We start from the raw sequence: 121,896 nt of genomic DNA on the forward strand, positions 1-121,896 counted from the left end.
GGCTAGCTGTACTCAGAATAACGATGGCAGTTAACCTCAGCAAAAATGGCCCTGCATTAACAGCTGCATATAAAGAAGTGGTAGATGAAAAATCCAATACCAACTGGTAAGGAGAAACATTTTCATAGCAGTATTAGCTGTTTGTACGAGGGAGGTTGTTAGCTACATTGTTGGCTAGCTTTGAGCGAGTCGACAAGTAACTTAACCTATCGTAAAATAAACTTAGCCAGTTACCTAGAAATAATGGTAGTTTGGGAACCACATTAGAGTTTGTAGTTTTTATATAACCGATAACGTTTATTAAGAGTCATCTTTGTATAATGTAGGAGTTTAGTTTCTGACATTTATTGGTGATCTGTGGATTAATAACCTTAAAGATGTGCTAACGAGATAGCTAGTTACAGTGTTGTCAGTTGACGGCTATACTGAGCCAACTAAGATGCTCTGACTGTATTTTTAGCTCAAATTAAATGAAATCATGAAAGGGCGTGAGGTAAGTCGCTAGCGTCCTTGCCCACTTCCTGGTAACATATCAGAAGTAATTTATAACCAGTAAGTGATACTAGAACTTCCTCTTTGTTTTACCCAACGTTACAGAAAGTGTTTGTGGTTTGAAATTTAAACCTGTTGAAGTTCAGCCGCCGTGCTTAATGATGACCCGAATTAGATAATCCCCGAGAGGACGTGTTCAGAGAGAGGACTACTGGCTCTGTGTGGACTCTGAAAATGTCTCTCATCAAACCAATGTTTGCCTTTCTTCCCTCATTTTAAGCAGTCGACAGCCACCGCCTACCAGCTCAGCAATTTGCTTTTTTTTTTTTTTTTTTAAATGGTGCTGCTAACAGGATTAAGTAAATGTAGAATAAAGAAGTGATCTTTCGGAGTGAGCAAGTTCCTCTGATATGAACTGCTACGTGCTGTGTCCTGATAACAAGCAAATGCCCTTTAAAATCCACAGCACACTGGATTTTTACTTTGTAAGCGTTATTGTTGGGCTTAAATTAGCAGCCTGTGTTGAGCTATAATTAGCATTATAACATGTGGCTGCTTTTTATGAATTCTGTGGAGGAACAGATCAGTTCATCTGTGTAGTAAATCATAAATGCATCCTGGGTTGTCTCTGGAAGGAGATCTCCAAGCCAAGTGAAATAAGAATGTCACAACACGTCCCTGAATTACACCATACACCTACCTACAACTTACTAAAAACTGACGCAGTTATGAGTTCATATCAGCCAAATCTCTGTTAACTTCATGTGGAACTCCCCTGCTATTCATCACCTAAATAAATATTTTGTTGCATACAAATAACCCACAAAAACTCGTTTAGACTGACCCCGACACGAAAAACCAGACTCTATGAAAGGCTTCTTCAAATGCCTCCATTATTAATGTATTTACACACAGAAAATGGAGCTATGTATTAACTAAAGCTTGTTTGTTTAGGTCTGCTAGTCTTTATTTTTACTAGGATTTTCACAGCAAAGAAATTTCAGTGGAGCTTTTCTTCTTGGGCCTGCGGCCTGTAAAGATTACTCAAAAGGCTGCTAGAAATGAGGATTAGAAACTGCAGCAGTGTTTACACTACACCTGTTTCCCCTGTATCGTGTGTAAATGGGGCTTAAGTGATACTTTGAATAGGTTTGCAAAACAACTCTTGTTTACTGTGAAATGATGCGTATCCACTTTTCTGTCTGTGGGATCTGTTTTCAGCCAGTGGTGTAATTAGGTGTAATCTGGTGCTTTATACAGGGCCTTGTTCACCTATGAGGGAAACAGCGATGACATCCGACTGGCAGAAAAAGGGGGTGAGTAACCATGTGGATATTTTAATCAAGTTTTTATGATCTCGACACGATATTAGCAAATGTGTGCAGGAATGCCACCGTCAGCATAGCGGTACTGGAATATCAGCACAAAAGGACTGCTTGCCTCTGCTTTCTCACCCCATGATTTGCAATGGGGAAAAAATGCCAACAGTTACACAATGAACCACAATAACCATTTGACTTTTCCACGATGTTTATGCATCAGATGGAGGACTGGAAGAGCTGGTTGAAGAACTCAACAGTGGAAAAGTGATGTATGCTTTCTGCCGGGTCCAGGATCCAAATTCCGGCCTGCCCAAATATGTCCTCATCAACTGGGTCAGAGCGACACTCAGCTATTAAACATGTGTTTGCCGTCTCTGTTATGGTCACTAACCCTCTAAATGTTGTTGCATTTCAGACTGGAGAGGGAGTTAAGGATGCCAGGAAGGGAATATGTGCAAATCATGTCAGTGCCATGTCCAATTTTCTGAAGGTAGTGTGAAACCTTTGAGTCTAGTTCAAATACACATTGGAATTTGTACTGCTGTCTGCTTGTGTTTGCAGAGGAGGCCTAACTGCATGCACCTTAATGCTGACTTTACCGCATGACATTCAGTAAATGGATACACATTCCTGCTCCTAGAATTGTCATTAATGTAATAGCTTTGCTGGAATGATGTCAGTGTTATTAATGCCACACTTGCAAGGAGTTCATTGCTGTGGCTGGTTTGTGTGTCGGAACCAAGATGAAACTAGAAGGGTGTCCTCCTTTGTGTTTTAAAAGGAACTGTTCTTCTTTGCTGTTTCAGGGGGCCCATGTCACAATAAATGCTAGAGCAGAGGAGGATGTGGAGCCCGAGTCGATTATGCAAAAGGTGGCTAAAGCCTCAGGAGCCAACTACAGCTTCCACAAAGAAGCTTCCAGCCGCTTCCAGGACAGCGGTCCGCAGGGTCCCGTGGTATGCACTTCCACTTGCCTGTCAACAATAGAACAAGATAAGCAGTGAACTAGATCTTAACTAGACTCCTTTATCTCAGATCATGCACACATCTTAAATGTTTTTTTTTTTTTTGTTGTTGTTGTTTAATGGTCATCTGCAATCTGATTTATAAGAGTTAATTGGATCCATATTAAAAATAGTCATTATTCCTTTTACAAATCGCAGTCTACCTCTGCACACATGTTTCAGCATCATTTCCCTGCCCAAACATCTGCATTCAGTCATAAACAGTCACAGAAATGAAGCTGCTGATCCAGACATCCAAATATTGGCACTTGTACTGCTGTATGAGCATTTTCACGGTGAACTCAATCTGCATTATATTGAAAATGTGCCATGCAGTGATTGTGTGAGATCTCTCACTGTTTTTGCACAGTGCGTGTGTGCCAAGTGAGAATGCAGAAGGAAGAGTGTATTCAAGCCACCCTGGTGTGGAAATGCAGTCACGTTCACACAGAAAATAAACAAAGGCAACATTGTTCTTGGTCACTTGTGCACATATTATAAAATGAGTCATCCTCTGTTCTGATTTTCTTCAGCGCTCTTTGATGTATCAGATTTTTTTTTTTTTTTTTGGTTTATCAGTTAGCCTTGTTAATGTGATGTGAAAGCTGCTTCATATTGAGGAAAGGCGAGCCAGGCCTTCATGCATCCTGTCACATCCTGTCACATCCTGGCCTCATTCTGCATTTCAGCTGCTGTGTGCTGCTGACCGCCGGTGTCAGCAGCGTACAGTCTCGCCCTTTCCACTGCGCTCTGTGTTGGGAATGATCACAAAGTGATGACACAGCACTGATTAAAAGCTGAGCAGATTTTTAGATTTTGTGTCATATATGATGTGTTTATGAAGTTTGTCCACAAGTAACCTGTGAAATAAAATACTTTTTTTGTATTTTAATTTAGTCTGGCAATTCTGCCAACACTGGACGGCATATCGATGTTTGTTTCCTTGTCATACAGGGCTCAGTCTACCAGAAAACCAACGCCATGTCAGAAATCAGAAAGACCAACAAAGACAACTTCTGGGCCCAGGCAGAGGTACACTCATTAAACAATATGTACTTGTCTCTTATCTCTGTGAAAATGCAAGAAATGCCTCAAATATTTTAACATATTACACATCCTGCCTTAGCTCCTTAGTGCCATGTATTTTTCACTCTATAAAAAATACATGGCACATAGCCTTTTCCATCACAAATGTAACTGTGATGAGTAACCGCTTAGTTACAACTTTTTGGTGGTGCTAATTTCCCAGCAGTTTTCTTTTGTTAATCATTGTAAAATCAAGCTTTTCAACGACTGTGACGTTTGACCTTGTTGCTGTGATTGGCTTTTAGAAAGAAGAGGAGAAGCGTCGACTGGAGGAGCGGCGCAAGGCAGAGGAGGAGCGCAAGCACCTGGAAAGGGAGAGGAAAGACAGAGAGGCCAAGGAGGCAGCGATGAGGGAAAAAAGGGACAAGGAGAGGTCCTCTCAAATTGACCAACAAAAGTAGGCTTGTCTAATAATGAGGCCAGTTTGCAATTGTTTCTTTTTATCTTTTCTTTTTTAAACAAAGGTTCAAATTACATTTTCTCTGTTTTCTCATTATTAATTAGGAAGTACCAGCAGCAGCAGGAAGCTGAGAGTAGAGAGCAGGAAAAACCCCGTTGGGTGAGTGCCTCACTGGGCCACTGACACGACTACATTTAATTAACCGTGTTCATTTTTGAGTACTTTTTGGTGGTGCTTACACCTTCTAAACGCAAGTCAGGAAGGTAGCAAAGTCAGCAGTGCCAATATTGATATTAACATTATCAGGAGGAGCAGGAGGAGAACCAGGCAGCCCAGACGAGAGCAGTCAAGAGAGGTGAATCTGTGGAGAAGGCCAATGTGAGTTCCCCTTCACCCAAGTGCTCTTCTTCTGGCTAATTTACTCTTTTCTTTTGCCTAAATCAAAATCTCTAATCCAGTGTAAGCCCTTTGATGCTCAGGGGAACGCACCTCTCTTCCAGCTTCTGTCTCGTATGACGTCAATCTTCAGATTGATTTGTTATTTTTGTGTCGTTTGACAAACGCTTTCCACCACATTACCGACGACCTCGGTCTAATGCTTTTTGTACATATTATTGGTTTTCTTCCTCTCAGGAGGCTGCTTCTCTCATCTCTCAGCGTGCTGTGAACCCCAGAGAAATGTTCAAGCAGAGAGAGAGAGGAATAACTCCCAGTGACTCAGATGTACCTCCTGCTGCTCCTGCAAGCCCTCAGCCAGGTATTTTCGCACTGTAAACAACGACTTGGTCATGTAAATCATTGAATGTCAGCATCTTTTTCAGGTAGTGGTAGGTATAAATTCTGTAAGTGATTATTTCCCCATCACTGTCCTTTTCCATAGTTGAAATGTTCCATCAGACTGTCTAGTTGTCTCGTAGTTCATACTTAACTCTGTCGCCATAACGCTGTCTCTTCCTCTGCTCAACCTGTCTGGTCTTTGTTTTCTGTCTCTTCAATTTTTGTTTTGTTTTTTGGGGGGTTCTGGGGGCTCAATGTGCATCTCTGCTCAGGGCGTCTTCAAAGCCCCTTTCTGTCTAAGCAAGTGTATGAATCTGAGCGAGCCAGCTCACCTCAGCGCCAAGCTTCTCCTGTACCTGCAGGCTCTGCCTCTCCTGTCCATGCCACAGGTGTGAGCTTTAAACACACACACGCGCACACACACACAAACAACAAGTTGGGTGTCAGACTGACACTTAACAACAGCGAATCGCTTCGTGTCTCGTTGTTCTGGTGTCTCATCTTTCACATTTCTTGTAATCTGCCATTTCATCATGAGTCATGCTTCCATTCTGTTTTCTTAAGACTTGTTTTGATACTCCTTAAGTTAAGCAGACCAAGAACGCCCTTATGTCTGAGCCTGGTGGTGGAATTTAAGCTTGTGTGCTCTTGTGAATGTCTTCCACATGCATGTCTGTGCTGGTGTTTTGGGTGATAAGAGCCTGATGGTGGTGATGATGATGATGATGATGATGATGATGGGCCGTCCCGGTGTGAGTATGATGAGCAGGACGCAGCCCCTCAGGAGCAGCAAGGTGGGGTTCATTTCACGGGCAGTGTTATCCTTTATATCATTTTCCCAACCCTTCCATCTGCTTCAGTATAAACACATTGTCGTGATTTGCTGTGATAAAATAACTAAACTTGCATCTTGATAAAAGGCTGTTCCTGAAACCTGCTGGTAAGGCTGACAGCCCAGGCCCCCCACACACTCATTCTTACAGTTCTCTCTCTATTCCAGAAGAAGCACCGACTGCTAACTCGTGCGTCACAGAGCCAGTTTATGAAGACCCTCCTCAAGTGAGTGTTTACTTACCTTTGGCTGGACAGTGATCGACATAAGCAGCCACTATTAAAACCAATTTCTCTGTTCTCTCCTAGGCAGAGGAGACTAACACCTATGAAGTGACTGCTGAGGAGACATCAGACAGAGGCATCTGTGCGAGAGCTTTATACGACTACCAAGCTGGTCAGTCTCGGGTTAAAGTTCTTAGATATTTGACCAAATTCCAACACATGGCCATTTATCTATGGGACACATTCTTGATAGAAGGAATATGGGTGTATATTAATTTTTTTTTGTGGAAAACCTAATTATCCCTACTACACATGACAGTCATCAGCAGCTCTCACACAGTAGCTACTAAGTAATGCAGAGTTCAGAATTGCTTTATCTCGCTGTGCTTGTTGTTTCCAGTTAGCTTCAGTATCTCAGTTAAGTTGAAAATGACGCTGAAAAGTCACCCTAAAAGTAGCAGTATGTTTTGTAAAAAAAATAAACGGGTAAAAGACAGTAAAGAGTGACAGAAAAGGGGGACGTGAACAAAGATTAGGGAGAATGAAAATAGAAGTTGCAGCATCCACGCTGCCCTGGCTCAACATCCCAGATATCCAACCTATTCAGCCCTTCAGCTATTCATCTTTTATCTAAGTCAAGCGCACCTCACTGGCTCTGACTCATTTTAATTCAGCCTTTATGTTAAAATGTGTGTATTTCATACTGATGCCTATCAGGGTCACAATGACTCTTTTGGTGCTTCTAGGTAGAGGTGTGTTTTTTCTTTTTACCCACACACCCTAGAATTCACTGTATGATTAATAAACCCATTTTAGGAAAAGTCCTGAAATCTGAGATCATGGGGTTTTATTTTAGTGCCAGAGCACTTTCAGTGACACCTTTGATGGTTTTAGTGTTTAGGAAGTTTGACTGAAGTATGTGTTGAGAAATTTCTTAAAATAAACCCAAACTTCTTTTCTTTTAGCTGATGACACAGAGATCTCTTTCGACCCCGACGACATCATTACCGGGATTGAGATGATAGACGAGGGCTGGTGGCGAGGCTACGGCCCAGATGGCCATTTTGGAATGTTCCCGGCCAATTACGTGGAGGTCATGTAAGCCCGGCGCGCCGCTTTCCCCACCGATCATCGATCGGAGCGGCAGGCCCGTAGGACCTCTGCAGTAAACACGACACACAGCAACGTCAGTCCTCACACACTAGATATCAGGCCGAAGTGAAGCAAATGAGCCTCCACTTCCTGGATAAAAATAACATGAATGGTCATCGCGGGCCTGAAGCTTTTGATTTCAAGAAAGTATTTCCATTAAATCGTTGATGTTATAAGCAAGTGATGGCATAGTGTAGGGATTTGTGAAGACCTACAGGCCAACCAAACACCTCCCTTTGTCATTCCAAAATTAAGTCCTGTAAATGTGATGCAGTGTCAGCCTCTTTAATTTTGTTGTGAGCATTTCTATTTCACGTTTCTTCCAAAGTGGCTTCAGTTTGATTTCAGGTATAATTTCGTCGTTACTTTGTAGCAATTGCTCCTCTCCATTTCAGGAAAGAAAAAAAATCAAAGGTGGTGGTACCAGCTACAGAATAAACTTTTGCCTTGATTTTTGCCTTTCTGTACCGGCAGACTGAATAATTTTTTATTATTATTATTGTTATGTGACTGAATTTGCATCCTGTGTGAATTTGAAACCTTTACTGATACGACTGTGGTTAATTACATATTTAAAAAAAACAAAACTTGTTTGCTGTGCTCTGAGTGGTAGGCTCTGTAGTAGGAAATGCATAAAGTGGTTCCTTTTTAACTGTGAGCAAACGTTTTTGCTTTCATTTCATTTCAATTCCTTCCTCATATGGGCCGCATCATTTCACCATTTGAACATATTGAACTTTTCAGGGAGAAGTTGAAAAGAAGAAGGCGTAATCAGCATTATTTCTGTTCTGTTATATTTGGATCTCGCTGGACTGAGGTTGACTGAGTGTATAATAGATGTCTGACAATAAGTGACGATATTATGGTGCCATTATGACGGGGCGTTAATGCAGTGATAACATTTTATTGACACGTTTAAGCAGCTTGTCGGCACATTTTATGCAAGACCACTATTTTTTATCATGGAACAAAATGTTTTGCTCTTTTGAACTTTGAGGTCAGTTAACAAAAGGAAAGAAATGAGTTGATCGCAAATAGCAAAGGGCATTGTTTATCCATTCCAATGTTTCATGTTTGAGGTTTCTTTTTCCAGAGTCTATTGTAATGCACAAACGTCCTTCATAATAAAAATAAATAGGCAATCTGTGTTGTCATGTTGTTATTTATTTATTTTTTTAAACAGGCGTACATTAGAAACACATTGAAATAACATAGAAAACCTTCAGGGATTTTCAGAGGTGTAACAGGAACTCAGATGTATACACAAGCTTTAACGTCAGTTTCCTGGAATGAGACAACAGCTGGGGAATTCACCTCTAATGCATAGGTTTCATTTTCACACGAAAATCAGATTTTGCTTCTCCCACATCCTTCAGTTAAATCTTGTGTTCAAGTGAAGAAATTACCTGCTTTATAATATTGCAAACTTGATTTCCAGAGAAAAGCAGTTCTGTTGTTGTTTTAGCAGTGTCACATTGTCACAAGGCCTCTTCGTTGCATGTGTCACACAAGTGCCTTATATCTTCTCGCCTTTTATGAGCCTTTATCATTCGTATCTTGAGTTTAAATGCAGTTAAAGAACTTCCCACAATGAGATGGCACTTTAATAACGGTCTGAAGAGCGCGCTTCTTCCTCCTGCTTCGCTTTAAATACATGAATATTTTGTCTGAGCTTGTTTAAATTCAAAATTTTAACTGAAACTCTTTTTTTCTAATGTAAATTAATATTGGCTTGTCAAGAAATTAATCAGCCAGTTTAGTTTCAGGACAAGTTCCACATACGCCTACACAATCTAGAAACTAAATTTTAAACCTCTGCTTTAAATTATTGCGAGTTCACTTCTGAAGATCCGTGCCGATCCCTAAAACAACCGGGGAGAGGTGCAGATCTTTTTTAAATCCCTAATCTACAAAAACAAAAAAGCAAACGCAGGATTTTTTTGCAGCCTCCTTAATAACCATTTGTCACCGTGACTGGAATCGTTATGTGCCAGTTACACACTCTGCAGATTGTTCCCAGGATAGTGAGTCACTTCAGACAGGAAATCAGTGTTTTGAAATCACAATATTCTCTCCATCTCATTTACATTGAGCTGCCCTCCTCTCAACCTCACAGTGTTTATGTCAGTGAAAGTCACAAATGAAAAGCTGGGGATTTTCTCATTCTTACGAATGATGTTTTTGCTCATCTGCACATCAGGTCTGTGCGTTTGTTTTCAGCGGCAGGAGATACAAAAGCTCACAAGATTTCTGCAAAATTCATTGTCACAGTTACTTGGAATTAAGATACATTTCCTATAAATCCTCAAGGGGAGGGCGCAAACATTTTCTCACACCTGATATTTCTAAGTTCATTTTTTCTCAGCTTGTCTTAACGGCTACGATCACGTCTTCCACTGTTTTTTGAGCAGCTTTGCTCGTGTTCTCAAAAAACCAAAACAAGAACATGACTATCAGTCGTGAAAAAAAAAGCCCTTTGAAATTTGGGCAGTTTGTAGATATTTGGTTATTTTGACATTTGAAGTGTTAATCATTTTGAAATGTCACACTCTATCCGCAACAGATGGAGGAATAGGGCATCCCCCTTTCAAACAGATCAAAAACATGCGGAGGAAATGTGGATCACGTCAAGTGCAGCATCTCTTGACTCGGGTGCTTTATCACGAGATCTATATAGGTTTGCTGTGTGTGACATAGCAAAAGGAAAATTAAGGGGAAAATACACTTTTAAAATGAGATTCAGGTGAAAAAAATTAAGAGCAACAAAATATATATATTACTCAAATAAGAAAAACAACTTGTGTTGAAAAGTCACTCCAGTGCATCCCGAGTTGCAGGAAATCTCAAGACTCTGACTCATAACTGGTAATAAGGAGACGGATGACCGTTTTTCTTTCACGCACTTTTTTTTCCTTTTTGGGGGGGGGGCACTCATCTCTAGTGGAAAATTCTGTTTCTGCCATATCCTGGCATTTTATTTTTAAACGTGATATCTTTCTGCAATGGTCAGTAGAAACCGTTTTAAAGAAGTAGAACATTCACACTTCCTTAAAATACAACCTACGGGCTTAAATCCCTGCAGCTGCCAGGAAATTTCAAAGCTTTCATTTACCTACATGTTACTACTTAGAGTATGTCTTTAATTTCTATAAGTTGCTATGAGTCAAAGGCGCATACATGAGTGAATCCAGTCTAAAACACCTTCACCCAAATGGTGCAATTTTAAAATGCCATTTCAGGTTTGCATACATCCCACTCTAGTAACAGTGGAAAGTTTAACCTTTTAGACATGATGCACTGAAAAACGAACATTCTGAATATACTCGAATGATGTCAATAAAACAGACACTCCTACTTGCATAATAACACTCCTGTAGCCTGCATGGATTTTGGATGACTCCTATCTTTGCTGTGTTTTATGTTACCTATACTTTGTTTGGCCCTATGTTTCCTCCGTCACACATGTGAATAAGTGTGCTGTCACTTGATGCGTGACAGGGATTTTTTAACGCTGGACAGCCTTACGGGTGTAATGATGATTCACCTTACATCTGCTGTAAGGCTGGCAAATTTGAAAACCTGTATTCAGTACATGCAACAAGCAGATAAAGCTGACCTTTTAAAATAATAAGAAACTTGACTGCACAGTTAGCCTAGCCTCACCGTTATATATAGGGCAAGCATTGATTACACACAAAGATACACAGTCTGTGGTTCAGCAGCTTGATTGAAGTAAATGTGCCAGGTGTGACCTTTTTTAAGGGACAGTACGCAACGAGCAAAAGATGCAATAGCTTACATATAAAAGTCTTTATAGATATATGTATATATATGCATAAAGATCCTATTAGCTTTATTATAGAAACCTTCAAATCTTACGAGTCAGAACGCACATCATGTGGTCAGAGTATAAGACCTCTATGTGAAAAATAGTCCCCATATCTTCCCTTGCTCATGAAGTAAACAAGCATTCCTCTGTGATTCAGTTTACATTGTTGGCCACGTACAGCCCACTTTAATCTTAAGCAGGCCAGACCATTGAAACTGGCTTTTCTAACAGTCTAATTTAGCTACACACTGAATGAAATAAGAAGTGCAATGAAATGCTGCTGCAGGGAATGCAGGAAACCTTTTAGCATGACTCTTTGGGCTTAAATAGTAAGAAATAAAAGTGTAAAATTACGGGAAAGGTTCTGGTAGCACATTGTCCAGAATGATCAGTAATTATAAAAGAAAGTTTGTAAGGTTTTTTATTCACAGAAAATGTATTTTTGTATCTTTGTTCTAAAAAAATAGATATTTCTATGGTATGGAATGAAAAAACAGGAACTTGTTAGTCATTTAAATGTTTATCTAGTTATTTTAGTGCACTATGAGTGGTCATGGGGGAGGCCCTTATCAGCAGGAACTTACAGCTACTTCAAAATCTATGCCCTCCCTCACATTTTCCATTGGGCCAGATTGGAGTGTTCGGCAGGCCGAATCTGGTCCCGGGGCCCTATGTTTGACACCGTCTGCTTTAAAGAAATATTTTTTACCTACTTAAGCACTGATGTTAATAAGTGATAGCTTCCTATGTTTACCTGAGAATAGTCATTAGTGTACATGTTCAGGAAATGTTACGCCCCCATTTAAACTATATTTGAACTTACATGTGACTGGAGGTATTTGTGAGTCGGTATGTTTGTTTAAAATGAAAGCTGTATAAGAAATCTTCAATAGAATCACTTGTAGTAATCTCTACAAAATCAGAAATATGTGTTTCATGTGCTGATGACACCACAAGTATAGACAATAGCATGTCCTCAGGAAAAAAACAGATGAGAAACAGCACACTGTGAGCTACAGCTGTCAGACTGTAAGATACCCAAATGCAGATTTTATTAAAGTTTTAAGCTGACTATTCAAACACAGCTGATGGAAGAAGAAAAAAAGGACTCAGTTTCCCAGACTCATTTGCGGTGTTACATCAGTCAACCAATGAAACTGTCCTGTGGAGACACCTTCCTATTTTGTGGTGTCAAGTTGACGTGAGTGCTGCATGAATTACTGTCACAGTTAAGCCGGAGACTAGAAGGCAACATCTGGAAATGGGTAAGAACGATCTTGATTTTGTACTCAAAAGTAGATGCTGTTTACATGTGTTGCTTTATGAACGTATAGAAACGAGTTAAACACATCATTTTAGGGATGATTTTAGTTCTTCTGAAGTTTTTTATAAAGACACTTTGAAGATTTTTGCAAAAGTAAATTCATGTTCATGACATTCATCTGTGACAGAAGCGACTGTTAGACCCAAAACGTCACAAAGTGTCACAGGAGTTCTCGCTGGCTTTTAAAGTGCCGCAGTTAATCTGTCACAATAATGTGACTCCGATCGATATCTGCTTCAAACAACAAGCGCGTGTTTTATGTGAAGCTAAGTAACCTCTGAGAGGCAAAGGAACGTTTTTTAAAAACAATATGTCAAAAATATTTCTCCAACACTCAAAATGGAGAAGTTCAGGGCTACTGAAAGCAGAATTAAAGGTTCAAGCCGCAGCACAGGAAATAAATGATCTCAAAAGAGAAGCATATTGGTTTTGCACACAAATGATATCACTGTGGGTGGAGGGCTTCATGGTATTGAGCTGACAGTTTGTGAAGAATGACATGTCATTCTCAGAATTGCATTTCGTTCCCAGCCTTGGTATTTTCTTCTTGTTTGTTTGGCTTTTTTAACATTCATATTATTTCCAGCTACATTCATAAATTCCTATATTTTGCAGTCCTGAACGTGGAAGCACTAAAGTAAAAGTTAAACTGTTGCCAGGCAAAATATCACAAACCACTAACGTTCACGTTAATGCAGGGCAGGCAAATGAATGAAAGTGCCTCAGTGGATTCTCATCTTGCTTGAGATTATCTTGCCAAAATACTGTAGTTCTTGTGTCACAATATCATACAGTGCAGCGTACAAGTGGTTGTGTTCATGAGCAGGAAGTGGTTTTGCAACCTGTGGTTTTATATCACACCCAGTTGACAATATGTTCTACAGATTACTGTTTTTCTTTTTTTCCCCCTGAACTTATCAAACATTATAACTGTTGACCAAATTACAAGAACAGTGATGAAAATCCCCTTTAATATTATTTATGAGGGATGCTTTTAAATTTTGATCAGATTGCGCACTTCTACCCAAGATATGTCTTGAATTAAAAAAAAAAAAATCCAAGGTGGCTCGGGTAAATTCACATACCCAAATGACTCGATTTTTGTTGAGTTTACCGTCTCTGTCTCTTTGAAGCTCAAGAGGACCAGAATGAAACGTCACAACAAACGGCAGCCAGTGACGAAGAGAAGGGGACCGCAAAGCAGGTACTAAACTCTGTCACTGCTGATAAAATGACAAAAAAAAAAATGACAGTTGGTCTTCTGGCAGCCGTCTGGGCAATTTCCATCAGTTACAGTTAATCAGTGACTACAGACATGACTACTCAGAATGAGTTATGTGTTGTGTTTTCATTTCCCCTTTTCAGTGGATTTGAGTGGCGATTTTTTGAAGTGCTGATTATGTGCGTACAGTCGTTTCATCTCTATGGTCGATTATGAAATGAGTAAGGAGGAATAAGTGATTCTGCTTTGTTTTCTGAGAGGCCTCGAAAAGGCGCACACACACACACACACACACCTCACACGCCACAATATTTCGTTGCACATAAAGAAACTGCGGGAGCACTGCCACTCACAGCCGCTGTTCTGGTAAGTGAAATGAGAGGAACAATATGAGAAACACAAATTAGCTCATGAAATTTCCAAAGCTGATGTTAGTTGAAAGCATGGTGGTTAATGTGGTGACTTCTGGCCTGACGATAGCATCAATCCAGAACGCCGCTGACAATCATTGTGAGAATTGTGTATCAACACATTGACATCAACATCACCCACACAGTTTTCCAAAAAAAAAAAAAAAAAAAGAAAAAAGACAGAAAAAAGAGAAAGAAAAGAAAATTCATCTGTGAAAATCAACCGAAAGTTTCACGATGATATTTGTTCTCTGGTCTTGAGTGCGATCTTCAGCGCAGGGGCTTCATTATGTGGCTTACAGTGAAGACATTTCCTGTAGGCGATCATTGATGCGTAAACCTGAAAGTTTTGTGAATCAGATCTAAAATACGATGACTGAAAACAGCCGAGCTGAATTCTGTGCAAGATTCCAATCACCACTTTCTCACATTTTTAGATGAATATCATTGCGCGCGCGCATTCTGCCGCATATTCAATCAAAATCCCCTGATTTGTACAAATGTGGCGAGAAAAGCAGGTCGCCCGGGGTGCTCTTTTAGGTGGTGCAGAAAATATTGCCTATGAGAAAACCTGTAGAAAACAGTGGAAAGTCAGAGCTGTTTGCTGCTGGCTGGGAACAGGAGTGTAAAGCCACTGAACTGTGACTCAGTTGGGCTATCTTGGTTAGAGGCCTGCACCTTCACTATTACTCACTCTAGGGGTTTACTTCTCGGAACCAGGAACCACATAGAGGAACTTGATTCAATATGAAACCGCCTCTAGCTGTTTTGTTGTACAATGAGTGCCACAGAAATAGCAGCTTCTATATGTGGTGATTCAAAGTAAAATATTGACAGCGTCCACTGCGGTATCCCTTGACATCCAATCTACCGAAATTGATCAAATGCAGCTGTGATGTGAGATCTCACATTTAAATAGATGCTGTAAATTCCAAACTCTTTGTTTTCACTACGAGAAGTGACTATATCAGCGTTTGTGATGTATGAACCAGTGTTTACACAGCGTGAGCGACACTGTGAACAACGGAAGACTATCACACCCAAGGGTTCGTTTTTAGCTGCCCTTTTTTTTGTTCTTCTTCTTTTTTTTTTACTTCAACAATAGAAATATCATCTGAGCTAAAATTAAGCAACAGTTTCTCTTCTTGAGTCTCAGCTTTTTGAAATCTTTTGAAGCGACGGTTTTAATTCTGCATGCCTTTTCTGTTTCATTTCTGTTTTCTTGCAAACCACAAATAGTGACATTGTGAATTTCCTCTGCTGGACTTCTGAGTAATGTGAACTTGACGCCAAATTTCTTGGTATCTTAAATTCCTCGTTAGTGTCACTGACACTACTTTTGCAGAAACATATGCGATTTTTGGAGCTCTTGCAAAACAACATATTTATTCACCTACTGACTTGCAACGACTCTTCTCTTCTTGGCTCAAGCTCATTTTACTGAGTGACATTTGTACCAGTGACTGACAGCTCCAGACCAAAAACCCCACAAGTCTGCTGCGTTCTCTCCAGACAGGATGTATAGCGGTTATCTATTGAAAGTAGCGGTAAAACCCTACTCTCTGATTTTGACGTTTCATTTCAACATTTGTGTCTCATGAGACAACTCTGCATGTCGTTTTTCCCATTTCTCTCACAGTACCTTCAGCTGTAAAACAGTGGACTGTGACACATTTACAAAGCATACTAATGTAGTCCTTTCATGCATCTGTTTCCTCTTACTGTAGGCTTCTCCTGCTGTTATTGAGATTCACGACTCTACAACTGAATGTGAAGATGAAGGAAGGGCCAGTGTGGTGCAGATGGAGGAGAAGGCATTTGTCTCAAGTTTGCACTCTTTTATGAAGGAGAAAGGTACACCCATTGAAAGGATTCCTCACCTGGGCTTTAAACAAAGTGAGTTTACTCTATTATTGCTTTTATATAAACACATTAGTAAAATGAAATTAGAAAAAGAAGTAGATTATTCATGTGTGTGTGTCTCCCCCCCACTCTCAGTTAATCTCTGGAAGATCTACAAAGCTGTTGATAAACTTGGAGGCTATGATTCAGTAAGTACTTTATTTAGCTTATGTAACAGATGCAAAAAAAAGGCTTCACTGCTGGCGGGCTTTTAAGTGGAAATGAGCTGTAGGTTTAGGTGCTAGAGATGCAGACAGCGGCGCTGTCAACACATCGCTCCCCATGCTCTGTTTTCTTTGATGTTGACACTGTGGCATAAGTTGTGAGAGTGAAACTCATAATGAAATGGAACTAGATCGAGGCTCGTGTTGACCACCGTTGCTTTGTCCCAGGTTGTAAATACACCAATATGAGCCACCTACGTTAGCACAGGTTTAAAATTGAAAGTGTAATTTCAATACCGAAAACCAGCAGACATGGCATTTAAAGGGTAAGCAACCACTGCCCTTCCTCAAAAACATTTTTACAAATAGATCTATAAGTAAATATTTTAGGGTCCAAGCACCTGAGGTACAAAAATGAATAAATTAATTCACACAAGCGCAGTCTGCTAGGTGTTAGTCCAGGTCTAGTCTCTGACTTGGACCTTTTAATCACACTGTTGCTGCCTTGGTATGTTACACAGAACTAATACAGGGGTGGACAATTAACTTTTCCAAGGGGCTCCATGATAAACTGGGACTTCCGTGGAGGGCCACACCCTCACCGGAGTCCTATTTTTAGCCTGCCCTTTCAAAGAATTAATATCGAGCAGAACTGACTCCACCTTATTGGTGAATTTCCTTGTTTCTCAGTTTCTAATGTACCCCCTTGGGAAAATGAATTGCCTGTGCACTAACAAGTGGCAGTGCACCCATACCTGCAAGCATGTTGTTAACTGTCAATCCTCTTGCCCAATTCTGATTTTAATTTTGTCTCCAAAAATAAATAAATACAAAATTGAGGATTTGTGGTTTGAATGGACCAGTAGGTGGTTACATCCATCTTTTATATACAGTCTATGGTTTCATGATAGAAACAGCATAAGATTAGGATACCAGATACTGCCATCCTAGTGGGAACTGTTTAAATAGTGTAATGATTTTTAACTGTTGTACACGTTCATTTTTGTCAACAGGTGACAGCACGACGCCTTTGGAAGAAAGTCTACGATGAGCTGGGAGGAAGCCCCGGTAGCACCAGTGCAGCTACTTGCACTCGCAGACATTATGAGAGGTGAGGATGACTCTGTTTCTCAAGAACCTTTTTTGGTTCAAACACTATAAGATCAGCTGAGACTCAATTTAAACTGTGCTGCTTATGTGACAGGCTGGTGCTTCCCTTTGAGAGGCATATAAAAGGAGAGGAAGACAAACCCCTGCCTCCAAGCAAACCACGAAAGCCATACAAGAGAAATTTGGATGGCAAGATGACTAAGGCAGAAGGGAAGAGGAAAAGAACTCATTCAGATAGAGACATTGATTCAGAGGTAACAAATTATAACTCTGACAAAACACCTAAAAGAGAAGTGTTTGTTTATATTGTGTTCTAAAATCCCTCCTCCTCTATGTCTTTCAGTTACTCACCCAGAGAAGTCCAGAATCTTCCTGTCAAAGTGAAGCAGTAATTCATCCTCACTCTGCTCTCTGGGCTGACAGACACCACACTGAGCCAAACAGAGCCACCAATAATGTCTGCCCTTCTGTTTACCTTCTCCCCGCATCCAACTCGTGGATTGCTCAGTTATCGACTGCAGCCGGAGAGGTCATCTCTCCTCTGGAGAAAAAAAAGAGAATGGCTCAGGCTAGCCTGAATTTGCCGCCCAGTTCTCAGAGCGAGGATAAAGAAAGGCCCTCCGTCATCCACTGTTCCCAGTCTCCAGCCAGGGCTTCTTCCAGCAGAAACTGCAACTCCTCTGATGGCTCCCCACTCCCTTTATCCTCCTCCTCTTCCCGCAGCCCCTCCCCTTACTCTGTTTCATCAGAGGAAGGTCCAGCAGGAGGTGAAGATAAAACTGCATCAAGCTCAGAAATGTCCCAAAACGCTTCTGTCAAAAATCCATCGGGCCGCAGTGACGATAGCAAGACTGTTAGTAAGACACACAAAGAACCTAAAGGACAGAATAAGGATGTTTCTCAAATCGTCTCTGACTCGATTAAAAACCAAGTTAAAGACTGGAAGTCCTACAAAGGAGCAAGCAAACATTACCTTTATCCTTTCCAGCTACCCACCACATACTCTGTGAAACCTGGCTTTTCTCCAACATCTACCTCTAGCTTCACCAGAGTTATTCCAAAATCTGGCAATGTTCTACGACCCACTCCAGTTCGGCCAAGTACCAAAGGCCAAACGGGTAGGTTGCTTCAGCAGGACGACTCTCTGACTTGTGCAAAGAGGATGTCTCTGTGGCCCTGTCAGACAGAGAAGAGAGAGAAATCCAGGACAATGCAACAGAAAGTTTCTCCCGCTCAGCAGAGCCTGTCCTATTCCGCCGCCAGCATGCCGTTGCCGTGTGTCCTGTCAGGCTACGAGAAAACAGCCAGAGACTCCAGGCTCCAACCTCCCCTGCCCCCTTCATTTATCCCCAGCAGAATGAGACTACCTCCCTCTCAGCTAATGTATCGCAATGTACCAATGGGTCCACCTCCCTCTGCTCTCATCGGGTCTGCTTTTTACTCCTACCCCTACCCCATTCCGCTGTTAAATCCCCAAACTGCATATGCCATTCCTGCCATCAGTCCCATTTACCCTCAAAAGTTGTGACAAAATCACAATGATAATCACAAAACAAGACAGTGGGTTGTTGCCCAGTTGAGTATTGTTGAGGCCTCCTGACATGTTTTAAACATTAAATATTTTCAAGTTATTCCAGTTGAGTGACTGTATGGATCCTGGGGATTAACACCGAGCAGTGACAGCTGCAAATATTTATAGGAGCCAGTGAATCATGTTGAAGACTTGCTGTCCAAGTGCACCTGAAAGGTGCACTACTTAAAAAAAAATTACAATATGCAATATTTCTTTAGCTGCTACACTAGGATCAAATAATGTAATCTGTCTAATATAAATTTTGGAAAAACAGATTAAGGTCAGTTATTTTCAGTTTTAATTTCTTTAGATTTTATCTAGTAAATTTTAATGATATGTTGCTATGATTATTCAAATGAATTTTATATTCAATTCAGGTCAAAATTGAATATCGTCAATTGCACAGTTTCAGTATTTTGTTTTTGGAAACAAAAAACTGTCTAATGTTCCCTGATGTACTGTAGTTATGTCTGAAGATTATTATTATTTTGAATGAATGTTGGTCAGTGTTTGATATAAAAAAATATCTATATTGTTCTCATGTTATTCAAGTCTATTTAAACGAAAGACTAAAACAGCCAACAAATAAAGAGAAAACATGAAAACATATTTGTTCTTTTTGTTCAGTTCAATCACAGCACTGTAAGATTGTGAAAGATGAAAGCTTTAGCACTAGGCTCTCTCCTCCGCCTTCTTGATATGATGTTCTTCTGCTTTCCTGCCCGCTGTATCTTCGGCGATGCTGTTAGCTCTTTTTCGTAGCGTCCTGATGACACACAGTTTGTGCTCCAGGGGGTGATGGCAGTCAAACCTTAATTAGAAAAAGTTGCATTTCCTGAGAAAATGCAGTGTGAATGCCTTGTAGTGGAATCTGCTGAAAACAGCTGAAAAAGCAGAAGTTTCAGCTGAAAAGAAGTAAAAAAGCAAAAATTGCCACAGGTCAGATTTGAACCTGTGCCAACTGCTCTCAAAGCAGCTGCTCATCTCACTGAGCAGAAGAGGCTGAGATTTGTGTTTATAAGAGGTGAAAAGCTGAAAATTCTGCTGAAAAGAGGTGAACTTTTTGAACTTTCTGCTGAAAATAGATGAAGAAACTGAAAATTCTGCTGAAAAGTTGTGCTCAAAACAGGTGAAAAAACTTTTTGCTGAAAAGACATGAAAATGCTGAAATGGATATTAGAAAATTTGCTGAAATCATAAAAACATTGCAGATATGTAATAAATTGGCAGAAAATTGTAGTGTGGTCCATTCATTTTAATGGGCCAAAAAATGGCACAAAAAGTTTAATATTTCAAAAAGTATAGCAGTTATGAGCACCAAAAGATATAGCACACATCTGCAGAAGGAGCAGAACAGTTTAAAGTTCGAATGGTGAAAATCAGTTGAAAACTGAGGGAGGAGTTAAGCGGCAAAGAAACGGAGCAAGTAGAATAATAAAGGATCAAAGAATAAAGAGAAACAGGATCACAATATTTTACGTTACCCATCAACTTTTAAATGTCCCCCATTACTAATGGAAATCTCACAGTCTAAGAAGGCAGTCATTTTTCATAACCTCCATGGTGAACTTGATGTGTTTCTCCACCAAGTTAATCTGATCAGTGAATTGTGGTACATCCTGAGGTTTGATTTTCAACCAGGTGTCATCCACATACCTGTACCAACGACTTGGGGGTGTTCCAGGGTAGGATAACAGAGCCCCGTTTTCCACTTCTTCCATGTACAAGTTGGTCACAGTGGGTGAAACTGGGGAACCTACGGCACACCCATGTTTCTGCTTGTAGTACTGACACTTGTATTTGAAATAGGTGGAATGAAGACACAGTTCCACAAACAAACACACTTGGTCGGTGCTGAGAGTGGTCCTGCTGCTGAGGTTGGGGTCATCCTGTAATCTCTTATGAACTACCTTCACTGCTTCAGTGACTGGAACACAAGTGAAGAGAAACGTAACATCATATGAGACCATTGTTTCATCTGCCTCCATTATGACATCTCTAAGCTTCTCAACAAAATTCAAAGTGTTCTGGATATAGTGTTTAGAGCTGCCTATTAACGGGTTGAGGATCAAAGCCAGAAACTCTGAGTTGATCATGCAGACAATTGGTCTTAAAGGTACACCCTGTTTTTGTATCTTCGGTAAACCATACAGACTTGGTGTAGCTTCCCCTGGGTGTAGCCTGTGGTATGAGGTCTGGTCAGCAGCATTGTCTTAATCTAAGTGCTTGACACATTCTATGACCCTTTTCCTGTAACCACTACCTGTGTCTCGATTCAGAGCCTCATAAGTATTTTTGTCAGTGAGCAGTGACAAATTCTTCTCAATATAGTTTTTCTGTTATTTGTGTTTGCTGATGTGCATTAAGGAAACTGCAGCTGTCTGAGGCATGTGGTGAGAGCTGCAACCTTGCAGGTCTGATGTAGTCCAGATAAGTTCAGAGGATGCTGATAGCGTGCAACACTGAACATCACTATGGTGGCCGCAGTGCAGGCAAAAAATATGAAAGAACTATGAAGCAAGTGCAATGAGGAGTGATGAGAAGGAGCAAATAGGACAAATGAGATACTGCAGTAAGGTTGTCTGAAAGAGCTGCAACGAGCGAAGCAGATGATCTCTGAATTCACACGAATGAAACTGCAGGCTAAGAGCCCAGATAACGTGTAGATCTAGCTCCCAGTTTGGATTTGTGAGACAGAAACCATCTCTACTTTTAAGATTAGCTTTAAAACCTTTGATAAAGTATATAGTTAGGGCTGGATCAGGTGACACTGAACCCTCCCTTAGTTAAACTTCAATAGGCCCAAGCTGCTGGGGGACTTCCCATGATGCAATGAGCATTTCTTCTTAATTCAACTCTATTCACACTCTGTGTGTTTATATGCTGCTTTGTATTTAATCATTAGTTATTTTTAATCTCCGGCTCTTTTCCGCAGAGTGTCGTTTTTGCTTCCTCCCTCCCCACTCATCCACGACCACTCATGGCACAGCCTCCCTGAGCCTGGTTCTGCCAGGGGTTTCTTCCCATTAAAAGGGAGCCGCTTCCTCATAATGATTAATCTGATTGTTGAAGTTTATTTTTATTGGTTTTAGAGTCTTTACTTTACAACACAAAGCACCTTTACTGTTTACTGGCAATTAAATTTTATCAAATTCAATGACATGCTGATTTAGGAAATCAAATTGACTTCTACGGCATCAGTTATGTCTTTGTGTGTTTGTAATAATCACAATCTTTTGGTATTTCTTGAGTGAATATGCAGTACCCTGTCCTGTCACTGTCTTTTATACAGTGTCTATTATATTATGTCTATTAGTGGTATGGGAAGCATTTCTATGAGGGTTTTTCTAGATCATAAGTAATGCTTGTGTTATATATTTGATAGTATTAGCAGTAATTATCTGTAAATATATAAAATATATAATAAATATATATATAAAGATATCTCTCGCAATATAAGCACAATAACATAACTACTAATTATGATCCGTGAAAACACAATAGAAATGCTTCTCCCACCACTTTCTACCACTCTAGCATTACTTACAACAATCTTCAGCAACATGCAATATTTTGAGTGTATTGCTTGTATTCACAGCACGTGCTATGTAGAGAAGATTCCCTCAGTGATGCATTTCAGGAAAAACCGGGCTCATTGAACTTTTAAAGTTTGCGCTCCTGTAGCAGAAAATCCTCAACATCCCCGATCAATATTCTTCCTGAATGTCTAGAAACGAATTTACTGTCTTTTATTGAATGCTCCGTCCAATTATTAATAAAAACTATACTAAGCCTACGAGAAGGCTTGCCTGACAAGCTAAACTCGGGGAAACGAGCACAATGTAAATCTCGCGAGAAGAATCCCAGTGGCGCGAATAAACAACGAGTTTTTCCGCTAACTTGTGGCTGCTGTGACAGTAGTAGTCGCATTAGTACATTTTTTCTCATATTATTCAGTTTTAATTGCTCTATTTTTATTATTAATTTATTTTTAATTCAACAGATATTCTGCGTTTTGGTGAAATTTTGTATTTTTACTGAAAACCATGTCGGACGCTTTGTCTGACGACGGCAGCGACTTCAACCAGGATGACACCCAGGAGGATGTTATGACCCCGGCCGAGCTGATCGCTAAACTGGAAGAAGTAGGCCAGATTATTCCCCTGACGTGCAGACTCTTCACCTCTATTAGATATTCAGCACCGTCTTCACTGTTGTGTCCGTGTGTGTCGCCCACAGGCTTGGCTAAATGAGAAGTTCTCACCGGAGTTGCTGGAGAACAAATCAGAGGTGGTGGAGTGTGTGATGGAGCAGCTGACTCATATGGTAAACTACCCGGGGAATACCTCCTGCTGTGGGTTTCTAATGTTCAGTGGCATGCATGGTTATAGTTGAGTTTCTGAATTGCAAAACAGCAACTGAAACGCCAAGGACTGCAACCTATGACAATGTGCATGACTGATTCAAATGCAGCAGAGGGAAAACTATATTCAGTACTGTGCAAAAGTCTCGAGCCACCTCTCACTTTTTTATGTTTTTTATGTTATGTAGTGAAATTGATGCAGAATGTAAGGCAAAAGCAAAGTTAGTACAAGTCTAATGAGCTTGAAAGTCCATATTCCGTATGACCACCTTTATGTTATACACAGCCTGAACTCTCTTGGGCAAGCTTTCTTGTAATTTCTTTAAGTAATCTTTAGGAATTGTTCTCCAGACTTCTTAAAGGACATTAAAAGCTCTTTGATGTCGGCTGCCTTTTGTTCTGTTCTCTGTCAAGATGATCCCACACTGCTTCAATAATGTCGAGGCCAATCCATGACTGATAGTGTTCCGCTGTGTGGGTTTTTTTTGTTTTTGTTTTTTATGTTTGGGGTTTTTTTTTTTTTGTTGTTGTTGTTTTTCCCATCCAGGTGTGCTTTTACTGCATTGGCAGTGTGTTAGGGATCATTGCCATGCTTAAAAATGACTTGTTTGGAAAAAAAAACTTGTCTAGTTTGCACAATTTTATTTAATGGCACACATGCTGAGATATACCAAGCTGATTCTCAGTGAGAATCATCTTGTTGGTGTAGAAATATAATTTCATACCTGTAAAATGTTTTTTTTCTTTGGCATTTTTAATAGATTCAACTAAAGGAGTGAAAAGAAAGAATGTGTTTTTTGCTACAGGCTCCCAATAGCAAAGTGCCTAAAGTAGCACGTTAAAATAGCTTCTTTGTTAAGTTGTCTGTTGTTTTTGCAGACGCGTTACTGGCTTTTCCTTCGAATTCGGTGCCTTTTCGTGCTCGGATGATTCATAGGTCAGTGTTAAGTGGCTTAACAAACAAAAATAGGTGCATTCCACCTCTTCTAAACTGTGAATTTTTTTTTAACCCATAAGAAGCAAAAGATTGTAGAAAAAGACCCATTACAATTCACTAGAGCTCAAAATGCCACTTTATACACACAAATTAATTTATTTTTCAGTGTGAGTTTAAAGAAAGTAATTTCCTCTTCAGTGGGTCAAAAAACATCAAATGTTCAAAATATAGAAGTTGAATTCAGGAATATCTGAGATTTCTTCTTTTTGTTCGTTTACTTGAATTATTACAAAAATGTTTTAATTTCTTCTGTCACCTGACAGATCAGCACTTCATTGCTGGTTTTCTTACTATTTAGTTTCATTAGTATGGATAAATTGATCTATAGGAAGCCCTGCAATTGATATCAAGACTTTGATGGTAATGTCAAATGTGTAATGTGGTGGTTTCAAAATAAAATCTCAAACAATTCAGGGCAATGTGGTTTGCTCTGTGACAAACTACTAACTAAAGCTGCTGCCTGTCAGTAGGACCTTGATTACATTACTATACATCCAGATGTGGAGAGTCATTCATTTCAGATGATTAGGATGGTATTAACACTGATATTCAAACATATCCCAGGGCTGTTGCTTTTCTGGTCATTCTGAGTAGCCCTGAATAAAAGGACCCTTTAATTTCTGACAGTTTTGTCACCAACAGGAGTCCAACTTGCAGCGGGTGAAGAAAGGCGATGCAAAGGCCAGCATCCATCGTATGGAAATAGACAGGATCCGCTACGTTCTCAGCAGCTACCTGCGCTCTCGTCTGCAGAAGGTCGGTTGGGTCGGCGCCACAAAACTGAGTTTTCGCTAAGTTGGTGACATCTGCCTGACCTTTTGTGCTGTTCATGTCTAGATTGAAAAGTATTTCCCACATGTCTTGGAGAGAGAGAAGTCTCGGGGTGAGGGCGAGCCATCTCTGCTGTCGCCTGAGGAGTTTGCTTTTGCCAAAGAGTGAGTGTACTGGAATAAAGTCGTTTAAATCGCTGCGGTTCTTGCAACACTTGGGAATTTTTTTTAAATCACATGCCAACACATCTGGCTTGCAGGTATTATGCCAACACAGAAAGCTACCTGAAGGCTGTAGCACTGAAGCGCATGCCAGCCAATGTACAGACTATGGATATGCTCAAAGCAGGTAAGGTGTCGTTCTGTGTCTAAAATGGTGATACTATTAGCCCATGCAGACAAATGGTGACATTTGCTGTGACATTTTTACTGACCATTGCACTGGATTCACCACTGTGTATCCTAATGTTAGTGCCTGAGCCCTGCCTGGACTCCTTTGTGTTTCTGCGAGTGAAAGAGAGACAGGAAAACATCCTGGTAGAGCCTGAAACGGAGGATCAGAGGTTTGTTTGCCAATATTTCTCTGGATGTGCTATTATTTAGGCATCCAGTAGGTGACAGTGTTGCCTTCTTGCATTCGCTAACCTTTTTCTGTATAGATACTAAACTGATAAAATCTCCACTGTGTCTCTTCTATCAGAGAGTATGTCGTGGATCTCGAAGAGGGCTCTCAACACCTAATGCGTTATCGAACTATAGCTCCACTTGTGTCAAGTGGAGCTGTGCAGTTGATATGAATGCAAAGGTCAGTACCAGTGAGCCTTGACTGAGGCATCTTTGTCATTAACTCAATACTGCCCTCACACCCTCTTCTACAGGCATCTAAAAATTCATTTCTGCAGCTCTTACATAAGCCATGGCTTTGCGGTGACATCTGGATTTATTTTTAGTGCTTACTTTTTTCTCTTTCCCTTTTTTCCCTTCTTGAGTGTTCATTGTCTCTTGGCAACAGATAATAAAAAACAGCATTGAAATTTTAAAGCACCATGATGTGTTTACAACAAATTTTAGTTGCCATCTCTAAACTAAACTACTGTTAACAGTCAAGGGCAATTAATAGTGGTCTTTTATATGTTGCAGGTTGCTTGTTACTTTGGATCCAGGAGACATTCCTGAAATAAAGACTGCACAGAGATCACATCAGGAAGCATGCCCTTCATCTTCATCTTTCATCCAGAATAAGGACTGACTTTTGGGCGGGGGACACACAATCGAGGTCACTGCCAGCGGAAACTAAAAGCTGTGGATGAACCCTGTTTACTAAACTAGGTTTTTTGCAGCGCTGAGTTTGTATTTTTGGATCTTTTTAATCATGCCATGACATATGCTTTGTTGTGTAGTACGTTGGTGTGCGTGTGACTGATAAAGACAGCTCTGTCTAATCTGTTTATTCATTACTCTTCATGTTGCTTCATCCAAATAATTCATGTTATTGGATGATTTCTCAGCTGCTCCATAACCGGATGCATCAGATGACCCGACGGTGAAATTTCATCAGTTCACTTGGCATCATAATGCCTTCCATCCTGTGCTCATGCTACATGTGCATGCCTCTTTGCAAGATCAGGGTTTGTTTGCTGTGATTTAAGGACATTCACACTTGAATTAACATGCTTTAATGTCATTGATTATCCTGTTAATGCTCACGTAGCTGTTGTACATCGTGACATTACTCTTTTTCACATGTTGAAAGTTTCCTTTTTGACTTTGCTTTAAACTTTAACCTAAAAGATGTTATGAGAACATTGTTATGTAAGTGTTTCAGCGCGAGCAATCAGTGCTTATTGTTTGCCTTCACATAAATTCACCAGTAATTAGAACTAATAAGGGATTGAAAGAGTGGGCTTAGACAGTCGTCTTGATTACTCTCTGTTGCTAACTCTTAAACTGCATTCATAGAAGACCTGGAGAAGAAATGTTACTTGATGTTCTGATTATCACACTGCTGTCATATAGTGTGGGCCTTGACCTGGTAAAACCAGGAACAAATCAAGTTGATTTAGATGTCTGATAGCATACAGTGTGGGGAACGGGCCTGTTATTATTCCTATTAAAATGTTGGAAAATAAAGTAAATATTCCCTCAGGCATCGAAGATAGTTTGAAATGTGAGTTGGAGAAAAAAATAAAATGATTGTGAAAAAAAATTGCATTTATTAAACACTACACCATTTTTTTAGGCTTTGTAAAATCTTGACATTTGTAACAGTTTTTATCATTTCACACTAATTGTAAAGTCATAAAAATGTCCTGTAGTTTGGTGGCAACAGTCTCAGTAAAGATAGGTCTTCCATGTGTGGATATGTATGGAACTTGATATACTCGCATACGCACATGGACTGATTCCTGAATAGCTTCTTCGGCTAAGTGACCAGCCTGCTGAGAGTTGTTTGTAATCCGGCTCTCCTCAGGTTTGCACATGCTGATGGACTGTGGGGCAGTGATTCCTTTAGAGCAGGCGCTAGATAGCAAAGGTTTGGAGCCATGCCCAGGCCTCTGTGGGATCTGTGTCCACTAACAGGTGTGAGAATAAAGGGCAGGATAACCTGGATAGTTTCCATAATGCAGAGTGGAATTACACAAAGAAGACTTTGATGTACGTAACGCAGATCGTCAACACTGGACAATGAATGTGCAAGGTGACGATACAAATATTTAACTTCACATGGTTAACATTTAGGTGTGTTCATATGTTTCTTTCCCATAATTAAATTATTTATTCATGCAAAGTAATGGCAACCTATGAAAACATAAAACTTACTGAAATGCAGTACCACAGGGAGACATAAAGAGAAAAATAGTCACAAGCTGATTGGTCAGGACAGCGAAGAGGGTGGAGTTTACAATATGACATCTAAACTGAGGTGATATAAATGTGTTGTGCCAGATTCTCCTGTGGGGAACAACTGACAACACAACTGCAACACGCTACTCATGGGAGATTGTAAGTACATTTTTAAATGTCAGAATTACACACAAAGATTGTTGCATGTTGTCACACACCAATCTTTGTGTGCAACTTTTTTTTCTTTTTTAAATACAGATTTTCTTGTAATTGTGACAGATTTTTTTCTTTTTTCCAGAACTCCAAACATTGAGGACAATATTCCCATCACTCAGCATAGGAATACCAGCATGGAGATGTCCAGTACATCGTAAGCAGACACAACACACACACAAACTGTGCAGATTAGCTTGCACAACTTCTTTAGGGGTTAAATTAAAATTACCATAATATTTTTTATCAGATCCCTTTCACGTTGTGATGCCTTCCTTAAAAGCCCTGCATAAACATGTAATGACACAACTGCGATATATACAAAGATATATTCACATTTCCAGTCAGTACTGAGGTCCACGTGTGTTTCTTGTTAGTGTCCTGCCAGTGGTTGGCTTTGGGTCGATGGCTCGGACAGCCGGACTGCTGGAGATTGCTGTCAGGCTGTGCTTAAACCAGCGTAAACAACTGTGTCCTCATGTCTGGGTTCCCATCCTGAAACCCCAGCGATCCTGCATCCGTCCTCCAGCTTCAGAGCACTTATCCTCTGACATCTTGAGCCAAGTCTTTCCGCCCCATCCTTCCTCACCTTTCCTCAATGACTTGGACGACGGCGATGATGATGTGTTGTTCCCAATCAAGAGCAAACGTGTTGTTTTTGCCGACTCGCGGGGATTGTCTCTAACAGCCGTGCGAGTGTTTTCCGACAAAGAAGAGCAGTCTGACCTCGACCTGCTGCCATCACTGCAGTCTCTGGGCAGCATGACAGAGGATGGCTACAGCTGCACAGTCAGCACCTGCTGCCCAGGAACACAGCTCAAACTGGGCTTCCCGCAGCCATCTGCAAATTTCCAGGCCTTTCGTGCCAAGCTGGCAGAGAGCATGGTCATCTTGGAGAACTGCAGTATCAGCGAGAAGGCCCTCCGGGGTACCGTAAGGGTTAAGAATGTCAGCTACCAGAAGGATGTGCGTGTGCGCATCACCTTTGACTCGTGGCAGAGCTACAGAGACGTGCCCTGCACGTACCTGCAGAAACGCTTCGGAGGACCTCAGACGGACATCTTTGAATTTGACATTACTATTCCTAAAGTGCTAGATGCCAAAAGGAAGATTGAGTTCTGTTTAAGTTATTTGCCAGGAGGGCACAGCGAGCCTTTTTGGGACAATAACGATGGACAGAATTACAGTATTACAGTGAGCGTGAACTCACATCTGTGCCATGGGAAGAATCTAAGTGAAAGGTCATGACTCACTAAACCTAGAAGTGATCCTGTTTTTTTCCCACCTTCGTGTATACTGTATCAGTCCTGGGTGAAGGTTTCCTGTACATTTTTGTGTTTTTCTGTGAAATGTTACTTCTTTTATTTTTGATCATGTTTATACTGCTTAGTAACAGTTCTATATTTTAAAAATGTCTTTAAAACAGATCAGTTTTGGTGTCAGTTCCTTTCACGTTAAGCATCACACACTGTGTCCTGCATTTTGGCCCGTCACCACAGGATGAATTATTGTTGTGCGACAGGGAGGGGATCCCTTTCACTTTAGGCATTTCTGGGATTCCCATATAGGTCAGAGATTACTGGGCAGGGACAAACAGGAGGCCAATAGCAGAAGCCGCTAATCTTAGCACAGCTGCCAAAGAGCGACTGCAGGGAGCTTTGAGAGCTTCCTCATTACCTTTCTCTTATGTTCAAACACTGAACCTCCTCCTAATGGCTTTTACTGTTACAAAGTATCCTACTGTTCTGCAGTATGACAATTTCTTAGTCATAACCTTACATTTAAAGTGAAGCAGGAAAGTATTCAGTGAGGATGCTGGAAACTAACGTTCATGTTTCAGTGTAGTATAAGTGATTAGACTTCATTTTGTAGGAGAAACATGGCAGTGTATGTTGTTTGAGAGGTGATCACAATAAACTGAAATAATCTCCACAGGAAAAAAAAGAAGAAGTTTACATGCCGTCACACCAGCTTTGACTTGTCACAGCAAAGAAAGAGCAGGAGGACTGATGATGGCTGAGTAAGCTATGAAAGTGAGCAAGTGTCCATATTAGAAAAACGTCATCTTGACTATTATTTCCCTACTGCAACAAGTCAAAATGTCAGTTGTGAAAAAAACACATCAAAGGGAAAATGGGCAAAAACAAAAAGAACATCACCATGATGATGCCAGAAAAAACAGTCTTCTTAAGCCTGCTGTGTTTTCAGTGCATTTTTTTTTTGTCATGGATGCATGTTCATTGTATTTCCAGCTGTGATTAGGATGGAGTAATGCTATACACACTTTTATAAGTCTTCTAGTTTAAATACACTATCTGGTCCAGGCAGGAGGGAGGAGGGAAAGCAGCACGAGTGCACCCTGAGAGGTGACTCTTTCCACAGTGTTCTGACCTACACATGATGGGCTCAACCATCTTTTTGCATCACAGCGTCTGTCTTGGCTGCAGACTTGCACACTTCAAGTTCTGCGCCAGCGCTTCCCTCAGCGTCCCACGCTGATGTTGCACACTTTGCAGCTCGGGTCTTTCTTGGCATTGGCGGTGGTCAGACTCATAAGCTGGTGCCCGCTGATTTGCTCCACGCCGCCCTGATCCAAGTGAACCGGCTCGGTGAACAGCACCTCGAGGATGACGTCGCTGGCGTGGCAGTACAAGGGCTCCTCCCCGGGTCTCTGAGAGGCAGTGTAAGTCAAAAAGGGGTTGGAAGCCAAGTCCAGCATAGGGAGGCGGGTGCGGCAGAAGGCATCTCCCTCTGAGCCAACAGGGGCAAGCACCAGCACCACATAGTGGTAGGCCGTGTACATGCAGTAGAAGTCTGCAAAATACAGGCAGATGTTGGGGTTCAGCAGGTGTCCAGCCGGGATCTGAAACCGCAGGGGTCCGTACGGGGAGTCTTTGGGAGGGAGCCCTGTATCAAACTCTGTGTTGCAGCTGAAGAAGACTCCATGCAGTTTGCCGCTGATGGGTGAGCCGTGACTCCCACTGGTGTCTTTGAGGGCTGGACGCATCAGACCTCCACACTCCTTTCTAATTCCATACATTAAAAAAGGAAAATGAGTTATTGCACTCCGTTCATATGGGAATGTATAATAAAGAGAAAAAGTGAAGTGCCTACCTGACATAATCAAAGTAGTCTGGGTGCTGGTTGCGATAAAAGACAGAGAATTTCAGCAGCCTCCCCGCTGAGCCCTTGGCCTTGTCGAGAAGCTGCTGTAGGTGCTCCATTGCGTAGTCTGCAAAGTTTAAGTTTTGAAGCTGTGAAACTACTTGAAGTCTACACTACTTTCAAAGGTTAATGACTATCTGGTGCTGAGACAGAATTGTGGGTTGTTGTCTTGCCATTTTTGTGCGCTGCACTTTTTTGTTCCTCTCTTGTATCACTTTGGTCAGATCTCTGATGTGTGACTGCATGCATAATCACTGTTATTTTAGTCACAACACACGAGTGCATGTCTTACCCCCAGTGCAAAACTCCACCACCTGGCTCCACTCTGAGACCAAGTAATCACCATCTGGCTGTCGGACAGCAGTTTGAACAGCAACACAATATTCTGTCCGCGGGCTGAGGAACCAGTGTCCCCTCACTGCCATGGGGAGAGGCACGGCTTTGGCCACCAGCTTGGTCGGCACGTCCTGCAGGATGAAGCAGGAAGCAGGTGACACCAGGGTACAGGATGCAAGCCTTTAACGGTCTGCCGCATGCATCATTTACATTTCAAAGCCGATGCAGATGCAATTGTTAGTCAAGCATTTCCTTCCATAAACTTTGCCTTTATTAGTGTGAGATTCCATTTTTAAGCCCCAGCTGCTGTAACTAGGATACATCTAATCAAAACAGCAGCTTCGTTTTGACCAAGGCCTCTAAGCAGCACAGCTAATTACTACAGGCTCAGAGGTCCATATATCCATAGCAACATCTCTGATGCAAGTTTGTTTGTGCCTCTTCGTGTATCAGAGAGAAATCATATCCTCCATCTAAGAAGAGCTCGCTCAGCCTGCCTTGATTTCACAAAAGCACTTTTTAGTTTGTGAATGCGTGCTGCAATAATATGCCATAATTACAGTCGGCATTTTGCATCTGCGGAGATAGCAACTGTTTCTTTTCATTATCATTATTTCAGGCTACAGGCATGCCATCAGTATAACTATTAAAAAGAACACGAGAAAAAAAGGGAAGAAAATTTAAAAAATGATTGGAAGGAAAAAATACGTTTTGAAATGTATAAATAGAGAATAAGGCTTGTGGTGGCTTTGGATGTGTGGAGCAGGCAAGAGGGAATGCATAGCTGTTGAAGTCTTTGGAGTTAGTAGGGTTTCATCATTAAGTTTAAGTTTAATTATGCCACAGTTTATTTTTAATGTCTGAGTAATAGCTCATAGTGCTGGCGGGGGCACAGAAGTCACCCTATGTGATAATGACTTCTCTAAAAGCCATCTGGGGTCAAACGTGCTGGAAGTGCTGGTAGAAGTTCATCATCATTTGGGGCTGCTTTGTTACCACAGTGCCTGTCAGCTTGCAGACACTGAGGGAAAAAATATTAATTTGAAAGCGGACCAAGAAAATTTCCATTTGAATTTCAGGACAGAAGTCAATATGAGAGCGGACTTAACAAGATGATGATCAACAGCAAGTTAATGAACCACAGAAAAGCTGCAGGTTTCAGAATGGCCAAATCATGACTTTAGCCCACTTGAGATGTGACTGTGACCTGAATAGAAGATGCACAATCATGAAATCTCAGAGTCCACAAAGGCCTCACAAGCAGCTACAGGAAATGAGCGATGAAGTTTTCGCTGGTAAAGGAGATAAAACAAGTTCATGAAGTGAAGAGTTCACAACTTTTTCCGCCTTGCACTGTAAGATGTGACTCAGCACTTCAGGTACAGATATGAACTGCTGTTGTGTTGAGTCATGTTATGTTTGTCTTTAATTGGGACGTCAGTGCTGAATGAAAATCAGACCGGGCTGTATGAGTAACATAGAGGTTCTGGTAACCACAAAGGAGTTCACCAGCTTCTGTGGAACTGCACACTGCATGAGTATTTCTAAAATTCATCCAAGTCAGCAATCTATCTTGCTCACACTGAAAAGTCTGCATAGCTGGAATAATGTTTAGATTAACTTAAAGTGGAACTAAGTTCAACAGGAGTTCCCGCCGTTCTGTGGGTCTGAGCCGCTATCATGGCTCAGAGCAAATGAGGATATGTCTTATATATCTAATATGACCCAGAGAGAGCAGATGGAAAGTAGCTGGTAGCTACACATCTCTTCCCTATGCTCAAGATTAATAGACTCTGACCAACATTAAAGATAAAACTAAAAAAAGATTTGTTGTCACATTATATCTGCGTTTCATGAAATCTTTTAAATTAATGAATTTAACCATGCACACGGGAAGGAATTAACATGAAAATACGTCTCCATGCTGCAGCTGAATTTGTCAGGTTTTGTCCACTTTCAAAAAAATATATAATAAAAGAAACAATGTGCAAGTGAGTCACTGGCCCGAAGCTGTTGACTGCACACATTTTCCTTTTCGCTTGTATTGGAAGTGACTGAAAGGGCACAACCACAGTTTTCTGTGTTCCGAGTAACAACGTGTAAGGCAGTCATCTGCTCAGCAAAGCAGACTTCGATGAAAATCAAATGATTTCCTGCCTCGTTCGTGCTGCCTGCTGTTAATTAGGAAATGACGCACAGTAAACGGATGATGAAAACGAGCACTGTGACCGGTGTGAATCTGGAGCATGAGTCTAGATGACACCAATACGGAGCAGGCTGCCTTCGGGGAGAAGGTGGGGGAAAGGTATGTGAGGTCATGCTGGAATTACAGAATGATCAGACCCTGTGTTTGAAGCGGTTGGGGTCCCTGTTGGCCTTGCGGCTTAAGTCGATGAAGAAGTGTGTGGCTCTGGCCGTGTCCTCGGGGGTCATATCCCACATGATCCGGAAGGAGTCGCAGGTCACCTCACAAATCTGGATATTACAGGGGGTCGAAAGGGGAGCATCCATGTCTGTAATCTGCCATTAGAATTAGAGATAAAAGCACTGAGTTAGATTGTAATAAGGGGATGTAATACTGGTGCCCCAGATAGGGGTGGGGGTGGGGGATATCTGCTAAGAGATTAAACCGTGCCACTGTACAACAGTTCAAAACAAAACACCTCAGCTGAATGAAATTAACCTTTCATTTAGAGATCTGTGTCCAAGCTCTTTCTTCACTGCCCCCCCCCCCCCCCCCCCCCACCCTTAACTGACATTTCCCATCATTGCACAACTCGATACGCTCCCAGCTGAGTGACTGGCCCCTGTTCCCCCCCTCCTGCATTTCATAATCCACCTACAGCAGTCTCTCAGCAACCACACGTCTCGCTGCCTCCCTCAATCTTCTCCTGTAATTCGCAAGGAAGGGGTCACAAACAAAAACCTTTCTGCACCCGTCAGCAGGCATCCAAACGTAAAAGGGAAAACTTTCTAAACATTTCTGTCTCCTTGCTGATATCTGCTCCTTTTCAAAACTGCAAGCGACGCGACTCCTTTCAGCTCAAGGAAAGCAGGGAGGTTTAAGCATCTGTAGCAGGTGATGTATGATCATATTTCCTGAGCTGCCCATCAGCAGTTCGATCTAGGCTGCTGCACATAGCCTTGAGTGTCAGGCTGGGAGCAATCTGTTGGCCAGCCTGTGTTTGTCCCATTAACTGTCACCTACCCTCCTCTTAAATGATGGTAACTCTCTTCAGTGTGTCCACAGTGCTCCTGTTTATCCCAGCTTGCTTGCAGTTTTCATCAGTCTAGTGTTACTGCAATAGTCTCCTCCACAGCTACAGTATATTTACTGATCTCTTGCAGTATTTTCAACACCAAAAGCAGCATTTTGCATATTTCTCTTATTAGCCCTGGCACAGTGAGCACGTGGCAAATATGTGTTCAAAAATAACTCCCCCCGTTGTGCTCCCTGTGATCCTACAAATTGCCTGGTTTAGAGTCATTGTCTGATTGCCGGGTCTGCTAAGGTGCGCCCCACCCGTCAGTGTGATGGACAGGCTGCGGTAGCTCATTAAAACCTGTGAACTGTGAAATTTGTGCGATGGCTCGTTCACACGGGCAACCGGGGCAGGGAGCCGCACCGTGCACGTGCAGTTCCACGCGTCTGTTTTCCAGCTGCTGTTCTCTTTTCTTGCCATAGTGTGCCTTTTTTTTCAGAGATAGAAACTGGGGCAACAGAAGATTCTCTCAGGACAAGTCATCAAAGCTCCCCGTGCGTCTGCATATGCTCCACTTTTGGATGGCAGAGATGTGAACACAGTTCAAATTCAGGTTGTTATACCATTCACACAATTACATTTCTCTCACTTAGAAAAAAACACACCAGTGTGAGCCAATTATCTCCACCACATTACCAGCTTTAACAGACAGCTGCTCCACATAAGGCAATGTGGTCTAACTAATAATTATTATGAGTACACATCATAACTCATAATTCATCTAGAAGTGCATAATTAGGCTACAGTTCACATCTCTGGCTGAAGTACATAACACACACGCAGATGTTGTGCTGTAATCATGCATATGGAGCAGGGCATAGAAAGCAGCTCTCTGGTTCAAAGCTACGTTTCTTCTTCTTCTTCTTTGAGGAGAATAGTTTAAAAGACATTTACATAGCTAGGCGAGAGGGGAGGAAAAGGCGCAACCTTCTCGCTTTAGTTCTTAAAATGGGATGCTGAAAAGGCAGTCGCCGGGTATGAAAATGGAAATATTATCTCTTCGTTAAAGTAGTTTGAAGCGATGCACAGTTGGCACTGACATTTACCAGAATGACGCCCAATCTCTTTACACGAATCAGTCAGGGCTGCCATGTGAAATGTCCTCGCAGTCGCACGCAAAATGTCATTGGTGGGATTTAATAAATACCCAAAGTTGGCAGGGGGGAAAAATGCATGTTGACACCAAGAGAATAACAATCTGTAAATAAAACTCCAGCATCTGCTGCATTCATCTGACTTCATGTCAAATATATTTGGAGAAAACACACACACACACACACACACACACACACACACACACACACACACACACACACACACACACACACACACACCCAGGATAAGATCATTTGATGTCAACAACTTGTAAATAGACTTGTTTAATAAATTGATTCATTTTCTGGGACTCAGAATAATGTAATGTGAAGAATAATGTAAAAAAATTCCTTACTTGTATGAGGCTCAAATTTGAGATGGTAGAAGGTCGTCTTATTTCGCTTTCTAATTGCCTGCTATCGTTCAGCCGATGATAGATCCTCCAGGAAAACTGATTAGGAGGTGAAACGAACACACAGCCTCCTCTCTTCCTCTTTCTCCGTCTGTTTCTCTCTCTCTGTGTCACACAAACACTCTAACCCCCCACCTCCCACTTCCTGCCTCCCTCTCTCCCCCCCCCTCCCAATCTCATTTTTCGCTCTGGGCGCTGCACGATGATAACTTGACTCCTCTGCACCCATAAAGGATGAATTAAAAGCTGAAAGAAGGAAAGGGGGGATAAAAAAAGAGAGAAGATTTTTCCAGTTGCAGTGTGACCGCAGCGAGACACTCAGTGTACCTCGGCAGCATCGGAGCTCTCGCCAGCCAACCGTGCACAGCACATCACATCACTCGCTTGTAAATCTGCCCCGAAGCACAAAATCCAAATATACTCTAATCTGAACACTGAACTGCCAACATAAATGTCACCTCTCAGATATGGAGAAAGTCTGGGCTCTGGGAGTCTGAAGGTAGAAAGAATAACTGCTTTTTGCGCACTCAACTTGCCACACATTATTCTAAACAAATTACACTGTGAGTGGTGGCCCATAAAATTACACAGAGTCCTGTCAAGACCTCAAAAAACATACATGTGCCAACTGTCATGCCATATGGACCAACTCCACAGGGCATCTCCTTCTGGCCTATTCGGAGGTGGGGGATGCCACTATCTAAGTCCTGAGTAATCAGATTTCCACTTGCATTCATTTTCTGTGGGATGTTTTTGTTGTTTTTTTTGTGCTTGTTCGACCTCACTGGACAATTTAATTTAGGATTGCATCAGAGATTAAAGAGACCCTCCCCAGATTAATGCATATAATCTGCTACTAAAACAATAGACATGAGTGTAGGCTAAAGAGAGATAACAAAGGGATGAATTCATAGTGCTAGTGAAGTCCTTTCACTGTGTTTTATTTCGAAAAAAATGACAAAGATATAGTGCCTTAATTCCACACACTGTGTGGCATATTGAAAAGCTTCATTTATTTCCAGACAGCCACAGATAAGTGATACCCCTAGAGTATAATTAAACTGCAATCATCCATCATTAGTCATGCCATGACAGCCTCTGTCCAAATAACCTTCCCTGCTTCAAAAATGGGAATAACCAGTTTTTTAGGAGAGCAGTAGGTGTGCGTGTAGAGAAAGCAGAATCTGGCCCCATGTTATGGTTACAAATTGGCATATTTGAGTTGTGTTTTTAAAACAAATATTGTAAATTTATTCTAGACTCATTCAAGTATTTGCCGAGAGGTCCTTCCCTTATCAAAGGGACCAGGCACTGTTTGACCCAGGTTACCAAAAGTCTGTGGCACCCCTAGGAGGAATATACTATTACTACATTTACATAAGCGGATGCTCCCAGAATAATGTGTTACACAGATGTTCAGTCCGCATACTGGGAGAATCTGTGTCCACCAAATTATGAACAAACTCCATAAAAAGTTTTATTAGCAACTTGGCATTTTCTCTGAATAGATGAAATATTCTCAGCACATTTGCAAAACTCGAATTACACATTACGTGTTATATGTAAAGACTGTTAATCCTCATGTGGCCACATGGGAGCTATACTGATATAAATAGTGTGATGTTCAAAATCTTAAACTAAATTTGGGAACCCAAATTCAGTATAATGCAAAAACAGAAGCTGTATAATTTGTATCAACCTTGAAAGTCAATATCTGGAATGAACATTTTTATTCTTCAGCACAGTCTGTTAGGTAGTTTCATTGTAATTGATTTAGTCTTCAGGAATAGCTCTCCAGGATTCTGGAAGGACATCCAAAGCTGTTCTTTGGATGGTGGCTGCTTTTTGTTCCATTCTCTGGCAAGATGATTCCACACTTCTTCAGTAACGTCTTGTTTCTTCAAGACACGACTCTTTGAACTCGTCTGCAGTAGATAGTATTTTAAGTATGCCACTGAACAGGCTGAATCGGAGGGCCAGCTCTGTTCTAGGATGCCCTCTAGACCCAGGGGAGGTGGTGAGTGACAGGAGAATGGTGGCTAAGCTGTCATTCCTGTTGGACAACATCTCCCACCCCATGCAGGAGACTCTAACAGCACTGAACAGCTCCTTCAGTGGCAAGCTGCGGTACCCCTCTTTCCTTCCCACTGCTGTCAGACTCCACAACAAAGACTTCGCAGTATTTTATTCTGTTGTATATAGTATCTTGTTCTTATTATCTTATCCTATTCCAGGGTTTTTCTTATTTTTTGGTACTGTAATTGTGCACTGTCCACTTTCTGCTGTGACACAACAAATTTCTGACATGTGGGACTAATAAAGGTTATCTTATCTTATCTTATCTTATCTTATCTTATCTTACTTCTTCAGCCTTTCACTTGTCCAGTTTCCTCAAATTTCTTAAGGACACACTCCACACCATGTTAAGATATGCCAGGTTGTCACCTTCTTTGGGAACCACATTGCTGACTCCCAATAATAGTATTTTATGTTTATCAAACTGTGTTATGTTTGGCATATTTTGTAGATTCAACAAAAGAAACAGGAACTAGTAACAAAGTACCTAAAGACACAATTTAAAATTTAATGCCAAATGAAACACGATTCTTTGCTAACTGGTCTGTTATGTGTAAACACAATAGTGGTTCAAGTGTTTTGGCTACAAATAACAGACAGACCGAACTGAAAATGAACCAGAAAGCAGCAGATCTCCAAAAAAAAGAGAGCTTTGAATCACCTTCAGAAAGCCCAGGAAACTCTTGCTCTAGACTACTTAAAAATTAGCAGAAAGTCTGGCTTCTTGGAAACAAAATATAAAGAAATGAGGGGTGAGTCAAGACTTTTGCATGGACCAAATACCAAATTTACAATTTGGTATTATTAGTCTGTCCTTTCCTGCTCTGTCTTTCTCTCATCCTTCTCTGCATCTTCTATATTATACATTCTATATTATGTATTTACACAATTACAGGTCAGGAGAACCTTTTCACACCCTGCTGCCTAAAATGAAGTTCAATTATATAATCTAGAACAGTATTATATTATGAGATTATTAAGGGATCTTAATAAATTTCAAAGTGATTCAGCTGTGTTCGACCTACTCACAGCTGCGCATAGGAGCGAACAACGGCCTCTTCCGTTTACTTATGATTATGAGCATCAGTGAATAGCTACTGCAGATCATCGCATTTGGTGTGTTTTATAACAAAGCATATTTATATGTCAGTAAAATAACATTTTTCATATATATACATAAGTCGATCTAAATGTATTAATGTACGCCGGTCTATCGAGTTCCGTGGTGAACATGCGTATGTTTCTGCGCAGGTTTGATCCACCTGAACTGAGTGGACGGTGACAAATGCGGAAGTGTCATGGCGTCGTGCTGCAGAATCATCAACACTGTCATGCAGTGTCCCACACAGCACTGGTAGAAACAGTCTGTAATGACTCTGGGGTTTTGGATTAATATTTCATAAGGACGTCAGAGGGACAATAACGTAAGTAGGCGAGAAAGCACAGCATATGAAAAGTTCATCCTGAAAGTTAAAACAAAGTCTCCCGTGTCATTGTATTTCACTGGAATGTGGCCACGTGTTGCTGAGGTAGTCTAAAATCATTTCAAAGAATTAAAATGTGTCTGCAGGATCTCTGTTTATAGTGATACAATAACGTGTCAGTAATTTATGTCACAGTGTTATAAGCGCTACTTTAGTAAAAACACAAAAAGTAGAAGCTCAGATTTACATTGTTGTCTGTGTTCAGAACAAAAAGATAATGTATATTACAACGAAATTAATAAGTACATACTACATGAATCAATTATGTCAACAGTATGTTCTGCGGTCTTATAGAGCAGGGTATATATCTATATTCACCCTTTAAAATCTGAAGTCACATTTAAACATATAATACTCAGGGCTCTAGACTAACTTTTTGACATGGGCGCACCGGTACGCCTAACTTTAAAAATTTAGGCGTACCGGCACAAAAGTTAGGCGCACTCAAATTTTTCAACCGCATCGCTTAACACCGCAGTTTTACATGTGCACTTTCTTTGGGGGGGAAGTCCATACAGACAATATTAATTTCTAAATTATTAACTAACAAACTTGTGCTTAAAGTGCTTTGTCAATATTGTAGAAAATGTTAAAAACTTAATCATCATCTTGGCCTCCTCTGACGACCTGTTTGCTGCTGTCTGCTGCTGAAAGGCCGTGGGGAGAGGGGACACTTGGGCAGTGCATTTATCGCAGCATATAATGTGTTTCCTGGATACACTGTGCTTTTTCAGCATTCAAATATTGATGGCACCGTGTCAGAGCACTGGCTATGAATTTCAGACAGATCAGGCCTTAACTTAACAAAAAAGTTATCAATAGTTCTTTTCATCTTTTCTTATTACCCACAGCTACAGTACATCCACTTCTCTCAGGCCTAGGCTGCTCACTAGGGCTGAGTATCATCACTGATTTCTATAATCCATTCAATTCCGGTTCTCAAAGTCCTGATTTGATTCAATTTAGCCTCAGACAGTCAGAAATATTATAATTCTGATCATTTATCAGTACTGATACACATGAGACTTCATCAGAATTGTGAAAATCACAGCAGATGCCTTTGTGTGAAAGTAACTGAGAATAAAACACAGGAAAACATGAAGGAGATTTTCCTGGTCTGGCTTTTTATAGCAGATAACCTTAAAAATATTCTGCAATTTTGCATAATTTTAAGAAATTTAAATTTCTTCAGTATTGAACAGCAGAAATTAGGCTTTCTTGTCCGAGGTCATTTAAGTGAAAAAAGAAAAAGCGCTGTAAACAACGCTAGACTGGTGGGTAATAAGCGAATGAATAATGCAGAAAACAGATTTGAGACGGGAAACTGTTCCTGAAGTACAGAGAGAGAGAGAGCTGTGCAGGAAGTGTGATTTTTATTGTGGTGGAAGCAAAACAGCAAAAGTCAGAGGGAATTCATGACGACATTGATCAAATGTGAAGCGCAGTTTGCTGCTTCTTTTGCTGCAGGCTCGGTGAATTTTGGTTGGAGAGAGGCAAAACCTGCAGCTCAGAATCAGCGCAAAAAAGACGTAAACACAGCGCGGACCCGAAGAATCGCTAAGCTCCGACAGCGTGTCCGTGTTCAGGCCGTCGGGTGAGAAAGCCGAGAAAGACGAAGCTGATTCTGATGTGTTGGGTCCGCTCCGTGTTTGGGTCTTTGTGTGGAATCCGTTAATGAATTGATATCGCTTTATTCAAGCTACTCACCTCTCTCTTCCACCTGCACTTTCAACTGGACCACGGCCAATCAGAGAGGTCCCGCCCCTGACTATCTCTGATTGGTTTAGTCCACGATAGGGGCATAATGTGTGTCTGTTGTTGACCACACGGAGAGTTACAGAGATTTTTTTTTTTGTTACCGGAACAGTTGGTCGCACCTGTGCGACCAAATATTTATTTTTAGTCGCACCACTGAAAAATTTGGTTGCATTTGCGACCAAATTGGTCGCACTCTAGAGCCCTGAATACTATATAATATAAACATTTAATCCTTTTTAACATTAAGATTTTAATTTAAAAAAAATAAGAAAATTCTATTTCAGCTTTCATGCTGCATTGGACCAATGGGACAAGCTGTACCATTTAAAAACAAAAATAAATAAATAAACCAGTAGCTAGTTTAATTGAGTTCTTTTTCTAACTTCGCTCGGTGTTTCACTATGGGAATCGCCTCGGCGTGACCAACTACGGAAGCTCCAATGACACCACGTCTGTCTATGACAGACCTGTCGAGCCGTGCTCAGGGCTCCGCCCCCTCGTACTAACACGGCCGACCAGCTCCTCCTAACTCATTCTTGCTTTCTTCCCGTGAGAAACTACTTTGAGCTCCCTCAGCGCATCCAGGCTAACTTGATTAGCTGCTTAACAGTTCTCAGGCGTCCCGTGTAGGAGTACGTCGCCGAACGCAGTTTTTCCGGTTCCAGTTTGGATCGTGCTGAGTAAGTCCTTCGAAAGAAGTGTACTTAGAGTTGCACTGTGGAACAGCAACCGCGTCAGGCGAGCTGTCCCAGCGGTTCCTGGTTTTAGTTAGCGAGGTAGCCGACGTTGTGTGACTCGGGCTAACGCGTTACGGCGAGCTGTTCGTTCAGTGTCCGGCTAGCATTAACTTGTTAGCAGGCCACGAACCACATTAGCGTCTCACTAGCATTAGCTTGTTGGTCGACGTAGGGTTCGGTTAGCATTAAGTTGCTAACGATATTGGCTAGCGGAGTGCAGCCAACGTGTCACGACGAGCTGACTCCCGCCGCGACTAGATCGGATTTAACACCCGCTGCTAGTCCTAGCTACTTACGGGCTAACGTGTCGAGACGAGCCTGGTGTAGCCTAGTCTCACCCCTTTCCGCTAACCATGTCTACGGCTCCTACTCCCGCCAAAAGGTCGGAGCCGAAGGCTAAAGAGGCTGCATCCCGCCCGTGCCCCGCATCATGCGGTGCCACCATCTCGGGCAGGGACCCTCATCCAATGTGCATCGTCTGTATGGGTGCCAAGCATGCTCAGGCTTCACTGGCGGACCCTCAGGGATGCCCACACTGTGCTTTGATGCCAGAGAAAGTCCTGGAAAGGAGGCTGAGAGTAGCAGTAACGAACAGTCAGGACCCCTGCCTGTCGGCTGCTACTGCTACGAGCGATATCCGTCATCCGCGAGCCTCCACAAGCTGGGCGGACATGATGGAAGAAGAGTCCCCGCTCATGCCCCCATCGTTTGAGGACCTCCTCGATCAAAACGTGGGCGAGCCGGGTGGCGAGGACGCGGAGGGCGATGCCGACTCCGACCTCCTCGACCTGGAGGACATGGATGAGGAACAGGAGGATGACTCTACCTTTCCTCCCCAGCAGTCCAGGCCACCGAGTGGGGCTGAAGTTGCACCCCTGGTGGACAGCAATTTGTACGAGGTCTGTAAACGGGCTGCTGCCAAGCTAGGCATCCCATGGCCAGCCGCCCAGGATGCCGAAGGGGCAGAACGTGACTTGTATGACGGCAAGAGGCTCCCACCAGCCTTGCCGCCATCAAAGCAGCTTCTGCCAGCAGTCCCAGCCTGCATGAAAGAAATGAGTCGCTATTGGTCAAGCCCTTTTAAAAGCAAGCTTCCGACCAAGGGCTGCTCTAAGCTTGAGATCCAGGGGATGGGTGAACTGGGGCTGACTGAACCCCCAGCAGTGGAGCCTTCAGTGGCGTATCACCTTCACCCTAACCGCAGGGCAATCTCAGCTTCTTCTAGCATTTCTTTGCCCAACAAGATAGATCGCCTCACGGCATCTATTTATCAAAGGACATACAAATATGCTGCACAGTCAGTGTGCTCGCTTAATGCAGTCACACTGCTATCAGCATATCAGGCAGAAATTCTGGAAGACATGGGCCGTCAGCTTGACTCGGGTTCCCCGAACCCAGCCCTCTGGGATGAAATCTGCGTGGTTAATGATCTCATTCTTCGCTCCTCCAGGGGAGCAGTCCAAGGGTGTGGTCGCGTTATGGGCCTTGCAGTCTCGGGTGAGAGAGCCTTGTGGCTAAACCTGTCAGGCCTGGGTGATGCTCAGAAGGCTGAGGTCATGGATGCAGCCTATGACCCAACCAAGGGTCTCTTTGGCCCAGCCCTGGAGAGAATGAGAGAAACAAGCACCCGCAGAAAGCAGGAGGGTGAAGCATTCAATCTCTGCTTACCCAGAAAACCTAACTCTCAGCCCCAGCAGGTGCCAAGAGCTGGCTTTGCAGCAACAGCAGCAGCTGCGAGAGGGAGACAGAGTGGGGTCAGAATGCAGAGAGGAGCAGGAGGCCAGCAGGGTGCCCACCAGGCCAAGGTAGAGAACCGAAGACCTTGGGGCAAGCATTCCTTTGCAGCAGTTGCTGCAAAGAACAAGCCGTCACACGGGAAAAAAGAAGCGGTCAGCCTAGCACACCTGCAGCATTCTGTGTCACCCCTCTTTTCTTCCCCAAAGAGAAGGAAGGTGTTAGAAGGGGTAACCAAATCACTCCAAAGTTCAGGGTCTCCGGAAGTTTCCAGTTCACCAGGAGCACCCTCTCAGTCTCCTCCTCCAGTTCAGGGAGGACAGACTTGTGGACAAATGGCGCAGTGTCACCAAACACTTCTAAACACTCTGTCTGTGTCACCAAGCGCTGCCCAGAGTCACCAGACACTTCACTGTGGTTTGGGGGTAACAAAAGAAATAAAACGTGCATTTCTGCAGCCAGGCAGTTTGCCAAGGGCAGAATGTCCCCCCAGTTTCAAAATAAAAACAAAAGAAAATCACTGCAATTATGTGTTCCCAGCTCACGCTCTTCCCGAGGGGGAGAGCCCCAACTCCTTCCGGGAGACAGGGGTGACGTCACGCTACCGCTTCTTCAGAGGCCCACTCGCAGAGCGGCTGGAGCGGTGGCGCGCATGCGCAGTTCATCCCTGGGTCTTGTCAACCATTTCCCATGGTTACAGACTACAGTTTGCGGCAAAACCACCGAGATTCGGCGGAGTGTCAGCTTCTGTGGCCAGTCGCGATTCAGCGAATGTGCTGGAGGAGGAAATATCCTCCCTGTTACACAAACAGGCGATCGGAGCGGTTCCGAGCGAAGAAGCTCAGCAGGGCTTTTACTCCCGCTATTTCCTCATCCCGAAAAAGGACGGAACGTCGCTCCGTCCTATTCTGGATCTGCGTGTGTTAAACAAGCATTTGAGAAAGTACACGTTCAGAATGCTCACACACAAGACGCTTTGTCGCTCAATTCACACAGGCGATTGGTTTGTTACAATCGACCTATCAGACGCATATTTTCACATCGCCATTTATCCTCCACACAGGAAATATCTCAGGTTCGCTTATCAGAGCGTAGCGTACGAGTTTCAAACTATCCCATTCGGGCTATCCTTAGCTCCGAGGGTGTTCAGCAAATGTGTGGAGGCAGCGCTGTCTCCGTTAAGGAACAGCGGCATCAGAATATTTTCTTACATAGACGATTATCTAATATGCTCACGATCGCGCGAGCAGGCGATCAAAGACTCCGAGGTGGTGGTGAATCACCTCACGGAGCTTGGGTTCACTATCAACCTGGAAAAGAGCCACTTGGAACCCGCACAGTTTACAGAGTATCTGGGGCTCAGAATAGACTCCATCTCTTATCGTATCGCACTTTCAGAGCGGAGGATCGCATCCTTCACTCACTGTCTTTCCCGTTTTCAGCTGGGGAAAGTCGTGCGGTTCCGACTCTGTCTCCGCCTCCTCGGCCTCATGGCCTCGGTGATATCGGTGGTACACTTGGGGCTGCTTATGATGAGAGATTTTCAGCGGTGGGTCGCTTCTCTGCAGCTGTGCCCTCGCCGACATCTCAGTCGTGGTGTAAAAATAACGCAGCCGTGTATTGCGGCTCTCCGGCCCTGGAGGAGCCCGACAGCTCTCGCGGCGGGGGTACCGCTCGGGGCAGTATCATCCAGGGTGACGCTGACCACAGATGCATCCCTGTCAGGTTGGGGTGCAACTATGATGGGCAGAGCAGTGAATGGCGTTTGGTCACAGAGACTCACTCTGAATCACATAAATGTGCTGGAGCTCCGCGCGGTGCTCCTAGCCTTACGGCATTTTCTGCCGTATCTCCGGGGTCAACATGTTTTAGTGAAAACAGACAACTCCACTGTAGTTGCTTATATCAACCGCCAGGGCGGCACCCGTTCCCGGCAGCTACACAGGTTAGCCAGGGAAATAATTATGTGGAGCAGCACTCGGCTCCTCTCCCTTCGGGCAACTCACGTGCCAGGAATTCTGAACAGGGGGGCGGACCTCCTGTCCAGAGGAAATCCACTGTTCGGAGAATGGAGGCTTCACCCACAGGTGGTGGAGCAGATTTGGCAGAGATACGGCCGGGCTGCCGTAGATCTCTTCGCCTCGCGAGAAAACACACAGTGCCCCCTGTTTTTCTCCCTGTCAGACGCACACGCGCCACTGGGCGTGGATGCGCTGGCCCATCTTTGGCCAAAAACTCTGCTGTATGCTTTCCCTCCCCTCAGCCTGATCTCCCCAACACTGATCAGAGTGAGGGATCAGGGGCTGTCTCTGATTTTAATAGCTCCACGGTGGCCATCCAAACACTGGATAGCAGAAATCATCCAGCTTCTGGTGGACGAGCCATGGCCACTCCCCATCCGCAGGGACCTTCTGTCTCAGGCGCGGGGGGAGATATACCATCCCCATCCAGACCAGGTTGCTCTCTGGGCCTGGCCCGTGAAAGGTGGAATTTGAAGGCAGCAGGCATGCCTCCGAAGGTTATTGAAACCATTCAGAATGCCAGAGCCTCCTCCACCCGTTCCATTTACAGCAGTAAATGGCGTGTTTTTGAAGAGTGGTGCCATGAAAAGCAGATTATCCCTTTTCAGTGTTCAGTGGTGGAGCTGTTGTGTTTTCTTCAAGACTTGCTGGACAAAAGGAAAGCTTTTTCCACTATAAAGGTCTATTTAGCAGCTATTTCAGCCTGCCACGTGGGGTTTGGTGATAAACCTGCTGGGCAGCACCCCCTTGTAGGTCGCTTCATGAGAGGAGCGCGTCGAACGCTCCCAGTTTCTAGACCACTGGTCCCTTTATGGGATCTGTCAGTCGTTTTAGACGCCCTCTCCCACCACCCCTTTGAGCCTATTGGGGCAGTGGGGTTGAAGTTTCTCTCTCTTAAAACCACTCTGCTGTTGGCTCTAACCACAGCCAAGCGAGTTAGTGAATTACAGGCTCTGTCTATTCACCCCTCTTGTCTACAGTTGGCCCCGGGACTCACTAAAGCACTCCTGAGGCCTAACCCAGCCTTTGTCCCTAAAGTGTTGGAAACATCATACAGGTGCCCTACAGTAGAGCTCCTAGCTTTTCACCCCCCTCCATTCTCTTCCGAGAGGGAGCAGAGGCTGAACACTTTGTGCCCTGTCCGGGCCTTGGGGACTTATGTTGACAGAACAGCTGGATTCAGGAAGTCGGATCAGCTGTTTGTTTCCTGGGCCTCCCCTCACAAGGGCAGGCCCGTATCACGCCAGAGACTAGCTCATTGGATTGTAGAGGCCTTAGCTCTGGCTTATAGCTGTAAGGGCTTGCAGGCCCCCCCGGGACTCCGAGCACACTCCACTAGGGGTGTGGCCACATCCTGGGCGTTGTTCAGAGGTGTATCAGTCCAGGATATTTGTGCGGCAGCAAGCTGGGCTACGCCGCACACGTTTGTCCGGTTTTATCGGCTGGATGTTGCACAGTCATCCCTGGCTCAGACGGTGCTGGATTCTGGTGCCTCAGGTTCGACCTGAGATCCTGGAGTAGCACTGGAGAGTAGCTTCGGGAGCTGGCGCAATCCGGGAGTGGGCCATATCTCCCATAGTGAAACACCGAGCGAAGTTAGAAAAAGAACGTTGGGTTACTTAACGTAATCCCTGGTTCTTTGATAACAGAGTGAGGTGTTTCACCAACACTTCCCTCCTTGCTTAGGCACGGAAAGAAATCTGCTTGGAATGAGTTAGGAGGAGCTGGTCGGCCGTGTTAGTACGAGGGGGCGGAGCCCTGAGCACGGCTCGACAGGTCTGTCATAGACAGACGTGGTGTCATTGGAGCTTCCGTAGTTGGTCACGCCGAGGCGATTCCCATAGTGAAACACCTCACTCTGTTATCAAAGAACCAGGGATTACGTTAAGTAACCCAACGTTCTACAACATACTTCTAAATTGGAAAAATAAAGCTCCCCCAACTCACTCTGCCTTGTTAAGAGACACAATGTATCATTTACAGTTGGAGAAAATTACATTTTCATTGAGAGATAATGTTAAACAGTTTTTAATGTTAAACATTTCATTTGTTCTACAGACAGGCAACCCAACATTTAGCTTCATCATTATTAGGATTTTTATGCGTGATATCTGTTTGTAGACTTATATAATTGTATGTAATTATACATGTATATTGTATATTGAGGTAGGATCAAATGAGTTTACCTTTAAGTCTGTTTGTACCAACCCTTTCTTTATCTCATTATTGTTTAAAGTGTATTTTGTTGTTATTTTAGTCATGTTCAAAATAAATCAATCATTCAGTGGAGAAAGAAAAAAAAAAATATATATGTCTCATTTTCAAGACCTATTCTACTTACCAGTTCCAGTCTTTGTGGAAGTAGAGTTTAAAATGTGCTAAGAGGCATAAGTACCAATGTAAAAATGTTCATACATAAAGTAAATATAGCTAAACAGTTAAGAGTAATCAATAGGCAGTAGCAGTAAGTAGCCTTGCAAGGCCAATTTGGCCATGTCCACATAGTGTGATTGGTAATCTGATCCAGGACTGTAACCATTGGCAATCGGCATGCTGACTGTTGAAATGTATGTTATATATAAATATGAGAATGTTATAAGAAACAATGTTAATATTTGTAATATCCATCCCATGGTCGATCCCCTGCCTTTGCCCCAATTCAGGATGTCGGACGCAGGTTCAGGCGACCCTGGTGGTCGGGTGCCGACTCCTGGAGGGAGCGGTAACAAAGGACTCCTGATGAGCCGTCGCCCGTCAGCTGGCATCTCTCCTGGCCGCCTCCCCACGATGCGATCCAGAGACCTCACATTAGGAGGAGTGAAGAAGGTCTGACATGCCTCTGTTTCACTAACTCACTCGCTTCATTTAACAACAACAACAGAAAAAAAAAGCGCAAATGGATACTTTAAATGAATACATTTGTTGTCTCATCTCTTGCATTTATCGTTCTTCTTTTTACTCTTTAGAAAACGTTTACACCCAACATTATTGGCCGAAAAGTTAAAGAAGAGTAAGTTCCCGAAGCGCTAAATAAATAAAGTGCAGACATCCAAAGCCAGCTGTTTCTTTGACTGTTATTTTCTCACACTAGAACAAAAGTTGAAGATGGGCAGAGGAGAGAGAGGAAGGAAACGGATCGAGGTCGGGGTCCCAGAATGAGAGGCAGGGGCCGAGGCCATCAAGAGCTCATCCAGTCGCACTCCATTTTTGAACAGGGGCCCGGAGACATGATGATGAAAAAGAGAGGTGGGAGACCCGGTGCTCCTCACGCATCGTTTACGTGTGTGTCTTACAGAGTCTCTATCGCACCAGCATAATTCTGTGTCACCCACACACACAGGCGGCTATGAAAGCGAGAGAGACGCTCCAAGCATGGGACCCTCGCCCATCATTAATATCAAAAAGGAAAAGCGAGAGACCGAGGAGGAGACCAAAGAGATCCTGCGCAAGCTGGAACGAGACAACGTGAGTCTCTTGGTTTTCACTCGTCTTTGTTTGCGTAACTAAATACGTACAATTTCATTTATATAGCACCTTTAGAATAAGACCTAAGGGACTTGCTTGGGTCATATAGCTGTAAAACATTCACTGATGTAACCTGGTTCTAGTCCATGATGAGCTCTAGTCAGAACGACAATCTTGAAATGGGCTCCGAGTTCAGCGGGGAGCCGGTGCAGCTGGATCAACAACGGTTTAAATGTATTTAGAAGATTTAGTCAGAATCCTCGCTGCAGGTTTTTGAACAACCTGCAGATGTTCCATGGGGTTTTTGCTTAGACAAGTAAAGGATTATATCTTTTTCCCAATGCTTATTGTGTTCTTTTAGTTTGTGGATGATCCCTTCCTGCGGAGTGAGAAGAGGAGCTGCCCTGTCCAGCTCCCCCTCGCTGTGTCAGGATGGGGATTCAAGGATGAATTTAGTGACGCTTCTATTAAAAATGAGAAGAAAGAGGAGGATTGTGAACCAATGGAGCCTGCAGCTGAAGGTAAATGTTTGTACCTGCGTTGGACTCAGAACTTGTTTAATTTCCTTTGCAGCATCATGAAATTAATCGTAACTTTGTCTTCAGTGAAACAAGAGCCAGAGGAAATTGAAATAAAGAAGCCCGAGGCAACTTGCAGGCCTCCTCCTCTCCCCGAGCCCGAAGTACTCCCTGACCTGCTGCACAGATGGAGTCTGAGCAAAGTGGAGGAGCTTTTCTTCATTCAGCTACCAGACTCGCTGCCCGGCCAGCCTCCCACAAAAGAGCACAAGCCGGTGAAAACAGAGGTGCAGTCAGAGGATGGGCAGTCTGTGCTCCTGAAAACAGAATCAGAGGTAAGCATACAGCTGGGGTCCAAGTTTAAGTCCACGATGTCGTCGTGTTCTTCTGAGTAGGTGGTGTTTTTATACCAAACAGGAGGAGAAAGCTGAGGACAACAGCTGCAATCTGAAGGATCTGCGGGAGGGTGTTGTGGGAAAGATGCTGGTACGCAAGTCTGGCCGAGTGCAGCTCATACTGGGGCAGGTGACGCTCGATGTGTCTCTAGGAACATCCTGCTCTTTCCTGCAGGTACAACACAAATTTATTTCTTTGAGGATTTTTTATGTCTTTTTCTGAGTAATGTATTTATTTCCATCTTCCAACATTCTCCTCCGATCTGTTGTATTTGCACGATAAAAACATTTCTGACGCGCTTTTCCTTCCATCCCTTCTATTCACAGGAACTTGTCTCTATCAATACAGAGGGGAAAACGGGTAACTTGACTGTATTAGGGAACGTCAAACACAAAATGGTTTGCTCACCGGACTTTGAAGCTCTGCTGGAGAGCAGTTCTTGATGCTCATCAGAGGAGCAGGCGACTGATCCTCCTCAAGTCCGATGGACACTTGCGGAGAAGTTGACAAAAGGCTAGATACTACAAGGCTGCTGCACCCGTAAGGCTTACAAGTAGAGAGGTAGCTGGCTGAGATTTTGTGTTTACAGAGTGGTTATAAAACACTATCTATAATTAGGAAACAAAAGTTTTATTTTCTCTCATTCATAGAGTTTATTAATTCATGGTTGTAAGCTTGAATGACGTGCCAAGTATCAGTACCATTTTTCCTTCTCTGTATCTGAAATTACTTGAAAAGACTTTACATGGATGTAAATGTGTGAATAAAAAGGGTCTGTTTTTGTTATCAAAGTATTTTCAATTGTTTAAAAGTTGGTTTGTGGAAATTACAAAAATAATTACTTTCTTTTTGTAGATAAAAATATATATATATTTAAAAAAAACATAAACAACAAAGGCTTTATTTTTTGTTTTGGGGGAATTTGCTATTACGTGAAGAGTAATATTAGAAAAGGTGTATTAATTCTATCATTCTGATGCAGTACAAATGGCAGGTTTGTACTAATATTTCCTATTTTGTTTAGTTGTGGTCAAAAAAATTTAAATACAGTATGACAGTTTTAAATATAGTGCAGAAATTCTCAACAGGACTGAGCTTGGGGCTTTGGGAAGGCCATTCAAGAAACTTAATGTTAGCCTGCTTTATCTAATCCAAAACCAGGTTTGATGTGTTTTGGGTCATTGTCTTGTTCTTGGTTGGCATCCAGCAGTTTCCCGTTCATGGCAGGCTTGAGCTTTGGTGATTCCTGGGTTGTTCTAACAATTTACTCTCATCTAAGGGTGATAGTTTGACCTCTTTTTAGACCTTAAAAAGTAGTGAGACATCTGAATAACTTTTATTTAAGGACAGCTGGTTAAACTGATGATCTTAGAATTTGCAGTGTTTAGAAATGGCTCAGGGAGGTCTTGACAACTTGTGTAAATCTACAATTCTCCTTTTTTGGTCTTCACTGAGTTCCTTTGTTTTCTCGTTGTTCTGAGTGGTGGTCCAATGAGTGTTGTCAAACATCCATATGCTAGCAAAAGAAACTAGCAGTTAAAGTTAATAGGTCGTGAACTTGTCAAGTTAAAAGACATTGTAGAACCTTGAACACCATGTATTAAAGGATTTAAGAAAGTGGATGCATACTTTTGAGCCTGCTTGGACTGGAAAAAAAATCCAAAATAACTCCTTCCATCCTGAGAAAAAGAACGGTTTAAAGAAATCTTTAAAGCCCCAAATTATCATGATATTCCTGCCCATGGTTAGTGGATGTAAACCTCTGACCACAAGCGCGTGTGGCAAAGTTGCTCTATAGCGCCACTAGTGGTTAGAAAAAAAATCCCAATAAAGTATTCAACTGTAATAGCGTACATGTACCACCAGAGGTCAGCACCGCTCGGTGGGGTGGGGGGGTTTCGGCAGGAGTTGGTCGTTTCAGTGATCCTCGAGCCGCCAGCTGTACGCTTGTGCTGTCCGACGGGTGGAGTTTGGCTGCAGTCCAAAAGACAAAGACAAAGTGATGGGGGACGGAGCGCTGCTGTACCGGAGCCGGACTTAACGTGGCTGAAGGTTGGTTAACTGTGAAGCCTTTTAAGCCTCGTGTAGTTTTGTTGTTAGGATAATTACTGGAAACACACCAAGTCCTCGTACCGAATTCAAGCTGGTAACTGAAAGGCTGTCTTAGCGGAGCGTGAACTACCGGACAGCATCGTGGAGGACTGAGCTGAGCGCAAGCAGGCTAACGTTAGCAAAACGAGGCAATTCGCACAAGGAGGCAAATTTGAGCCTCACTGTTAGCTCAGAGGCGACAAGCTAACTTTATCCTTGGCTTCTTGTCATCAGTGTGCGTTCAGGAGTCTTTGAGTTTCGCAACCGAGTTCTTGCTTATATCGCTTTAATAGCCTCCTCGGGGTTGAGAGGCGGCCAAATTGTCCTGGAAAGCGTCAATAGCCGTTAAATAATGCATGAGCCGCGCTAATCCAAAGTGTTTTGTTTTTTTTAATTGAGGACGGAGCCTGTCGTTAGCCGCCCGACTGCAGCATCAGCAGCTGGTACGAGAAGGGCCTCTAAGCTAACGTTATCGTTGCACCCCAGCCCATAACCGTAACATTTAAAGTTATCTGCTCCTTAGCAGAAAATAGGTGGGCGCTAACCTTATAAAGACCAGTGGTGTTTATTTATGTTCACGTTAGCATTAAGTTTGTACACCGGTATATGTAATATGTACTGAGCAGGCGCTGACACAAGGACACGTTGTCTGTCTTGCGTTATTAAATTACACAGACAGCAATCCGACCAAAGAGGTTTTAGTACTGAGACACAGCTGGTCCTGACCATGTGTTTACATCTTTCCAGGCCTTTGTGACTCTTGCCGAGCTCCCGGATCTTCACCACACAAGAAAAACCACCTGCTGTACCCAGCTGTTTTTGTCCCAGTGTTTACATTGTTTCCGCCAGCGGGAGGCATTTCTCAAACCGCAGAAAACATCTGCAACAAGGGACAGGCAGTTTGTTAGCACACCTGCCTTAATCGTAACCCCCCTCCCCTCCTTTTCCCGGAACTCTTCTCAGCTCAGTTTCAGAATCCAGTTCGAGGTGAATCTACTGAAATACTTAACACTGCCCAAGAGGGCAACAACAAGGTGGTCTCCTGTTTTTGTAATGATTCGCATTTCAGTGCAAGGAGAAGCTCCATCCCCTAGTTATCTTGATGAAGACCTTTTTCTGACAAAAAGGTAAAGGCCACTTGGGGCCGGGAGGTGAAGACCTGCACCTCTTCTCACATCTGCTCAATCCTGGGATTTTACACTGTTTTTGAACTGAACTCATCCAACTTTAAAGATGGAACTCTTCTTCAATCCTTTTGATAACTTGGTGTGTATCCTGCTGGGCATCTCCTTCACCGTGTGGTTCACCCTGCTGCTGGTCTTCATTATTGTGCCTGCCATCTTTGGGGTGTCCTTTGGTATCCGGCGTCTTTACATGAAAACACTCTTAAAGGTCTTTGAGGTAAGAGCCTGCTTCCTCGTGACTCAAAGTTTATTGCAGTCTGATGTGCTGTGGCAATCATAAATGTTGCGGATAAAGGTGTGTTTGTGCTTTTGTACAGTTGACCGTTAAAACGATTGCTTCTGCTGCCAAGCACAATGGCAAGGACATAAAAGTTGCTAGCATTGTTCCTCAAATGTGTCATTAAAATTTTATCTTAGTTGTAAAAAGGAAATAAGTTGTAGAAAACAGCGATTGTTCACTGGCACGTCTCCAGCTTTATCTGTGCCTTTAACGACTGACCAGTAGGCATTGTCTGACTGATAGAGATCAACACCACAGCCACTTCCCTTGTTATTCAAGTTTAGAAAACAGTGCTTGTCAGTAAGTGTTGTCTCTGCTTACTGAATTGCTGTCGTTACTTTAAAGAAATGCATTTGAACTCCTAATAATGGCACAGTGCATCAGCTGCTCTGCCCAGTTGTGTCACTAGTAAAGCAGTCATTACTTTCCATCATGTACCTCTGAGAGCAGAACTTGTGCCAGAAATAAATGAACCACTGGAAGATAATCAGATGTTCTTAGCTCATGATTCAAGGAGCAGCAGTGAGATTTCCAGAACAGAACAGATACGACCGAGAGCGTGCAAGGCAGAGAATGAAGATGTAGCACATGGATTTGGTTCATTAGGTTTGATGGAAATAAAAACATGAAACCTGCCATGTTTGTGTATAGACAGTTTTAACAGAAAACCTAAAATGATACTTTGTTTTTGCAGTTACTTGTCTGAAGAATTTGCTTTACTGTTAACCAATGAGTGTATAAATGGCAATACTTCATAAGATATGTGCATGTAGCAGTTAGGACCTTTTCGCTCGCATGCAGCTTGGGGGCTACATGCTGCAAAGCAGCTGCTTTATTTTGGTCCTCATCTTTTTACTAGAAGGAGCCGCTCTCTGTTTACTCCTGCAGTCACCACTGACAACTGCAGCTGCATTTTCATATGATGACTCGGTAAGACAACTTGTCACGACACAGTTTAAAGGTAGCTGTAAAAGAACAAAATAAAAAAGTGAAAAACCTTGGTTGACTAGTGTTGCTTGTATCAGATTTGACTAATGATGGCTTGTGTAGAGCCTTCATTACTAGCGTTAATGTTAATTGTTGCTGTAAAATAAAGTTATTTTTAGGAAATGTAATAAAACATCTTGGTTATCCAGCCTAAATAAAGGTGTTTAGGCTTTCTGTGATTTAGAGCCAAACGTTTGAAAGTTTGTGAGATGTCCAGCCACCAAGCGTTCTTGTTTGTACCAGTCCTTTTGACTAATTTGAGTTTTAGCAGACTTTCATGCCTTAATGTGTTTGAGTACTTACAAACATTCGGTTTTGTTCCAGTGTCAGTTGATTTTCTTATGATTGATGCAGAAAACCCTCAAAGTTGCCAAAATTCTGCAGGCTGTAGGCACAGGTGAAACTGATCGAGCACAACCAGGTTACTCATTTCCTGATATCCCCCCCCAAACACACGCACACAAACAAACATGTTGTTTTCCAGCTTGGGAGAACACTGCGTTCTTTGATGCACTTCATTTAGTTTTTTATCTCACCTAGCACAGCATACGTAAATGACTAGATGTTTGCGTCATAGGAAATATTTTTGACATTTATTGCAGTATAATACATGTTAAACAGGGAGTAGTCTGCATTTTAGTGTTTCTGCAAGCACAGATAAGTCAGAAAAATTGGAGAAGTACTACACATGGAAATCCTCTTTTTTTTTTTTTTTTGAATAAGCAAACATTGGGTGTCTGAAGATAAGCACGATATACTTGAACAACACTGGGGAATTTTGCCATTTTTAATCATTTGTGCAAAAAGGAAAAACAATAGATGTAATATTTCTTTTTGTGGGGAAAGTTCATTCATATTGCCTCTTGAGCAGAAACGAGTATCGGATATTGGCTTGCTTAAAAATGTGACCATTTGTCCATATAAGATTCCTTCTGCTGCCAGATGTTTGACCTTTCTTTCATGTAATGTAATGTTGCAATGATGATTGAATGCAAGGCTGAAACCTGTCTTTAAAATAACAACCCTGCTGATAACCAGTGCGCACATGTTTTCATTTTAGATGCCTTTAGGCCAGGGTGTGGAGAATATTTGTGCACCTCTCTAGAATGAACTGTTTTTTTTTTTTATTTTTTAAATTTCTCAAACATTTTTGCGTCTCTTTCTAATTGTAGATCCATTTCTTTCTTTGTTTCTTTCTAGTGGGCCACACTTAGGATAGAGAGAGGAGCAAAAGAAAAGAATCACCTCCTGTACAAACCCTATTCAAATGGTAAGATCATTCTTGGAAATATTTGTTCAAAAGATGTATTTGTTTTAGAGGTGAATATTTTTGACTTTCTGTCTGTCTGAACTATTCCAGCTATCATTGCCAAGGAGCCAACCTCCTTGGAGGAGGAGATCAAGGAGATCCGGCGGAGCGGCAGCAATAAAGACCTGGACTCAGCCACTGAGTTTGAGTTATCTGACATTTTCTATTTTGCCCGGCGAGGAGTGGAAAGCATCATGGATGATGAAGTGACCAAGCGGTTTACTGCTGAGGAGCTGAAGTCCTGGAATCTGCTGACCCGGAGCAACTACAACTTCCACTATATCAGCCTGAGGCTGACTGTCCTATGGGGGCTGGGCCTGCTGATCCGCTATGGTTTCCTGCTGCCTCTCAGGTATTAGCTGTACTTTGAAGAGTCACAGGCAAAAGCACAGTTGCTGCTTTTGAAATACCAAAAACATGGATACACACAATACATTAGCCCCTCCTGTACAACTAGGCACTGGTATAACCTTGTCACAAATGCTAATGCTAGCATAAAAATTTAGTTTGAATACTTTTCCATATTTTAGCTCGTCACAAACGCTCAACGACATGAGAAATATGTTACGTATGTAACATACTAATAATCTCCTTCCCTAGCATGTATGTTTGTATCTTTTGTCATGTAACTCTATCTAAATAGTCCAATAAAAAGTTGCAAATGTACCACCTGTAGGCCAAACCAGCCTCACAATCGATGCTTCCAGTAGGGATATTTCAGAAAGGTCGGGTACACCCTCGATAGGTCTTTAGGCCGTCACAGCATTAACGCACATGTTCGCATCTATGGGACGTCTAGATTCCAGCCCTTGGGTGTGTGGTTTGACTGTGTGATGCAGCAGTCCTGCCCAACTGAGCAATGATAGAACGCTTTTTTCTTGTATTAAGTTCTTCAGTTTTAACAAACTGTCCCAGAGAATGTTACTAAAGTTTCACATTTATGTTTTAACCACATGCAAGTCTAACTGGTTACTCAGTTTTGTGTGGCTACTTGACATGCGAACTTGCTGTTACATAACTAAAGACGCCACATACAGAGATCCTCTACCAGCCTCATCTTAGAAAGACACAGAGATGGTGACTCAGTGCTAAGTGTGGCTGGCTCATTTCCAGTCGCCAGTGGGGAGACAAATCAGGCCACCGCTGCACAGACACCCTCCTTTCTAGTCTCCTGTCAAGCCTAATAGATTCTCTCTTTCAGCCTTTGTCCAATTGAATATTGGCTTTGCTCATGACACTGTGAAACCTTTAGCTCTCTTATATTTTTCTTAATCCCCACACAATATAATCAGCACCTTTTCCAGCCCTGGATGATTGGTTCATCCAGATTAAGTCGACGTGTCGGCCAGCTTAACTGTCACCTAATATGTCCTTCTGCAGGTTCTGCAGTCTTGTCTGAGACAGTGGAGTGTAGAGGAGGGCATGATACTTTGAGTTTATGTCAAGAATCTTACACTACTGCTTTTTACATGAGCTCTTCTAAGTGAAAGCTTGTGGTTCAGAAGAAAGCTTTTTAAGTAATATATCTGCATGTTAATGTCCATACAAAGACTAATTAATTAAACCAAAACAACTACAGTGTTCTGTTGTAATGCTTCCTTATATATGCTTCTCTGAATTGTCCTGTCTCCCTCTATCAGGGTCACTCTTGCCTTCACTGGTGTAGGTCTGCTTGTGTTCCTCACCTCTGTTGTTGGGCTGCTGCCAAATGGAAGGTATAACTGATGGTTACGACTTTAACTCTATCAAAAGTATCAGATCAGCCCTGCAGATGTGTTAATCCTGCTGTGTACTCTTTCCAGGATGAAGAATTTTCTGAGTGAGAAAGTCCATTTGATGTGCTACAGAATATGCGTCAGAGCTTTGACTGCCATTATAACCTACCATGACAGGTAAGGACCTACACTGTTTTCCCATATAACCACCAAGTCATGTGACTGTTTTATTCCATTTGTCAACCACTGGAAGTGTTTACTTGACATTGCTCATTTAATTGCATAATTTTCCATTTTTTTTTTGGATCAGTGTCCGTCATAGAGGACAGGATGATGGGTGGTGCATCTGCTGGTTGATTGCTTCACACAACTGCCCCAGTGTTTCTCTGTGCTTTCTCAACATTGTGGTTAATTTCCCAATTTTTTTTCACTCTTGCTCTTTAATGGCATACACCCTGATAAGTTTTCATTAAAAATATTGATTGATGTGTCTGTTCGCACTCAATAAGAAATTGCATGAAGCCAAAGTTATAACAGTGCAAAAGTCTGTCCGAAAAGTGTAACAGTGCTGCTGGTGATTATTGACTTCGCTAAAAAAAAAATCAAATTACAATTAGATAGCGCTCAGAGCGATTTACTTTTTCATTGTCAAGGGGAAAACTATGTTTAACAAAAAGAGACCCCCAAAAATTGCATAATGTCAGCAGTCACTTTCAAAAATGCCACTGTAGAGTTAATGCTGACGTCGACTGAGAAAATTGTCAGGCGGTGGAAGGAATACTTCGAGGACCTCCTTAATCCCACTGACACGTCTTCCGAGGAGGAAGCAGAGTCTGGGGAGGAGGGGAATGACCCGCCAATTTCCGGGGGCGAGGTCACTGAGGCAGTTAAACAACTCCTTGGTGGCAGAGCCCCTGGTGTTGATGAGGTCCGCCCCGAGTTCCTGAAGGCTCTGGACGTTGTAGGGCTGTCCTGGTTGACACGCCTCTGCAATGTTGCGTGGAGATCAGGGGCAGTACCTGTGGACTGGCAGACCGGGGTGGTGGTCCCCATCTTTAAGAAAGGGGACTGGAGGGTGTGTTCCAACTACAGGGGGATCACACTCCTCAGCCTCCCTGGGAAAGTCTATGCCAGGGTGCTGGAAAGGAGAGTTCGTCCGTTAGTCGAACCTCTGATACAGGAGGAACAATGCGGTTTTCGTCCTGGTCGCGGAACACTGGACCAGCTCTTTATCCTCTCCAGGATACTTGAGGGTGCATGGGAGTTTGCCCAACCAGTCTACATGTGTTTTGTGGACTTGGAGAAGGCATTCGACCGTGTCCCTCGGGGTGTCCTGTGGGAGGTGTTGCGGGAATATGGGGTGTCTGGCCCATTGCTACGGGCCATTCGATCCCTATACAACCGTTGCAAGAGCTTGGTTCGCATTGCCGGCAATAAGTCGGACTCGTTCCTGGTGGGTGATGGGCTCCGCCAGGGCTGCCCTTTGTAGGGATGGGTATCGAAAACCGGTTCTTGTTGAGAACCGGTTCCCACTGTTTCAATTCCTTGGAATCGTTTGCCATTTTTGCAAACGATTCCCTTATCGATTCCAGTCGCCCCGAATGACGTCACCACGTTGCGGAGCGTCATTTACCTGGCAGGAAACATGGCGCCTAAGCGGCTCAAACGCTCAAAAGTTTGATTATACTTTATGAGAACCGATGACAACAGGGCAACTTGCAAAGTAGATATTTCATTTAAGGGAGGAAACACTACGAATATGCAAAAGCATTTGCTCACAAAACACGCGATGACACGCGTTTTTAATTCCGCTCCGGACTCGTGACTCTCAACCCAGCAGCAGCGCTAACGTTTGCACGTCCTCTCCCGTTAATGCGGCAGGTAAATAATCAACTAACAGTGCATATTATGTTAGCGCAATCTGCCTTATTACAAGACCTGCCATTACTGTACATGTAGGTGACCATGATGAGAGAGACAGACAGAGTCTGGCTGGCGCTCGCTGGCAGTTCTCGCTGCAGTCTACCGGTAGCGTCTCCTTTCAGGCCAGGATAGACTAATGTCACCGAGCAGTGTCTAAGTTTGTGGTCAAAGGCTTGCACCCATTTGCCACAGCAGATGCCCCCGATTTTTGGTAAGTGAATGTGTTTAATTGTAGGCAGGGACATTACTGGATATTCTTGTGTAATTGCCACAGAACAATTTATGTTATACTTTGTTATTGCTACAGAAGAATGTTGCAGCTTTAAGGCAGGGATGACTCCTGGAGTTGCTTTCTCACTGCATATGCTTTATTTCACAATCAGATCGATTCGATAACAAAAACATACAGCAGCTCCTCTCCTACTCCTAGCCCTTCGCTGCGGTGGAAAAAAGAACGACTTCAATCCCCTTCAAGGAACATACGTACAAAATAGTTTTCCTGATACACCAATGGGGCGTTCAATGCCATCTTGTAAATATGAGTACTCTGGCAGAGTAACAGTTCAAATGAAAAATACACCAGAACAAACAAGCAAACAAAAAAAGAAGTGTGGGGTACCTTTGAACCAATGAACAAAGTATAACAATTTATACTTTTTAACATAACCCGACCCCGTCAGTATGTGATATGTCTCACAAGAATATTTATTTTATTATTTTACATTTACAATTTTTTTTTTTCCTGGGGACCCTGTGACACCCCATTGAAGAGCCGTAGGCTGGATCTCTCAAGATCTCACTGTTGGGTTTGTAAGGCCATGTTACTCCTAAATTTCTATCTTGTTCAAAGAGAAGATATAAAACAAAGCTCTGAGCTAATCGACCTTAGTGTTCTCCTTTTCTTAAAAAAAAAAAAGAATCGATAAGAGAATCGATAAAGAATCGAATCGTTAAACAGAATCGAAAATGGAATCGGAATCGTTAAAATCTTATCAATATCCATCCCTAGCCCTTTGTCTCCGGTTCTGTTCATAATTTTTATGGACAGGATTTCTAGGCGCAGCCAAGTGGCGGAGGGCTTTCGCTTTGGTGGCCTCAGAATCTCATCTCTGATTTTTGCAGATGATGTGGTTCTGTTGGCTTCATCGGGTGAGGGCCTCCAGCTCGCACTGGAACGGTTCGCACCGAGTGTGAAGCAGCGGGAATGAGGATCAGCACCTCCAAATCTGAGGCCATGGTTCTCAGCCGGAAAAGGGTGGAGTGCCCACTCCGGGTCGGGGATGAGTTCTTGCCCCAAGTGGAGGAGTTCAAGTATCTCGGGGTCTTGTTCGCGAGTGATGGGAGAAGGGAGCCGGAGATCGACAGACGGATTGGGGCTGCAGCTGCAGTAATGCGGACGCTGCACCGGTCCGTCGTGGTGAAGAGGGAGCTGAGTGTAAAAGCGAAGCTGTCAATTTACCGGTCGATCTACATCCCTACCTTCACCTATGGCCACGAGCTGTGGGTAGTGACCGAAAGAACGAGATCGCGGATACAAGCGGCAGAAATGAGCTTCCTCCGAAGGGTGGCTGGCCTCTCCCTTAGAGATAGGGTGAGAAGTTCGGCCATCCGGGAGGGGCTCAGAGTAGAGCAGCTGCTGCTCCACATCGAAAGGAGCTAGCTGAGGTGGTTCGGGCATCTGACAAGGATGCCCCCTGGGCGCCTCCTGGGTGAGGTGTTCCAGGCATGTCCCACCGGGAGGTGGCCCCGGGGCAGACCCAGGACACGCTGGAGAGATTATATCTCTCGGCTGGCCTGGGAACGCCTTGGTATTCCCCCGGATAAGCTGGAGGAGGTGGCTGGGGAGAGGGAGGTCTGGGCCTCTTTGCTTAGGCTGCTGCCCCTGCGACCCGGCCCCGGACAAAGCGGATGAAGATGGATGGATAGATTTAATGCGTTTTGGGGTTACTTTAGGCTACGTAACACTGCAGGCGAAAGCGCATCAAATACGACTTTTTTGACCCTATGCGACCCATATCCGATCATGGTATGACAGTGTGAACGGCACAAATCCGATATTTTCAAATCCGATCTGGGTCACTTTCGTATGTGGTACTGAATCCAATAGATATCTAATGTTTTAGAAAGTGACTGCTGTTTGAATGGTCATGTTGCATTAAATCAGTCTTTTATGTCACTGACACAAGACAGAAGCCAATTATCAGTGCCAGAGAAGACAAATGAGAAAGCATGGCGGCGGAAACTGGAGACGGAGCGAGTCAATGGACAAAAACTGAGGTTTTGGAGTTGATTAGCATATGGGGAGACAATTCTATTCAAGCTAAACGACTCCGTGTCCATATATACCTCTGCACGGAGGTAGCAGCCACTGCTCCAAACAAGGCCATTGTTAAAGCACAGGCTATCTTTTTTCTCAGTGTCCTTCTTCCTCTAATTTGTCAAAATTCTGTCAGTTACGACTGTGCAGAAATTAATAGACTGCTGCAACAACACCTGCTAGCTCTGTAGCTGCCATTTTTACTACCGTAAACGGAGTGCGTTGTGTGTGATGTCTTCTTTTGCGCGTGCGGGCCACTCTGAGGGCCGTGAACCGTTCACACTAGAGCGGTTTTGCGGTCACATTTTATTTGTAGTGTGAACAACCAGACAGAAAAATCGGATTTGATCAAAAAATCGGAATTGAGCATTAAGACCTGCAGTGTGAACGTAGCCTATGACACTTTGGGCTAGAGCAGGACGATATGACCAAAAGTATTTATCACGATATACATTTGAAAATTTGCGATAATTATATATAAGATGATATAACTGACACTAGACAAAACACTTTACAACTTTATTAGTGCAAAACAAAAAAAACATCAATGTATTTTCACTTAAACAAGCAGCTGTTTTTTGTTTTTTTTTAATTTTTTAGTGTGCATTAAAAGTTATATAAAAATGTAACTGTGCAAATGCAAATTCCTTGCTGACAGTTTAACCAAAATGCATTTCCAGTGGAAATTGGCCGACATATCCTCAGCATAACCATGTATAATATCTACAAAACTTAAAAAGAGGTTATACACACACAATACGGTAATATTATGTTGAAGCACAGTACATATCACTCCACGAGGCTCCTGCGTACGACAGTCGTAATGCTCCGCCAATCCATCAAGCGGTGCGGGTTCGTAGCTTAGCAAAGTCGTACTAAAACATTTGACTGATTTTCGAACGCCGTGTATAATACATAAAATCGTTTCGAGGTCAGTAAACACAACCAGAATTCATATATAAGGCACACGGGATTATAAGGGGCACTGTCGATTTTCAGAAAAATCAAAAGATTGATTTTAAGTGTGCTGTATTTTCCAAAATATAACTTGGTAATAACGACGGCCCACTAGCATGCGCTACCAAAAATAGTTTTTTGATGTGTATCTGACGGACGAAAGCTAAACCAGTTCCACACCACTGAAGTTGCAGCATTTTGACAAACTAATTCTGGTTCATCCGTTTCATTCATTCCACTTTCGCCCTTCTCATTCTCTGTCACCGCCATGCTTTTTCCGCCATTTTCGTATGAAAACAAAGGCACTGCGCATGCGTTTTACCCATATTCTATTGCGATATTTCATTTTGTTATCGTTGCCCAACATTATACCGGTATTACCGTGAACGGTATGATATGGCCCAGCCCTACTTTGGGCAATGAGGATGTCAAGATTTAAGCTTTGGTTTGAAGTTATCATAAATCTAGAAGGATGCAATAATCCCAACCATGCAGCGGCTGCACCGCTTGTTCACATGGTCCCATCATTTTGCCTTTCAGAAACATAAGGCTCAGTTGACATCTTGTCCTGAGGGGAAAGGTGCCAGATTACATGATGACAGATGACTTATGTTCAGAGAGCAGAAGCCATGGTGTTAACAATGGAAATCTGTGCATATAGTGTGTGAGCATGAAAGGAAGGGTGTCTGTAGCTAGACTCAAGACTTTCTGAATTAATTTTCACCACAGCAGTTATTCTGATGCAAGATGAAGTACAGAAGTCAGCAACAGATGCTCACACAACCATTGTGAGCTCAACCAAACTTTCCAAGTTTTTACATATGACATGCTTGGAGCCAAGGAATGTGTTTCATGAACCATTACTGATTCAATTAGATTTGGGTTTGAGAGATTTATTAAGTGATGCAAGAAATAATTTAAATATATATATTTTTTTCGCAAGAACGTTGGAGGAACATAAAACGTGACAGAGGACTTTGATCAAAAGGGTTGCACATGCAACCGATGTGGAAGAGGAAGTTATTACTCACATTGTGCACTCTCTAGCAGCTGGTGTTTTCTTGGCAGTGCCAAGTGTATTGGAGGCTTGAAGGAATTTGAAATAATCAGCTGACATTTTTAGTGATATTTGTTACGTTTCTGAAAGGAAATGTGACCTGATATGCTTTCACCTGCAGAACAATGGTGGTTTGTTGTTGAAATGAGAATATAAATTCAGATTCTGTTGAGACTGAGAGATACAAGTAGAAGTCGAGTCAGTACTTGTTTGACATTTGTTGATTGGACTGATGCACATTAGGTGCATTTGTAGGTAAGCCAGAGCTGTAACTTTGAGTCTGTTGGGCCTAGCCTGTTGTAACATGTATTCCTCCCCAGTCTGGTTCTAAAAATACTCAAGTGATACAGTAAGCAATGTTCTCTCCCTATTTAAGATGGAAACTCTATCTGTGGAATGTAGTCTTAGCTGTCAGATCCTCCATACTCAGGGGGTCGCACATTTCAACATGGACAGCATGGGTTGCTTTGTTTTCACCAGAGAAGAGGGTGGGAGGCACTGCACCAAATCATACCAAAATTTCTATTAAGCATGGTTTTGCATTTGATTTTAACAGTTGCTTACCCCCCACACTTCATAATCTTTATTAAGTCCCATCATAATTTAATTGTTGTTTCCCCCTTTTCTAGTGAGAATAAACCCAAAAATGGAGGCATCTGTGTCGCTAACCACACTTCACCAATTGATGTCATCATCCTGGCAAGCGATGGCTGTTATGCTATGGTAACTATACTGGCACAAAATGTAGAAAAGAACAAAACATTTACGTTGGTCACTTCTTCTACTGCAGGTATTTGTTGGAGTGGAAACTCTCCCAGAAATAGATCTGTTGCTATCTTTGTGTTTGTGTTGTTAGGTTGGACAAATCCATGGCGGCTTGATGGGGGTCATTCAGAGATCCATGGTCAAAGCTTGTCCACACATTTGGTTTGAACGCTCAGAAGTAAAAGACAGACATCTTGTGGCCAAAAGGTAGAATTACAGTCTGTGTTTAAAGATATTTTTTTTGTACGTTTTTATGACGTTTTACCTTTTTAGAAATTATTCCATGGGTTGTTTTTGGATCATTCAAAGTAAAACTTCAAATTGGAATAAGTCTACTCAAATTTTTGGTTTAATAGTCTTTAAAAGTGATCTCTTTAGAAATCTTTTGCATTAACCTGCATACTTCTTTCACTACAGATTGAGCGACCATGTAGAAGATAAATCTAAACTGCCTATCCTCATTTTCCCAGAAGGTGAGCTCATATAGAAAATCATATAGTTATCTAACTGCAAGTTTTATTTTATCTTACATAAACCTTGTGTTTTATGAATTCTTATTTCAAGGTACCTGCATTAACAACACATCGGTTATGATGTTTAAGAAGGGCAGTTTTGAAATTGGTGCCACAGTCTACCCTGTGGCTATTAAGGTAACAGTTTTTGTTCTAGTTTTTAACTACAGTCTTGTCCACAGTAACACATGTACTGATTAATCATTTTGGTGTGTGCCTGAACCTCGTAGTATGATCCCCGCTTTGGAGATGCTTTCTGGAATAGCAGCAAGTTCGGGATGGTCAACTACCTTTTGCGTATGATGAGCAGCTGGGCCATCGTCTGCAGCGTGTGGTACCTTCCTCCCATGTCTAGAGAGGTGAGACTCAACTCGAGGCATCTCAACAAAGAGAAGCTTTGTGTTTCTTTTTTTTGTTGTTTTGTTTTTATATATTGAGAGCACGTTGTTTAAAATCCATATACTTGTAATGGATTTTTTTTATCTTGATTTATTACATTTTATTTTGACCAGCCATCCTCAAAATTTGACCAGCAGGACCTGCAGTCACAATAACAGAATATGCGTTTCAGCTGTAGACCCTCTGTATTGTTTTGTCGCCCTGTTTACAAATTCCTACAATGAGAATAATACCAAACTTTTGATGGTATACATTTTCAAGGCTTTATACTTTTTTAGACAAGGGCAACAAAACACATGAGGGGAATAAAGCACTTAGTGAAACATCTCAGCATTAATTATCTTAACTGGCAACAGGTCATTAACATTATTGATTATGCAAAGATCATCTCAGAGAAGCAAAGTCTTTGAGAATTAAAACAAGATTCAGAAATGTTGCTAACTCTCTTATTTAAGATCGACTGAAATGTAACATAAATCTGTCCGGTGACCTGACCAATCAAAATCTATTCATTCATTCATCATATACATAGTCTTAAAGAGCTAAAAAGAGCAACCATCAGCACACAACTCAAAAACCAGCATCCTCCATGGTATGTGGTGCATTAGTGCATATTGCATGAGCATGTGCTGCATGGCATTGCTACAGATGCTGCCACCCAGATCTCCTTCAGTATGACAAAATGATAAGATTTTAGGAGAAAAGCTGTTCATTGTTTATGACTGCTTGCTTACCAGAACTGTATTCATGTTTTTCCTCCCAACAGGAGGGAGAGGATGCAGTACAGTTCGCAAATCGTGTTAAAGCAGCCATAGCCAGGCAAGGAGGACTTGTCGATCTCTTATGGTAAGATAACACTCTTTCATTTTCACATACACATTCAATGAAGGACAAGGCAGAAAAACGTGTGACTATTCATACCAGACACTGGATCATAGAAAAGCACAAGTGTAACCAAAAGCAATAGCAAAACCTTACAAAATAAAAGTTTTTTTTCTGTCACTCACATACACAATCATTGCTCCAGCTTGTTGGAGCTGTTAACCAAATCCATCCATAATTATGTTACATGTACTATAGTCCCACACAGATCATTTTAGATGTCTAAAAATATACTGGATTTTCTTTACTGTTTCAACTGCATCCATTAGTTTCCATGAAATGCATTGAGCAAATTGATGCAACCTAATAACACTGCTTTCCTTTCTTTTTATGAGCTATGAACTACTGAAATTTCCTTTAGTTACTACAGCGTTGTAGGGTGCCATCTGAATTACAGTTTATCTGCTTGTTACATGATGATGTCCCTCCTGCTTCCTTGTCCTCCTGTGGCGTTTGTTTAGACTCTTGTCTTTTTAATGTACTGGGATACTTTTTTTTTTAGTTAACATAAACAAGCCCCTAAGAATAATCCATGGTCGTTGTCAATTTGTCTGGCTTTTTATTAGCACTGGTTATGTGCAGCACGCCTTTAAGCTCAGTTTGTATCTACTGTATCTACAGCCCATGGGCTCACGGCTTGCCAGACACCAAATATTTTAACGCATCAGAAAAGAATCACTCTCAGGCTGACTAAGATTTCAGTGGGGACCTGAAGCCTAGAATCAGAAATTTTTCCGTTAGATGGATTATCTGAAATGTTCTCTTAACTAAAGTTTAGTTAAGAGACCCTCACATTAACATTTATTAAGTTTATATTACTCTAACCATAGCTCTGTAGGTAGCCACCAGGTAGCACGCCATTGCCAGCTAGCCAAACTTCAGTAACACTACAAACATCGCTACTCCCAAAAAGTTGATTCTGTTCATCTGGACATGGTGTTTTCATTGGGAGAAACATTTCGTCACTCAGAACAAAATCAACTTTGGGGGATTTCCTTACTTGGATGATTGAGCATGCAGACAAACATTGCTACTGTTTTGTTTTGTCCAGAGTGACAACAGATCTGTCTCTTTCTTTCTTTCTTTCTTTCTTTCTTTCTTTCTTTCTTTCTTTCTTTCTTTCTTTCTTTCTTTCTTTCTTTCTTTCTTTCTTTCTTTCTTTCTTTCTTTCTTTCTTTCTTTCTTAACTTTCAGAACATGATTTATAATTTTTTGATGGAGAGTATAGTTAGCTAACGTCTTACTCTGTTAAACAACTTTTTCATGGATGTTGAACTTTTTTGTAACACCAGGGTGAACTCCCACACTCATCATTTTATTGGCGCTGCAAGAATTTGGACTGTTGTTACTCACAGTGATGCCAAAAATGTTTGATTTCTGGGAAATGAAGAACAGTTTGACATCATTAGCTATTTCTGCGTCTAGACTTATGAAGCTGATTGGATCTACAAGGCCAATCAACCTATAATTTAATTATTCAATTATTCTTACCAATTACATGGAGACATTATTATATTTAATTCAGTTTTCATAGTTGAATATTTGCTTCCTTATACCATTTGGTTGCCATTTTTTTTAAAGAATAAGAATTTATTACAGTATTGCCATTTACGATAAAGTTTAAGTTTTTTACATTTTAATTGCTTGGATAGAAACTAATCAGTAGAACATGTGTGGCTACATTGTTACTAATTCAGGCTCTTTTATAGGGATGGAGGACTGAAAAGGGCAAAGGTTAAAGATACCTTTAAAGAAGAGCAGCAGAAGTTGTACAGTAAAATGCTGGTTGGCACCCAGGAGGACCGCAGCCGCTCCTGAAGGACCTTTATGGAGATGGACTGGCTCAAAGCTGGGCACCTCTTACTGATTAGGCGATCAGCAGCGGTCCTTTTCTGTCGGAGCCCCTGGACTGGAAAATTCTGTCCCTGATGTCAAAAGTACTCCATTTGGCTTCCTCGGTCACTGCCTCAGCCTGGCATGTTAAGTTGGCTTCGCTGTTACAGGTCATTCTGAGTCTGCTGCCCTGTGTTGGAATAGCTTGACCGAAGCCTCGCTTGCATTAGAAACGGAGCAAAGGAGAGTCTTCCTTGGTGGCAGTCTTTTAAGGAAAAGTGTTTATTTTTGTTTGTTTTTTTCTTTTTCACTTAATCGTTTTATATTTTGTTTTTAAGATTTTACAGTCATGTTTTTATGTTATGTTTCCGTTTCAGACTTGATTATACCTGGGTGTATAAAGGAGTTATTGTAGATAAAAACTAAATTGTTCTAAAGCTGAAACCTGTGACTGACTTGGGGTTTTTCATGACCGGCTTGTACCCTTGATTCAGGGCACAGTGCCAGATTTTGTTACATTTCAGATATTTTTATGGGCTTTTTTCCAAGATGAAAAAAAAACCTTGTATTTTAAACATTGAGTTTTACATTAAGACTTGTATCAACACATGGCCACTGTAGGAGCTGCGCTTGAGACGTGTTCCTGATATGCTGTCTGTGACTTCTTTTCTTTTTTTTCTCCTCTCTCCACTGAATGTGCAAGTGCTCACATTATGAAGTGGAAAATGTGCACCCACAGTTACTCTGATGGAAGTCTGTAGATTTAGACACCTATTCTTCTTCCAGCTAATAATGTATAACTGGAAAAAGGGATTATTAGGAATTTCGTCAGCATTGTTCCTGTAAGGCTTGTGTCACGCAGGTAGCGATGTAAAATCATAACAGTGGGTCTCTTCACTAAACACATAGATATAATGGCAAATAACCAAAACATACTCATACACCTTTTAAAAATACATCTTTTCATTGACTTCCTGCCATTGCAGTGAACAGTGGCTAGTTTATTTTAAGTAAACTCTAAAAGCTATTGTGTTTATCTGCCCCGCCTCACCAATGACCTTTTTCCTAACTTAGCAGCCTCAAGGAGGTTTCATGAACAGACTGCAGCTTTACTTTGAACTCAAGAAACTTGGTGGACGGCCTCATTGGTTTCTCCCTGGGACCTTTGTCTCACTGGTCTGCTGTTATCAGGGATAGTCGTTTTAGATTATGTCAAATCATTTCATAAAAATAAATGTTCAAGAATGTTCACTACTTTTGACTTTGTTTTTTTTTTCACTATATCTAATGTTTATAAGTATTGCCTTGACTTGCTGTTGTTTTCTGTCTTTCTGGATAGTTTTTCGTTGTGATGCCTCCAGTCTGGCATCAAGATTGGAATCTTTATTTTTCTAGCACTGTATTCTTGCATTTATTCCCTATCAGGGTTTAGTGCTAAGGATCAGTGCGTGAATGTACAGCACATTTGAAGAGATTTAAACATGTGATTACCTGAGATGCTTATGTGTGACCTTAAACAAGCCTTTCATTCTTGAAAACCCTGCAGTGTGGTTGATTTAAAAACAAAAAACAAAAAAAAAAACCTCTGCAAAGGCGAGTCGGCCAAAGTTCCTTCACAGTGATTTGAAAGACATTGCCAGTAATCACACACTTGATTTCAGTTCGTGCTGCCAAAAGTGGCAAAACAAGTTATTAGGTTTACACTATCACTCTGTCACACAGAGCCAGATAGGTTTGGGTAGATTTTATCCCTTAATTTATTAAGTCACGATTTTAAAACTGCATTGTGTGTTTTGTCATTATAATTGTCCCACATTAAATATTTTTTTGACAGTCTGACACATGTAACTGACAATTATGCAAAGAATAAACCAGGAAGGGGGCAAATATTTGCTGAGTTTCAGCACACAGTAGAGTCAGATGTCATAAGCTCACTTTTAGTCTGATACCTGCTCATGATATGCGTCCAAATGACTAAAGCATTTATTCTTAGAAGTGCTGATATAGGGGATAAAACAAAAGACAGACCTGTTTTAAAGTAGATTGAATAAGAATTTTGAATGCATAAAAAAATCAAAACATCTTGATCTCATGGGTGTAGATTGATGGAAAGACGATAAACATCAGCTATTTCTGGGTCTAGACTTATGAAGCTGATTGGCTCTACAAGGCCAATCAACCTATAATTTAATTATTCAGTTATTCTTACCAACTACATGGAGACCTTATATTCAATTCATTTTTCATAGTTGACTATTTGCTTCCTCGTACCATTTGGTTGCCCTTTTTTAAAGAATAAGAATTTATTGCAGTATTGCTATTTATGATAAAGTTTATATTGTTTACATTTTAATCGCTTGGGTAGAAACTAATCATTAGAACATGTGTGGCTACATTGTTTACGAATTCAAGCTCTTTCATACGGATGGAGAACTGAAAAGGGCAAAGGTTAAAGATACCTGTGAAGAAGAGCAGCAGAAGCTGTGCAGTAAAATGCTGGTTGGCACCAGGAGGACAGAATCGAATTTGAGATTATTGGAACTTGACAAAATGTGGAAAACTTGACAGTTCAGTTTTATTTATAAATCACCACAACAGTCGCCTCAAAGCACTTTACATTGTGCCCCCTTAAAAAGAAGAACTTGGTGTCAGTGGGAATGAAAATCCCCCTTTTAACAGGAAGAAACCTCTAGCAGGACAAGGCTTAGGGGAGGACAGCCATCTGCCATGAGGGGAGGAAGACAGGACAAAGACGCACTGTGGAAGTGAGACAGAGATGAACAACAACCACAAGGTCTGAAAACTTTCATACTGCACTGCCTCATCCAAGAATCCATGGCTGCAATAAACCACTTCTTCCTCCTTTCAATGAGGCGTCCTTCCAAACCATTTGATTGCGATAGCTTCAAGTGGATTCGTTGATGCGGGTAAATAAAGCACACAGTGCTTGGAGGAGGAGGAGAAAGAGGAAGCAGACAGCGGCTTTCGATTGTGTAACCCATGCCTTGGTTGAGTAGCTCACTAACAACATTACGGAGTGCCAGAGTCCAACCCTGCCACATGGCATACATCCATCGACTCCAAATAAGTCTTTTATAGCTTCTGGCTCCACTGGAAACTAAGGATGGGGAAATGTTGTTATGCTGCTGTGGTGATGAAAAGATACTGGAGAAGGCGGGTTTTCTAAAGAAAAATGACTAAAGTGGAAGTCATGCATCTGTTGGCACAGGACTGCACATTACAGTGTAGTTAATGGTGATAGCAGCAGGGTATAATCACTGCTCATACAGCTAAGGGGAAGTGAGATTAAGGCAAGATGTACCTGTTATATAATTTGATTGTGCGCTGAAGAAAAGCAACCTGCCCCAAGTGAAAAGAAGTGCTACACAGGGAGAAGATCACTAACTTCCTGTTTTGTGTCTTTAGACAACGAGACTGTGGTACGCTGATTTGCGAGTTTAAAATCCTTTCAGGTCTTTTTTTTTCAACAACAAAAACTTTATGTGGTCTATAAATTACATGTTAGGTTATAACACCTCACAAAGCATTGTTGTAATAATGTAATGCTTAGTGTGGTTCAGGAGTGGTTGCGGTAAAAGCTAGCTGTTTTGTACAGCAAGTCATGTATGTATGTATGTAAAGGTTTCTGTGACATTCAAATGCTGTGAGATTACCTCCAGGTGATTTTATTATTGAGTGCTGGTTGGCTTATCACTGATAAACTTGTACTGTATTTTATTGAATACAGCAAACCAGCAGCGATCGGAGCAAATGGGCGGAGCGCCAGGAGTTCATAACGCAACACCGCCCGCTTTCAGAAGGCTCTCCGAGGGTTTGTCAGCAACAGATGCCCAGTCCAGGCAGCTTAAGAAGCCCTTAAGAACCTACTAGTCCAATTAATCCCGAGGAGGCGGAAATCCACACGTCTGAACGGGCAGTTACACAAACTTGTTACCTGCTCCCTGACTCCACGACGATGATGAAGACGAGCGCCTCTCTGCAGGCGTACGTTAACCGTGCGACACCGAAGCCCGCTATCAGCAAACGATTTGGACCAGAAGCGGGAAGGCGTCCGTGAGGGATAGCTGCTAGTCGCGACTCAGATTCTCTCTCAGACACTCACACACATTATAAGCCTCGGTAAGCTCCTGCAGAGTTGATCGCAGGCCTGCATAAGCATCACTGGCGACGCTGCTGCTGCTACTACGGAGTTTCCTCGGGACTGCTCGCGTCGTTAACATGGAAACGTTCACCGGTGTGCTGCTTGTCACCGCAAACGTCGGCTCACTCTTTGACAATGTAAGTAGAACGGCATCACAATTAAAGTCACACCATACTTAAGGTACAGTCAGAGGATTATATAAACGCTAATAGGCTTAAGTAAGCCGGTAGGAGGGTGTAGGGTAGGAGGCAAGTTTTTTTGTTTTTTAAATATTGAATCGGCTACATTGCTAGCTTACATCATAGGTATAAGGATGTAAGCAGTGAGCTGAGCTCTTCTGGTGCTTTATGTTTTTTTTGTTTGTTGTTGGGGCTTTTCGGTAATTGACATACATTTGCCTCGTAATGAGACGCTTTCAAGTTACCAAGCAATGTTTCCTTGTCAGCTGTCAGCAGCAGATACTGTTAATTAAAAGGAAACAGTCAAAGTTGACTCATAATTAGACAAGCTACCTGTTGGACGCGTCACGTGCCAGACTGGAACGGGTGGCTGCACCTCAGGTGGTAGAGCAGGTCACCTACAAATCGTGAAAGGTGGTGGTTCAATTCCAGTTTGCATGCCAAGCATCCTTGGCAAGACGCTAACCTCAATTTGCTCTCCGATACATCCATCGGGGTGTGAATTTTAGATAGAAAGAGCGTGCTTTTCTTAATGAGGGAAGCTACTTTGAGTGCTCAGATAAAGTAGTTATATCTACCAGTCCTATAAGAACCAGTCCTTTTACCGTTTACCAAATCCTTCTGAACCTGTCTGCAACACCCAGACATGAACAATAACAACACACAGGTCAAATAAATGTTGTCATTCAGAAGTGTTTTTTTTTTTTTCGTTTACAGTTATGCTTGCAATTCAATTATACATTCATACTGATAATAAATAGTGAATAGACCTCTTTAACCCTCGTCATGTTGACATGAAGTAACAAATTGCCCTTTTCCTATAAAAAATAAAATAAACAACAAGAGTGCAGTGTAAACAGGTGAACGAGAAAAAACAAAAACACCACCACCAACACAATACTGTGCAATTTACATGCTGGAAAACTTTGTAAACTTTTGATGCTGTTTGATAATGATCAGCTCAGCATCTGTGCACACACATGTACAAACCTAATGATCTCCATACACACAGATGCATACACAATGCAGTGCATAATTCACAGAACAAAACATCAAGTTGCATTGAGTGTTGGGCATAACTCATTCCAAAGTAAACTAAGGTCAGCAAAGGTTTAATAGAGGATTGCAGGTTACATAAAGTTTATAACAGATTTAGTGCAGAAGTTGATTTATTGCCAAGGATGTTAACTCATTTGAGTTAACATCCTTGGCATCCTCTCAGTCTGCAAAGGTAGCTGTGCCTTTGCAGGAGTCCTCCAGATCCTCTATGAGGGTAATGAAGTTGCTGCCTCTCAGATTGCAACCATACTATTTCTCATCAATCCCAGGTGTAAAATCAGTGCTTATGATGTCACTACTGGGAAAGTGTGTTTGTTTTGTATTCAGTAGTCAGTTTATAGCAGCCTTGTAAAACTGCGGAGATTTAGAGCGCCATGGTAGCTCTATGAGTCTGTAACAGCCCAGTCTCACTTTTTTGCATGTGTCCAAAAACATACAGTAAAACTACCATTTTAAACACAAGATTAAATAATTTAAACTGTAATTTAACTGTCCCAACGGGCTCCAGCTCTTTCTCTGTTTTACCTCGGCTTTGCTTAACTTTCAGGGAGGAGAGCTCTTAGACTCATGGAAATTTGGCTCAGGACCCGTTTCCGGTTGCCAGACCTTGCTCCAATGAAAACATGTCAGGTCCCATTGTGGGAGATATGTAAACAGATGAATATCTTCCGCGGTGGACTTGAACTTTTCCACTTACTTAAGTTAAGCCCTCTCATTTCTATAAACAAACATTCCTAAATTATTCACCCAACTTTTGGGTGAGAGCAGGACCTGCAGCACAAGACAGAGTAAATCCTTTTCCTTTGCAGTTCTGGGCTGGCTGAGTGTCCTGTTAGAGCAGCTCAGCATATGAGACATTAAACTCTCACCGATATTTACTGCCATCTTGGCTACCATGTTTATTACTGAGCTTGTGTAATGACTAAATATATACTTATTTATATATTTTCCCTTGTATAAAAACAAATGCCTTCATTTTCAGTCATTCCCTGCTGACATAGGACGGGATGTGGTCACCACTCTGTGACAAGACCAATCAACTTAATCAGCCTGTTTAATTCAATCAATCAATCAATCAATCAATCAATCAATCAATCAATCAATCAATCAATCAATCAATCAATCAAAATGTATTTCTATAGCACATTTAAAAAGACCACAGCTTCACACAAGTGCTGCAGTGCAGATTACAACAATAGACAAAGAAAAGAGTTTAATTTCTACTATGCCTGCTGTCTGACAGTTTGCTTATTGCTCTGGTCAGAAAGAAAAAATAAAGTGTCCAACTGGTTGTTGTAAGTTTGCCTCATCCAGTTTTTAACGTTGTCACGTCTATAGAAAGTATAAATTAAAAGTATGTCAACTAAATGCAAATCTATTACAGCTGGTGGACAGAGTGTTTGGAGCAAGGCTGACGTGAGAGGAGTCCTATCGGTCACAATGGCTGAGTCGCTGTTATCCCTGGCATGCAAATGCACTATGCAAAGTCATTTCTCAGGTGCTAGGGAAAAAAATGGCCTTGCAGGAGACTGCATATTACTCTGCGCCTACTCTGGGCTGTAAATCCAGTAGTGTCACTGTAAGAAAGTACATGATCAAAGTTGGTATCAATTGATGAACTACAAGACTGAAGATTGTGGCAAAAGAAACAACTGTTTTACCTGGTAGTACCAGCTACTAGCTATACAAGTTAACAAAACATGACCTTAAACAGCAACAACAAAATCATGGGATGAAAACAGAATTTTATTTGATGAGATGGGTGGATCAGTATTGTCAGGGTACAGCACCTCACATGTAGCATCTAAAATATCTGCCTGCTTTTCTAAACCTGGAAGCACTGAACCTGTTTGGCTTCTTTAGCTGTGTATAAGGCTTATCTGCTGACTTTTTTGAGTAACATTTTACTATTAAACCTGAATATCAACTGTCTATGAAAAAAGACACAGACCTTCATAGATGACAAGCTGATGTTGGCTGGACTGCAACAGGTGCAGCTGTACTTGTACATGGCACAGGATAATGTTTCCAGGAAATCCCTAATGTTTATGTTAACCTGCTCAGAGTTTGAGATGACTTCCTGACTTCCATTTGAGCTGATTATCCATTAGCTGATATGGCAGTGCAATTTTAAATACAGAAGCTTTTCTTTGTTTTGCATTAATCTGAGGTTTCTACTTCTGTCCTTATGTCCCTTCTGTTGGGCAGCATAAATGAGCAAAAATACATCATCATTTGATCATCATTTATGGACTCCATGTAAGAATTAGGTGGAATATTTGAAGCTGCAAGTTATGTAACTCTTAAGCATTAAAAAGAATTTGACCATTTCTGTCACATTTACTAGTCACTTATTTTTTTACTTCAATTTGCACTTGTAGCTCTGTGCATGTTTCCATACATTTCTCTGTAGGGGACTTCTGTTGTCCCCTAGAGAGATTGTCCATATATCTTTCTTTCTTTCACTCAGTATCATATTTGATCAATAATCGCAATCTTTCGGGCATAATTGTTTTTTCATAGGACGATGAAATGAGCATTTGCAACATTAAGTCAATGGGTTTAAAAAAAAACATATAACACACACCTTATATGCTAGATAGATCAGGCCATGGACTGTACGACTAATCTGGCACATGAAATATAAACTATTGTGAACCAAGTGCCCTGTTAGAGTCATACATAGCAGTAAAATAAAGAAAAAATAATTGTATAAAATAAATAATTAGTTTATTCTAACAGAAGTCTGTGACATTTTCTTGACTGCAAAATGTAAAGCAGTATATTTAAAATTAAGTGTACCCTTACTGCTTCCATAGCAATTAAGTAGGGAAGTAGCTGCCAGGTGCTGCTAACTAAATGAACTTGATTAACTGATCATCAGCAAGTGTGAGCACCTTTATAAAAGAAGATGTTCTGGCATATGTTAACAAAGACAGAAAGACACCAGCCATGATCTTGAAATGAAATGCAATGAAATTGCAAATAAAAACCTAAGATTCTTAGGTTTCAGATTCTACAAGCCTCAGTTAGAATGTTAAATGTTAAAATTCATGACAGTACAATTAAAAAAAGACTGAACAAGTACGGTTTGTTTGTGTTGCCAGGAGAAAACCTCTCTGACAAAAACATGGCAGCACAACTTTGGTTTGCAAATTTGCATCTCATCAAACCACAAGATTTCTCAACCAATGTCCTTAAGAAAGACCAGACCAAAATGAAGATGTTTCGCCATCCACAGCTCCGCATTTGACAAAAACCAAACACAGCGTATCAGCAAAGACCTCATACAAGTTGTCATGCACGGCGGTGGAGGGATGATGATTTGGGATTCTTTTGCAGCCAGAGGTTGTTGGGGGACTTGCAGTGATTGAGCAATGAACTCTACTGTATGCAAAAGTATTCTACAGTCAAATGTGAGGCCATCTGTCTGACAGCCCAGATTGGGTCATGACGCAGGGGAATGATACGGTGGCCCTGAGAGGCCAAATGGAATGCAACTTCAGAAAACACTTGCAAAAAGAAAAATGCTGCAAAAAGAAAAACACCTGCAAAAAGAAAAATGCTGCAAAAAGAAAAACACCTGCAAAAAGAAAAACACCTGCAAAAAGAAAAATGCTGCAAAAGCACACAAAACACAACGGAAATGTTTCTGGGGAGACAATAACCCGACTGTGTCACTACCCGATCCGTACCGGAAACCCGATCGGTACCCCGCATGCGCGAACGGTGTCTACTTTCGGTCGAAGCGTTTTACGATAGTTACGGGTCAGAGTACCTGTTAAGATGTTAAGAATAACAAGTATCTCTTAAAATGTTTCCAATAATGAAACATTTCAGTATAATGTAGACAAAAACGAAAAAAAAACTGTGCACAGTCGGACCGTACAAATCGGGTCTACCCGATCCGTACAGGGGTTTTCTTCTTCTGTTCGTTTAATGGCAGTTTACTCCCCAGTGTACGAGGATACTGCCACCTGCTCACCAAGCGAATGAACCCTATTGTAAACTGAATTAGCGTCATTACAAACGTGTGTTAAATTTGATTTAGTGATAGTTGAGTGTGTTTATGCTTGTCTGTGTGGAGAGGATTGATTGGAATAATGATGATGATGTCCGCTATTAGGGCTGGGCCATATTATACCGTTCACGGTAATACCGGTATAATGTTAGGCAACGATAGGAAAATGAAATATCGCGATAGAATGGGAGTAAAACGCGCATGCGCAGTGCCTTTGTTTTCATACGCACATGGCCGATTGTTGAGTGAAACAGATGAACCAGAATTGGTTTGTAAAAATGGTGCAACTTCCGTGATGTGGAACTGGTTTGGTGTTTGTCCGTCAGATACACAACAAAGCACATTTTTTGCAGAACATGCAAGCGGCCGTCGTTATTGTCATATTTGTCGGACTAAGATGCTCTTAAATCTGGGAGTAATCTGGGTCCTAAACTCTGTATGCTTCAGGTCAAACAACACTGCAGCATCACTGAGAGTTAAAAACTGTCTAAATTCTTTCATCTTTAATAAAACAATCAGCATTGCTGCTTTACCAGGTGTAACTATAAAGTTTAACTTCCAGGCATCCATGAAAACAAAACTTATTACATTTAACAGAGTTAGAAGTTAGCAGGAAGCTAGCGGAAGTTAGCTCGCTAGTTTCGCTAGTTACCTAAGCATGATATAGCATGTTCTGACTGAGAGATTTCTGAAAAAATTCAAACGTACAGCTCTGCTATCACTTCCAACATAAATGAAGACAGGAAACTAAACAGCAGTGACGTTTGTAGGGTTACTGAAGTTGGGCTAGCTGGTATATAATGATGTGCTACGTGATCGCTAGCGACACAGCTATGTTAGCATAACATAAACAGTGAAGCTGGAGGACGAACACTAACACTTTTCCACTTATAAAAGTTAACGTGAAGGTTCCTCATGGTTAGAGACAAATGCAATCGCATGGCAGGATGCTGTAAACGGACCAAACTTCAGTCAGGATAACAACTGAGATGATCCATCCACGATACGAGGTTAGTTATACTGCAACAACATGGGAATAGAGCAGCTGCCAAAGAATTCAACATTAATGAATCAATGGTACAGAAGTGGAGGAAGCAAGAAGAATGAGTTGAATAAAGTTTGATTTATCTGACTGCTTTGATTCGCTTAATGTTCCTTATAATCCCGTGCACCTTATGGTCTGAAAAATATGTACTGCACACTGCAGTTTAATGTTGCAAAGCACCTCTTTTTAACTTCAGTGGATATTATACATGGTTATGCTCAGTATATGTCAGCCTATTTCTACTGGAAATGCCTTTTGGTTAAACTTTCAGCAAGGAATTTGCATTTGCACTGTTACATTTTTATAAAGCTTTAATGTACATAAAAACCAGCTTCTTGTTTAAGTGAAAATAAATGGAAGGTTGTCTTTTTGCGCTAGTAATGTTGTGGAGTTGTATTTTGTCTCCCATCAATTATATCGTCAGTTATATCGTTATCGCAAATTTTCATATATATATCGTGATAAATATTTTTGGCTATATCGCCCTGCTCTAACCGCTATCACTGTCAATTGTCAGTAAACACTTCATCTGGCTCATGAATCTTTACATGACACATTACAAAGTCTGTATTATTAACTCTGTAATTAGGCGCCATTCTTCTTATTTTACGGCGCTGTTGTTCAATCGGGGAATGCTCTCTGTTGAGGAGAAAAGCATGAATTTGTTTGTATACGGATTATCCATTGTTTAAATGTCCCGGTAGTCGAAAAGGAGGCAGAGCTGTTGAGAAATGCTAGGTGCTAACTGGGCGCTAACCGTATCATTCAAATATATTGAATGTCGCAATGTTGGCAAAGAGAGGAAGTGACGTAAGATTTGCGCATGCGGGGTACCGATCGGGTTTCTGGTACGGATCGGGTAGCGACAGGCTGTATCCCAATTCAGGGTCTGCAGCCTTAACGGTCCTCAAGGGCCGCGTAAATAAATAAATAAATAAATAAATAAATTTTTATTTATACAGCACCTTTCAAGACAGATTCACAAAGTGCTGAACATAAGATTACAAGTCATAAAAATATTTAAAAAGAGAAAATAAAACAGGCATAAAATACGTACTCAAAGACCGCTGAGGCCGGAAGTGCGAGGCTTGTAGGCTTGTGAAATGGGACGGTCTAGCCTCTGTCACGCTGCCCAGGTTGCCTAGCAACCACGATACTAACAGCTGGAAACGTTTCATACAGTTTTGTTTGACAGAAATGAAGGAGAACATATTTTGTACATTTGTTTCAGATGATATCATACTTACATAATAATATCATAATATCATACATACATAATTGTCCACAATAATACTGTTATCATGCCACTGTGATAATTGAGACATTGCAATAGCAGTGTTATATGATTATATCTGTGCAAGTGAGGGAGAAAATAACATTTAAAAGGAAAAAACATGAATTAAATATCTATTGTGTTGTCAGTGTTATGAGTTTCTTCTTCTTCACTGCAAATTGGTTAACCTCTGCTGCCTTTAGCCTCACGATCTGTGAAATTTAAATAGGGACATCATGTTCTCATAGATGATGAAAACGGGAAAGTAAATATTGTCCATTTTTGACACCTACAAATAAAAAACCTATGAAAAAAATTCTGATTTCCAGATGTACTGAAAAAATGTGTTGATCTGAGCCCAAATTATATATATATATATGTTTGTTTGTATGTTTTTACATTTCATAGGTCGGTGAAATTCAAAGTGAATGGTTAAAACAACTGTACAAGGTAAGCTGAGCTTCTGCATGTTGCAATAATAATATTACAGATTTCAGAATGTGATATTTCATGTTTTTGGGGGTTTTTTTGTGGGGAGTATGGCCACTTCTAGGAAGCGAAACCTGTGTTGGTTCTGTCCACTGTTCTATTATACAGTTGTAAATACTGATAACATATCTGCAGAAGGACTAACACCGATAGTCAGTAATAGTAAACCTTCACCTGGCCTCCATTCATAGATGTAGTGTTGAAATTCAAAAATCACAATTAAAAGACCAATCGAGACAAACTGAATGGTCAAATATTTAAGATGTGCTGATTGATTTGCATTGCCCACACATTGGACATACTTTGTGTATCTTGTATTTCAAATTAAGAGTCTTCCCTAGAGAGAAATCTTAAATTTTTTAAACTGGATTATATTATGAAACATTTGCAGGAACATTCTGTGGAAAACGCTAATGTTTCGAAGAGGTTTTATGTTAAGAAATTACATCCTTCAAGCAGCGACATGTGAGGATGATGATGTATAGCAGATGAAGAGGGATAGGCAGTAAGAGATGTGAGAGACATATGGTTTCATGAAGTCAGTCTGATGTGGTTACATAGATTTACGGAAGGAACTACAACTCAGCCGTGTGCATGCATGTGCGTCATCGGTGCAATCCAGTACTTAAACTGATAGCATTACCAGCCCTTCTCTAAAGGACAGTTGCCTTCATCCTGTAACAATCATTATTGACCTTCTACACCCCTCAGTGCTCTTTAGTGTAAGCATGTACGTTGCACTGAGACTGTTTGCTTTGCTTTATAACAGACTATCCAGAGCTACAAGCCACAGTTCATTGCCCTGCACTTCCAGGAGGTTGGAGGAAAGGACTACATGTTAAACATGGGCCATGCAGAAAACTTCTTCTGGTAGGATTAATATGCTGATTATAATGCATTTCGCCATTTCCATTGATTCATTGTTGTCAATTAAACAGTTCCTTATAATGTGTCAAAAAAATGAAAACCATCTACGGTTTGATGTCATTCAAGAAGCGAGAACCAGTCAAGTCATTACATCTTTATTTAAAAACATAACATTAATTGATGGTTGTATAGTTGTAGTCAGAAGACTCTTAGTTCGTTAGATCTGTATACAAAGAAACCTCCAGTGCAGTGATCATACTTTTTTGCTCTGCTGTTACCAGGACCCTCGAGTCCAGTGAAGAAATGAAAGACTTTGACAGGTCTTGCATTTATGTGGACAACCAGTTCAAAGTAGAAGATAGCTTCACGGTAAGAAACACAAAAACGTTTCATACAGAGTAGTTGCTGTGTGTTTCCACTAGATGGAGTTCTCTTACATGTTAATGCACAATGATAAGTGGATGCATTCAATGCACTCTGCTGGGGAAAATCAGAAGTTTCTGAGAGTGACGCAACACAGTGAAACAAAAAACGTGCTTACTGACTCCAGATTGCATTGCAATCTTTGATTTTATTTATTTTTTGCTGTGTTTTACTGGCATCTATTTAAAAGTGTGAGTGTAAACACAAAACATTATTTTAGTGTCTATGCTGCAATATGCAGAAAATAGGTTTAAATGTTAAAGACAGTTGCATATAATTGCATTTTTGCTTGATGCAATGTGCATGAAATTAAAGGATTAAAACAATCTTTAAAAGAGACTTTTTCATTTGATTCAATTTTACATGATGGATTATGCAGAAAAAATAGAATTAGGGTGAAAAGGTCTATTGTGTTATTACATATTCAGGTTGTGTGTCATGTTTTTTAAAAGTAACTAAGTAATAAAGTAACTAATTACTATTGAAAATAAGTAACCAGTAAAGTAACAGGATTGCTTTCTTGGACAAGTACTTAGTCATTATTAACTAATTACTATTTTCAAGTAACTTGACCAACACTGGTTGCCACAGACTGCCCAAACAGACTTTTCTGTGAGTCTAACTGTTATTCTGATCATCATGTTAAAGATCAGGACATTGCAAATAAAATCTGCTGAAATCTGAACATACTATAGTAGTACTTCCTAGCTGGAGTCAGTTTTCAGTTCACTGTAGAATGTTAGATGTGCAAAACAACAGCCTTGTGTAAGTGACATTGATCTCAAAGATGAAGCACAAAACAGCGCTAAAGCTGTTGCGCAATATGAGCACAGGGAGAGGAGGTGCTCTTAAAGACAGGTCTGTTAAATCTCATGCTGCTCCCGGCATTTCTTAATGTCATGAGCTGAATCCTTGGTCTTTCGCTGGAATGCTGTTCAGTCACAGATTAAGCCTCATCGTCCACACCTTTTATGAAAGACGTTTTCTGTATGCACCTTCGTTTTTATTGTCCTCATGTAATACAAACAAGTTTTTAATATCTTTCTTAGAAAGTAATGAAAATGATTTCTTAAAGTTCACAGTGGCTCTTAACTGGTTCAACAGTATTAGTTTCCTAGAAATTTTGCCCCTAGCTGGAAGTGCAAAAGTTGTGACTCACCCCTCATTTTTTTTATTTCACTTTCGAGGAACCAGACTTTCTTGTAATTTTTTAAAAGTTGTTTGAGCAATAGTTCCCCAGGTTTTCTGACGAGCTTTTAAAGTTTTTCTTTAACCACTGGCTGCTTTTTTGCTTATTTTCAGGCCAGTCAGGGCAATGTTTTTGTTTTGTTTTTTTGTTACGCTTCTTAACACTCGCCTATGAATCATTCAAGATTTTAAAAAGCCATGAAATTCAAGGGATAAGCCCGTGTTATGGACAGCTTAGCAAAGAACCAGTTTTAAATTGTAACTTTAGGCACTTTGTTACTAGCAGCCTGTTGCAATCCTACTATTTGTTTCTATTTTTGTATCAACAAGTTGAGTCCGAAAAAGCTATGAGCCAAAAACATGTCTCGGCATACTTTGTAGAGAGGAAACTGAAGAGTCAGGCAAAAAATCTATATACAGCAGATCAATAGCATCTGAAAGTCAAATCATTTAATGTTATTTATATAGCTCTAAATCACAACAAGAGTTGCCTCAAAGCCCATATATTGTAAGGTAAAGACCTTACCTTGCTTCAAATGGATATGTCAGTATGTACAGAGGTCAGGAGAGAAGAACGACAGTGAGTGTCTACTGCATCTGTAAACCAGGGGGAGGCTGGAACTGCATTTTGGCCAGTGGTATTGGACAGATTTTGGGCTTCTGCATTACTGAAGCAGTGTGAGATCATCTTGACAGAGAGCAAAACAAAAGGCAGCCAACATCCAAAGAAGAGCTTTGAATGTCCTTCAAGAAGCCTGAAAAACTATTCCTGAAAACTACCTAAAAAAAAAAAAAAACACAAGAAAGCTTGTCTAAGAGAGTTCAGGCTGTACTGAAGAATAGAGGCGCTCACACCAAATATTCACTTTCAAGCTGTTTGAATTGTTCAACCTGTTTTTTCCATGCATGTTTGCACATTTTTCAATAAATCGCAGTGCCTTTTTCCCGCTTTCTTAGCAAAACGGAAAGAAAGGACAGTCAGCTCAAGACTTTTGCACAGTAGAGTGTTTTTTAAAGTATTAACCCACACTCCTCCCAGGTGATACCCTCACGCTGAACATTTGACAGTAGGGGTCAATGGCTGCATCTGTAGACTGAAGGTGCGTGAAGTAAAAAAGGGGAAACTCAATGGCCAGGTGAGAGTAGAGACAGGCCAAAGTCAATACATTTAACTCTAGATTAAAACTATTGATCCCAGCCTATTTGTACACAATAAATAAAGTGTGTTGGGGGCAGAAGACAGCCGGGACTAAGTTTCCTCTGCACTTGAGTGTTTGCACCCCCCGCTGTTTGCCCTGGGAGGGTTGCAGCCACCCCACCCCACCTAATGCCTCATTCTCATTTCGTCGGTGCCACCTGCATTGATTTTCAATTTGTTTCCCCTTGGCTGCGATCATCAGTTATACGGCCATGAGAGAATTTGGGGAGGGGTGGTGGGTTCTCTTTTCAGAGGGGTTGCAGAAGCAGAGGGGGAAGACTTGCATGAATTCCCAGTACAAATGGTGTTTTGATAAAAAATCACTTGTAAGTCAATATTTTTTTATTAAACTGTGCACAAACCTGATTGATGAAGATAGGTGTTTGGCAGAGTATGTGGAGGAAAACGAGGAGGGAAATGTGCCTCTGTGTGCGCCGACGTGTGTGCACATACTTTACAGTATATAACATTGTTACTAATCTAGCATAAACAAAGCGAAAAGGGTTGGCCATCTCGTGTTTTATGAATTGTTAGAGTACATTTCTAATGTCCCAATTTTGTGAAAAAAGTGCCAACATAACTTCAGTGGGATCTGACTTCCTTCCTGAGTCTACAAGCTGCTATACAAGTTAAGGACAATTTCAGACTCGGTTAAATAACTCATTGCTTAAATCTTCATTCAGACAAGTTGGTCACCAACTGCAGTTCGCAGACAAACACGGAGACATATCTAATTTTATTTATTGTGGACAACTTTGGCACTGAAGATAAATGAATTCTTCAGGGAGAAATTTCTCATGTAGCGGCTGGATTTGTGTGTGTGTGTGTTTGGGGGGTGTCTGTCACCGCGGTCTGTCACGCCCTGAGCCCTCTTGAGTGCCGGCTGATTTTTCTTCAGCTCCCAGTTTGCAGCAGCGGTGTTGGCAGACAGCGGGCTCACTGCTTAATACCTTTTAAATGGTTTTAATTTTCTGTCTTTATTGATTTCACGGGCCGCGATTAATCAGATCAGTGGAGCAGGCAGTTAGTACATTAAAAATGGTCAGCCCCACGTCAGGGATGATTGGGTACTGAAGTGTGCGTGTCTCAGAAGCAGCGCGTGGATGTGCTGTGCAGTTATACGTCCTCTTGGAAATACTTTATTACTTAAAGTTTGCCATCTCTTTGGAGAGTAACAATGCACTGTGTCATACATTCCCAATGCACAAAGCATACCATGTGTTCTTGCTTTCTTTGAAGAGGATCAATGAAACCAAAAGCCTCTGCAGAACGATTAAAAGTCCAGTTTCACTATGATTTTTTTGAAGTGGTTTACCTAAAACTGATTGTAACTGCTATATCTTTTCTATCCACAGGCTTTGGGGAGCATGTACTTCATCCACAAGACACTGAAAAATATACAACAGTATGACTTTCATGGTAAAAAAAACACAACGCTTACATGGATTTCCTATTTCATCATTCATCATGTTGTGCTAAATTTAGTTTATTTTCCAAACAACGTGTTGGAACGCACCAATGGTTATTACTCAATGCATTGTTTTGATAGAATCCTCCCTCCTTTGGTGCAGTCGGTTGTGCTGTTGCAAAATCCTTGTCGGTGTTTAATTGTTGGACATTTCTCTGGCAAACTGTGCTGGCAGTTTGAAGGCTACGTCTCCTATTTGCAAAGAACTCGAATTTAAAGTGGAGCGGCTATTTTGCTGTTGCATAGTCCAGTCACGTTAGATGTGAAAAAGCTCCTCAGAAAAGCTTATGGAAGGACCATAAACATCCCGAAGCTGCCACTCGCTGCGTGGCCCGAAACGATTGTTGTTCGCCGAACACAGTCTAATGGCCCGCTTATAGATTTGCTCATCATGTATGCCCCTCTGATGAGGTTAACACCAGTTTATTGATTGCTGTTTGCATGTTTTCTCACTCTTTTACATGTCACCTCCTTGGCTCTGCCTCTCACAGTTAAGAATTTTAAAGCAGTGCTGGAAAAGAACAGGTATATGGGCTCTCTGGACAGGGTCACCACCGTGGAGAAAGAAAAATTCCCAAAGAATTTCTGGCCTGATGTGAGTATGTATGCATGACTGTGCATCTGGGTATGCCTGTCGGGAGGGGCAAACATGGGCCAAAGGAGATGTTGGGACAAATGAGTCTACTGGGGCTTTCGGGGGGCCGTCTGCCTGCTCTGACAGGGTGATGAGACAAATTATGTGCAAGAATCAATAATTATCAATTTAGCCCTTTAAAGACACAGCTCACTGCTGTTTAGTGACTCACTCCAGTTTTTCCTCTGTTGCAGTTCAAGTGGTCCAGAAAGGGCTTCATGAGGACCCGCTGGATTATACACAACCAGTACGTAACAAACACTCACCTTCACCGTGATGCACCAGCAGGGTTGAACACACTTTCATGTGTGGCTGTTTGGTGACGTTTTTGGAAAAATACATTGACAATAAAAACACCCTTGGGAACAAATATGTAGCCTGTTTTTAAAAGATTGGAAAAGCAGCGTAAAAGATTGTTATGAGCCCAAAGTCCTTGACTGACTGTCAAAGTTAAATAAATAAAAAAATGTCCCATGGGTCAATGTTCAGATAAGACATCACATCAGAGGGCTGGGTATACATTTCACTGATAGGACCTAACCTTTGATAATAATTAAAAAAAAATGTTATTAAATCATATTTGGTATGTCCACATTGGCTTTGTCCATCTTTTACAGTATTTGGTATCAGTATGTTTAAGCTCCTACAATATGGAACCATAACTGCTGGAGTTAAAGCAACTGTTAGCCACTATGTCATACTTGTTTTTAAAGCATGCTTCGGCATCCCTCAGTAAACTGAAGGTCAAATATTGTAGTTCCTTGAAGACAAGCAAATAAAATTTTACTCAGTAAACATCTAAGAGGACATTTAAAACCTACTTTGATCTATCAAAGCTGATATAAAACAAACAGTGAGGCTCACATTCAGCTGCTCCGATGACCTTGTGGTTTCTTATCATCCAGTTATTAATATCTTCTGGGTTTTGTTTTGACAAAAATGTCCTCTTTACTTCACTGGTTACACTCACAGAATATAAATAATTAATTTAATGTGGTGCTCTGTTGGGAGCTTAGACTCGGCATGTTATAGGATGGTGAGCAGGGTTTTAATTTCATAGTAGTAGTCAGTATTTGCTCTGCTGTGTTGTTACCTTGGGACTGGAACAACAGGAGCTCAAAATCTAATGTACCACAGCATCATACTGTGAGTCAACACAGCTCATTTGTGAGATGCTCATTAATTGCTTTCTGGTGACAGCCTAAGAAAAGGAGCCAGTGAACTGCACTTGTTTGTAGACTGAACATTAACCCAAGTGTGCTCATTGATAAGAAAGCTCCTGTAAAGACACCTGTTATTTCACACACAGACTCACATACACACCTATCTGATGTCAGGCTTTGGAGTTATCGGATTGTTTCCTGTTTTTTTCCCCTCCATCTGCCACAACTCACCTTCTTTTGCCTGTGTGTGTCGGGGGTGTTTTCACAGAGGTCTAGACCTGGTAAATGTCCACCTGTTCCATGATGCCTCTAACCTCATTGCCTGCAACTCCAGTCCTTCCATTTACTCAGCCAACCGCAATAACGCTCTCAGATATGTCATCAGCAGGTGAGACTAGCAGCTGCACGCTACTGTATGAAAACATAATATTCAAAATGTGCTATCATGTAGCTCCTCTTATCCAGTGAATTAGCATTTTAACAGAATCAACACATACAAAGTACATTGGGATTAAGAATTAAAACCCTGTGTTATGGCTTAAGGTAGTATTTTTATTTTTCCAGGATATCAGACAGTCGGCAAACTGTGCTGCCTTTCTTTGTGTTTGGAGATTTCAACTTCCGTCTGGATACACTTAGTCTGGTCCAGGTATGCAAGAGCATTCATTTTCCCCAAAGTTCAAGTGTTGCAATCATGTACCAGTCTGTAATTTTGACATAAACCCTCTCGTTTGTGTTTTTTGACCAGGATTTGTCCACTGCTGCCGATGTGCAGATGGTGAAGAAGGACAGCAGTAACGAAGTGCAGAGAATCATATATGAAGAAAAGGATAACGACCACCAGGTGATTGAAACGAGAGAATCTCGTTTAAAAAAAGAAAAGGCAGAATTATCTGCTTCAAAAGTTACTTTCTCTGCCTCCTTTTCACCTCTAGGTTCTGCTTCGAATTGAGGAGAAGCTTTTCGCCTACCTGCACCAGGCGGTTTTCAGAGAGGACAATGGCAGAGCAGTAAGAACACAAGCTCACCTTTCACCCATAAAGATATCATCAGTTGCACTACTGAGAAACTCAAGGGAAACTTAGTTTGACCTGTCTTCAGAGATTTTAGATTAGATTAGATTTTAGATTCCATCAGCAGGAATACTTCAAAGAAATGACAGCGCAGTAAACACAAAAAGGGAGAAACATTAGTAGCAGTAACCCAAATTATCCCCCATGTTAAATCTGCACTCGCTCACATCATGCTTGTTTTTCATGTGTTGACGTTTGTAGTCATTTGTAACCATAATGGCTTCTGTCGCTCAGCTTTTGAAGTATGACAAAGAAGTTGCAGCCTTCCATGATGTTATTAGGGAAGAGGACATCAAGTTTCCACCAAGGTCTGTAACTCTGCTACTTGCTGCAAATTTCTGCCATTTACTTTTCATGCTTTAAGAATTTGTTCCCCTCTTGTCTTGTGCTCAGCTACCCATACAGTGAAGAGCATGCTAAACCAACCCAGTACATGAACACTCGCTGTCCTGCCTGGTGTGATCGCATCCTTATGTCACATACAGCCCAAGATTTAATCCACAGGGTGAGTCTTTGCACAATCACATCATTTCATGATGACAAGAACACAATTTGATATAATACGTGAGTTAGCATGACGTGTTAAGGAAGCACTTTGGCAAGCTAGCCAGCCAACATTTCTAGTCAATGTGTTTTAGCAGTAGCATTAGTTAGCAACATTTTAAGGTTAACCAATTATGCTGCATGACACTGACTCTGGTTAGTTCGTAAACCTTTGCTGATAGTGACGGGTTAATTTATCAGCCAGAGCAGTTCTAGGGGTTTAAAAAAATTAGCTAGCATTATCTATTTAAGATAGTGTTTCGCTACAATATGTAGCTTGCAGTTTGTCTGTTTTTGCAGGAAAGCTAATGTTAGCTAACAGATGGTGATACCTGTGTTTGCAAAAAGACTTCTTTTCCTGTAGAAGTCTGTGAGCCAAAGTCTGTAAAAGTCCTCCTGAGTTTTTGGGATTGTTCTGGATCATATTTTGAAATTGAGGATTAACTTTGGTGTAAAACTACATCTTCATTGCATAAGAAGTTGTAAATCACAAGTCATTAGACAACGGGCTTCGCATACTTCTCTTTCTTGTCTTGTTTGTGATGGAGTCTGTGTTGTGTGGGAGATGGTCGTTAGTTGAAGTTAGTGGGCTCTGGTTCTAAAGAAATGTTGGCTGGTCTTACACACCGTTGGCACAGCATGCAAGCAGAGCATGGACGTCACTTTCTTCTGATTTTACTAGAAAATTAAGACTTTTACAAATAAATCAGCACACAGGATGTTAGAGGACACGCAGATTTTTTAATACTACACGACACTTCACTCACACTGCCAATTTAAAAAAATATTTACCTGGACACGGTTTTACATTCGTGCACACATACTGTATAACCCTTAATATGTAATGTGATGTAAATCCACTATGAACATAATCCAGCCCACACAAATGTGATACTCAACATTTAACTTAATATAATTTAAGAAGAATCTGTTTGTTATGTTTACATATAAATGATCTTCAAGTTCATTCTTCTTTTCAGAGAGACGATGGTGAGAAGAGTGTTGTTTACAACACAATGGGTCCTAATGTCTGTATGGGAGATCATAAGGTAACAGATTACATAAGCAGTGTGTTGTGCACATCAGCCATGTGGACTGACTCTGATGTTTTTTGTTTTTCTTCTGTAGCCTGTGTTCTTGTCCTTCTCACTGAAGACAAATGACCACATCTGATACTTCTAAATGGTAAGAAGTTTCACTGTGTGTGTGTGTGTGTGTGTGTGTGTGTGTGTGTGTGTGTGTGTGTGTGTGTGTGTGTGTGTGTGTTCTGTACTGCATGTGCAAGTGCAGCTGAGTCGATGTGGTAATTCCAGTGAATGGATTCAGTGTGAGAGAGTGAGCACAGTAATCTTTCTCTGGTCCCTGGAGAGCCATAACCCTACTGGCCCAGTGGAGTCGGGATATGAACTAAGAGTAATGCGTGCGGGACATAAGAGATCCTTTGTGCACATCGTAGTTGGAGTGCAGGCGATCTGCACTCTCGCTGATCTATGTCTATTGAATCCTCTTTGCTGTCACTGTGGCTACACATTAGGTGTAATGCTGGCCTGCTTTTCATTAATTACCACATGGATGGCTGGCTGGAGACACATTCATTGTGCGGGGCAGTATATTGGCATTTTTATGGCCATGATTTTGTTTTGCTGCCATTTCAATTTATTTTTTTAAGGAAGTACTGCCTTTTCATGATTGTCCTTCTTCAGAAAGCTTCAAAATGATGAGATCCACACAATGGGAGTGCTTGAAGAGGCTACAACCATCACCTTTTTTGTTTTTGACATTTCAAAGCATATGAAAGGTTTAGCCTACCACTAGTACTTTGAGGCTACATTTTAGCTCTTGCAAGGTGTGCCTTTTATGTAACCGTTTACATTTCAAATGATACTAAAAATCATAGTTAATCATAGTTAATTTTACCTCATTATTATTTTATCTCAGCCGCATCTTGAAAAGGTAATCCATGCTTTTATTTCATGTTGTTTAGATTACTGTAATGCACTATATTGTGGAGTTAGTCAGCATCTTCTCTCTCGTCTGCAGCTGGTCCAAAATTCTGCTGCACGACTTTTAACCAGAACTCGTAAAAGAGAGCACATAACTCCCGTCCTGGCTTCACTCCATTGGCTGCCTGTATATCTTAGAGTTCACTTTAAAATTCTCATGTTTGTGTTTAAATGTTTAAATGGTCTTGCCCCAACTTACCTCTCTGAGCTTCTGCATCCTTACTCACCCCCCAGGTCTCTCAGGTCAGCTGACAAGCTGCTCCTGGAGGTACCCAGGTCCAAGAGGAAGCTCAGAGGGGACAGGGCCTTCTCTATTGCTGCTCCTAATCTGTGGAACAATCTTTCCCAGCACATTAGAGAGGCCCCTTCACTGTCCACTTTTAAAACACGTCTTAAAACTCATTTTTACTCTTTGGCTTATGACACAGTCTGACCCTGATTTTATTGTTTTAATCTAATGTGCTGATTTTATTGTTTTAAATGTGTTTATATATATATTACTTATCTTATATTATTATTACTATTTTTCTCATTTTTTTTAACATGCTCAATGTATCATGTTTGGCATGTCAAGTGTACAGCACTTTGTGATAAATAAATTGCTTGCTTGCTTGCTTACCTCATTGACCTGAGAAATGGCTTTTGCAGGACAGTCAGTCTTATGTACACTAATTTAGACTTGATTTTCTTACAATAGCATTTAGATGTCTGAATCCACTGTGTCCTGTATTTGCACTGTAATCCACACTGGTTAAACAGTAGCTGAAGATCTGGTGGTGGAGCAGGTCGTCTACTGGTCGGTAGATTGATCCCTGACTCCTCCAGTCCACATGCTGAAGTATCCTTGGCCGAGATGCTAAACCCCGAGTTGCCCCTGATGTAGCCACCAGAGTGTGTTCGCTGTGTGAATGTGTGCGTGCACAACAATGTGTGTGTGAACAACAATTAGAAAGGGTTTTCAGTGCTCATTTACAAAGTGTGTTTCTGTCTGCTGCAGGTCTGTAACCACAGCATCCTCAGAGGCTGATCAGTGTGATTGTTCTCCACTACAACCGTCCCATCAGCCACCAAAAATAAGCCGGCGTTTCACTCAGCCTCAGCTAAGCTCCCTGCCACACACTGCTGACCACAGCTCTTGTATCATGTAACCCAGATTTATCAAGACGTGTCAAGAGTTTTTGAGAATTGTTCCTATTCACCGCTTCCTCTGGGATTTTTTATAAGTCCCCTCTACCCGAAACCTCGGAGTCACCAGGGATAATCCTGCAAATCCTACCTGCAGCTGCACATTCATGAGACACATCAAGAATTTTAAAAATCATTTTTAGCTCAATTGATTGTATTTCATGTTTTTTCAATGCCGTCCATTTTACAGGCAGTGTCGAAAATAACCAAACTTTGTATGAATGTCAATTTACTCATTTCTTACTGGCCCTAACTAAAGGCATTTTTAAATATTCTAAAACACCCAACTTAAGCAACAATTAACAAAAGATTCAGGAGAGTACTGGGTATATGATGAACCACACTTTGTGTAGTAGTGGTGTCTTGAAAAGGGAAATATCAAACCCTCGTGGCCATGTGTGCACGCTTTTAGTTAGTTTTTTTATGCTCTATTTAGTACATGTATCTTTGCTTTGCCATCACCATAGCATTTTTTTAAATGACGAGGGAAGCACAGCTGTCTTTGCTTCCAGGTGTCATGTGTGGATGATCTCCGCTGATAAAACAGGATTTGTGACAGATTTCCTTCCTTTTTTCATACAGGTTGCTACTTCATACACATCAGCTCCAGCCAAGACAGATTGGATTTTTAATAGTGGTGTTATGATGAAATGAAAGTAGACAGGCAAAAGAAAAAAAGGCCGGTAACATTTTAGCAGCAGTGGTGAGAGCTGAATGGATTACCGCAGCATCCAAAATGAACTTGTGTATCTCTCTTATTTCCCGAGCTGTATTATACACATTATACCAAGTGCTTTATTACCTTGACTTTGCATTTCTTCTCCGATTAATTTGAGCTGTCCTCCTCCAGTTTACTATGCAGGATGTCTGGTCAGACTTCACCCTGCTGCGGTCGGCGTCAGCTGTATTTCATTGCCAAAAAGAATCACGCTGTAGTTATGCTGTAGTGTTTACCTACAGCTGTAGTTAAGAAGAACGTCTGTTTTGATTACCTGGCATCAAATAAATTGAATTAAAAAAAAAAAAATCCTGTGCATAATCACACCTGTGTACCCACACTCAACAGAGGGGGCGCTGTTTGCTTTTGAATTATTGCATTTATCTTTGATCCTTGTCTCTTACTGCAGTACCAGTGTAGTAATATCATGTGTGAGTTAACAAGGCTTTGACAATTTTGACTAATGGATTCTGTTTAAAGTGTGTTTGTTGCTTTTTGGGTGTTTTATGGGAGAGCATTTTCCTATATTCATGCTTTTTTGATGCCCAGATTCAGAACTTTGGCATGATGTTTGTAAAGTGTGACTGTAGCCTCATCGCAACGAGAAAGAGTAACGCAAATGTCTGTTTGTGATAAATGCTTTGTCACAGGAGTGGAGCTGGTTATAAACACTACATTTGTGATATTTCATTTTTGTAAATAAAGTATCACCCTTTGTTGCACTTTTGTTTTTTGTGTTTACAATCAAGTCACGCCTCTTATGGGAAAGCAAAGGCTGTAAACTATGTAAATGACCTCATTTCCTGAGAGCAGTTAACCCTGACAGGGTATCTATTGTCTTATCTGTATACCAAGTTACTTTTTTTTATGACTCTAATGACTTATAAAAATATTATAAGTAAACTATATTCTCACTTATATTTGTATATATATACTTTTGTGTTGATCACATTAAAAAAATGTCAGATCATGTCAAATTTAGCCTGTCCAAGTAACACAAGCTTTACATTAGTGTCTGCGTGTGTTATTGCATTTAGTTCCTGTAAAAAAACTGTGGTTACTTTGGGTCAGAAGAGCAAAATGACAGCTAAAACTGAGGAAATATTAAACCTGCGCTTCAGACTGAGAATCACAGTCAGGATTCTTTCTTTTTTCACTTTGTGTTGATGCAGCAGTTGGACTCAGATACAGATTTAAGTCCAGAATAAACAACAACAACAAAACAAAAAAAACAGATAATATCAGTAACAGCAGAGACCAAAATATGTTTTTCAGAATAAAAGACTTGGAGCCACCTCTGTCACTTTGACACTCAGATAAGAACAATCACATTTTTGACTGTTCGTGTACGTGACTGATGTGAGGCTGAGCATGTAGGAGTTGGGTATTTTGTACTGGCACACTGAGGTGTGAGAGGAGCTGGTCGGACTGGTTAGCAACGCAGCGAACAAGCTCCAATTGAAAAATGAAATTTGGTGGTCAGAGAAGGAATTCTCTCACCCACACATGGAGTCTGAACTTGTGTGCCAGACCAAAACACATCTTTCTTAACACTTGCAAGAACAACTACCTTTTTTCCAGACTTTTCTTTGAAGCAAAATGTGATTGTCTTAGCGGCGTTCCCATGCTTTTGTTCGGACACAGTCATCAGACCTTATATCCTGTCAGCTGGATAAACCACAGCCAGCTTCAAGTCACTGAGCCTAAATGGTGACCAAGCTGCTCTGCTGGTATTGATTTGAAGTTGAAATGGGTTGCAGAGGTCATTGTCTTCAATTAAGCCCCACCACACTAGTAAATCACACTAGAATTGACCTTTGACCTTCTTTAGCTTTTGTGCCTTTGCTTTGGCCCCTTTAACCAGCTACCACATCAGCATAACTCAAGACCCAAATTGTCTACATTTAAGTTTGATTTTTCACATTACAAAAGACAAAAAAAGACATGTCTGATAAATAATTAATTATAATTTAATGTGCACAGTAATGTTTTTTTTATATCATACACCTTGATATTTTTACAGTGTGGTTAAAAAGTAAGTATGAGTACAAAGCAAAGTCAAAGACCTGGATTTGAGCCAACTTCAAGCTAAAATGTAATTAAAGCAAACAAACTGTAGACGATTAAAACACTTTACAGCACGTCAGCACTGTCTGCTTACCTTTTATTGTTCCGGCCACACCCCCACCCCCACTTTTAAAAAGTCTACCTTTCTAGTTTGTTGGAAACCGTATACGTTAGAATGCGTGTCATATGATCACGCATTCTCTTCTCTGGCCTTTTTGTAACGATCACGGAAAATCTCCTTGTTCTTGGAAATTATACTCAAAAGTAAATTCAGAAAATTCACACTGCCTTTTAATTTTAGCGTCTACTTTAGGGGCGAAGGCTCTGTGATCTTAGTGTTTTATGGTATATAGAGTTTACTAAAGCATTTCGACAGCATTATGCAAGTCACACAAGGATTTAGAAGAGCTTTATTTTGAAATACGCATAACTGAAAACGACCCAGCTGTTCAAAATTGGAGTGCAGGAATAACTTAAGGTTACTTTCTGTGACATAAGTAACTGTGTAACAAGTCAGAGATATCGATTTTTTTACAGTAACTTTTTAAAGACTCTGCGTCAGTTCGACCTTTTAATGTTTTTTGTCGGGCCTTTTCCGATCATGCGAAACAGCTCAGCAGTTAAACGTATTGCAAACTAGTTTGAAATTTATTACAGCATGCATATGTGCTGAGAGAGTTTTATGCCTGTACGTGTGTCTCTGTGTGTGCCTGTGTAGCCTATAGCCTGCAGGAAGTGCATCAGATGTGGTGCGGCCCGAGGCGAAGGACAGAGAAAGCCCTGCGGTGTTTGCGCAGCAGCAATCGGATCTTATCGTCGTCAGAGTCGGGGTCTAGAGGCTTGTTGTACTCCTCGTCCTCCACCTCATTCTCCGAGGCCTCTCCGGCCGGCCCCGAGTGGTTGGTCTGTGTGGAGCTGGGCTCAGAGGCGCTCTTCTTCCTCCACTTGGTGCGCCGGTTCTGAAACCAAACCTGAAAACACACAACGCACGGGGGAGTTGTCATCTAACTCCTGTAGACCGGAGCCCTGCAGCTTATCGAGTATTCTTTTAAGCATTGTGTTACGTGAAAAGGTATGGAAAAATAATCTGTGTCCCCATTTCTGCTTGAGGGTGAGTATGTGCTGGTATATGATCTGCAGATTTCTATCGCTGCACTTGAATTTACACACGACATGTATGCTTTTTTTATGTGGCAGCTTTCAAAACAAGTCAACACTACTGGGTATAAAAAACAAATATACCACAAGGAATATATATCAGTGGAACTGTCGAACACACACAAAAATAAAAATCTTATTTACACTCATCTCAAATGTAAGCAGATTCTGGCGACGTTACCTTGACTTGTGATTCAGTCATTCCCAGAGAATAAGCCAGTCTCGCTCTCTCTGGCCCTGCCAAATACTTTGTCTGCTCAAAAGTTTTCTCCAGAGCAAATATCTGATGTCCACTAAATGTCGGCCTGGTGTGTTTTTTCCTGCTGGACATCTCCCCAAGAGGACCACTGCCTGAAAAAAATAAAAAATAAAAACACATTACAGGAAACGGATGTATGACACAGGACTGAATTTCTGCCTGAAATGCCACAGCATTTTGGCTCATTGCTCAGGGAAAAAAATGACCACATATATATTTCCCTCATAGACTGCATGTATTTGTTGTTTATACACTGAACCGAAGTAAAATGTCTCCATTTGTGAATTAAATGAAACATAATTTTTCAATCATCTACATAATTGAATGAAATCTTTTGAATGAATATTTGACATGTTTATTAAATAAATTGTTTTTAAAAGATCTGTTTGTATTTTCCTTTAGTCTGCACAACCTCTAATAAACAACAGATTGTTACATAAATGGATTTTCAAGGTTTTAATACAAAAAGAGAGAAAAAGTTTTAGTCATATCAAAAATCTAACCTCGAGTCTGAACTCAATAGATAACAAGTTTATAACAGATCTGATTCTGAAATTTGTGTATTTACTGGATAATGTTTCCATTTTTAAAGTGGAAGATCAGAGTGTGATGACAGTGCTGAGGAGCTGCTGCTGCTGCTGAGCCCGCTCTGCAGTATTTAGACTCACTGTTGGTGCACTGCTGCCTCCCTCCTCTCCACTCACAGCTGCTTTCTGCCCAGCAGTTTACACTGCGACTCTTCATCGGGCACTCAGCGCCGGGTTTGGAGAAGCCGCCCAGTGAGGAATTGTAGTCTCGATTGTAGTACATGGAAGTGCTGGTGACAGAGGGGCTGAACCCCCCCATGCTGGAGTATCCGGGCAGCAGGGTGGCGGTGCCCGAGGAGCCCACCCCGACCATGGAGCGGCTCAGGATGTCACTGATGCCATGAGGCGTCCCTGGCTGCAGCTGGCTGTTCAGGCCCGGGCTGAGCTTGTAGAAGGAGTTGGGCATTGAGTACTGGCACACTGGTGCCTTGATGTCTGAGGGGAACTGGTTGAGGCTGTTGTTAAACAGGAAAGACCCCTGGATGTTTGGATCCATGGGAAGTCTGGTAACTCTTCCTCTAGGTCTTATCAACACATCCAATGAGATCCAAGTAGAAAAAGATATTTGGTGGCCAAAGAACGAGCTCTCTCACCAGCAGATGAGGTCGGAGTTTGGTACCACACCCTCCGTCTCCAGATAGTCAAACAATTAGGAACACGAGCAGCAAAGTCTCTGATCTTTGTCAAAGTTGCCACCACATCCGAAAAATAAACTTCACTCGCACATTTGATTTCTTCTTATCCACAGCTTGGCATGTGATAGCTCCATATCTGAAGTCTCCTGCGAGTCCTCTGGACACGGATTTTAGTGTTCTCCGAAAGACATATGCCTCCCGCTGGCTCCCTCCTCAGAAATCATAAATAAGCAGTATCTGGAAATGGAGTGGCACCTTGATAAAGATAGGCCACATTAGAATGCAGCTTGGGATTGGCCTGGGTCTCGCAGCATTAATGCCATTCTATTGGCTCCTCGGTGAAAGCCAAGCCTTTTATTGGAAGGCAGCAGATTAATAGCGTTTTGAACAGGTGGAGTGGGAACAAGTTGATTTTTTGATGGCCTGCCATGTGTGAGTGCAGCTGGAGTGAAGAGGAGGAGTGGAGGAAGGGTTCCCCTGTTTCCTAGTTTGATAGCAGAACAGTCCAGTTTTGTATATAGAAAATGTTAAATGTTTGTTGTATATTATATAATTATAAAATGAAAAACTAAACATAAAGACTTGGTTTACAGATAGACATTCTTAAATCTGTGATGTGTGAGGATTTGGTCTATCATTATTTATTTTCCTCTTTCCTATTCCTATTTATAAATCTATTTACCTCCACCGAGGCATTATCAGAAAGGTGATCAATCTAAGCACCACCCTTAGTCAAATATATACTCACTGGCCACTTCATTAAGTACACCTCTACAACTGCTGGTTAATACAAATATCTAACAGCCAGTTACCAGGCAGCAACTCAGTGAACTGAAGCATGTAGATGCGAGTAAGACAATATGTTCAAAGCAAGTATTGAAATGGAGAAGAAAGATGATTTACATGAGTTTTGAGGCTTTTGAGGCTGGTTCTGAGGGAGTCTCTTCCTGTTAAAATGCCATTTTCCTTCCCACAGTCACCAAGTGCTTGCTCATAAGTAGGTTGTTTTATTGTTGGGGTTTTCTCTGTATTATCGTGAGGTCTTTATAAAGCACCTAGAGGCAACTGTTTTTGTGATTTGGTGCCATAGAAATGAAACGGGATTGAACTGAATTGCCATTATAAGATTCTGCTGAGACATTTGGTCAGAATTTGGCATGAAAACAAAATGAAACCATGGATCCATCCTGGCTTCTTGTTGTTGGTAGGATATTTTCTTGGTTTTGAACCCCTTAGTGCCAAGTGACATGATTTAAACTCCACAGCCTACCTGAGTGTTGTTATTCACAACATTTGTTCCTTTATAACCACAGTACACACATGTTCTGGTGGGTGTCACAGAGCTCAAATAATCTCAAACTGGTTTCTTGAACATGAAAATGAGTTCACTGTACTCACTTGGCCCCCGTAGTCACCAGATTTCATTTTAATAGAACACCTTTGACATGTGGTGGAACAGGAGCTTTGCATCAAGGATGCACAGAAACGATGTTGCTGCAGATTTGACAGTGTGGGCCAAAATCTCTGAAGAACATTTTTAGCACTTTGTTGAATTAGGACACTGAGAATTAAGGGAGGAAAAAAAATGCAGTAAAGTTGCTCCTGTGGCCCAGCATCTTACAGAGTTTTACTTTAATTTGTCGCACATCTATATCTTTAATCTCTTTAAACAAAATGTGTCTTACACAGAGTTGTCAGGCAAAGGACATTGGTTAAATTAAATGCCATATTCACTGGCAAAATCTCATTTCTTATTTTATTTATCAGTGTAATAATGTGTCATGTAATCCACTCTGTTTTTGCACATTAACAAACTATTGAGGAGGACAGGCAACTGTGTCATTTAACTATGTGGCATAAAAAAAAACCCATCAGATTTTATAATCATGCAAATGAATTGTTGTGATTTATATTAGAGTTATTCTGTGGACTTGTTTCTGGGAAACAGCAGCAGCACAGTGGCTGCTTTGAAAAGAGTTAATGACTCAGGCAGACCTTGGTTTCTGTGTTGCAATAGCTTTAGCACAATTTCCTCACCCATTATCATGTAGGTTAAACATGTCCTGTGGGAGGACTATTTCCGGCCTCATATCTGGACTTTTCTTTTTCGTGTTTCTTGGAATTTCTTTAACTATTTGATTACAGTTTAATAATAAACCTTTATGTAAACTTACAGATATCAGGTTATGACTTTTATTATTTGTATTTTTTTGTTTTTTAAATAAAGTACTCAATGCTTTAAGTGCATGACATATAGAAAGTATTGCATTCTTAACCCAATAGGCGCAAAATACAAGTTGAATGACATAATTAGTGCACACAACACGCTCTTCTCATTTCACAATCAGTTTTACACGTTGGAACACATCGCTGCTTTTACGTACAGTCTATCAGTGACGAAATGTTGGGATTTTCTTGGGAAAAGGGGGAGAGCTGGTAAATTTCCGAACGTCATGATCTCACAGCTGTTACAAGCTATAATTTCGTCCTGTCACGGGACCTGAGCAGCCAATCATAGCGCCTGTAGAGGGCGACACATCCGCTTTAGAGATTAATCACAACCAGCCAGAGATGTGTAATGAAGCGTCACGTGCTTTCATTGCAGGCATGTCTAGATTCTCCTTTAAGTTCACACTCACAGTCATTCCGGAAATAATATGTTTGATATGGTGAAAAATTTCCATGATGCAAATCTTAAAACAAGATAATATAATTGGTATTTAATGTGTTTAATGGGAAGGAGGCTCCACTGCATTTCTGATAGAAACAGCAGTGAGTGCAGCATGTTAAGTGAAGAAAACGATACTGAAAAATCTTTTTGAGACAGTGATACAGGACCAAACACATTCTTATTCGTCATGAACATTGTCTTTTGTCCTAAGCCACAAAATAATTACAGATAATGAAAATGAAACTAGTTGCACGTGAGCAGAATTCACACAAATCATAATGTGTCTGTGTGCTTTTTTGTTTGAACTTTTACTCCAAAGGTCAGTACCTAAAAAGAAATCACGAGACAAACAGTAATCTATGGGGGAAAAAAACCAAAAAACTACCCTGGTCTTTTTTTTTTCGGGGGGGATTTTAGGTGAATTTCCAAAGTATGGCTCCTCCCTCACTCCCGTCCGTCCCACTTCTTTAACTTGTCATGCTGGAATTGTTTCTGTTTCCAAACCACATGTGCTCCAGACCAACACACAGACGCGATCACATCTTCTATTCAGACGCATATGAGAAATATTACTTATCTCTTCAGGATGGTGAAGGAGAGCAACAACACGAACTCCGGTAAGTCCTTATAGAGAATTTGATGCATAAAAAGCAACAAGAAAAAGTTGTAATTGATTTTACTAAATGAAAGAGCAATGCAAATTCAATTTCACATGTTAGTAGCATTTTTTTTTCTTTTTGTGTGTAAAAGATATTTTCTAAACTGTTGATTAAGAAATGTTTTATGGCTGTGGCACCACTGCAGATAAGAGAGGGAGAACAGAAAGTTTATATTTTACAGGAAATGGTCTGCTTGTTACTGATGAAGGTATACACAATAACTGTGTGAGTCACACCTGCAAGATAAATCTTTGAAACTGCAGACGAAGCTGACTGCAACTCACCTTTGACAGATAGATGAGGCAACTTGTAGAGTTCGCTTTAAGCTTAAGGTTACTAAGCGTGGATGAAACTTCATGTACTAGTCAAAAGTGAACACTCTTGAACTACTATATTAGTTACGTTAACATGATTTAAAGTATAATTACTAATACATAGATCAAATATTAACAAATAAAATTTCACAAGAATGTTTTGTTAAAGTAAATGATCACACTCACACAGCTTGAATCTGACTGATGATAGATCATAGAACCTGTTAATTAACCATTAAATGCAAGTATATTGTTACAGTAGTGATTTTCATTTACTAAACCATGTTCTGCCTGTAAAATAATTTGTTGTGTTTGTGTTTTTATTCTTTGTAGTTCTCCAGTCAGAGGTGTCACACAGATGCAGTCTGCTCTGTCTCGGTCCTCTGAACTTCCACCGTCAGGCTGTGGGAGAAAAGATCTGCCTGAGTCATGGAGGTCGACTCGCAGAGAAGACTGAGGCCACGTTCAAGAATGGGCTGGTGTTCAGCAGCCGTCCAGTGAGAGTCCAGGAGAGGATTCGTCTGAGAGTGCAGAGGGATTCATTCATCTGGGATGGAGCTCTGCGTGTGGGCTTTACCAACGTGCCACCCTCAGCCAGATCTCTACCTTTGCCCTGCATGGCCATTCCTAACCTCACTGACAAGCCTGGACACTGGGCTGTTCCACTGGATGAATCTGTTTGTGAAGCAGGTTCAGAGCTGGAGTTTTGGGTTTCTCGTGGTGGCAGCATATACGTAGCTGTCAACAACAGGCCGTGTAAGAAGCTAACAGGAGTGAACCTCAGCCAGCCGCTGTGGGCCATGATAGACATCTACGGGCAGACGTGCTCCATTTTGCTCCTAGGCAAGTTCACTAGAACCACAGTTATATTTGCCTTACAGCAGCTTTTCTCGGTGTCCAAAGGCACAGCATGCTCTGACAGTGATAAATGTCTGAATGCCTATTAAAACATTTTTTTCTCTTTGCTGCAGGTTCAGAGAAACGTGAGCTGTTTTGCACTAGAAGATCGTGTCCTCCACCTGAATCTCTCACTTCACTTGCTGGTTCAGTTTCTGATGTTTCAGACTTCACTGATGATGACTGCATCTCCTGTCTTGACACAGAAGTCCCAACAGGTAAAAAGAGTTCCTTTAAACATTGCTGATTTCAGTTGCACATTTCACACAGAGTGTGGTCTCATTTCCTGATGTCACATTTTTCTAATTCAGGATCTCTCTCTTCTGCTCACAGATATAACCTGTGCGGTGTGCATGGTGAAAGAGGCCAGAATCACACTGCCGTGTGGCCACCGGTGTTTATGTAGACACTGCAACTCCAGAGTTTTTCAGGAGTTTGGCACCTGCCCGCTGTGTCGACACAAGATCAGAGCTCCATCGGCAGAGGAGCTGGTCTGAGCTCCGAGACAGAAGCCAGAAATCACCAAAGAGAAGTTACAGAGTGACTGTAACAGTGAAAATACTGCACTAAATGCAAAATCTGCTGCTATTTCTATATTATTTATAATGATAACTTTGTCTGTACAGCGTACTTTTCTACCTCGATGTAAATCTTAAAGCAGTGTTGTATTTTTGTCTAAAAATTGTAATGTGTTGATGGTAAAAAAGATAAACTCTGTTATGTTTTAAGGGTTAAAAATAACCTCAAAAACAATATTTTTCAATGAAGCGTGTTTTGGAAAAGAAGCATCTGTCTACAGCTCATATCTCTACAGTCAGGAATGAGCGGACGTGAAAATAAATGTTGGTTTTCAGATAAGAGCAGACTGTGTGGCTGATAATAGAAAAACTACACTCCCAAATCACTGATCAGGTCATGTTGTGGCCACCAAACATAACCATAGCGATCTTAATTTAACACAAACACATTTTTTACCTTTTAATTCACAAACATGTGTTTATATAATTCTTTAAATGTGAAAGTAAATGAACCTAGTTCCATCATTACTTGATTTTTACATATTTCAATATTTATAAAATGTTTCATCAAACTAAAAATAAATAATCAGAGTGAATTATTACATAAAAGTGGTCAAAATAAACTGAAACAGCAAATATTTGTTTGCACTTTGTCCTTGAAGGCTAAAATTAACACAATCAGACATGTTTGTGCTGCCTTTGAGTTTGTGTTCAGTACTTAAAGTTGGTGTTTATGAGTAAAAACTAACAATATTAAATCAATCTGTGAACAGAAAACGTAACAACAGTAAGACCTTTGGTGTGAGCAGAAATGGGCAGTAACGCATTTAAGGTAACGTGCTTTCAAGTAATGAGTAAAGCAAGGGATTACTATTGCAAAAAAAGTAATTAGATTACTGTTACTTTCCTGTAAGCACGCTGCGTTACTAAACCGTGATTTTGTTCGCGGGAGTGTCTCGTGACAATGACGTACGAGCGTGCGACGCCCGTGGCAACAACAGATGTGTGTTGATCAGCAATGGATAATATGAAGTGTGGGAGACAGTACGGCCATCCAGCGTTTAAAACGTGGACGTACTGACCTTACTTTGAGTTTGATTCCGTAAAAAGTGACAAAAACATTAGCTTCCACTGTACACACTGAACAGGAATGTGAAATTCACAGAGAAACCCCGGCATCCCCCCACTGACATGACCGCTGCAGCATCAGGCAAACCTCCGCCTGCTCCACTCCTGCTAAACAGGTGAAAATAGACTCAAGAGTGACAGGACTTAGTGCCACTGAATCTTTGATTCTATTTATTTATTGCTGTGTTTTACTTGCATCTATTTGAAAGAGTGAATATAAACACAAAAAAATAATTTTATTTTATATGCTGGAATATGCAGAAAGTAGGTTAAAAAAATGTCTCCAAGTCAAAGACTTGCATGTATAATTTTTGCTTAATGCAATATGCATAAAGTTAAAAGATTAAAACTAATAAAACAATTTTTAAAAGAGACTTTTTCACTTGATTCAATTTTATATGATGGATTTTGCAGAATAAATAGAATTGGGATAAAATGTCTATTGCTTTATTAGATATTCAAGTTGTGTAACTAAGTAATAAAGTAAATAATTACTTTTGAAAAAAAGTAACCAGTAAAGTAACAGGATTACTTTCAGTAGTCACTAATTAGTAACTAATTACTATTTTCAAGTAACTTGACCAACACTGGTCTTTAGGTTTCCTGATGTCTTCATTTAGCTGATATTGGCGCTCCAACACACCCAACTGTGAACACAAGTTAAAATTTAGATGACCATAAATGTTGGTATGTCCACTGTAACAAAGAGCTCAAAAAAGCCCCAAATTCAGGACTCCGAACTCTTGGAAAAATTCCAAATTCAAAAACTTTAAATCCAGACGATGGTCGTTTCAATCATTTTGTGGATTCAAACCATTCAGGAGGAGCAGAGGATGCCTGAAATCCAAAAAACTGGCAAAAGATCTACAACATGTATAAAATAGAAGAAAAGTTCAAACTTGAATTCAAAAGGGGAATAAAAGAAAATTAGAACGACAGCAGCAATACGTCACTACTGAAAGAACAACACAGGAAATAGGAGAAGCCACAGAGGTGGTACAGATGATTAAATAATTAAAATAATTTTCTCAAACCAAGGTGGAGAATCTGACGAAACTAACAAGGGTGCAAAGAACATTGGAATAAAAAAATAAAAGAGGAAATGACTAATAATCAAATCACCAAATTATGTTATTGTTCACATCAGGTAATTTTCCAAACTTTGGTGCCTCCCTCTGTCCCTCCCCATTCCCTTTACTGGTGATGCTGGGCGTGTGTTCATACTTCACGTACTTCATCATTCAAAGGTAGTTAACACTCATGACTTGATGACTCTCAACCTCATCATCCATCAGGACTCGCATGACAAGATTTATTTGCACCTTCAAGATGGCAAGAGAAAGTAAGAACAAGAACGCTGGTAAGTCTTTACAGAGAATTTTATATCTTAGTTTGATAAAGGAATCATTATCAAGATGATGTTTGGTTGCAAAAATCAACTTACAGCAGCTCATTTCATTCTTTTACAGAAACATCATATAAAAACAAGACAATGCAAAAGTAAACATTGAAAAACAGCAAAGTGCCATAAAGCAAGTGATTAGCAAATGAGTTCAAAGACAGAGTGCTAATAATGAGCTGCACACTGAAGTTTCTTATAAAAAGAAACTAGAAGCTTTGTTTCTTTGGAAATTAAAATCTTTCCAATGATGATAAAACACAGAAAACAAATCAACACAGGCCATCTAGTGGACTGAGACGGCAACACAGACTTCACCAAACAAACACTGCAATCTCCAGCACTGAATTTCTCAGCTTGGATGAAGTCCAGACCAAACAAGCTTCTTTGTGAAACCACAGCAGTTTTCTGTTTACATGTTTATCTATTTCTAGACTATTAAGAGGAAACTTTGGCTTTAAATGTATTATTAAATATGAAGCAATAACTTTGATATGTAGCTTCTTTTAATTAAGTAAATGTGATATGTCACCTACCTGAAAAATGTGCAGTTAAAAAATCTTGAATAAATCTTAGGACACAGACATGGTTTCATATGTTTCCATTTTCTATCTTTGTAGTTCTTCAGTCAGAGGTGTCACACAGATGCAGCTCACGCTGTCTTGGTCCTCTGACCTTCCACAATCAGGCTGTGGGAGAAAAGGTCCGCTTGAGTCATGGAGGTCGACTCGCAGAGAAGACTGAGAACACCTTCAAGAATGGGCTGGTGTTCAGCAACCGTCCAGTGAAGATCCAGGAGAAGATTCATCTGAGAGTGCAGAGGGATTCGACCAACTGGGAGGGAGCTCTGCGTGTGGGCTTTACCACTGTGCCACCCTCAAGCAGATCTCTACCCCTGCCCTGCATGGCCATCCCCAACCTCACTGACAAGCCTGGACACTGGGCTGTGCCTGTAAATGAATCCTACTGCCAAGCAGGTTCAGAGCTGAAGTTTTGGGTTTCTCATGGTGGCAGCATATACGTAGCTGTCAGCAACAGGCGGTATAAGTGGCTGACAGGAGTGGACCTCAGCCAGCCTCTGTGGGCCATGATAGACGTCTACGGCCAGACGCGCTCCATTTTACTCCTAGGCAAGTTCAACTACAGTTATATTTGCCTTACAGCAGGTTTTTCCTGTTCTGTGAAGGCACAGCAATTCCCATGTTCTGACAGCGATAAATGTTGTCTGAATGACTTTTAAAATATTATTTTCTCTGTGCTGCAGGCTCAGAGAAAAAAGATCTATTTTGTACCAAAAGATCCTGTCCTGCACCTGAACCCCTCACCTCACCTGATGCTTACAGCCACTTTGGTTCAGTTTCGGACTTCAGTTGTGATGACTGCATTTCCTGTCTTGACATGAAAATGCCAGGAGGTGAAAACAGTCCCTTCAAAAGTCGCTATCTGATTTCAGTTGCACATTTCACACAGAGTGTGGTCTCATTTCCTGATGTCACATTTTTCTAATTCAGGATCTCTCTCTTCTGCTCACAGATATAACCTGTGTGGTGTGCATGGTGAAGGAGGCCAGAATCACACTGCCGTGTGGCCACCGGTGTTTATGTAGACACTGCAACTCCAGAGTTTTTCAGGAGTTTGGCACCTGCCCGCTGTGTCGACACAAGATCAGAGCTCCATCAGCTCTGATCTTGTGAGTAGTGGTGTGTTTCAAGTCTGGTCTGAGCTCCTAGACAGAAGCCAGAAATCACCAAAGAGAAGTTACAGAGTGACTGTTACAGTGAAAATACTGCACTAAATGCAAAATCTGCTGCTATTTCTATATTATTTATAATGATAACTTTGTCTGTACAGTGCACTTTTCTACCTCGATGCAAATCTTAAAGCAGTGTTGTATTTTTGTATGTCTGAAAATTGTAATGTGTTGATGGTAAAAAACATAAACTCTATTATGTTTTAAGGGTACATGCTGTAACAAAACCCTCAAAAACAATTTTTTTCAGTGAAGTGTGTTTAGGAAAAGAAGCATCTGTCTACAGCTCATATCTCTACAGTCAGGAATGAGCGGAAGTAAAAATAAATGTTGGTTTTCAGATAAGAGCAGACTGTGTGGCTGATTGTAAGAACAGAAATGTGCTACAATGTGTTCATTTCCAAACGTGCATTTGTGTTTGCACGTAGGAAGAATAATGATGCAAATATGCATAAAAAAATTACACTCTCAAATCACTGATCAGGTCATGTTGTTGTCACCAAACATTACCCTTTATCCTTTAACATTTTTACCCTTTAATCTACAAATATACGTTTATATGAAATCCACTTGTCCACTCCGGTGCTATGTGCGCTGGTGTGTTGACCTCCTAACTATAATAAGAACTTTATACAAGACTTTTCTGAATTCTTGGCTGGTGTTCTACCAAAATATGACAGTGTTTTAATCATACGAGATTTTAATATTCATATTTGCTGTTTAGATACCCCACTGACCAATGATTTTTTTAAACCTTATAGACTCCTTTAATCTTGTCCGGTCAGTCAAAGGCCCAACTCACGAACGCGGTCATACCCTGGTTCTCGTACTCTCTTACGGCCTATCAGTCACTGACACTGAAATCTGTAATATACATTTTTCGGACCACATGCCTGTCCTATTTGAGTTTCCCTTTTCAGGTCAGCCTGGTAGATCTGTTGTGCCCAAGCTCCGATCTTGCACGATTAATTCAAATACAGCAGATCGCTTTGCCCATTCCTACAAAAATCTAAATCCGGCATCACCTACTGACAGTACCACTCATTCGACCACTGATAGTCTGCTTTCCTTGTTCAGCTCAGCTTGTCTGGAAATACTGGATTCCATTGCTCCTTGTACCACTAGGTATCTAAAACCTAAAACCCAACCGTGGTTAAATAATGACACCAGGGAATGCAGACGGGCATGTAGAAAAGCGGAAAGAAAATGGAAAAAATACCATCTCCAAGTGTCGTTTGAGGCACTTAGAGAATCCCTGTCAAGTTGCCAGAAAGTTGTAAGAGCAGCTAAAATAAAATACTTTTCCAAGATCGTGTCCAACAACTGTCATAAACCTCGGATTTAATTTGGTATTATAAACTCAGTTCTTAATCCTCCCACTGCTGATCCTCATATAGCAGTGAACATAAGTTGGAATCTAATGAAATTCTTCATTAATAAAATTGTAGATATTAGATCCCACATTATTCCTCCCATTTCTGACCCAGGTGTTTATACTCCAACCTTGGCTGTTTTTGATCACTTCGAGCCAGTATCCCTTTCATTACTTAATGAAGTTGTCAGAAACTTGAGACCTTCAAAATGTACCCTGGATATCATTCCACCTAGGTTACTGAAAGATGTTTTTTGACACTGCTGGTACATGTCTTAACAGTTAAGCCCTTTCTCTGTTTCAGAGATTTTGAGAAAGCGATCCATGCCTTCATCTTATCTCGCCTCGACTTCTGTAATAGTATCTACTCTGGTTCACCTCTTCATCAATCGGTCGACTGCAGCTAGTTCAAAACGCTGCAGCACGGCTCCTAACTGGCACACGCAAGCGAGATCATATATCTCCTATACTTCCATCACTACACTGGCTGCCAGTCAGCTTTCGAACTGACTTTAAGATCTTAACACTTGTTTTTAAGTCGTTGCATGGACTAGCCCCTACACATCTTGCTGATCTCCTAACCTGGTATTCTCCCCCAAGATCCTTGAAGTCTGCAGACCAAATGCTTTTTGTTATCCCTAGGTCCAAATTAAAACATAGAGGAGACTGGGCATTTGCTGGGACTGCCCCCAAACTTTGGAATACATTGCCTTTGCATATCAGATCCTCCCCAACACTGGATACTTTTAAAAGTCGTCTAAAGACCCATTTTTAATCTCTGGCTTTTGGTTCTTCATGAGTTTGTTACTATTATTCTTTTTTTATGATTTTATTCTCTTTTTAAGGATGTTATTCTCTTCTAAAACACTATTCAGTTTTTTTATGTTTATTGCCTTGTCCATTTTATTGTACAGTACTTTGGTCAACACCTGTTGTTTTAAAAGTGCTATATAAATAAACTTGAACTCGAACTTGAACTATATAATTATTTAAATGTGAATGTTTGGATTTGGATCGAAGTCATCAGAAATGTCGATATGCCCACTTGGAAAAAGCCCCACATTCAGGACTCCAAACTCTCGGAAAATTCAAAACCTTTAAATCCAGGCGATGGTCCGTTTAGTCATTTTGTGGAATCAAACCATTCAGGAGGAGCAGATGAAGCCTGAAAACCAAAAAACAGGCAAAAAATCTAAAACATGGAGAGAGTGAAAAAATAAGGTTGAGGAAAGAAATGAGACTAGAGGGATAAAACAAACATGCTCAAACTTGAAATCAAAAGAAAAAACATGGAAAGGACAACATGGCAAATGGGGGAAACCACTGAGGTGGTACAGGTGAGAGAACAGCAAAACATGAGAACTTAGTGCAACAAGCAACTCCTCTTGAAAGGCCAGGGCTGTAGTCATAGGGGCGTTGTTAAAACCCCCAAAAAGTGTGTTGTACAGCTCACTCCATACCCTCTCATGTAATATATTGTTCTTGGTATGGTTTGTAAAAGGAAAGAAATAGACGACTGTTAAAACTCTGATTAAGTGACACAAAAACAAGACAATCCAAACATAAGCATTAAAAAGCTGCAAAGTGCCGTAAAGCAATTAGAGTTCAAAGAAAGAGTGCTAATAATGAGCTGCACACTGAAGTGTTAAATGATGGCGATAAGAAAAAGAAACTACAAACTTTATGGTTCTGTGGAAATAAAAATCTTGTCACTGACGATAAAACACTGACAAGGTACCTGCGTGTGGGTGTGTCACATCAGCAAAACAAATCAAGACAAGCCATCTAGTGACTAAAACTGCAACTCAGACTTTACCAAAGAAACGCTGCAGTTTCCAGCATTGACTTTAATTTCTCATCTTGGATGAAGTCCAGATCTTCACATTCTTCTCTAAAGTGAAAGCACAAGAGTTTGCTAGTTTCATTATGACTTATTACATGTTTAACTACTGTATATCTACACTGCTAAGAGGTAACTTTGGATATATTTTCCACAATTTACATTTATTAAATAAACATGAAGAAAAGATTTTGAATACGTAGTTTGTTTTATTCAGCTAAAGCCATATGAAGTATATCACCAACTCAACAACAAACTTGTATTATTATTATAAAACATTAAATGTAACTATAAAAAATAGAAGAAATGTTTCAATTTTCGTGTTTTAGATTTTTTCTATTGCATTTGCTATTGTGATGAGTGATTGCAAGATTAGACTCATGTGACATTTCAAACTGGAAGAGCCATAGAGATGTTACATGTACACACTGAATGGCAATCAGCTGATTAAAACAACAACAAACTACTGGAGGGAAATGCACAAAGAGAAGATACTAAACTAACAAGGGTGGAAAGGAAACTGGGAATCCACAATAAAAGCCCAGATCACCAAGTTTTGTTATTGTACACTTCAGGTAAATTTCCAAACTTTGGTGCCTCCCTCTGTCCCTCCCCTTTGTCTGGGTGTGTTTCTGTTTTCAAACCTCACGTACTCCATGATTAAAAGGTAGTCAACACACCTGACTTGAGGACACTCGACCTCATCATGCATCAAGACTTGTATGACAAGTTTTTTCTACATCTCCAAGATGGCAAGAGAAAATAAAAACAAGAACTCTGGTAAGTCTTTAGAGAGAACTATATTTCTCAGTTTGATAAACAAATCATTATCAAGCTGATACTTAGTTGCATAAATTAACACATAACAGCTGTTTATGTACTTTTATTGTAATACACAGTAAGGGGGTGCAAAATGCTGCAGCTCAAAAGATTTTGCAAATTTCCCCAAATCTAGCATGTGCTCCAGTGCAGCACCAGTTTTGTCATTTAAGAAGTAGTATCCCTGTTAAGACAACACAATACAAAGCAAAGTGCCAAATAATGAACTAAGTTTACCACTCAGACAACTTGTACCAAACAAATGCAACTTTGTGCAACGACTTTAGCTCGTCAGCTTGAAAGACGTCCAGATTTCCGCATGCTTTGCAAAAACAAGAGTGCGGGAGTTTGCTAGTTTTATTCTGACTTATTTATATGTCTGCTTTTGTACTGTTAAAATGAAAATGAAATTTTGGCTACAGTTTGCACAATTTAACTTTAATATGAAGTATTAAAAACAGCTTGACATATGTAGCTTCTTTAATCCAATTAATATGGCAATTCACCTATTAACACAGCATTATTTTTATTTTTATTAGTATTATTATCATTATTATTATTTTATAAGAATGAAAATTATAAAAATTTGCGACATGACCAATTGACCTTTAAACTGAAAAAATCTTTGTTGAACTTTTTAAAATTTTAAACCTCATTTCAATTCAAGTCTGTCCTGTATCTAGCAAGTGAAAATAAAAATAAAATAAAATAAACAATAAAAGGTGAATCAAATAGACCATTACGGCAAGGCTGTGATGGTCAATTTGGTAAAGTAAATCCGTTGGGCATCTTTCCTCGCCTTAAGACAATAATTCTGATGGCAAAAGAACCAAACGGGACAGGCAAAAAAAAAACCCCAACCTAATTTCAGTTAAAAAAAATAGTTTTGAGGTTCCTACACATCACAAATGTAAGGGACACTTATTGTTATTGTGATTGTTGCTATTAAGTAATTCTCTGGAAATAACATGATTTGACATCAACATTCATAACTGTGTGTTTTTATTCTTTGTAGTTCTTCAGTCAGAGGTGTCACACAGATGCAGTCTGCTTTGTCTTGGTCGTCTGAACTTCCACCGTCAGGCTGTGGGAGAAAAGGTCCGCTTGAGTCATGGAGGTCGACTCGCAGAGAAGACTGATAACACCTTCAAGAATGGGCTGGTGTTCAGCAACCGTCCAGTGAGAGTCCAGGAGAGGATTCGTCTGAGAGTGGAGAGGGATTCGATCAACTGGCAGGGAGCTCTGCGTGTGGGCTTTACCACTGTGCCACCCTCAAGCAGATCTCTACCCCTGCCCTGCTTGGCCATCCCCAACCTCACTGACAAGCCTGGACACTGGGCTGTGCCTGTAAATGAATCCTACTGCCAAGCAGGTTCAGAGCTGGAGTTTTGGGTTTCTCATGGTGGCAGCATATACGTAGCTGTCAGCAACAGGCAGCACAAGTGGCTGACAGGAGTGGACCTCAGCCAGCCGCTGTGGGCCATGATAGACATTTACGGGAAGACGCGCTCCATTTTACTCCAAGGCAAGTTCACTAGAACCACAGTTTTATCTGCCTTACAGCAGGTTTTTCCTGTTCTGTGAAGGCAGAGCATTTCATATGCACTGACAGCAATAAACAATGACTAACTGTTGAAATATGCTTTTGTCTTTGCTGCAGGCTCCAAAAAAACAAAGCTCCTTTGCACTAGAAGATCCTGTCCTGCACCCGAACCGCTCATCTCACCTGATTCTTACAGTCACTTTGGTTCAGTTCCTGATGTTTCAGACTTCAGACCTGATGACTGCATGTCCTGTCCTGACATGGAAATCCCAGCAGGTAAAAACAGTCCCTCCAAACATTAATGTCTGATTTCCGTTGCACATTTCTGACCACAGAGTGTGATCAGTGAAATCAGTTGTAATAGTGTGGTCTCACATATGCCTGATGTCGCATTTGTAATTAGAGTCTCTCTCTTCTGGTTATAGATAACGTCTGTGTGGTGTGCATGGTGAAGGAGGCCAGAATCACACTGCCTTGTGGCCACCGGTGTTTATGTAAACACTGTGACTCCAGAGTCTGTCAAGAGTTTGGCACCTGCCCGCTGTGTCGACACAAGATCAGAGCTCCATCAGTAAAGGAGAGGCGGTTTATAGACGTCTAAGCTCTGACACACCAGCCAAGAATCACCAAATATAAACTACCGACACACAGTGAATGGCACTTATTATGACGCTTTGTCATGTTTGGCTTTTCTGTTTTGTTAAACATGTAAAAATTTCAGAGTGATGAAATGTCCTCAAATTCATGTAAAGATGTCAAACTGGACTATTTTTATGTAAATATTGCAATTAAGTCAGTATGTGACGAGACAAAATATTGCACTAAGTGCAAAATATGTATGTATGTGAATATGTAAAATAGCATTATAACAAAAAATTTCTGTACAGTATATTTTATAGGTTGGTGTAAATCTTAAAGAGATGTTTGATTTTCATAAACTCGTTTTGTCTTAAAATTGTTATAGTGTTTGTGCTTTGGAAAGAAAACATAAATAACCTTGTTTCAATCATCATATTTTCTTCTCTAATGTGTTTTTAAGGATGTTGCTATAAGAAATAAATCAATAGCAGTGCATATTAAATAGAACATGTTGGGGGATAAAGAAATACACACGTGTGAACAGCGGTTAAACATACCTTAAAGATTAACAAGAGAACCAAATTGCAGTCATGACTGAACTGAACTATAAATAAATGGAGGGCATCATATAAGAAGAGACAGAGTAGCTTGAAAACAAAAGCTTGCTTGGAACACAAGAGCATTTTCAAACACTTAGTTGTGTCAAGACATCGCAGGAATAATGATGCTAAAGCAAAAAACGAAACTTTCAATCCAGCGATCAGGTCATGTTGTGGTTAGCAAAGATTACAAACAATCTCGCATTTTGTTTTTCAATAATTAATTGTACAATAAAGCATGCAATAAGAAATTCATTAATTCAAAACAATTATTTTTTATTTTCATGAATAAATTACGTGTTGCGTGGAGATCAGGGGCAGTACCTGTGGACTGGCAGACCGGGGTGGTGGTCCCCATCTTTAAGAAAGGGGGACCGGAGGGTGTGTTCCAACTACAGGGGGATCACACTCCTCAGCCTCCCTGGGAAAGTCTATGCCAGGGTGCTGGAAAGGAGAGTTCGTCCGTTAGTCGAACCTCGGATACAGGAGGAACAATGCGGTTTTCGTCCTGGTCGCGGAACACTGGACCAGCTCTTTATCCTCTCCAGGATACTTGAGGGTGCATGGGAGTTTGCCCAACCAGTCTACATGTGTTTTGTGGACTTGGAGAAGGCATTCGACCGTGTCCCTCGGGGTGTCCTGTGGGAGGTGTTGCGGGAATATGGGGTGTCTGGCCCATTGCTACGGGCCATTCGATCCCTATACAACCGTTGCAAGAGCTTGGTTCGCATTGCCGGCAATAAGTCGGACTCGTTCCTGGTGGGTGATGGGCTCCGCCAGGGCTGCCCTTTGTCTCCGGTTCTGTTCATAATTTTTATGGACAGGATTTCTAGGCGCAGCCAAGTGGCGGAGGGCTTTCGCTTTGGTGGCCTCAGAATCTCATCTCTGATTTTTGCAGATGATGTGGTTCTGTTGGCTTCATCGGGTGAGGGCCTCCAGCTCGCACTGGAACGGTTCGCACCGAGTGTGAAGCAGCGGGAATGAGGATCAGCACCTCCAAATCTGAGGCCATGGTTCTCAGCCGGAAAAGGGTAGAGTGCCCACTCCGGGTCGGGGATGAGTTCCTGCCCCAAGTGGAGGAGTTCAAGTATCTCGGGGTCTTGTTCGCGAGTGATGGGAGAAGGGAGCCGGAGATCGACAGACGGATTGGGGCTGCAGCTGCAGTAATGCGGACGCTGCACCGGTCCGTCGTGGTGAAGAGGGAGCTGAGTGTAAAAGCGAAGCTCTCAATTTACCGGTCGATCTACGTCCCTACCTTCACCTATGGCCACGAGCTGTGGGTAGTGACCGAAAGAACGAGATCGCGGATACAAGAAATGAGCTTCCTCCGAAGGGTGGCTGGCCTCTCCCTTAGAGATAGGGTGAGAAGTTCGGCCATCAGGGAGGGGCTCAGAGTAGAGCAGCTGCTGCTCCACATCGAAAGGAGCCAGCTGAGGTGGTTCGGGCATCTGACAAGGATGCCCCCTGGGCGCCTCCTGGGTGAGGTGTTCCAGGCATGTCCCACCAGGAGGAGGCCCCGGGGCAGACCCAGGACACGCTGGAGAGATTATATCTCTCGGCTGGCCTGGGAAAGCCTTGGTATTCCCCCGGATAAGCTGGAGGAGGTGGCTGGGGAGAGGGAGGTCTGGGCCTCTTTGCTTAGGCTGCTGCCCCCGCGACCCGGCCCCGGACAAAGCGGATGAGGATGGATGGATGGATGAATAAATTAATGAACAATACAAAGAATTATAAATAAATATTCCTAAATAAACTACTATTCATAAATATTTCATATATAAAAGGGATTTATGTCAAATGAAGGCTGTGTGCAGGCAGGAATAGAGGACCCAATGTGCAGACTCACAGAGATGAATATGAACTCAGAACTCAGCTTTAATGCTACACAGCAAAAGAACAGAAAACTAACTAAACTTCAAATATTAACAAAAGAAAAACAGGCTAACCGGCAGAACACAGTATAGTAAGATGGAGACCACAGCACAGACAAAGGAAAACACAGCGCTTAAACACACAGAGGAGCAATCAGGGAATGGGGGACAGAAGGGAAACACGCTGGGACAGATCAGGCCTAACGTGACAAGGGAAGCAAAACACATTAACATAAGACACAGACCTTCAGAGTAAAACAGGAAACTTATAGACACAGACTCAGAAGCAGAGACAGACACTGCAACAGTGGGAACACAGAGACGTGGGACCAGGGCAGACATGAAGACACAGACTGGACACAGAACAATGGCAGATTGATTTTCAACAGCTCTTAACAAAAGAAAAGGACCCAGAACATCAGACATGTGTGAAGTTCAAGTTCCTGAACCACAAATTCAGGGCCATCTAGTGGACTGTTTTAGACTGCAGCTCACCCTCTGACAATCAAATGCAGCAGCTTCCAGCTTTTGTTTCAGTCCAGACCTTCATCTGCCTCTTTATAGTAAAACATGGTAACTTCCTGGTTTCTTTATTACTTTTTTATGATTTAATCTGTTTTATAATCACACTAAAATCATTTCAGAAGTATAAAAGAAGTATAAAAAAAGTATATGACTATATGACTAACCAGCATCTCACTGTGACATCCAAACATGAAAACGTTACGCTTTTACCTTCCTTTTTGTCAAAAGGTGCTGGCAGAGGGAACTGTAGAAACATTACAACCCCTGCCAATATCTGTTATTAATTTGCTCTGGCGCAGATGTCTGATAACGCTCTCACTGATCATTCCTGTGTTTTCTCTGAGATAAGTCTCTCCATGCACAGATGCTCAGTAAATTCGATGAAGCCCAGAAAACATTAGTGAATTATATTTGTAGGCATGAAGGTGATTTTCAACCATAATGAAAATATGTGGTCATATTTGAAAAACAAACAATATTTTATTGTACACTTAATTATTTGATGTGTGTGACTCCTTTGGCTCCATACAGGTGGTGGTCGAGGCCTCTTCTTTGATGAATGCTCTTTTTCCAAGAATTTTAAAAACAATTACTTATATTTTATGATTTCATATTTTTGATTTTAAATTTGATCCATTGTATCAATTCATAATTTTAAAAAGTAATGTCCAATAACTATTTTTTATAACTGGTCCCACCTTTAATTTGCAGACAAAAAAATGCAGTAAAAGAAACTAGAAAAAAAGGGCAACTACAGCAGGCAGCAGAGGGTAACAGCTCTCTTCTGTTGTGCATCAGGCCATATAACAGTAAGAAGGGTAAGGGAGATTTATTATCACCTGAAAACTCTATGTAAAAATAATGAATACAAATACCATTGTCTCCGTGCGAACTTATAATTCTGTAGGAGTCTGCTGGGTTTGAATTTTGATGTGATAGACATCTGCATCAGTGTATCAGTGTTAAAATAAATAAATTCATAAGCATGTAAAGGGACTGCTAATGAGCTCAGCTTATTTATCTTGTAAAAACCTATGTGCCCTTTGCTGGCTCAAGCACCTGCTCTCCAAAATCTCTGTGCAAAATTGTGGTTCTCAACAGGTCAATCTTAACATTCAAAAGGAAAAAGACCCAGGACATCAGACACATGTGAAATCCAAGTTCCTGAACTAGAAATTCAGGGCCATCTAGTGGACTCTTTTAGACTGCGGCTCATCCTCTTACAATCAAATGCAGCAGTTTCCAGTTTTCTCTTTAAGTGCTGTCTTCAGATAAAGTCCAGACCTTCCTGTGCCTCTTTAAAGTACAAACACAGGCTCTTCCTAGTTTCATTATTGTTTGTTCATGAATTCTTCTATTTTTATAATCACACTAAAATCATTTTCAAAAACATAAAAGCTCAATAAGACTGTTACTGTGAGTGTCCTGATGTCCTCACTCAGCTCAGACATTGAACTGTGAATGGAGGTTAATGACATCATCAGAATGTACAGTCACTTCCCCAGCCCCTCCTCTTTTCCTTTCCTGGTTATGCTGGGAGTGTTTGTGTTTTCAACCCAGATGTGGAAACTATAAAGGAGCACACACACTATCATCCATCAGGACTCAGCTGACAAGTATTATTTACAACTTCAAAATGCCATGGTCACGCTCTATAAGGATTTTTAAATGTAAGTTACAGAGCTGCTTTATATATCAGTTTGGTAAATCAATAACTATTATACCCAAATCAACAAATGTCAGCTGTTTCTATATTGTTACTAGACTAAACAGTTATTTATATTATATGAAAACAAGCAACATAATTGACTTTGGAAATTATAGTGCATAAATATGAGAAACAGATGTTTTTCACTTGCAATTTTGAAGAATGTAAAATCTGCTGTTATCTATTGAAATAAATCCATGAAAACTGAATGAAAACAATAAAGAATATATGAAAAATGGCAAAGTACTGTAAGGATTAGCAAACGACTGCAAAAAAATTTCTTAATTATAAGCTGTGAATTAAATGCAAAAATCTTTAAAGATAAAGTTTATATTTTAGAGGAAATGCTTATTGCCAAAGATAAAGTGCAAACACAATAACTGTGTGAGACATAAACAATGAATAATCACAGGCCACCTAGTGGACATTGAATGCAACTTAGTTCACTTTATTTAATGATCAGGATGAAGTCCAAAGTGTCACATCATTCTCAAAAGTGAAAGCACAGGAGTTTGCAAATTTTATTACGACTTGTTTACAAGTTTATTAGCTTTTATTATTGCACTAAAATCTTTTTCAGAAACATCTTAAAGGTGTAAAATAAGCTCATGACAGAAAACCTTGTCACATTATTTTCAGTTATCTTTTATTAATAGTAAGTCAGACTACTAATTTTCCATTAAACCATTAAATGTATGCATGATATTTAAGCATCTGATCACATGCAAAGAAATATTTTTATATCAGCACTAATAAGTTTTATTTAATTCTGTGTAGTTGGCAAGTCAGAGGTGTCACACAGATGCAGCTCACGCTGTGTCAGTCCTCTGTCCTTTGACAGTCAGGCTGTGGGAGAAAAGGTCCGCTTGAGTCATGGAGGTCGACTCGCAGAGAAGACTGATAACACCTTCAAGAATGGGCTGGTGTTCAGCAACCGTCCAGTGAGAGTCCAGGAGAGGATTCGTCTGAGAGTGGAGAGGGATTCGATCAACTGGCAGGGAGCTCTGCGTGTGGGCTTTACCACTGTGCCACCCTCAAGCAGATCTCTGCCCCTGCCCTGCTTGGCCATCCCCAACCTCACTGACAAACCTGGACACTGGGCTGTGCCTGTAAATGAATCCTACTGCCAAGCAGGTTCAGAGCTGGAGTTTTGGGTTTCTCATGGTGGCAGCATATACGTAGCTGTCAGCAACAGGCAGCACAAGTGGCTGACAGGAGTGGACCTCAGCCAGCCGCTGTGGGCCATGATAGACATTTACGGGAAGACGCGCTCCATTTTACTCCAAGGCAAGTTCACTAGAACCACAGTTTTATCTGCCTTACAGCAGGTTTTTCCTGTTCTGTGAAGGCAGAGCATTTCATATGCACTGACAGCAATAAACAATGACTAACTGTTGAAATATGCTTTTGTCTTTGCTGCAGGCTCCAAAAAAACAAAGCTCCTTTGCACTAGAAGATCCTGTCCTGCACCCGAACCGCTCATCTCACCTGATTCTTACAGTCACTTTGGTTCAGTTCCTGATGTTTCAGACTTCAGACCTGATGACTGCATGTCCTGTCTTGACATGGAAATCCCAGCAGGTAAAAACAGTCCCTCCAAACATTAATGTCTGATTTCCGTTGCACATTTCTGACCACAGAGTGTGATCAGTGAAATCAGTTGTAATAGTGTGGTCTCACATATGCCTGATGTCGCATTTGTAATTAGAGTCTCTCTCTTCTGGTTATAGATAACGTCTGTGTGGTGTGCATGGTGAAGGAGGCCAGAATCACACTGCCTTGTGGCCACCGGTGTTTATGTAAACACTGTGACTCCAGAGTCTGTCAAGAGTTTGGCACCTGCCCGCTGTGTCGACACAAGATCAGAGCTCCATCAGTAAAGGAGAGGCGGTTTATAGACGTCTAAGCTCTGACACACCAGCCAAGAATCACCAAATATAAACTACCGACACACAGTGAATGGCACTTATTATGATGCTTTGTCATGTTTGGCTTTTCTGTTTTGTTAAACATGTAAAAATTTCAGAGTGATGAAATGTCCTCAAATTCATGTAAAGATGTCAAACTGGACTATTTTTATGTAAATATTGCAATTAAGTCAGTATGTGACGAGACAAAATATTGCACTAAGTGCAAAATATGTATGTATGTGAATATGTAAAATAGCATTATAACAAAAAATTTCTGTACAGTATATTTTATAGGTTGGTGTAAATCTTAAAGAGATGTTTGATTTTCATAAACTCGTTTTGTCTTAAAATTGTTATAGTGTTTGTGCTTAGACAATGGAAAGAAAACATAAATAACCTTGTTTCAATCATCATATTTTCTTCTCTAATGTGTTTTTAAGGATGTTGCTATAAGAAATAAATCAATAGCAGTGCATATTAAATAGAACATGTTGGGGGATAAAGAAATACACACGTGTGAACAGCGGTTAAACATACCTTAAAGATTAACAAGAGAACCAAATTGCAGTCATGACTGAACTGAACTATAAATAAATGGAGGGCATCATATAAGAAGAGACAGAGTAGCTTGAAAACAAAAGCTTGCTTGGAACACAAGAGCATTTTCAAACACTTAGTTGTGTCAAGACATCGCAGGAATAATGATGCTAAAGCAAAAAACGAAACTTTCAATCCAGCGATCAGGTCATGTTGTGGTTAGCAAAGATTACAAACAATCTCGCATTTTGTTTTTCAATAATTAATTGTACAATAAAGCATGCAATAAGAAATTCATTAATTCAAAACAATTATTTTTTATTTTCATGAATAAATTACATGTTGCGTGGAGATCAGGGGCAGTACCTGTGGACTGGCAGACCGGGGTGGTGGTCCCCATCTTTAAGAAAGGGGGACCGGAGGGTGTGTTCCAACTACAGGGGGATCACACTCCTCAGCCTCCCTGAGAAAGTCTATGCCAGGGTGCTGGAAAGGAGAGTTCGTCCGTTAGTCGAACCTCGGATACAGGAGGAACAATGCGGTTTTCGTCCTGGTCGCGGAACACTGGACCAGCTCTTTATCCTCTCCAGGATACTTGAGGGTGCATGGGAGTTTGCCCAACCAGTCTACATGTGTTTTGTGGACTTGGAGAAGGCATTCGACCGTGTCCCTCGGGGTGTCCTGTGGGAGGTGTTGCGGGAATATGGGGTGTCTGGCCCATTGCTACGGGCCATTCGATCCCTATACAACCGTTGCAAGAGCTTGGTTCGCATTGCCGGCAATAAGTCGGACTCGTTCCTGGTGGGTGATGGGCTCCGCCAGGGCTGCCCTTTGTCTCCGGTTCTGTTCATAATTTTTATGGACAGGATTTCTAGGCGCAGCCAAGTGGCGGAGGGCTTTCGCTTTGGTGGCCTCAGAATCTCATCTCTGATTTTTGCAGATGATGTGGTTCTGTTGGCTTCATCGGGTGAGGGCCTCCAGCTCACACTGGAACGGTTCGCAGCCGAGTGTGAAGCAGCGGGAATGAGGATCAGCACCTCCAAATCTGAGGCCATGGTTCTCAGCCGGAAAAGGGTGGAGTGCCCACTCCGGGTCCGGGATGAGTTCTTGCCCCAAGTGGAGGAGTTCAAGTATCTCGGGGTCTTGTTCGCGAGTGATGGGAGAAGGGAGCCGGAGATCGAC

The 121,896-nt window shown here is 41.3% G+C and overlaps 13 protein-coding genes across 21 annotated transcripts in view; 11 read left to right on the forward strand and 2 right to left on the reverse strand.

Moving 5' to 3' along the window:
• The window catches only part of dbnlb (drebrin-like b), an 8,490-nt gene extending 59 nt beyond the window's left edge, over positions 1 to 8,431 (forward strand). The window contains exons 1-15 of one of the 6 annotated variants that reach the window (XM_004544265.6): positions 1 to 106; positions 1,753 to 1,808; positions 2,035 to 2,147; positions 2,230 to 2,304; positions 2,621 to 2,770; positions 3,773 to 3,850; positions 4,150 to 4,301; positions 4,409 to 4,463; positions 4,611 to 4,682; positions 4,938 to 5,061; positions 5,354 to 5,470; positions 5,780 to 5,875; positions 6,082 to 6,140; positions 6,222 to 6,309; positions 7,103 to 8,431. The exon at positions 1 to 106 is cut by the window's left edge and continues 58 nt beyond it. In XM_004544265.6, coding sequence (XP_004544322.1) covers positions 24 to 106; positions 1,753 to 1,808; positions 2,035 to 2,147; positions 2,230 to 2,304; positions 2,621 to 2,770; positions 3,773 to 3,850; positions 4,150 to 4,301; positions 4,409 to 4,463; positions 4,611 to 4,682; positions 4,938 to 5,061; positions 5,354 to 5,470; positions 5,780 to 5,875; positions 6,082 to 6,140; positions 6,222 to 6,309; positions 7,103 to 7,239 — 1,455 coding nt within the window. In that variant the 5' untranslated portion in view covers positions 1 to 23 and the 3' untranslated portion in view covers positions 7,240 to 8,431. The remainder of the gene's footprint in view (positions 107 to 1,752; positions 1,809 to 2,034; positions 2,148 to 2,229; positions 2,305 to 2,620; positions 2,771 to 3,772; positions 3,851 to 4,149; positions 4,302 to 4,408; positions 4,464 to 4,610; positions 4,683 to 4,937; positions 5,062 to 5,353; positions 5,471 to 5,779; positions 5,876 to 6,081; positions 6,141 to 6,221; positions 6,310 to 7,102) is intronic. The other 5 variants (XM_004544266.6, XM_004544267.6, XM_004544268.6 and 2 more) reach the window with 5 other exon arrangements.
• A 3,882-nt stretch (positions 8,432 to 12,313) lies between these two features.
• On the forward strand, positions 12,314 to 19,422 carry arid5a (AT-rich interactive domain 5A). The gene is made up of 7 exons (XM_004544270.2): positions 12,314 to 12,383; positions 13,576 to 13,646; positions 15,802 to 15,970; positions 16,073 to 16,125; positions 17,154 to 17,251; positions 17,345 to 17,504; positions 17,594 to 19,422. Exons 1-7 carry the CDS (start codon positions 12,380 to 12,382, stop codon positions 18,776 to 18,778), a joined length of 1,740 nt encoding a protein of 579 aa, XP_004544327.1. The 5' UTR covers positions 12,314 to 12,379; the 3' UTR covers positions 18,779 to 19,422.
• Positions 19,423 to 22,687: 3,265 nt separating this feature from the next.
• On the forward strand, positions 22,688 to 27,017 carry gins4 (GINS complex subunit 4 (Sld5 homolog)). Its single transcript, XM_004544271.4, has 8 exons — positions 22,688 to 22,968; positions 23,063 to 23,149; positions 24,826 to 24,939; positions 25,021 to 25,118; positions 25,214 to 25,302; positions 25,426 to 25,516; positions 25,654 to 25,758; positions 26,094 to 27,017. Exons 1-7 carry the CDS (start codon positions 22,870 to 22,872, stop codon positions 25,748 to 25,750), a joined length of 675 nt encoding a protein of 224 aa, XP_004544328.1. The 5' UTR covers positions 22,688 to 22,869; the 3' UTR covers positions 25,751 to 25,758; positions 26,094 to 27,017.
• A 134-nt stretch (positions 27,018 to 27,151) lies between these two features.
• On the reverse strand, positions 27,152 to 36,391 carry phyhip (phytanoyl-CoA 2-hydroxylase interacting protein). Its single transcript, XM_004544272.6, has 5 exons — positions 36,225 to 36,391; positions 33,855 to 34,031; positions 31,468 to 31,642; positions 31,125 to 31,242; positions 27,152 to 31,036 (listed from the first exon to the last, which is right to left on the reverse strand). Exons 2-5 carry the CDS (start codon positions 34,020 to 34,022, stop codon positions 30,493 to 30,495), a joined length of 1,005 nt encoding a protein of 334 aa, XP_004544329.2. The 5' UTR covers positions 34,023 to 34,031; positions 36,225 to 36,391; the 3' UTR covers positions 27,152 to 30,492.
• On the forward strand, positions 27,886 to 29,437 carry ppp1r3c2b (protein phosphatase 1 regulatory subunit 3C2, duplicate b). Of its 2 annotated transcripts, XM_004544274.6 has the most exons (3): positions 27,886 to 27,956; positions 28,096 to 28,167; positions 28,388 to 29,437. In XM_004544274.6, exons 1-3 carry the CDS (start codon positions 27,886 to 27,888, stop codon positions 29,256 to 29,258), a joined length of 1,014 nt encoding a protein of 337 aa, XP_004544331.3. In that variant the 3' UTR covers positions 29,259 to 29,437. The 2 variants fall into 2 exon arrangements, with proteins under 2 accessions (XP_004544331.3, XP_076746863.1); XM_076890748.1 differs by having other exon boundaries at positions 27,947 to 28,167.
• Positions 36,392 to 39,621: 3,230 nt separating the features above from the next.
• On the forward strand, positions 39,622 to 51,107 carry polr3d (polymerase (RNA) III (DNA directed) polypeptide D). Of its 2 annotated transcripts, none has more exons than XM_004544275.6 (9): positions 39,622 to 39,781; positions 48,755 to 48,917; positions 49,058 to 49,101; positions 49,183 to 49,337; positions 49,432 to 49,556; positions 49,918 to 50,077; positions 50,162 to 50,409; positions 50,492 to 50,644; positions 50,797 to 51,107. In XM_004544275.6, exons 2-9 carry the CDS (start codon positions 48,756 to 48,758, stop codon positions 50,911 to 50,913), a joined length of 1,164 nt encoding a protein of 387 aa, XP_004544332.1. In that variant the 5' UTR covers positions 39,622 to 39,781; position 48,755; the 3' UTR covers positions 50,914 to 51,107. The 2 variants fall into 2 exon arrangements, with proteins under 2 accessions (XP_004544332.1, XP_076746865.1); XM_076890750.1 differs by lacking the exon at positions 39,622 to 39,781 and adding an exon at positions 42,131 to 42,279.
• Positions 51,108 to 52,351: 1,244 nt separating this feature from the next.
• Positions 52,352 to 69,935, forward strand: LOC101485036 (glycerol-3-phosphate acyltransferase 4). The gene is made up of 13 exons (XM_004544276.6): positions 52,352 to 52,522; positions 53,309 to 53,962; positions 56,213 to 56,282; positions 56,373 to 56,673; positions 57,962 to 58,036; positions 58,124 to 58,213; positions 64,920 to 65,013; positions 65,147 to 65,262; positions 65,473 to 65,528; positions 65,620 to 65,705; positions 65,798 to 65,926; positions 66,733 to 66,812; positions 68,558 to 69,935. Exons 2-13 carry the CDS (start codon positions 53,795 to 53,797, stop codon positions 68,664 to 68,666), a joined length of 1,374 nt encoding a protein of 457 aa, XP_004544333.1. The 5' UTR covers positions 52,352 to 52,522; positions 53,309 to 53,794; the 3' UTR covers positions 68,667 to 69,935.
• Positions 69,936 to 72,445: 2,510 nt separating this feature from the next.
• inpp5l (inositol polyphosphate-5-phosphatase L) lies at positions 72,446 to 94,094 on the forward strand. The gene is made up of 16 exons (XM_004544277.6): positions 72,446 to 72,980; positions 80,829 to 80,870; positions 81,679 to 81,779; positions 82,058 to 82,145; positions 85,941 to 86,004; positions 86,545 to 86,648; positions 86,882 to 86,934; positions 88,119 to 88,238; positions 88,415 to 88,499; positions 88,599 to 88,694; positions 88,786 to 88,860; positions 89,158 to 89,231; positions 89,317 to 89,428; positions 90,447 to 90,515; positions 90,595 to 90,651; positions 92,467 to 94,094. The coding sequence occupies exons 1-15, from the start codon at positions 72,921 to 72,923 to the stop codon at positions 90,637 to 90,639; spliced, it is 1,188 nt and encodes a 395-aa protein (XP_004544334.1). The 5' UTR covers positions 72,446 to 72,920; the 3' UTR covers positions 90,640 to 90,651; positions 92,467 to 94,094.
• A 1,254-nt stretch (positions 94,095 to 95,348) lies between these two features.
• Positions 95,349 to 98,296, reverse strand: nkx6.3 (NK6 homeobox 3). The gene is made up of 3 exons (XM_004544278.2): positions 97,525 to 98,296; positions 96,779 to 96,948; positions 95,349 to 96,410 (listed from the first exon to the last, which is right to left on the reverse strand). The coding sequence occupies exons 1-3, from the start codon at positions 97,937 to 97,939 to the stop codon at positions 96,180 to 96,182; spliced, it is 816 nt and encodes a 271-aa protein (XP_004544335.1). The 5' UTR covers positions 97,940 to 98,296; the 3' UTR covers positions 95,349 to 96,179.
• Positions 98,297 to 101,264: 2,968 nt separating this feature from the next.
• Positions 101,265 to 103,686, forward strand: LOC101485869 (E3 ubiquitin-protein ligase NEURL3). Its single transcript, XM_004544279.3, has 4 exons — positions 101,265 to 101,366; positions 102,056 to 102,565; positions 102,694 to 102,837; positions 102,953 to 103,686. The coding sequence occupies exons 1-4, from the start codon at positions 101,309 to 101,311 to the stop codon at positions 103,114 to 103,116; spliced, it is 876 nt and encodes a 291-aa protein (XP_004544336.1). The 5' UTR covers positions 101,265 to 101,308; the 3' UTR covers positions 103,117 to 103,686.
• Positions 103,687 to 105,517: 1,831 nt separating this feature from the next.
• On the forward strand, positions 105,518 to 107,840 carry LOC106676747 (E3 ubiquitin-protein ligase NEURL3-like). Of its 2 annotated transcripts, none has more exons than XM_076890460.1 (4): positions 105,518 to 105,607; positions 106,285 to 106,794; positions 106,929 to 107,078; positions 107,198 to 107,840. In XM_076890460.1, exons 1-4 carry the CDS (start codon positions 105,568 to 105,570, stop codon positions 107,356 to 107,358), a joined length of 861 nt encoding a protein of 286 aa, XP_076746575.1. In that variant the 5' UTR covers positions 105,518 to 105,567; the 3' UTR covers positions 107,359 to 107,840. The 2 variants fall into 2 exon arrangements, with proteins under 2 accessions (XP_076746575.1, XP_076746574.1); XM_076890459.1 differs by having other exon boundaries at positions 105,541 to 105,625.
• A 3,466-nt stretch (positions 107,841 to 111,306) lies between these two features.
• Positions 111,307 to 113,946, forward strand: LOC106676752 (E3 ubiquitin-protein ligase NEURL3-like). Its single transcript, XM_014413987.3, has 4 exons — positions 111,307 to 111,406; positions 112,461 to 112,970; positions 113,106 to 113,264; positions 113,414 to 113,946. Exons 1-4 carry the CDS (start codon positions 111,349 to 111,351, stop codon positions 113,587 to 113,589), a joined length of 903 nt encoding a protein of 300 aa, XP_014269473.3. The 5' UTR covers positions 111,307 to 111,348; the 3' UTR covers positions 113,590 to 113,946.
• A 4,556-nt stretch (positions 113,947 to 118,502) lies between these two features.
• On the forward strand, positions 118,503 to 120,988 carry LOC143421404 (E3 ubiquitin-protein ligase NEURL3-like). The gene is made up of 4 exons (XM_076890513.1): positions 118,503 to 118,515; positions 119,045 to 119,554; positions 119,690 to 119,848; positions 119,998 to 120,988. Exons 1-4 carry the CDS (start codon positions 118,503 to 118,505, stop codon positions 120,171 to 120,173), a joined length of 858 nt encoding a protein of 285 aa, XP_076746628.1. The 3' UTR covers positions 120,174 to 120,988.
• Positions 120,989 to 121,896: the final 908 nt, after the last annotated feature.

The sequence above is a fragment of the Maylandia zebra genome, linkage group LG12 (assembly GCF_041146795.1).
Source record: "Maylandia zebra isolate NMK-2024a linkage group LG12, Mzebra_GT3a, whole genome shotgun sequence".
Lineage (NCBI taxonomy): Eukaryota > Metazoa > Chordata > Actinopteri > Cichliformes > Cichlidae > Maylandia > Maylandia zebra.

Bases quoted from the DNA above. Each gene is read 5' to 3' on its own strand.
- LOC106676752 (XM_014413987.3), top strand. From the start codon at position 111,349: ATGACAAGTTTTTTCTACATCTCCAAGATGGCAAGAGAAAATAAAAAC. The intron at 111,407-112,460 runs GTAAGTCTTTAG...TATTCTTTGTAG, and splicing joins AAATAAAAACAAGAACTCTG to TTCTTCAGTCAGAGGTGTCA. The intron at 113,265-113,413 runs GTAAAAACAGTC...TTCTGGTTATAG, and splicing joins TGACATGGAAATCCCAGCAG to ATAACGTCTGTGTGGTGTGC.
- LOC143421404 (XM_076890513.1), top strand. The intron at 119,555-119,689 runs GCAAGTTCACTA...TCTTTGCTGCAG, and splicing joins GCGCTCCATTTTACTCCAAG to GCTCCAAAAAAACAAAGCTC. The intron at 119,849-119,997 runs GTAAAAACAGTC...TTCTGGTTATAG, and splicing joins TGACATGGAAATCCCAGCAG to ATAACGTCTGTGTGGTGTGC.
- polr3d (XM_004544275.6), top strand. From the start codon at position 48,756: ATGTCGGACGCAGGTTCAGGCGACCCTGGTGGTCGGGTGCCGACTCCT. The intron at 49,102-49,182 runs GTAAGTTCCCGA...TTCTCACACTAG, and splicing joins GGCCGAAAAGTTAAAGAAGA to AACAAAAGTTGAAGATGGGC. The intron at 49,338-49,431 runs GTGGGAGACCCG...CCACACACACAG, and splicing joins CATGATGATGAAAAAGAGAG to GCGGCTATGAAAGCGAGAGA.
- nkx6.3 (XM_004544278.2), bottom strand. From the start codon at position 97,939: ATGGATCCAAACATCCAGGGGTCTTTCCTGTTTAACAACAGCCTCAAC. The intron at 96,949-97,524 runs GTGAGTCTAAAT...TATTTTTTTCAG, and splicing joins GAGGCAGCAGTGCACCAACA to GCAGTGGTCCTCTTGGGGAG. The intron at 96,411-96,778 runs GTAACGTCGCCA...GTGTGTTTTCAG, and splicing joins TGACTGAATCACAAGTCAAG to GTTTGGTTTCAGAACCGGCG.
- inpp5l (XM_004544277.6), top strand. From the start codon at position 72,921: ATGGAAACGTTCACCGGTGTGCTGCTTGTCACCGCAAACGTCGGCTCA. The intron at 88,500-88,598 runs GTATGCAAGAGC...TTTTTTGACCAG, and splicing joins ATACACTTAGTCTGGTCCAG to GATTTGTCCACTGCTGCCGA. The intron at 89,232-89,316 runs GTCTGTAACTCT...TCTTGTGCTCAG, and splicing joins GACATCAAGTTTCCACCAAG to CTACCCATACAGTGAAGAGC.
- phyhip (XM_004544272.6), bottom strand. From the start codon at position 34,022: ATGGATGCTCCCCTTTCGACCCCCTGTAATATCCAGATTTGTGAGGTG. The intron at 31,243-31,467 runs GTAAGACATGCA...TAAACTTTGCAG, and splicing joins GGTGGAGTTTTGCACTGGGG to ACTACGCAATGGAGCACCTA. The intron at 31,037-31,124 runs GTAGGCACTTCA...GTATGGAATTAG, and splicing joins GACTACTTTGATTATGTCAG to AAAGGAGTGTGGAGGTCTGA.
- LOC101485869 (XM_004544279.3), top strand. From the start codon at position 101,309: ATGAGAAATATTACTTATCTCTTCAGGATGGTGAAGGAGAGCAACAAC. The intron at 102,566-102,693 runs GCAAGTTCACTA...TCTTTGCTGCAG, and splicing joins GTGCTCCATTTTGCTCCTAG to GTTCAGAGAAACGTGAGCTG. The intron at 102,838-102,952 runs GTAAAAAGAGTT...TTCTGCTCACAG, and splicing joins TGACACAGAAGTCCCAACAG to ATATAACCTGTGCGGTGTGC.
- LOC101485036 (XM_004544276.6), top strand. From the start codon at position 53,795: ATGGAACTCTTCTTCAATCCTTTTGATAACTTGGTGTGTATCCTGCTG. The intron at 58,037-58,123 runs GTATAACTGATG...TACTCTTTCCAG, and splicing joins GGGCTGCTGCCAAATGGAAG to GATGAAGAATTTTCTGAGTG. The intron at 66,813-68,557 runs GTAAGATAACAC...GCTCTTTTATAG, and splicing joins GGACTTGTCGATCTCTTATG to GGATGGAGGACTGAAAAGGG.
- LOC106676747 (XM_076890459.1), top strand. From the start codon at position 105,568: ATGACAAGATTTATTTGCACCTTCAAGATGGCAAGAGAAAGTAAGAAC. The intron at 106,795-106,928 runs GCAAGTTCAACT...TCTGTGCTGCAG, and splicing joins GCGCTCCATTTTACTCCTAG to GCTCAGAGAAAAAAGATCTA. The intron at 107,079-107,197 runs GTGAAAACAGTC...TTCTGCTCACAG, and splicing joins TGACATGAAAATGCCAGGAG to ATATAACCTGTGTGGTGTGC.
- arid5a (XM_004544270.2), top strand. The intron at 13,647-15,801 runs GTACTAAACTCT...CTCTTACTGTAG, and splicing joins AGAAGGGGACCGCAAAGCAG to GCTTCTCCTGCTGTTATTGA. The intron at 17,505-17,593 runs GTAACAAATTAT...TATGTCTTTCAG, and splicing joins ATAGAGACATTGATTCAGAG to TTACTCACCCAGAGAAGTCC.
- ppp1r3c2b (XM_076890748.1), top strand. From the start codon at position 27,947: ATGGGAGATTGTAAGTACATTTTTAAATGTCAGAATTACACACAAAGA. The intron at 28,168-28,387 runs GTAAGCAGACAC...GTTTCTTGTTAG, and splicing joins ATGGAGATGTCCAGTACATC to TGTCCTGCCAGTGGTTGGCT.
- gins4 (XM_004544271.4), top strand. From the start codon at position 22,870: ATGTCGGACGCTTTGTCTGACGACGGCAGCGACTTCAACCAGGATGAC. The intron at 25,119-25,213 runs GTGAGTGTACTG...TCTGGCTTGCAG, and splicing joins GAGTTTGCTTTTGCCAAAGA to GTATTATGCCAACACAGAAA. The intron at 25,517-25,653 runs GTTTGTTTGCCA...CTCTTCTATCAG, and splicing joins CCTGAAACGGAGGATCAGAG to AGAGTATGTCGTGGATCTCG.